The sequence below is a fragment of the Haliotis cracherodii genome, unplaced genomic scaffold (genome assembly GCF_022045235.1).
Source record: "Haliotis cracherodii isolate W230 unplaced genomic scaffold, xgHalCrac1.p SCAF_12, whole genome shotgun sequence".
Classification (NCBI taxonomy): domain Eukaryota; kingdom Metazoa; phylum Mollusca; class Gastropoda; order Lepetellida; family Haliotidae; genus Haliotis; species Haliotis cracherodii.
The window spans coordinates 7,260,421-7,404,599 of NW_027266267.1; the positions used below are offsets into that span (position 1 = coordinate 7,260,421).

The 144,179-nt window shown below is 41.9% G+C and overlaps 4 protein-coding genes across 7 annotated transcripts; 2 read left to right on the forward strand and 2 right to left on the reverse strand.

Annotated features, from left to right (window-relative positions):
* Positions 1 to 7,654: 7,654 nt before the first annotated feature.
* On the reverse strand, positions 7,655 to 46,679 carry LOC139458154 (glycogen synthase kinase-3 beta-like). Of its 4 annotated transcripts, none has more exons than XM_071239481.1 (9): positions 46,284 to 46,679; positions 34,221 to 34,411; positions 32,364 to 32,447; positions 24,453 to 24,563; positions 19,764 to 19,894; positions 18,249 to 18,355; positions 17,092 to 17,285; positions 15,059 to 15,245; positions 7,655 to 13,823 (listed from the first exon to the last, which is right to left on the reverse strand). In XM_071239481.1, the coding sequence occupies exons 1-9, from the start codon at positions 46,363 to 46,365 to the stop codon at positions 13,654 to 13,656; spliced, it is 1,257 nt and encodes a 418-aa protein (XP_071095582.1). In that variant the 5' UTR covers positions 46,366 to 46,679; the 3' UTR covers positions 7,655 to 13,653. The 4 variants fall into 4 exon arrangements, with proteins under 4 accessions (XP_071095582.1, XP_071095581.1, XP_071095580.1 ...); XM_071239480.1 differs by having other exon boundaries at positions 15,059 to 15,248; XM_071239479.1 differs by having other exon boundaries at positions 32,352 to 32,447.
* A 167-nt stretch (positions 46,680 to 46,846) lies between these two features.
* LOC139457485 (uncharacterized) lies at positions 46,847 to 66,673 on the forward strand. The gene is made up of 9 exons (XM_071238867.1): positions 46,847 to 47,060; positions 52,309 to 52,531; positions 53,191 to 53,251; positions 54,521 to 54,566; positions 57,291 to 57,316; positions 59,547 to 59,615; positions 61,443 to 61,575; positions 64,402 to 64,572; positions 66,275 to 66,673. The coding sequence occupies exons 2-9, from the start codon at positions 52,317 to 52,319 to the stop codon at positions 66,670 to 66,672; spliced, it is 1,119 nt and encodes a 372-aa protein (XP_071094968.1). The 5' UTR covers positions 46,847 to 47,060; positions 52,309 to 52,316; the 3' UTR covers position 66,673.
* Positions 66,674 to 68,791: 2,118 nt separating this feature from the next.
* LOC139458155 (leucine-rich repeat-containing protein 58-like) lies at positions 68,792 to 84,505 on the reverse strand. The gene is made up of 3 exons (XM_071239482.1): positions 83,927 to 84,505; positions 77,202 to 77,605; positions 68,792 to 76,147 (listed from the first exon to the last, which is right to left on the reverse strand). Exons 1-3 carry the CDS (start codon positions 84,391 to 84,393, stop codon positions 75,954 to 75,956), a joined length of 1,065 nt encoding a protein of 354 aa, XP_071095583.1. The 5' UTR covers positions 84,394 to 84,505; the 3' UTR covers positions 68,792 to 75,953.
* Positions 84,506 to 102,068: 17,563 nt separating this feature from the next.
* On the forward strand, positions 102,069 to 130,787 carry LOC139458156 (peroxisomal biogenesis factor 19-like). Its single transcript, XM_071239483.1, has 8 exons — positions 102,069 to 102,200; positions 104,232 to 104,356; positions 106,894 to 107,065; positions 115,902 to 115,987; positions 117,504 to 117,677; positions 118,863 to 119,039; positions 125,912 to 125,956; positions 126,332 to 130,787. Exons 1-8 carry the CDS (start codon positions 102,074 to 102,076, stop codon positions 126,404 to 126,406), a joined length of 981 nt encoding a protein of 326 aa, XP_071095584.1. The 5' UTR covers positions 102,069 to 102,073; the 3' UTR covers positions 126,407 to 130,787.
* The last annotated feature ends 13,392 nt before the right edge of the window (positions 130,788 to 144,179 follow it).

Here is a 144,179-nt window from a genome sequence, read left to right on the forward strand (position 1 = left end):
TAAAGCGATGTCGGTGTATTTATTTGTGTTCTCATGTTTTGTCGTTATAGAAATGGTCGACAACGTCTGTTATAATGGAGGGTCGGACAGTGACATCTCGGACACATCTTACTGGGAGGTAGGGGGAATTCTTCTATTGTCTTCCTGTCCGTTATAATTTACCCCGTGCAGAGTTGCGCCCCTTACGCGTGCTAGAAACCTATGCCTTTGGTTCGAATCCAACATTTGCCGGCTTATCATGTAACAAGGTTTGTCTGCACCATACCCCTGCTCGTGGTAAACGTCAAAACCCTGCATCACTTCGGGCCTTCCTCCCACATCAACCAGACAAGCCGTAATATGACTGAAACACTGTACATACAGTGGCACAAAATATGAGCGTACATTGAAGGAAATTAATAGACATAGCATGTTATATTTGCTATGATCCAATCGTTTGTGACTTATTATAGTTAATATACCATAAAAGTGATGTGTTTGATGTGTTGAAATGGAAATACATCATTGCAGAATCCTAATAAGAAACAGGTACATACGGTAGTGATTCAATCATAATAATAATTGGCTATATATATTGCGCATATTTCTACACCACTCAGGGGGATGCTCAAAGCGATATATTATCCCTGCCACTGGATCAATGAGCACTCAAAAATCATTTTTATCTCCCTGGGGAATATACAACTGCCTTTTAGACGTTAGAAGGTTAACAACAACATCCTACCTGGTACCCATTTACTGCTGGGTGAGCAGAGGCCCACATTCGAAAAAAGTCACTTGCCCATTGAGACACCACATTTGGTACATGTGCTTGTGTGGGGTAGGACCGAAGCTCTAGAAACTCTCAGGAATCAAGCTGACATCAAAGGAATCTCCGCGACCAACGTTGCTTCACTTCACCTGATTTGTGACCTGAGACCTGTGACCTGTGCACGGGACCACGTGCCGCCAATTAACGAACTGTCTTCTATATTTCACAGTACAATGGCCCCGTCGCCGACAATGGTGGCACTTAAAGCAACCCGTGCATTTACCAGTGCAGTGGTGTATAACGTAAGTATTTGTCATGAGAAGTTTCTATCCTGTTGTTTTCATATTTACTACTACTACTACTACTATTACTACTACTACTTCTTCTAATACTACTACAACTAGCCGTAAGTGGCCACTAACGAGACCGGGTGGTCAGGCTCGCTGACTTGGTTGATGCATGTCATCGTATCCCAATTGCGTAGATCGATGCTCATGATGTCAACCACTGGATTGTCTGAGTGCGGCGTTAAACATTAAAGAAAAAAACACTCAACACTACTACTACGACTACTACTACTACTACTACTACTCCTACTACTACTACTACTACTACTACCTCTTATGCTATTCCGTCTTGACTTATTTCATTTGCCGTTTTAACTATGTTGGCCGTTTGGACTTTTATATCCATTGCCGTTACGTGTTTTGGCCGTTATCCCAACTTAGCGTTATTGTACTTTTTTTTCCAGCTGGAAGAACTATTTCCAGAATTTTCATCTCAACTGCCAATGTCAAGCGGATTAAACAAGTAGCATTCAAATTCAAACGAAACACGATCGTTTTTGACACAATTGTGTCTGGAGTATTATGATATCATTCTTTCCTATACTTTCATGTACAGTAAACTACGGTTATCACGAACTCAATGGGATATGCATATATACAACAAATGGCCGGGACTAATAAATAAGTTCGTTAGATCGGTAAGTTCGTTATAAGCGTGTTCGTTATAAACGTAGTTTACTATATTTACCACGCACGCGCCATTTCATAATGATTTACTACGTTAGGTTAAACTCATGTGTGTTTATCAGTTCAACTTATCGTTAATGTATTTGTATATTTGTTTACAATGAACAAGCCTACCTAATGATAGAATAAAACGATAAAGTTAATAGAAATATTAACTGGAGTGGAACCCCGTTTATCTGGACACCTCCATTTTGTAGACAAACGTCCCAATAACTGAAAATACGGATATCTGAATCAGAACGGAGTTGCCTCCCCTTTCGCCTGTCCTCCCGTCAAAATTCTAAGACGTATACAACAATAAGTTATAACAGTGAAAACAGACCGACAGAGCCCACACATTACATACACGGATGCTCCGTCAGATGTACGGAAGCAGTTTTTGGCGATCGTGTTAGTTACAGCGTGCGGGGACCGCCTCCGTGGTCTAGTGGTAGAGCGTCCGCCCGGAGAGCGGAAGGTCCGGGGTTCGATCCCCGGCCGCGCCATACCAAAAGACGTTAAAAGTTGTACTTGTTGTTACCCTGTCTGGCGCTCGGCATAAAAGGGCTAAAACAAGGTACTGGTCGGCTCGGAGTCAGTATACTGTGTCTGAGTGGGGTATTCATGTTAAACTGCGGCATGGTATTTCAGTGAGCTAGCACTATAAATCGGCATCAGTCCGGACTAGTACAAGCAGCCACACACACACATACACGTGCATGCACATCGCTATATAAGTGCAATAATCTTGGACGCGACGTTAAACCCAATTTCACCTCATCTCACCTAAGCGTGCGGCCTTTACCCGTGAGTGAGTGAGTGAGTTTGGTTTTACGCCGCTTTTAACACTATTCATGCAATATCACGTCGGGGGTCACCAGAAATGGGCTTCACACATTGTACCCATGTCGGGATTCGAACCTGGGTCTTCGGCGTGACGAGCGAACGCTTTAACCACTAGGCTACCCGACCGCCCCCTTTACCTGTGAGGACCTGTCTTAAACTGATCTTATCAATGGCGTGGCGCCGGATTCATTTTACGCACAGATATAGCCCAAGCATCCATCTTTTGGCGGTGCAATTTCATGAAGCCTCTTTCAACATGTCATCAGGCTGTACTTATGTATTGTATCACCTTCTATTGTTTTATCATTTTTTAACTACATTCTTGCTTGACTTTCGGTCTGCCCTCAACGATTCGCAACGTATGATTATATCTTCGTCATTAATATGTATAAAGTATATGTGTCTTTGAAGCTATTTGTTGAACACAATTGTTTAACTTAATGCAGTGAGAGTCTGTGATTGTTATTGCCCTTGTCGGGGGCATGGGTGGCCCAGTCGTCTAAGATGCCGCGATTCGCTGTGCAGAGTTGCGTCCCTTGGGCACACCAGAAACCTATGATTGGGGTTCGAATCCCGGTTCGCCCCGATTATTTTTCTAGGTTTGTCAGCACCATATCCGTGGTCGTGGGTTTCACAAAAGTGGTAAACGTCTGAATCGTGATTCCAGTCCATGTTCAGATCGGCAGTCATGTGACTGCGAGCGGCTATATGTTGTAGCGCATGCATCGTGCATTCATTAATAGCATCTTCACGGGACAAGGGAGATAACTGACATTTACAGTCAGTTAACTCCCTTGCCTCGGGAAGCTTGTTGACAGCAGGAAGTGAATGAAAACAAATGCTCACGTAGTATTTAAACTGATATTGACACGCAATGATGATGTTTATCGCTAGCAAAATGAATATTTCTTGAAAAGCGCACTTTGCTTTTTTTTGTCATTCATTGCTATTTTTGTCATTCATTGCTATTTTTGTCATTCATTGCTATTTTTGTCATTCATTGCTATTTTTGTCATGTTCCTTATCTCCGGAATGGCCTCTTTCCACTTTATTTATCTTCGGCAAGGGAGGTAACTGCCAAATAAGTCCGGTTTCCACCCTTGCCGAACTAGGCTGGTATGATGTAGTAACATTTTGGCTGGACTAACGAGTCTATGCATAGTCCAATTAAAATCGTGCAGATTTTGGTCGATTGCAGTATTTGCAAAGCATGTGCACCGCCAACTCGTTGTCAACAGATATTTTCCAAATCTTTTCATGTTTTTAAGCAAGGTGCTAACGTGATTTGATGCATTTTGCGATGTATGACCCGTTGTATCACAACATAGACCTTGATTATCGATCAGATCGTCCTGACTGGGCGCCACTGTTTTGTTGGAAGCAAATGCAAGTGATACAAGAGGTGGAATCTGATTGGTCTAAAGGTGAAGGGACATAACTGGTATTAGCCACTGATGGCGCTACGATGGAGCCCAGGAATCCCAGCCTAGTTCGGCAAGGGTGGAAACTGGACTTTTAAAGTCTGTTAACTCTCTTGCCTCGGGAAGATGACTTTATTGCAGCTATCTTCGTGCATTTAGCATCGCGATGTTTCGGGATTCTATTTCAAGTGGCGAGGGAAATTAGTACAGAACCTTGACACCATTCTGTCCCCCCTTTCACATTATTCCACACCCCACACCCATCTTTAATAAGTTTTACCTTGAATAATATATAGAGAATTTCAACCGAGTGTCTTTTGATATCAGGTAAATGAACAAGAGTCGATAATTTTTTAAAACTCCGAGGCCTGCTTTTCAACGATTGTTGATATCTTTGATATCAAAAGACATGAAGGTCAGATTCTGTTTAACATCCAAGAACATTCTGCCAAATTTTCTTTTAGTTTCAGTGGAAGCCAGAAATTAGTGTTCTAGCAACATGTTATTTATTACAAACTTGTAGTTTACAATTTATTTATTTTTATGTATTCACGTAGTATTAGTTTTTTTGTGTGTTTTTTTTCAATTTTCAACACATTCTTGTAAGGCTTAATCCATTTACTTCGCGGAGTAATACGAACTCGTCTATGTGAGTGAGTACGTGAGTGTTTGTTTGTTTGTTGTTTAACGAGACGCTCGGCGATATGCCAGCTATATGACGGCAGTCTGTAAATAATCGACTCTGGACCAGACACTCCAGTGACTGACTTCAGGAGCAACGATCCCGCTAGTCGTCTCGTTCGAAAAGCATGGTCGCCTTCGCGGGAAGAGAGTGTGACTGTGTGTGTACGTATATGTGTGAGTAGGTGTGTGTGCGTGTGTGCGCGCGTATATCTATCTGTGTGGTGTAAAGTTTCATGTTTAAGGAACGCAAAGGCAGTATACTTTTGACTTCATTAACTTCAATACCATTGAAAGCATGTATAGTTTGTTGTTCGTAATCACTTATTTCCTATTGAGTTTGGGGTTAATTGCAACAGCCGTTACCAGGACATTCCCACAAATGTACCGAGGTGTTTGAAATAAATCAATTATATGCACAACACAATATCTAGTAACTGAGTTTTCAATGGACCAGGCCGGAAGAATCGATATACCGTTACAACGTGCAGATCAACAGAGCCGTAGCCAGCTGAATGTGCTGGCAAGTGAGTGAGTGAGTTGGGTTTAACGCCGCTTTTAACAGTATTCCAGTTATATCGCGGCGTGTCAACTTAATGTGGGAGGAAAGCCCGAAGTGATGCAGGTCTCAGATGTCTACCACTTCGATGAAACCAATGCTCATGGGTATGGTGCTGACAAACCTAGAAACATAATCGGGGCGAACCGGGATTCGAACCCACAATCATAGGTTTCCGGCGTGCCCAAGGGACGCAACTCTGCACAGCGAATCGCGGCGCAATTACGTTAAAGTCAGACAAAAACCTGCTTTGACAGATTATACAGTTAATGCAATCAAAGGTTGGTCCGACCAATAGAATCAGTCCACAGGGTTGTTTGAATTATCAAGGAATTTCGGCCTTGAACGACAAATAATCTGCCATCACTGTACCTACTTCAACATCGACTTATAACGATTGTCAACAAGTCATCAGAAAGATGACATATCCCCCCGGCAGCAGTAAATATGCAATTCTGTATGTAATGAGTCAAGAATGTTCTCTAAGAAGCATACATTGTTTACCAACAAAAGATCCACCATGGTCGCATTCATATGAAATGGAAAGTAAAACGTGTGTTTCTGTGGGTTTTTTTATGCAAACAAATGACAAATTACAAGAAACAAGCGTATAGTCAACGAAGTCATCTATATCCCCCACCCATTTTAACACGTTATGGCCCCAAACCGGGTAACTGACCCAACATTTCTCTTAGCCCATGTCAAAACAGCTGCAATGGAAATTCTAAAATAAACATTTCTAAAACTCCTTAATATCAAATGGCACCTGTTCAGTATGTACTTTATATATGGACATGCAATGTTTGGCAAGGAAATATTTAAGTTTATTTGTTATACTCCATAAGTGAACCCACCCTATATGAAAACTTAAATCCAACTTGTTGCTATGGAAACGTAAAAAAAAATAAATAAAAAAATTCCTAAATAGCAAAAGGCACCAGTTCAGTATGTGCCTGGTAGACATGCAAAGTTTTGTAAGAAAGTATTTAACAGTTTTTGAGTTACGCTCCGGAAACGAACACCACCCTTATAGAACCTAAGTCCAACTTGTTGCCATGTAAACGTAAAAAATAAAAATTTCTAAAATTCCTTACTAGCAAAAGGCACCAGTTCAGCATGAGTCTGATAGACATGCAAAGTTTTGTAAGAAAGTTTTGAATGGGTTTTGAGTTATGCTCCGGAAACGAACTCTACCCTATAGAACCTAAGTCCAACTGGTTGCCATGGAAACGTAAGAAATAAATAATTGTTTTTTCCTAAATAGCAAAAGGCACCAGTTCAGTATGTGCCTGGTAGACATGCAAAGTTTTGTAAGAAAGTAATTAACGTTTTTTTTAGTTACACTCCGGAAACGAACACCACCCATATAGAACCTAAGTCCAACTTGTTACCATGGAAACGTAAAAAAATATAAATTTCTAAAAATCCTAAATAGCAAAAGGCACAACTTCAGTATGTGACCGATAGATATGCCAAGTTTGGATCAAATACACTGAATTATTTTTGAGTTCTGCCCCGGAAAGGAAATGAATACGGACGGACAGACAGGCATTATATGCCGGGGGGGGGGGATAATAATGGATCAAGTGATGTGTGTTTCTGTTAATATTTGGCGTGGAATATAGATCATGTCGATGATGAGTTTGATGCAAGGTAGTGCAATGCTGTGCTGACCCTCCAGTTCAAAACCTGAATGAACAAGGCTCCGCACCAGGAGAAGAAGGAGAAGAAGAGCATTTATAATGCACCAGATTCCATTCACCAAGTCGATGCTCATAGCGCTACACTATTATTACCCCGGTCAATGGATCAGTGAACTCTTGATTTTCATTATCAGCTCCCTGGGGAGTATACAACCCAAGCTGCCTGTGAGGCGCTAGGTTAACAGCCACATTACCATCTCATCCTACCGGGTACCCATTCACTGCTGGGTGAACAGATCCCAATGTTGTTAATCAAGAATCTGATCAATGCACCAGTATTATCTCCAAGAGGGGTGGATACCCCAGATACCGATAGCAGTCATCAGTCATTACAATGTTGACAACAATTGTCTTTCACTGCATAACTTGACAGTGTGGGCTGGGTGTTAATATTTTTCTGTCATGTTGGAAAGTTTTTAGACTTTTTCGCATGAGGTCAATAAATCTGTGCCTATTGTTCTTGTCGAATTCATTATTTGTGTGATGGTACTCCCAGGCGGTCTGTCAGTTTACTACTCTATTGTCATGTTCCCAACAATGAATTACACCAGCCACCATTTAATGAATCACATGTCCGAAAAAGTGGGTGGTGCTTTATTAATGCCCATGAGTATGGTCACATAGGCTAAGAGAAGAGTGTCCACCTGGATCTGCCAGAAAAGAAAAACACAACAAATCAATCTCTGAATGAAATTTTATTTACAGCTTACAAGTTTTGACTGCGCTGACAACCAAAGACAAGAGAGACGAACAGTGTACAAATGAACTTTCTTACAAATATCCAATAGGACTGTTGACTAATTCCACTGTTACCTAACTGAAAGGCACCATGCATGAGATAACAGCCAGCCAGGATCCAGAACCAGTTCCTCCGATCTCCTCATGGCCTGGCTCTGTCAGTCGTCCCACACAATTACAGAATAGAGAAGTTGTTGAACAGGAATACCATTTCAAAGATATATAGCAAGTTTGTGATGGAATGAAGAAAAATTAGAACACAGTTTAACCAAAGAGCTGCCAGGACCACGGACGATCACTCTGGTTCATGTCCTGGTATGTACACGACGACTTCGAAACAGACATCACAGAAATAGTGTGTAACTATCAGCGGCAGTCATAAAAAGTGGAGGTCACATGACTCGTGTCACATGACCAGCATGACATCACATACTGTACATACATACATTCCACTTGGTGCCTGACTACCATGGCAGCAAAAGATACATCGTGTTGAAGTTATCTGCAGGGTTCGAAGTTAAGTAAATTAATATCATCATCTTGAATTTCCATTGATAAATGTCAAGAAAGTAATTAAGACAAAGTATGCAATAAACAGCAACAGTTGGATTAGATGATCTGCCTTAATTTCCAACCCTGTAGTATGTCCTCTTGGGCACCTGGACCAGGAGGGACTTCTGGCTATCACCAACCAGTGTTATGAAGCAAAGGGGCTCTTGGGTCTTCATGGTAATATAACTTGCCGTATTCGACGTAATAAGCGCCCAGGGCGCTCTCAAAATTACAAATAGGGGGCTCTTATTAGAATATTATTTTGGTGGTGGAAAAAACAGAGTTGAAAGATAAATTTCGTGGTTTATGCTGACGGCCTGACTGTTATACATGACAGATATATTTTTCCAGAATTGAATTGCCCATAATTAAGAGTGCATATCACACGAGTGTGTATTATACACGAATAAATAGGTCTTGTCTTCATTGATCAATCAGAAGGGGTGCTAATTGGGATTGTTCACTTGCCAATATATTAGCAAATATCGCCGTGGGCGCTTATTACGTCGAATACGGTAATAACTTTTAACATTAGGGTCATGACAAGGGCCACTGGATTTTCATGCTTAGTTTTGGCCACTGGTAACAAACGTAAAAACTTGGCAGGAGCAACAGTGAATCAATGTTATGACAGAGAAGTCATGCTCCTTCATAAGGTTGACTCATCCATGAGTCTTCATAACACATGCATTCTGCAAAGACCTGATACAATGTACACAATACATGTTTATTTCTCAACAGGACCGACTTGAAAAATAGCCATGGAGCAACAAAATAGCATTTCCTTAAGACCAAATGATTATGCAAAGTGCAGTGGTTTTGTTTCCTTCTCTGACATAGCAGCTGAAGTTCTCAAACCGAGATCCGCCAAAATGAGAATGAACATGAAAGAGTAGCATCAAGCAGCATTTCTCTGAAACATATCTATACACAAAACATGGCCAGCTTGTAATACAGTGCAAATGGTCTTTAGGATTGGAAAACAATGACTGTTGGATGCAGTTGATTTCCAGATGGTATCAACCAAACGGAAACTGTCAGAGCCGGAGATCAGCTCCGGCTCCGGATATGTTTCAACTGAAAGAGATGACTAAATCCTGCCCCACCCTACAACGATGACCCACCCGACACAAGCAGCTTCATGTTCTCACAACAGTCATGCATGCAAGGACACGGTTGACGTAAGTGAACTTTGACCCAGTGGTCATTTACACACAGCAAGCTATTTACAACTATATAATTACAAGTAGGTTTATATATATATATATTCCTATATACATTTAAAACTTCCAAACATACAATGGTTAAAAATGGCAGAGCATTTTCTACCTGACGTTCGGGAATATGTTAAGATGCAGTCTAGGCCAACTTGGGACACCAGGTGTTAAACTGGACAGACATGGGCAGGTAGCCACGGGAGAATGGACACAACCTTTCCTCTTGTTACAGACTAGACGTGATCATGTGGGGTTAAACAAGCAGAATGCGATTCAATCAACTCTGAGATCATGTAATTTGGGTGTACCAGGTTGTACTGTTGGGCCCAGATGGTGGATCTTATAAAAGTATTAAGTACAAAAGTGATCTATGCACTGGACTACATAATGGGAATGCAAGACCTTTTAGGCTTTGTACAGTACACAAGCTTACAATGTAATCAGTGCAGCTCGTTCTCGACAATGATGAGGATGTATACCGTAGATCAGAGTTGGTTGATAATACTACAGACTGCAGAGGAGCAAAACAAAACAACAGAGATTTAACAAAGGATAAAACTCAGCTAAAAAGACAAAAGTGTTTCCATTTGTGAATGCAATCAGTAACAAGTGAACCTAAAATCTGGATGCGTACAGTGGAAACCTAAAACTTTCTAATGCCATTTACTATAGGGCAGTGGTAATGATGTCTTCATTGATACCAGTGACAGGAATTGTGCTTATGGGACCCAGATGATTCACTATCAATCTTAGTTGTCCATGCATTCAGCTTTAAATTTGACATTAATCACTTCCCATCATATCATTATACTGCGCTTGAACATCTAACAGTGCTCCAGGAATATGTTTTTGCCATTAAAGAAGAGAAAGAGACATTTCATTAACAAAAGTTCACTACTGCTGAAAGTTTCTTGCCACTGACATGAGTATACAATGCTATGCAATTGAAGTTTGATATTATTCTGGCATCTAACAATGAAGTTGGGAAAATGGCTGACTGTTTGAATGAAGGAAGTGCTCGTCTACCTCTCGACTCTATACTATGATCGACTACTTGGTTGCAGTGTGAAATAGTCTCCAAATGGCTAAGTGGGCTGATTGTTACTTACAAGCCACACAAACTCAAAAATGCAACAGTTTATTTTTCATCCTCACAATGTGCAACATGAATAGCCACATAAATTAATTATTGATATCAATTTTATCTAATTTTATTTTTGATAGTTGTATTGCTCTACAGAAATGTGCGAATTTTTTTATATATTAATCAACAAAAGGTGTGCTTAAAAAACCCTGTTAAACTTTAAGTAGCCGGTCAGACTTGGGACATTTAATAACGCCTAAGCTGACCATAATCTTGCTGGCCATGGGTAGCAGGAAGGCAGATATTTCGTACACTGCTTGGTCAGACGAAGTGCTGGACTTCAATCAAACGGCATACACTGACAGTGATGTATCAACTGGGCTTCTAGAAATTCAGGTCTTATGGTGTAACGTTACTTAATGAATAGGCAAGTAGCCCTGAAATGTTACAAACCATAACAAGGGGTCCATACCAAGTATCATGACTTTATAATTCAGCTCTTAATTAAAAAGCTTTTCCAATATGTTAATTATTCTGCATAATCAAACAGTTAATTCAGGGGTCCATTTAACTGCTGGCCCGTTTGACCATGGCCAGTTAAAATTACAAAGGGCTTGCTGAAAAGTATCAAAGATGGCCCGTCTGGCTAGTCAAAATTTCACCCCTTCTCCATGTACTTTTAATTTTATTAATTGGACACTGCTTGTGAATCATGTAATTTCGATGAGAAAATACATAGGGGTGATGTGGTCGTGTGAACAGTCAACTTAAAGAAAGATATATGTCGATCATCGCGAATGACAACCGGCCGCCACTTTGTAATGATGTGTACAACATCATCTTTATTTGCTCATAAATGGCCACGGATTGGGGCAAATGGAAGCCAAGATTTATTCTCCGAGTGCAGGAAAAAAGTTGTTTCAGGGGTGAGTTCTCAAATTTTCAGAGCCCCGCTAGGACCATTTAGTTGTAGGCCAGTTAGTTTGGAGAAGGGCCAGTAGCATTTAAAGGGAGCATGTATGCTGGCTGCAGTCATATTTGTTCGTAATCTACCCCTGTAATTGTATGAACAAATCCAGGAACAAGCACGATGCCTTTCTCACTGACGATATACACAGCTTTAGACACTTGGTCACATTGTTGTGAAATTTGGAACATATTTCATCATGACAGGATATCATTTCTGTGACATGTCTCGTCAACAAAAAGTGCAGTTCATTTCAAAAGGCAAGCAATCTCTTTATATACCTTTTGATTCATGTATCAATTTGGTTGGTGCTCCCTCCCTATCTGAATAACCACTGTCAGCAGATAGGATGATTAGTGCATCAGATGTGGAGTAAGTATCTAGTCCAAATCAGGTCAATTTACAGACAATGTGTAGCTGTCAAAAGTTGATGTGTAAAATACAAGCGAAAACTGAATCACACTTCAATCACAAAAGCTGAATGTAGATTTACCCAACCTGTAAGTCTGTTATTTCATAGCATGTGTTCTTACTTAATACCAAGAGATATTTGAACACAAGTTCTACCCTGATAATTAACATGTCGTTTGGTATCCGCTAAATACTCACTCACTATTGAGGGAATCTACATGGAGAAACAGATGGGCCACAAACACAGGGGCCATATCCTACAACAGATGGCAATATACTCACAGCATCTGATTGGCTGATTATAGACCCACTAGTCTTAACCACAAAGAATATTTCTGGTTACAATACATAAATACTTGATTAACCTTGTACGTTTTTGCTACTTTTACACTTGAAAAAAAAAGTGTCTTGCATATGTAATGTGGAAGTTGATTAAATATAACTCCTTCATCGACTGAAACAATTTCATAACCATGACAACAGCAGAAAGAATTTGACAGGTGTATAAAGTGCATGGTAGGACACCAAATACCCTGAAATTACCCCCAAACATTCAAGAAATACCCCTCAACACATGTCAGTAAGGTTCATAGAGTCGTGACTGTGGTGTCAAAATGACCTGTGTTTTTCACTGACAATAACTAATGTCTTATCCAGCATTTGTATGGTGCATATGGCCACTGTGATTGATCCCAGGAGCTTCGTTATCCTAAGTAATAGAAAGCTGGCACTGTACATGTCAGTACCTGGTGAAATGGTGAAATGCAGTACCATACTCAATCCACACACCCCCATACACACCCACACGCACACACCCTGTCACACTACATGGAAACACTCTCTCCGGATTCACAAGTACAGACTTAAAAACAGTCAACATAATCAACAAGTTTAATATACTGGTAAAAATATGGCTTGATTGGATCTCATTGAATTCCAAGCAACCTACAATTCCAGCCTCCTCGATCGGTTGATGAAGTTGGCTGGCCCGGAGATGGGCAGGCTACACAAGAGTTGCACTAGACGTTGGTGTGTGTCCGTGCCGGGATGAAGATGATGGTTCACAGTGTTGACCAGTGACTCACCACATTGACCACAGTTTCTGACAACACAAGGTGGAGAAGCTGGACTGGACACGAGTACAGCTGTCCCAATGCCCAATACTGCACAGACAGAGATGAATAAGTCAGTCCAACATTTCTTCACAACTACACATAACAACCCTAATTCCCTTCAGCAACAATGGCTAGCAATTAACCATACAGATGCATGTCACAGCCTCCATTCCAAATCTGTTTCTACGAGGAACAACTCTGACAGTCACTGCAAAATATTCAGAGTTCTGTCCCCTTTCACTGCAACAAGTATCCATGAGCCTAAAATCATTGTACGTGTATGGCATCAGCACATGAACTCTGCTCCAACTCAACACTACCGAGCATGATCTAGTCGAGTCAGAAAGGGTGTCTCCCGTCCTCGTCCTCTTCGTATCATACACTCTCTTGTCCTCTGTCCCATCACATCCCACCAGGAGCTCACCGTCCTCCTGCTGCAGTAGCTATCTCAACAACAGTGCACAGCAAGCGGCCGGACATTCAACATCCAGCCCTTAATTCATGGTGGGTGTATTGCAACAAGTCAACAAGTCATGATTGTAACATGTGATTCATATAAATAATAGTTTGGGTGGTAACCTAGTTGGAGCCTGCCTCATGCAGAGGTTCCAGCGGCCGCTGCAGCCCCTTGTGACGATGTGGCATCTCCGCCGGGGTTTTGTGATTTGCTGTCGTCTCCGACTTGGTCTGTTGACGAGTTGCTTTCACCATTTCTCACGTGGGGAGGTATTAAGGTTGCGTTAAGAGTTGGGGCAATACTCAGTTCTGAAAGAGAATCACGATTACATGAGTGAGTGAATGAGAGATTACAACAGAATGCTGTATCAGCAATCTTGCACCTGTGCGGAGTGATTTTATCACAGAAAATATTATCAAAGAGGTACAGAATGTCTACATTCCCAAGTAAGTCTGCCTGAGGGTAGCTAACATCATAGCTGACATGATGTGTATGATCACAAATTCTAACAGTTTGAGCCAGATGACTCTTACACCCCTGATGAAATCTCACAGGCTTAACATCAGCACTCATTATTTAGTCTACTTCCTGAACCTCTCATTTAATATCACTTTACAAAAGATTTTAGTGTTAATGTATGGATGGACTCTTATTAGTAAAGGAAACAAGACTGAAAGAAATATTACAAGACACGGGCTTCAGACCCAGGGATAATTGAAAATTATTCTAGGGTGGGGCCTTGTGCTGTTAGACACTTAATTTGAAAAAAGGACCACATTTTCAAATACAATGGGGCATTTTAACACTGTGCTGTATGGACGTACAACTTGATTATTTGTAATTTTCACATAAAGAGCCCATGGCAGAAAATTGCTAGTGAACCCTGCGGACTCATAGCAAGTCACAGGCTGCAAAAATCCAGTGACTGATATTGTGAGCAACGATTCAAAACGCCAGGGTACAATGACACGCAATCAACCAAGTCACATAGCCTTACTCAAAAACCTTTATCACAGCTTGAGGGGGACCAATTCCAACCCAAACTCCCCTGTAGGCCTACAGTTTAACATCACTATATGTCTGGTAGGGCTGGGACGAGTCCAAAGTTACTACCTGTGTGCCCGACCCCCTATTACCCGACCCTACCCGGGTACCCACTGTAGGTCTCAAGAGTTGAGAACACAATGTCTAATTGGGAATAGTTTAACTGTAGCCTTGGCAAAAACTGTTTAGATACATGTATGAAACAAGAGAGTATATAATAGATATAGGGTCTCTTATGAAACAATCAAATCATGCGTACAAATCAGCTTTATCTTTACTCAAACATATACCAGTCAAGAGGAATGTGCGCATCATCATAAAGAAATGCCAGCATAAGCGACTTGGAGTGTAACCACTGAGCTCTAGCGAGTTTTTGTCATTAAACAATATGTCACGTGACCAACCACGGGTCCGGGTAGTACTGTGGGCACCTACTCAGGACCCACCTGACCCGAGTACCCCGTCCCAGCCCTAGCGTCTGGTACAAGCTCCTCCTCACCTTCTTGTGTGAAGTTGAAAAGTGGGGGTAAGGGTTTTTGGTTAGGCAGTCTTGTTGCTGGGTCCCTCAGTTCGTGGAAGAAGGCGTGTGCACAGGCTTCCAGGGGGGAGATACGACTTGACGGGGTGTACTCCAGTAGCCTGCTCACCAGGTTAATAGCCTCGGCTGGAGTTCGCTGTCTAAAAACCTTCAAGAAAATTGAAAAGGAAAACTCCCGAATTATCACAGAACAGCCAGACCATGCTCGAACACCCACCACCAAAACACCTGACTTACATCTGGTTGTCATGTTACCCTGACATAGATACCCTACTGCAGTGCGTGGCATTCAACATTAACATTATCTTATGCCAGCGATAGAAACTAACAGTTTTAGTCCACTAATCCTTATAATAACAAAGCAAAACCCTTAAATGGGCAAATTTCTCGTACTCTTTTCGATGCCTTAACTATCCAGCAGTTTGGCAAGAACTACAGGACAGGGATCCCGAAACTCGTCTGTATGCCAGACTTGACCAACTGTGACTGTTTTTAGCAATATTCCAGCAATATTACGGCGAGGGACACCACAAATAGGCTTCACACATGGTACCAGTGTGGGGAATTGAAGTGTGACAAGCGAACGCCTTAACCAACCAGGCTACCCCACCGCCCCAGTTTAACGACCCAAGTCATATATTCAATGATACTGTAAGGAAAAATCAACAAAATCTTCAGTCATCACATGAAAGAACATTCAACATGTTCAATGTTGAATGTAATCAGCAACATATTTTCTTTTTTAACAGATCTGCACAAGAAGTTCGGTGTTCTCTGTGTCTCAAATGACAAAAAACAACAACTTTGCTATACATTATTGGAAATTAGCGATTTTGCAGAGACGAATGGCAACATTTATCAGTGTTCGAGGACATTCTTCAGTAGTATTACAAAAATATGAAAGAGCTTATCAGGACATCTTAGAATACAATCAGTTAATGTCCTAGATTATTTTAATCCTGGATTAGTGTGTTATGAATGAAATGCCAAACAATGTGTGTTTATTAGATTGTTACAAAATAAAGCTGCAAACATATGTGACTAATCTGTGAATAACAACAGCTACAACAACATGCTAAAGGAGCATTTCAAGTTTTAAAAAAAACACATGCTTCAGATAGCAAACAAACTGACAGCCAAGCAAAGTGTGTATTAACATGCAACTTCACAGAAAGATCACTCTGAAAAAATCAGTAGCTTGGCATAATGAACAATTTTGATCAAAACATTTCAGAACTTATATTTTGGGGTTGGGTCATATTATATTTTGTAAAAAAAAAAAAAAAAAAGTGTGGTGTGAATAGATTGGCAGTTCAGCAGCATGAGACATAATCAAACATACATATACTAATTTGGTTCTTGTAATAATGATACGACAACATCAGCTGGTCTGTGCAATTCTTTCCTTCCAGCAGTATTTTCTTTTTAACCTTTAACCCTGCTTGTACCCACTGTGTTTAAAATGAACTGAACTAAGTAACTTAAGCAGGGTTAGAAACTAACAGTTTTTGTCCACTAGTCCTTATAATGGTAACATATAGCAAAACCCTTAAAATGGGCCAATTTCTACTAGTCCTTAGGATACCTTTACTATTGGGCAGTTTGGTAAGGACTACAGGACTAGTGCCAATTTCCTTGTTCTAACCCCTTAATGCCGAGCGCCAGACAGGGTAACAACAAATACCATCTTTTAACGTCTTTTGGTATGATGCGGTCGGCGATCGAACCCCGGACCTTCCGCCCTCCGGGCAGACGCTCTACCACTAGACCACGGAAGCGGTCATTGGCTCCAAGACCACGTAGGCTGCTGGGGACCTATTCTAACCCTGAGTCCCCATGAGATTCAACGACCAAAGAATGCCACATAGTTTCTAACACTGCAAGTTCCTACAGGACATCCATTAGTTGCTAGGCTAACTCAGAGGGTATCAACACAACAAACCAGAAGCAAGCAGAACCAAAATTCACACTGCACATCGGGAGTTGATGCTTACTTTTGTCCAGGGATGAGCTTTAATCTGTGGGAACTTGAACTCAGAATAGTTGGGATTCATCTCTCGAATCTGCTCCCGCGTTGGTGTACCAAGGACCTTGATGATTTCTACCAGCTGGTCAACGCCGCTGTCCCCTGGAAAGATGGGCTGACCCAGAAGTAGCTCTGCCAACACACATCCTGCTGACCAGACATCTGTAACACAACAAATTAAAAGAGTTTGATTTGGCCAAAATATGTCCGAATTGTTACCTTCGCTGTTTTATCGCTGTGTGTACATCTAACTGAACCTCGTAACGTTATGACAGGACAGACCGACTGTCCACAACATCTGACTGTGGCCATGACGTTTCATAGACTAGGGTAAGAGTAGCTTCCCTTTGATAATGGAAAGTTACTCTATCGGACAGACGGATGGATTGCCGCGAAAGGCAAGTAAACAATTTGTGTAGGCAATTGTTGTTTTGCATATGTTGTTACGCCACTGTATAAGAAACTGGTTTCTTTTGGAACTATATTGGCTACTGTCACTGTCTGACTGACACATCACTTACCCTCTGACGTATTATATATGAATGCACACAATCCAGGAAAAATTGCAATGTTTAGGTAATGTTTGTGAGAGATGAAAGCGATTTTCCAGCACAGAATTGAAGAGAGACATTATGTGATAACCTCTATTCACAAATGAATGTTTCCCTTTGAAATTGATTTACAAAATGGTGGCAACATGACAGTGATTTTTCTCACACCTTGTTATCTCCCCTGTATCCATGGTATCCATGACTACAAAATGGCGGTGCCTGACCATGCTGAGTTACATTTACTTTAGCCTGGAGAAAATAGGATCTGCATGTACAATCACTGTTAAACACAATAGTGAGTGAGTGAGAGTGGTTTTTCGTGGCTTTTTGCACTTTTCCAGCAATATCACGGCAGGGGACACCAGTAATGGGCTTCAAACATTGTACCCATGTCGGGAATCGAACCCGGGTCTTCGGCATGAGCAAACGCTTTAACCACTAGGCTACCCGACCCCACTGTTAAACGCAATAGCTCACAATATACTGTAATACCATTTTGTTACCAATACACAGCCCTAGAGGTCAGCCCGTCATCTGGTCGTGACCTGACCCACACACAACAATTACTACCCACCTATTTGTGCTGTGTAGTCTGTGGCCCCAAATATCAGCTCTGGGGCTCTGTAGTAACGTGAGCAGATGTACGACACATTTGGTTCTCCCTTAACCAGCACTTTAGCACTGAAACAAATCCACACATATGATTATTGAGAAATACAAACACAGGGTTTCAGATTTTCTAGGACAGATTATCATCCAAAATGTCCTATGACTTCGTCCTCTTCCAAATTTGGTAATAATACAGAAGAATATCCTATCAAATGCTGATAATATCATGAAAACGACCTACTGCCATATATATGAAAGTAAGTGAGTGAGCGAGTATGGTTTTACACCGTTTTTAGCAATATTCCAGCAATATCACGGCGGGGGACACCAGAAATGGGCTTCACACACTGTACCTATGTCGGGAATCGAACCCTGGTCTTCGGCGTGACAAGCGAACGCTTTAACCACTAGGCTACCTAGCCGCCCCCATATATATGAAACAAATACATAATCAACAAAAGATGTCAAACATGACACTGAAGATAACATTGAAGATAATGACCGCAATAGTACCTGTACTAGCACCAGTCAAGATGGGTCTCAACAGTAATGATAGATCTAAGTGGGGACAACAACCAGCGTTAGAAACTAACGGTTTTCGTCCACTAGTCCTTATAATGATAACATATAGCAAAACCTTAAAAATGGCAAATTTCTACTTGTCTTTATGAATCCTTTACCATTGGGCAGTTTGGCAAGGACTATAGGACTAGTGTCAATTTCTAACGCTGATAACTTATCTCCCCTACTACAGCAATACATGTATCATTTAGGTTTTACTACACTAAATGAGAACCAGTTTGTGACTGCTTTCAATGCAGATCAAGAGATATCTGCAGGCTGTGATTGAATGATATTGTGTTAGATTGTGTCTCTTAAATATCCATCCATCCAGTAATTAAAACTGACCATGTTTTTCTATATTTAGTACTGTCTTTTTCAACATGATGACTAATGCTGAATGAGACCACGGATATTTTCAAGTAGATGACATTTGGTGCGGAACTAGGGGTGGTGTGTTTAGCTTCCTGTACTCGGAAAAGGAGCTGGCTAAGCTAGTCAATGTTTATTTTTAATTGCTACTCTAAGGCCAAAATGCACACACACGTATAGGTAATAGCTGTTGAATGCTTAATCAGGGTTAATTCTAGGGTGAGGCCTTGTGCTTTTAGCCCCTGAATTTGAAATAAAGGCCTAAATTTTTAAATACAATGGGGCATTTTAACATTGTGCTGTATGGACATACCTCTAGAATATTTGAAAATTTCACACAAAGAGTGAACCCTACTTAATTATCTAAAAATAATTTTATAACGTTACTATAGAAGTCTATGGGAAAACAGTTGGTTGTGTGTAACCTCTAAGCTTTTAGCTTAAACAAAGCTGATTTGTTCAACGACTGTCAACACTTATTCAATACAACAATCACATCACAGATCAAATAAATCTGAGGAAAACTTCCAACAGCCTAGAAACTCACCTTCCAAAATCACACAGTTTCAGTATCCCAGTTTCTGGGTCTAACAAGAGGTTTTGAGGTTTGATATCCCGATGACAAACTCCTTGTGAATGGATGTATGCAAGACTTCGGAACAGCTGATACATATACAACTGGAATAAAATGCATCATAATTAATTGAACATGCGCATCAATACTTGTTGCAGACAATAACTGTTATCATGTCCTCTCATTCATTGTTAAATATCAGTATTTCAAATGTCACAACTGGAGGCTATGGTTCGTCCCATTGTGACATATTACTTGTATACAGTGACTGTGTAATATTCTCATTCTCATTCATTGTTAAATATCAGCATTTCAAATGTCACAACTGGAGGCTATGGATCGTCCCATTGTGACATAAACACCTGTTGTCTATAATAGCAGTAACAAATCAGTCATGCGTTCATTGTTTAACATTCGTTCTTCAATGACACAGAGCTAAAGCTGAGAATGGGTTGAGCACAGGCTACTTGAGCTGATAATGGGTTAACACAGGCTACTTGAGCTGAGAATGGGTTGAGCACAGGCTACTTGAGTTAAGAATGGGTTGAGCACAGGCTACTTGAGCTGATAATGGGTTAACACAGGCTACTTGAGCTGAGAATGGGTTAACACAGGCTACTTGAGCTGAGAATGGGTTGAGCACAGGCTACTTGAGCTGAGAATGGGTTGAACACAGGCTACTTGAGCTGAGAATGGGTTAACACAGGCTACTTGAGTTGATAATGGGTAAAGCACAGGCTACTTGAGTAGAGAATGGGTTGAACACAGGCTACTTGAGCTGAGAATGGGTTGAGCACAGGCTACTTGAGTTGATAATGGGTAAAGCACAGGCTACTTGAGTTGAGAATGGGTTGAGCACAGGCTACTTGAGTTGATAATGGGTAAAGCACAGGCTACTTGAGCTGAGAATGGGTAAAGCACAGGCTACTTGAGTAGAGAATGGGTTAACACAGGCTACTTGAGTAGAGAATGGGTTGAACACAGGCTACTTGAGTAGAGAATGGGTTAACACAGGCTACTTGAGTTGAGAATGGGTTAACACAGGCTACTTGAGTAGAGAATGGGTTGAACACAGGCTACTTGAGCTGAGAATGGGTTGAACACAGGCTACTTGAGCTGAGAATGGGTTAACACAGGCTACTTGAGTAGAGAATGGGTTAACACAGGCTACTTGAGCTGAGAATGGGTTAACACAGGCTACTTGAGCTGAGAATGGGTTAACACAGGCTACTTGAGCTGAGAATGGGTTGAGCACAGGCTACTTGAGTTGAGAATGGGTTAACACAGGCTACTTGAGTAGAGAATGGGTTGAACACAGGCTACTTGAGCTGAGAATGAGTTAACACAGGCTACTTGAGCTGAGAATGGGTTGAACACAGGCTACTTGAGCTGAGAATGGGTTGAGCACAGGCTACTTGAGTTGAGAATGGGTTAACACAGGCTACTTGACTAGAGAATGGGTAAAGCACAGGCTACTTGAGTTGAGAACGGGTTAACACAGGCTACTTGAGCTGAGAATGGGTTGAGCACAGGCTACTTGAGCTGAGAATGGGTTGAGCACAGGCTACTTGAGTTGAGAATGGGTTAACACAGGCTACTTGAGCTGAGAATAGGTTGAACACAGGCTACTTGAGTAGAGAATGGGTTAACACAGGCTACTTGAGCTGATAATGGGTTGAGCACAGGCTACTTGAGCTGAGAATGGGTTGAGCACAGGCTACTTGAGTTGAGAATGGGTTAACACAGGCTACTTGAGTTGATAATGGGTTGAACACAGGCTACTTGAGTTGATAATGGGTAAAGCACAGGCTACTTGAGTTGAGAATGGGTTGAACACAGGCTACTTGAGTTGAGAATGGGTTAACACAGGCTACTTGAGCTGAGAATGGGTTAACACAGGCTACTTGAGCTGAGAATGGGTTGAACACAGGCTACTTGAGTAGAGAATGGGTTAACACAGGCTACTTGAGCTGAGAATGGGTTAACACAGGCTACTTGAGTTGATAATGGGTAAAGCACAGGCTACTTGAGCTGAGAATGGGTTGAACACAGGCTACTTGAGCTGAGAATAGGTTGAACACAGGCTACTTGAGCTGAGAATGGGTTGAGCACAGGCTACTTGAGTAGAGAATGGGTTGAGCACAGGCTACTTGAGTAGAGAATGGGTTAACACAGGCTACTTGAGCTGAGAATGGGTTAACACAGGCTACTTGAGCTGAGAATGGGTTGAACACAGGCTACTTGAGTAGAGAATGGGTTGAACACAGGCTACTTGAGTAGAGAATGGATTAACACAGGCTACTTGAGCTGAGAATGGGTTAACACAGGCTACTTGAGCTGAGAATGGGTTGAACACAGGCTACTTGAGCTGAGAATAGGTTGAACACAGGCTACTTGAGCTGAGAATGGGTTAACACAGGCTACTTGAGCTGAGAATGGGTTGAACACAGGCTACTTGAGTAGAGAATGGGTTGAACACAGGCTACTTGAGTAGAGAATGGATTAACACAGGCTACTTGAGCTGAGAATGGGTTAACACAGGCTACTTGAGCTGAGAATGGGTTGAACACAGGCTACTTGAGCTGAGAATAGGTTGAACACAGGCTACTTGAGCTGAGAATGGGTTAACACAGGCTACTTGAGCTGAGAATGGGTTGAACACAGGCTACTTGAGCTGAGAATGGGTTGAGCACAGGCTACTTGAGCTGAGAATGGGTTGAGCACAGGCTACTTGAGTTGAGAATGGGTTAACACAGGCCACTTGACTAGAGAATGGGTAAAGCACAGGCTACTTGAGTTGAGAATGGGTTAACACAGGCTACTTGAGCTGAGAATGGGTTGAGCACAGGCTACTTGAGCTGAGAATGGGTTGAGCACAGGCTACTTGAGTTGAGAATGGGTTGAACACAGGCTACTTGAGTTGAGAATGGGTTAACACAGGCTACTTGAGTTGATAATGGGTTGAACACAGGCTACTTGAGTTGATAATGGGTAAAGCACAGGCTACTTGAGTTGAGAATGGGTTGAACACAGGCTACTTGAGTTGAGAATGGGTTAACACAGGCTACTTGAGTTGAGAATGGGTTGAACACAGGCTACTTGAGCTGAGAATGGGTTAACACAGGCTACTTGAGCTGAGAATGGGTTAACACAGGCTACTTGAGCTGAGAATGGGTTGAGCACAGGCTACTTGAGTTGAGAATGGGTTAACACAGGCTACTTGACTAGAGAATGGGTAAAGCACAGGCTACTTGAGTTGAGAATGGGTTAACACAGGCTACTTGAGCTGAGAATGGGTTGAGCACAGGCTACTTGAGCTGAGAATGGGTTGAGCACAGGCTACTTGACTAGAGAATGGGTTGAGCACAGGCTACTTGAGTTGAGAATGGGTTAACACAGGCTACTTGAGTTGATAATGGGTAAAGCACAGGCTACTTGAGTTGATAATGGGTAAAGCACAGGCTACTTGAGTAGAGAATGGGTTAACACAGGCTACTTGAGCTGAGAATGGGTTGAACACAGGCTACTTGAGCTGAGAATAGGTTGAACACAGGCTACTTGAGCTGAGAATGGGTTGAACACAGGCTACTTGAGCTGAGAATGGGTTAACACAGGCTACTTGAGCTGAGAATGGGTTGAACACAGGCTACTTGAGCTGAGAATGGGTTGAGCACAGGCTACTTGAGCTGAGAATGGGTTAACACAGGCTACTTGAGTTGATAATGGGTAAAGCACAGGCTACTTGAGTTGATAATGGGTAAAGCACAGGCTACTTGAGTAGAGAATGGGTTAACACAGGCTACTTGAGCTGAGAATGGGTTAACACAGGCTACTTGAGCTGAGAATGGGTTGAACACAGGCTACTTGAGCTGAGAATGGGTTGAACACAGGCTACTTGAGTTGAGAATGGGTTAACACAGGCTACTTGAGTTGATAATGGGTAAAGCACAGGCTACTTGAGTTGATAATGGGTAAAGCACAGGCTACTTGAGTAGAGAATGGGTTAACACAGGCTACTTGAGCTGAGAATGGGTTGAACACAGGCTACTTGAGCTGAGAATGGGTTGAGCACAGGCTACTTGAGCTGAGAATGGGTTAACACAGGCTACTTGAGCTGAGAATGGGTTGAACACAGGCTACTTGAGCTGAGAATGGGTTGAACACAGGCTACTTGAGCTGAGAATGGGTTAACACAGGCTACTTGAGCTGAGAATGGGTTGGACACAGGTTACTTGAGCTGAGAATGGGTTGAACACAGGCTACTTGAGTTGAGAATGGGTTAACACAGGCTACTTGAGCTGATAATGGGTTGAACACAGGCTACTTGAGTAGAGAATGGGTTGAGCACAGGCTACTTGAGCTGAGAATGGGTTAACACAGGCTACTTGAGCTGATAATGGGTTGAACACAGGCTACTTGAGCTGAGAATGGGTTAACACAGGCTACTTGAGCTGATAATGGGTTGAACACAGGCTACTTGAGTAGAGAATGGGTTGAGCACAGGCTACTTGAGTAGAGAATGGGTTAACACAGGCTACTTGAGCTGATAATGGGTTGAACACAGGCTACTTGAGTAGAGAATGCAATGAGAATGGCATGGGGGTGATTGTGTTTTTCAAAAATATGCTCTGGGGTGTGCAAGAGACAAGGAACGTTGTGTACCTTGATGAAGAGCAGTGGGACCGAGTTCTTGCTCTTGCTGTAGTGTCTTGCTACCCTGTAGACAGTCTCCGGGACATATTCCAATACCAGGTTGAGGTACACCTCATCTTTCTGCAACACATAAACATCACAATTCATGCACGTGACAACATGACAGTCTGCAGGTGCATTCTTGTCCACTTGTAATGGTCTCTGATTTGAAACATAAGACTGTAAATAACAAGATCTAAACATCTATGAACTTGAGATTTTAATACTGCATCGTTGCCTGGAGGTGATTTATAACACATCTTACACAGGGATTGACTTAGGCTGCGATATTCTTGCTAATTGTCGTAGATATCACATCAACATTCAATCAGGGTGATTGAAAATCGCGTAGTTCTTTCAATAGTGTTATATGCATAAAAACTCATTTTCACCTACAAAAATCGAAAATGTCGTAAAGCTTGAATAAATTCATCTGCAGTACCTAAAAAAGTAAAGAAACTTACATGCTAGTTTATTCAAACGTCAAAAGTTGTCAATCAAAACAGTGATTTGCATACTCACAACACTGCATGCCATCTCTTACTGTGCATAACCAATTCCTATATCACTGCATGGAGCTTTGCATCAGCTGACAATGGTGGAGTGCACAACATTTTTTTTTATCCCCGATTGGCAAAACGAGTGTTTGTTTTAACAAACTAAACACTTTGGTAGCACACGAAAATCTCATTCCATGATCCACAACTCCCAAGTCATTAAACATATTTTTTTAAGACTAAAATCCTAGTAGAAATCAAAGACGTTGATCTAAATGTATGTGCGTCCGTGCAGAAATCAAGAGTGAAAAAGGCAATCATGGAAAAACTTTCAAAACACGAGCAAATTTCGATTTTGGAATGACAGCAAAACAAAAACTAAATGAATATATATACAACCCTTTCTCCATAATAATCTACAAATTTCAGATCAGAAACGATTGTATTTTAGATGAGATTTGCCTAGCCAGTGACGGCACCGGTGGAAGTGTTTCCATGAACGTAGCCTCATGCAAGAATGGCCACCGTGCATGAATTACAAATTTTGAACTATTTCTAGTGGCCAAACAGTAAGTTGGATTTAGATTTTTTAGAATATGCTATGATACGTTTGCTTCCAAATTTGTCCATAAACATTGAAAACTGTGACTTAATCATTCAAACGTAACTCTTAAACATCGTGAATGTCAACTTTCGGTTACTCATAAACATTTTCTGGCTGCTGCACATGGCAAACACGCCGCCTTGTGTGTGAAATAAATGACTTAATTGTTGCTAATTAAACAAGAGCGTGAACCTGGAGAAACGAAATGAACAGCTGATGGTGGTAAACCTGCCTCCTAAACGATCTATAATTGTCCTCGCGAATATTCCACATCAAGTCGACAATGAACAGAAATACACAAATATTTGTGTAATTTCTCCTGAAGTAGTCAATGAATAGAAATACATGTCGCATGTAATTTTTTTTTAATGCTAATGCTTATTTTTTTAAATACAAGTATTCGCAGTAGAATAATTAATGTTCGAAAATAGAATATCCAAGGATGTATCTATATAATCTTGTAATATTACTTGCAACATTATTTGAGTCACAAGTACCAAAAATCAAATAGTTTCCCCCAATGTGAAGATGAAAATTAGCACAATCTCATCACAATAAAAGTATCTAACCTTCACTTTTGACTCCATTCTAATCATCAATAACATAAGCTATTGTAATAGCACTGTTGATATTTATCCATCATTCATATTTATGAAACATCAATGCATTTGTGCAGAAATCTACAGATCTGAATTCTGTAAGAATGCTGTGATGTTTCCTGAATATGAATGATTGATTTTTTACAAAAAAAGCTGAAGATCAGACCCACTGGGGATTCAGGGTCAGAATACAGGTCCCCAGCAACCTAGGCTTGTCGTAAGAGTGGAATAAATGGATTGACTGGTCAGGCTTGGGGAGTGGGTTGATCACATTTCATCACTGGACTGTCTGCTCCAAACTCAATTGTTTACAGGCCACATCATAGAAATGGAATATTAGTACTATGGTAGTGAGGCATTGTAAAAAAATAAATACATAACAAAAAGCCCCAAAAGACGTGAGAATGATAGTATCTAAAACTGTAAAACTACCATTTCTATTGAAAATGAAAATACTTTTACTTATCTACAGACCCGTGAAGATCCGGGGTAGAATAGGTCTTCAGCAACCCATGCTTGCCGTAAAAGGCGACTATGCTTGTCCTAAAAGGCGACTAACGGGATTGGGTGGTAAGGCTCGCTGAATTGGTTGATGCATGTCATCGATCCAAGTGCGTGGATTGATGCTCATGATATTAATCGCTAGATTGTCTGGTCCAGACTCAATTATTTACAGACTGTCGTCATATAGCTGGAATATTGCTGAGTGCGGCGTTAAACACAAAACAAACAAACCAACCAATCTACGTGGAGAGATGAATCTACTGAGCTCTGACCATGCTAACTGTAACATGTCCAAGAAAGAATTAAAATGCCCAGATTTTTAGGCATGTATATTTTCAGGCATGCTTGTGATGGAAACTAAAACTCACTACAGCCATAAATTTTCTATGCAGAATCTGTTGCTCGTGATATGATTGATAGCATTTAGCAACAGGGTTTTATATTAACACAAGTCTACTAGTCTGAGGACTAAGGACATTTCTTTGTAGACTACCTGTTTTACCAATAAGAAGATAACATCTCGGTTGCAAGTAATTTTAACAGACTTGTGAAAATAAAAGTTAATTTCTAACCCTGAGCAATGAATTCCAAACTTTTGAAACAGTTAATTATTACTGTTCGTATCTTTTATTATAAAAAAAAAAAGGCTGCCACTGGTGATATCGCTCAGGTGAGATCAAGCAATATCTATATCATAGATATCACAACAATAAAATTGCATCACTATGTTTTGTGATGCATTGTGCATGTTGTGACGTCATTGGTTAGCATGACGTCACAATCAAATGACGTCACTAATGGCTCAGCTACTGAAGCTGTCAGCAGTACTTTATTGTCTACAAACTGAAAAAGTTGGAAGAATGATGTTGGATGGTAAATATAATCTCATCCTTGTGTCATTTGATATCAATTATATCAACACTCGTTGATAAAAGTTAAAAGATAAAACTCCTCAGCAAGCCTTTATCGACTTGTGTAGATACATTTGAAATCAAAGGGGAGATTCTCCTGATATCCGTGTTTATGATTATGATGTTCTTCTCTAGTATTCAAATATAGCAACAGAAAAAAAAAAAAATAAGATTACAATGTCCTTTGCATGTAAATTCTCTCCACATTACTGCCTAAATTATTTAAATATATTTAAATATATTGATGATGTAAACTTTTACACTTTGACGATTCTCACATACATCCCAAAAAGTAAAGGACAGTCACAAAGCATGTGAAGTATGTGTGTTGAATTACAGCTAAGTTATAGTTCAAAGTTTAATTTTTGACGAAGTAGCCATATGGCTATAAATACTTTTTTCCATGTACCACTCATACAAGATATTGGAGTAAGATTTGAAATTTTCTTGTAAAACCATTAAAGATATCAAATTATAATGTGTGCAAATCATAGCATCAGTCTTGGAATCATATACCAGCCACACATACTTTGTCAGACATTACTTTTTCAATTTTCTCTTCACAGGAATGGATTTAGAAATGTTGCAGACATGGACAGTTTCTCTGTCTTGACTTGCTTCCGTTGGTGATGAATCGCCCTCCCCATCAACATGATCAATACTATTAGTTCCAACTAAGGGTATGAGGTAAATCCAGTATATATTAGTAAACTGAGGCTCATTCTTTCCAAAATATGTAATAGGGTTGGGACGAGTCCAAATTTACTACCCAGGCTCCTACCACCCTATTACCCAACCCTACCTGGGTACCCACTGTAGGTCTCAGGAGATGTCTCAAAATGTCCGATTGGGAACATTTTTAGCATAGCCCTGGCAAAATGTATTTAGATTCATGTATTAAACGATCTGGTCATTGAATTAAGTTATATCTTTATTCCACCATATAAAAAAGGGTCAGAAGGAAATGCAAACAATAGTGACTTTAGTGTAAGCATAGAGTTCTAGATAATTTTTGTCATTAAACAATATATCACGTGACTGACCTCAGGTAGTCCTGTGGGTACCCGGATCCTACTCAGTACCTACCTAACTCGGGGACCCACGTACCCGAGTTACCCGACCCAGCCCTAATAAAGTAATATGTATCACAAAATATTTATTGATGCTCGGTATATCATGGGATTTCAAATAGCTATTTTTATGTGTTTAAAAAGTAATGTTACACATTTGCCAAATCCCTTCAAAATGTTTCTGTAATTCCAAAATGCAATTTCATGAATATAGAGATTATTGCTCAGTAACCTCCCTTTTGTTTATGCTCATTGGTACAAGTCTGTCAACAACATACGGGGCCCCAAGATGGACATGTGGTCAGTTGTTTGAAATGTGAAAGGCAAAGCCAAAGTTTGGAAGCACTTCAATCTAAATCAAATGGATGGTAAGATTGATTAAATAATTATTGCAGTCTGTTGCGAGTGTGCTTCTCAATTCAAAATTTAGAGTTGTACAATATATCATGATGCGCATCAGAATACGGTCTTGTGCATTATAAAATATTGTGATACACATCCAATACCCATCCCCTGTTCCAACATAACTTTCTTCATCGTTATCACTAACGGTGGTACAATCGGTTTTTGCTTTGTGAAGATGGAAAAGTATTTTGCCATATGCATGTCATGGTAACCAAATCCTTGCACTGTTGTATGGAGCTATCAAAATGTTCACTGACACAGACAATAAGTGTGTTCCATAACAATGCGGAAATTGTCGATGGAGAAAACAGTGGCGCGAATGTCAATCTATTTTTGTGTGTGTCTTCTAATGTGAAGAAACAAAATTCAGTCAACACAAGATATGTTTTTCCAGGCAGTCATTTGACGACCTCAATTTTCTTTATAGTAGACAAGCTTAAATTTAGACTATTTTATTAGCAACTCTGAGGCCTGTCTATATATACCGTATTCACCATAATAAGCAGCCTTGGTTCTCACGAAAGTGTGACGGGGATGGCTATCAATCCATACACAAGTTACTATGGGGACAAATATTTACAACTTCAGCGTTAGAAGAAACTGACACTAGTCCTGTAGTCCTTACCAAACTGCCCAATAGTAAACGTATCCTAAGGACTAGTAGAAATTGGCCCATTTCAAGGGTTTTCCTATAGGTTATCATTATAAAGACTAGTGGACAAAAACTGTTCCATTCTAAATTTCTAACCCTGAATTTTAGACTTGGTCAGTAGGAATGCAACTTTATAAAGTTTTTCAGGTAAACAATGGAATCTCAGCTTAATTTACAACTTACGTGAAATATATGACCAGAGTAATGAATCAGGGACTTAAAGCAGCATGGCACAACTTGTTAGAATGTTAGAATAACATGTTTTTGTTTTGCAGATAATGATAAATAAATGTGTGAAGCAAGAGGACTTACGAGTTGTATTGCATTGATTTTATCATTACTTACTATTAGTTTTGGTGTAATGGAATACCAGTGGTATTGTCAGTGAGTATCGTGATTCGCATCGTGTCCCAAGATACCACGTTATACTCAGCAGATGTCTTCAAATCACAAAGTGAGTGAGTGAGTGAGTGAGTGAGTGAGTGAGTGAGTCGGGTTTAACGCCGTTTTAGCAGTATTCCAGTTATATCACGGCGTGTCAGCTTAATGTGGGAGGAAAGCCCGAAGTGATGCGGGTCTCAGACGTTTACCACTTCGGTGAAACCCACGAGAACGGGTATGGTGCTGACAAACCTAGAAACATAATCGGGGTGAACCAGGATTCGAACCAATACTCATGGGTTTCTGGCGTGCCAAAGGGACAGACCTCTGCACATCAAATCGCGGCGCCTTGCACCCCGGCCTTCACCAAGTCCTTTATGAGTGAGTTATGAGATAAACATTTGTCTTTAGATTCAGGGGTGGACCATAGAACACTGCAGGGACTCGGCAGGGGCGAGTCATCAGTAACCATGTTTTGTAGCACTTACTGGATCCGAGCGAATAGCAGCACTTTAAAGCTCTTCACCTTCCATCAAGCATTTGCTTAAAGTTTGCTATTTCATTAAGCAATATTACAGTATCGTGTTTTACATTGCACAGATATGTGTGCCCAGTGTATACAGCCAAAACATATTGATTAAAATTTAAAAAAAAAAATATTAATCAGGTTCATTTTACCAAATTCTTGACAAATAATATACAGATATAAAGGTTCTGATATCAAAGTTGTTGCAAAATCTTTGTGTACACTTCACCATTTCATTATGGCAGTGGACCCTGATATTTCTTGTAAGGACGGTTGAAAATATGTAGGTCAAGGTCAAACCTGGGTAAATAACACAATCTTGACCAGACAAACCTGTGATTGATATTATATCGATGTTATCATGAGCACCGATCCACACGCTCAGGCAAGTCATAGACATGACAACGGGATACATTAAGTCACCTCTAACAACAAGCACAGGTTGCTGGGGAATAATTCTCACATGTACCTCGACAGGTCCACAAGTAGTTGGCTCCTAGTCCTATCAATGGGTGCTGGGGACATTCTACCCTACATCCGACAACCATGGGTAACTAGAGGCCTACTTGTTTTCTCCCTCAGAATTTATATGAGTAATCATTATGAGGGTGAGTGAGTGAGTGAGTTTTTAACAGTATTCCAGTTATATCACGGCGTGTCAGCTTTATGTGGGAGGAAAGCCCGAAGTGATGCAGGTCTCAGCCGATCACGAGGGTGACCAAAAGGAAGAAAGAATTAGGTCTGCCACTAGTTTTGTACAAGAAATTTTAGACTTGACTCTGGAAATGTTAGGACAACATGTAAGCAACTGGAAACTACAAACAGTTAACACAATCAAATTTGTTAGGGCAACTTGCTAAGTCTAAAACAAAGTCAGACGTAGCAGGATGACAACAAGTATTATCTTTTAACGTCTTTAGGTAAGGATGCGGCTAGGGATCGACATTCTGCTCTCTGGACAGACGCTCTATATCTAGTTAGTAACTAACGGCAACTACTAACATACATCAATCAATCAATGACCACTACTTGGAAAGTCTAAACTTCTATAAACAAATGATGATGATTAACACAAAATGAAACAGAATGTTGCATTCAGAAGAAGGAAGTCGGAAATTATTATTCATTTCAATTCCTGCCCCCTGAAATCAGGCTTTGGCCTTACCAAGGTCGTTATCAATTTTATACAGGTCATTCTTCACAGATAAGCTACAATGTTAAGTTGGGTAGCGTTCAGACATTTTTCAAGTCTTGTACTATCATCTGCTTACTCCTCAATTAAGACTAGAAATTCAATAGTGTGATGAAAATGGAGATGTATTATTGCTAATAAAATATTTTGTTCACATTTCACATTTGTACACAAAGAATGTATGACGTTATCTGAATGCAACACTCATGTACTCAGAGATACAAATACTATTTATATCAAACATATTTATATTTCCAATTCAAAACATAAATCTGTCATTAATCATATCTAACTCTAAATAATTTTGAATTACCATGAGCATAAGATGAAAATCACGATCTTCGCACTTCAAAGGCGATTTTCAAAAATCAAATATCAAAAAGTTTAGTCTGCTTGATCAAATCAGTGTCAGTGATTATGTTTTCAATGCAGCCATGTAAGAAGTTATTTAACCCACGTGTTATAGTATTTGTATCCGTCAGTACAATGGGAAGAAGGCAACAAAAGAAACTAATGATAATGACACACCTTCCTTCTTACCTTATCGCCAGCAGAATAGAAGAAATACTTCAGCTTCACGATATTCTGGTGTTCCAGCTTGCGCATTATCTGCAATTCTCGATTCTGGAAGAGAAATAGAAATCCATGTAAATCTAAACAGGTCATCATGGTCTTTGTACCTCATTGTGTAACACGTAAGTTAACTATGTCAATAACGAAGACGTTATTACGAACCGATGGATGTAACAAACGTTATTTTTGTCCAGTCCCTTTGCTGTATAATGCTTATAACAAACTACAGTTATAACAAACCTAACTTAGTGGTCCCTTTGAGTTTGTTATAACTGTAGTTCACTGTAATGCCATCGTGCCGATGAGTGAGTTACCATCTAATGGCACAGCAACAGCAAAGCTATTTGGTTAACATGATGTAATTTCACACACAAACAGATTACATGAGCCTTCCCCTGCCTAGATATAGATTGTCTAGCCAGCTGACATTGTAAGAAATACATCAATACCCGACAGTCGAGAGCAGACGTAAGCATGGTAAGGATGAGCATCTCCAATTAGCTGCTACACATTTTGGAAGACATTTATTAATAATGCATTATTCATGCAACACATGGTTGTATTGAAGTAGGGGAGAATATGACAAACAATGAAATGTATGACAATATCAAGCATTCGAAAACCGCACAAGAAAATCTTCTAGTAAGTTGCGACAGCTTGACACCTAGCAATATTCCTGTTTATAGAAATTGGTTGTATTATTCAAGGGGACAGTTTCTTTTTCAGATGGGGGAGGAAGGTTCGTATGGTATAGCTCACTAGAAACAAAATTAAGCTAGCAAGGTGGCTACTAGAAACAAAATTAAGCTAGCCAGGTGGCTACTAGAAACAAAATTAAGCTAGCCAGGTGGCTACTAGAAACAAAATTAAGCTAGCCAGGTGGCTACTAGGGCTGCAACAAATACACTATGAGGCGAATACCATTCGTATCACAAATATAGGGTCGTGAATACGAATATTAAATCATGAATACAATAACATGTCTGCAGTTGATGTATTATTTGTTATATTCAGTTAAGCAACATAAATTAAATTATTTGACATGTTTTGTTAATAATTAATATATTATACATTTATATACTGCACTTATCCAGGTACTAGTATCTACTCAAATGCGACAATGACCAGTGACCACAATATTGTCAAATTAAATATTATAAGAGGGTTGTCTTTGAAGAAATCTATGCACATAATTTGTTCTTATGCCTACTATTAGGTACAGGGTGTGTAAATGGGCCTGATTGCATATTCTTAAATATTCAATTCTAGTGGCCACGAATAACGAATTCAATTCATGAATGGATACGGTTCGATTCCTCGAATATGCGAGTGAATCGTAACAGTCCTAGTGGCTACCAAGTTTAGACAAGAAACTTTTACTGTCTACTGTCAAACACTGATATCCACAATTAAATGCCCTTTACATCTCCTCTACATTTGGACATAACTTAAGTCTTATACAGTCTGTGCCTAAACACGTTTGAGTCTTCTCACCTCAACTTGTCCCTCAGTACTATTTCAAGTCAATTGTAGAATTATGATATCCACTAATATATGTGAGTGAGTGAGTATGGTTTTACGCCGCTTTTAGCAATATTCCAGCAATATCACGGCGGGGGACACCAGAAATGGGCTTCACACATTGTACCCATGTCAGGAATCAAACCCAGGTCTTTGGCATGATGAGTAAACGCTTTAACCACTAGGGTACCCAACCACCCCTTATATTTCTGAACTCACTAGACCAAAAAGAATTTTACAAGACTCTGGCTTCTGACTAGCAGCAAAAGTCACAGAATGCTTATGGCAACTTCACACACATACCTTGAACCTCTTGTCCTGAAGAACTTTCTTGATGGCAACTAGCTCGGATGATTCAACCAGCCTCGCCTGATAAACAACACCGAAGGAGCCATTGCCAATGACCTTGGCATCAGTGTAGCTGACCTCTATGGGTCGGTCACTGCCAATGCCTGGAGTGGCCACAACAGTGTTCACCTTTGACCCATCTTTTCCTGGAAAAACCAATATTGGGAATATTAGCTGGCATTACAACTGACTTGAGGAAACTTTTAGCACACAAAGAAACAAGGAACAACACACTTCTGCTGAACGCATTCAGCCTGGTGTTTAATATCTTTGAATTAAACCATTGTAATGATTAATGACGCCACGTAAGTCGTTATTGCAGATGATTCTAAACCAGGAATTCACTGGCCATTATGTGCATTTCAAACAAGGAAAACTGATGCTACACAGGTCATTACACAAATAACACATACAAAATTACAACAACAAAAACAAAAAAAACATAACTTGGTTCAAGGCAGAGAAATCACCAGAATCTTTTCATTCCATTAGTAGAGTCAACTCACACGTTAGGGCTCTTTGATTCTACTTCTGGAATCAACGCATTCTCAAATTTCTCACCAACAAAGTGGCTATTATCAGGAATAGTGGGATAATATTATTAAATAAGAATACTTATTAAAGGATGTGTCCTAAAGAATGGAATTACAAAAGAATAGCCCCCATTGATATTTTCAATTAATATTGACGAGATACTCTTGCTTGAAAAATGCTTTAATCCAGTCTTTGAAAGGCATTTAATCCAGTCGAACTGGTAAAATGTCTTTGTGGCTTGTAGCTCAGCTTATAAGAACACATTTGCTAAGAACATGACCTACTGAAAATGAAGTAAACAAATAGTACATGTTCTGAGCCTGTTGATTAAAAATACAGATGTCTAAGTCAGAAATCTATACCTCTGATAGGCCATAATTGAGTTTTTCGAGCTGATCATTCATTGATCATAAAATAATATACAATCAGTGAAACATATTTTTGGTATTTTAAAGATGTTAAGTTTCAGAAACACAATGTAAATGAAAATATATTAATATTACATAGGTTGTGTTTAACAATTTACACCACAATATGCAGAATTCGTAAGCTTTGCCAAATGACTTGGGTTAACAGAAGAGGCTTTAGAACTGACTGTTACATATATTTCTCAAGAGTTTGTAATGCAATGCTGGGAGTAGACAGAATAGTTCTTGAACATTTCTGAACTGTCGGTGAGGGGCACTTGCACGCATTTACACAGGGGTTTATCTTGGATTTCAAACGACTGTATTCGACGTAATAAGGGCCCAGGGCGCTCTCAAAATTAGACATAGGGGGCTCTTATTAGAATATTATTTTGGTGATAAAAGAACAGAGTTGAAAGATCGTAAATTTCGTGGTTTATGCTGACAGTCTGAAATGTTTACATACAACAGATATATTTTTCCAGTATTCAATTGCCCATATTTAAGGGTGCATATAAGACACAGGTGCGTATTATACACCAATAAATAAGTCTTGTGTACATTGATCAAACGAAGGGGTGCTAATATCGCCATGGGCGCTTATTACGTCGAATACGGTAAGTGCCCTTGCCAGCCAAATTGGATTTTTTTTGTTCAAACTTGGATTATTTTAGTGTTCAATTTTCATAAAATCTGAGAAAATTTATCTTATTCATTCAAAGGAATTTTTACTGTCATTTGCTGCATACTCAGGCTAAATATCGGCCTCTATGCTGGTCTGATAAACACCTGATACATAAATACCTGTGGCAAATAATGCTATGTAATAACAGCTGAAGGGAAAATCGCCATTAGGTCCATCATTAGAATGGCTTGTTTATTACCAATGATGTATGACATTACATAAATAGTATCTATTTATAGACATGATAGACTGGAGGTTTCATATACAGTCTAGCTGTACCTGCAGTCAGAAGACCAACAGCTTGGTTCTTCTGACAGGTCTTCATGTTTCTCCATCTCATGACTTTTTCTACATCTCCAGTGAATCACCCAAGATTTATGTATAGCATATTCATCTCATAAATTCAGATATAGATTGTCTGCAGGGTTAGAAATTGGCAATAGTTCTATAGTCCTTGCCAAACTGCCCAATGGTAAAGGTATCATAAGGACTGGTAGAAAATTGCCATTTTTAAGGGTTTTGCTTTATGTTATCATTATAAGGAGTAGTGGATGAAAACTGTTAGTTTCTAATGCTGGTCTGCCTTTCAAAGGCCCCATGAAATAATTTTTGTAAGCATCGTAAGATAGAAAATGCCTTGATATCATTCTCAAAACATTACAAAGAATAAACAAAGAATAGTCCATACTAATCATTTCTGAAAATGCAGAATTGAATTGATAGATTTGGAACATTCAAACAAAGAAAAATGAAGACAGGATTCTGCTTCTGATTTTTTGGATTACCTTCAAACCCACCCTGCTACTATTTTGTCACCCCTGTAAAACTACAAGGACTAGAAATTCTTCTGCTTTCATAGAGCGGTAAGCAACAGGCAGCAAATTTGTTGGATTTCAAACACAGTGTCTACACCAGCGATAACTCTAGAGTGGAGCTTTGTGCTTTTTTAGCCCCCAAATTTGACAAAAAGGCCCACATTTTCAAATACAGCATTAGAAACAATCAGTTTTCATCCACCAGTCCTTATAGTGATAACATATAGCAAAACCCTTAAAAGCACAAATTTCTACTAGTCCTTATGTTACCTTAACTATTGGGTAGTTTGGCAAGGACTATAGGACGAGTGCCAATTTCTACTGCTGAAATACAATGGGGCATTTTAACATTGTGCTCTATGGGCAAGTGTGGGTGTATCTCTGGAGTATTTGAAATTTTCACATAAACGACCCATGTCAGAAAATTTCTAGAGTGAACACTGCTACACGATAATGTGAATTCAGGCTTTAGCGGAATATTGAAACATGTCAAATATCAGGATAGAAACATGTCAAATATCAGGATAGAAACATGTCAAAAATCAGGATAGAAACATGTCAAATATCAGGATAGAAACATGTCAAATATCATTATCAGGATAGGACAGTGACACTATTACGACTGATGCTGCAGCAATTCATACGCGATGACCACTGGTTACTACATGGTGTAGAAAGTATTTCCCCAAATGAGTATTCCACTTCCTGCCTCCAGGTATAATTAGAGGCAGTGCCCGTGTCCTGTCTGCCCTTTCTGGACCCAACTATGGCATCCTGGGTAATTAACAGACTAGGCCCATGGCTTTTCACAAACGATCATCATTATGATTGACAATGTGATTGTCACTTCATACTTTTGCCTCCAATCCGATCTTGTTATACCAGTACTAGTTATAGGTCTTATCTCGCAAGTCCCCTGTCAACAATTTCATCCACCGGTCAAGGGAACAATATTCATCTTCAACTTGAAAAATCAAGACTTTAACTTTCACAGCTAAAAGTAAAATATATACATCAGTATTGTTTTAGCAAATATTGTTCTTTGAATTAGAAGCAGGGCATAGTTCTGTGAGTGAGAGATTGAGTGGTGGTTTAATGCTGCCTTCAACATTGTTTCAATTATATGACAGTGTCAGCTTGATGTGGGAGTGAAGCTTGAGTGGGCGAGTTGGGCTTAACTAACACCACTTTGAGGTGTGGTGAAATGGGGTTTAACGTCGTGTCCAAGATTATTGCACTTATATAGCGACGTGCATGTATGTGTCTGTGTTTGTGTGGCTGCTTGTACTAGTCCGGAATGATGCCGATTTATAGTGCTAGCTCACCGAAATACCATACCGCAGTTTAACATGAATACCCCACTCAGACACAGTATACTGACTCCGAGCCAACCAGTCCTTGTTTTAGCCCCTTAATGCCGAGCGCCAGACAGGATAACAACAAGTACCATCTTTTAACGTCTTTTGGTATGACGAGGTCGGGGATCGAACCCCAGACCTTCCGCTCTCCGGGCGGATGCTCTACCACTAGACCACTGAGGCGGTTCAACACCACTTTGAACAGTATTTCAGTTCTATCACGACCTGTCAGCTTGATGTGGGAGGGAGGAGTGAGTGAGTGAGTTGGGCTTAAAGCCACTTTGAACAATATTCCAGTTATATATCACGGCGTGTCAGCTTCATGTTGGGGGATAGCCTGACTGAGTCCAAGACAAGTTACAATATAGAAGGACAAGCTTTTCAGATTTCTCTCAAATTATCTTCTTATTTTTACATAAGACAGTAGTTCGAAATTAGCTGTGGATTATGAGGTTTATTCTGTGGTGTCACCCTGACCAATAGACTGCAGAACAGATTAATGTAGCTACAGAACCAGCGTTAGAAACTGGCACTAGTTCTGTAGTCCTTACCAAACTGCCCCATAGTAAAGGTATCCTAAGGACTAGTAGAAATTGGCCCATTTTAAGGGATTTGCTATATGTTATCATTATAAGGACTAGTGGACAAAAACTGTTAGTTTCTAACCCTGTATTTGTCTATGACACAGACCCACAAGAAGCACAAGTGCAATGATGTTACTTGTCTACAGATCTGTTTCATCCAGGTGATCATTTTCTACCACAATCAGTAACTATAAATCCCTGGGATCAGAAACCATTAACATTTTAGTTGTTGGTCATGCACTACAAGGCTAGTGAAAGTTTAAAAGTTCCAAAGTGTAAAACATCAGTGGACAAGTACAATAGCAGCCATCCGTCATTCAGCCGAGTAATAAATAACTAGGCTTCAACATTAAACTGGGGGGGGGGATGCACTTGTTGCCCCTAGTTTCCATTCCCTTGTGTGCAGATTTTTAAACTGAAACACTTCCCCATCAAGAGGAAGGAACCAGCTGTTGTTCATAAGCTGACCTCAAAGAGGGCAAGCCAAATTCATGTAGATTCCAGCCCTATAAATTGACCTTAATCTTAAGATCCAGTAAAAGTTGATGTGTGATGTTTCTTGAGGGATTAACATGATTCATTGTGGCATTATTATGTTACAGCCCTAGTATTTAGTAGACATCAAGGGATGTATCGGACGTAAAATCCTGCATCAAATACACATAAAACTTGAAAACGGATGAAATAGAAGCCCACAGTGCATCCACTGGGAAAAGAAATGTATATGCATGTTTCGGAATAAATGCTGTTTCATAATTTGATACCACTTAAAACAATCTCCTCTGAACATGTCACATATTGAATATTGTTAATATAAAAAAAGCAGTGTAACTGTTCACTTGGTTTTATCTAATATGTAAAATCAATAAGGAGACAGTGCTCTACCACAAGTGATACAAGACAGGGTTAGAAACAAACAGTTTTTGTACACTTATCCTTATAATGATAGCATATAGCAAAACCCTTAAAATGGGCCAATTTCTACTAGTCCTTATGATACCTTTGCTATTAGGCAGTTTGGCAAGGATCACTGGACTAGTACCAATTTCTAACGCTGCAAAATGATGTATGCTCAGAGAAAATTAGACCACTGGCACCATATTGCTATTACATGTTGAATAAAACAGACAGGCAACTAGTTGGGCTGCTTCATTTGAACATCTTTATATTCAATACAAGACATTTCTCTTGGACCCCATTTTTAACCTGGGTTGCCTGTAGTTCAGGGTTGTCACCCCCTTGGACCCCTACAATAAATAATCCAGGTAAATCCCTGCATTCATTGAATTTCATTCTGTTCGTTTCTGTTTCGAAGTGGAACAATACATTGCCAGTGGTAAAATTAAGCATTAATTTAGGGGTCCTTGTTATGGACCCAATGTTAAAGGCACAAACATTCAGGAATTCTTAAATACCAATAATAAGGAACATAACATCTAAAAAACCCTGAAGATTCAGGGTATAATAGGTTTTCTGCAACCCATGCTTGCCGTAAGAGGCGACTTACGGGATCGGGTGGTCAGGCTCTCCGACTTGGACGATGCATGTCATCGTATCCCAATTGCGTGGAGTGATGCTCATGATATCACCGGAATGTCTGGCCCAGACTCGATTATTTACAGACCACCGTCATATAGCTGGAATATTGCTGAGTGCAGCGTTTAACAACAAACCAAAGACCCCCCCCCCCCCATGTTATTGTCGAACAAAGGGTGCCAGTCTTACCAGTACACACTTGATCCACGATACATATTATTATACGATCTAGATCATGTGTAGATGGGTCGGTATTATGAGAAAATATGTAAATTAGAATTTATCAATAATAAAATATACAAAAATCTTCCTGGCACATCCAACCTCAGGTGAATAATATCTATTGTATGCAAGAAATACACCATAGTAACAAGCAATACGCGCCAGTATCACCTACCATTGTTTTCACCAACACAGCTAGGCGATTTTTTTTATTAATTGGGTTTACAGATCAGCCGACCCTATATTTTGCAAAATGGGAAAATAAATATATAAATAATGAGTAACATTTCTTCTTAGAAACAGTCACATATTGCAAAAATATGATATGCATTTTTGAATTTGCATCATATTATTATTTCGACCCCTACTCGGAAAATATCTGTAAGCCAAGTTGTCAAAAAAATGGTCTTACTAGGAAGAAACACTACCCTAAAGTGTTGTAACTGTTGCCACATCACTACAACTATGTCTGCCAGCTACATAACTACTCTGATATGTGTTAATGGCAACATATTGTAATATGTATCACAATACAGACCTAATTATCACAATATACTGCAATACAATATTCCAGACAATACACTAGCCTTATTTCTACCAGTTCATTATCAGGGTACTGCAATCTAAAGTGTCATTATGTGATACCATTCAGACACATGTATTGATAGTATTGGAATACTCACTGAAATTAACTGGCATATTATTATGCAGTACCCACAGAGCTTCAGGTGTAGTCTACATCACGTTTGCACAGACACCAGTAACCATCAGAACTCTATAATGTTATGTTAGCTTCTGTTGCTCTATTTATTCCCTTGTTAGGCCATTAGCTGCTGTTTGTTTTGTGGATCTACTGTTGGTAGTATACATCTCTATGGTAGACAGGTAACAGTAACAGATATATTGTCTCTGCATAATTCAAGAGCAGTGTTGTTTCTACTGACGCTGGCAATACAAACATGCATTAATAATCTTTGGGAATATTTATGGCCATGACAACATATGTATCAAGGATTCATGAAGATTTCTCAACTAAGCGCCTTTGGCAAGTAAAAACGTAAAAAAACCAAAAAAAACCCCATTATTTTGTTCAAAACTAGATTATTTAAAGTTCTTATTTTCTTAAATTCTGAGGTATTTTAACATTGCATTCCATACAATATTGCAATACAATTAGTACAAAGCATAAAGCCTCTCAGACTGTATAGGTCCAGCTCTCACCTCGACAAAGCCGTAATGTTAGTTAACTATCTCAAAATGATTGGAAATTTTAAGATGGAAACTTAGCTTATAGCTTACAAACACCCCATCGCAGCAAATGGGGTTTGCGACTAACAAACAGCAGAAGCTGCATTTTTTCAAATTTCTGAATCAGTTTTCCAATCATTTAAAATAAAACAGTTTTTGTCACAGAGTATAATAGCTCATTATAGAGCACTGTCAGGCAGCTATAAACGACCAGTATCAGAAATTGGAACTAGTCCCATAGTCCTTCCCAAAATGCCCAATAGTTAAGGTATCATCATGATCAGAAGGAGTAGTAGAAATTTGCCATTATTAAGGGTTTTGCTATAGGCTATCATTATAAGGACTAGTGGACAAAAACTGGTAGTTTCTATCGCTGACAACCATCCCCAGTTTTATGATCCAATATTCCAGCTCACTACAATACATAGGGTTATACGTCAGGACAGGTGCCCAGCACCAAAGCTTGTTGACTGAACGAAACTGACATAAAATATCTTTCTTTGTCACAATAATCTGATTTTGCTCAAACAGTTTGAAAACATCATGTTACCAAAGTTACACTTTGGCCTAATTTCTGAGGTCAATATGGATTTGCCGTCTTGTCCTATAAAACAATCTTCTGGTACCAAATACTCTACATGTATTGTATTGGGTTCATCAATACACATTCAAGGCTTCTGACCATGCTGACACACAAACCAATCACAGATAATCAATACTCCTTTCATGATGATACTTGCACTGTCAAGGTAGGAATCAATAAATTCTCAGAGATGAGGGAAACTCAATCCCTTGGAATAAACAAGTAAAACATCTTCAGCCTAGAACACCTAATCCCACGGATAGAGGTTTGTGTTAAGACTCTGGGACATTAGTTGATTGGGGGCGGCCAGGTAGCCTAGTGGTTAAAGCGTTTGCTCGTGACGCTGAAGACCTGGGTTCGATTCCCGACGTGGGTACAATGTGTGAAGCCCACTTCTGGTGTCCCCGGCCGTGATATTGCTAAAAGCGGTGTAAAACCATACTCACTAGTTGATTGCATGTCATATTCCAAGTGTATGGGCCAATGCTCATGATATCTGTCATGATACTGTCTTGTCCTACCGGCTGTGTTTCCCCTGGCTTTTGAAACTGCCAGTCCTTGTGGACTGTCAACTCTAAAAATCACCAGTCCCCTCTAATTTTTGCCAGTTCCAACTTTCAACAAATATAAAAACGTATGAAAATTATTTGGTTTTAATTCTTTCAACTTTATGTTTTGTGCAAAGATGTCATCTCTGAAGTAACTTAGATCTATACCTCATTCACGCAAACTTGAGTCACAATTTTCTCTTTGTTTTTTTTTAAATATTTCGATACAAAGTCGCTACAAGTACAAATGGATATTTAACCTAGAAATAGACAAAGGAAAACCCTGATGGTAACAGACAAGCTGACTTTGTAATTATAAGAATACCACAGATGTTTTGTTCAAAAACAAAGATTTATAAGGTGTTTTATTTGCCGGTCCACAGGGACTGGCAGTCACATGAATTACCGGGCCAAGCCTAATTTTACTGGTATAAAACTGGTAATTACCGGTAAACAGGAATGCCGGTAATTATGTACATACTGCTGTCAAAAAGTGATAGAAACTAACATTCTGAGTCCACATAACATAAACACAAAATCCAAGTAAAAATGGCAAATTTATACTAGTCCTTATGATAACATAACTGTTGTGGAAGTTTGACCATCTTGCCAGAGGTCAAAATGTGCTCATAAACATTATCCTTTCTATATTTTATGCAAATAAAAAAAGAAGTATCAGTTTGATCATATTAATTAATCTTTTTATGATAACCGACGATCTTGCAAGAATGAGATTGTTTTTGCGCCTCAGATAAGTCTGGTCCAGGTACCCCTGCATGGGTATGAATTGATGCAATGCGATCATACATGTCAGGCACATTTGCATACTGAGGCTAAGGATACACCTTCAGCAGTAGAAACTAACATTTTCAGTCCACTTGTCCTTATAATAATGATACTGATAACACATAGCAAACCCTTAAAAATGGCAAATTTCTACTAGGCTACGCCCATACAGCGCAATGTTAAAATGCCTCATTGTAATTAAATATGTGGGCCTTTTTTTCAAATTTAGGGGCTAAAAGCACAAGACCTCACCATAGAATTATCCCTGCTTGTGGGCCCACTGAAATGTACCAAGGGCAGTATATACCACACCTTTCTGAGGTAAGTGTATTAACTGACTGTAAAAGTCCACCCTTTCCGAACAAGGCTGGAATTTCTTGGCTCGATTGTTGCGAAACCAGTGGCTATTACCAGTTACCGGTATGTCCTTCTATTGGCCAATCAGATTCCACCTCTCATATTACTGACATTTATTTCTAACAAAATATCAGAGTCCAATCAAGTGATGATCTGATCGATATGGTAATGAAACAGGTCTTACTTCACGTAGTGCATCAAATCAAGTGAGCACCTTGAGAAAAAGGATGAAAACATTTGGAAAATATCCATTCACGCCAAGCTGGTTGTACATATGCTTTACAAATTCTGCAATTGACCAAAATCTGCAAAGCAGATGACATACCGGATGTTGATTTTGTTACGCCATTTTGACTGGACGATGCAGCAGAGACTCATAAGTATGACCAAATGATAACTCCTTCATTCCAGCCTAGTTTGACAATTGGACCCTTACAGCCAGTTAACTCCCTTGCCTCAGGACAATGAGGTATGCATACTGCCCTAGGTACATTTCAATGGCACAAGATAGAACCAATCAGTTACGTTTGGCTGGCAAAAGTTGTGCCAAGGTGGCTCTTCATCTGCTCTGCATACAAGATTGTATTTTTACCATAGTTAATCAAACGTTGCTTGTCAAATTCAGAATGCAAACATTTTACACTTTCATGACGTTTACAACCCAAATGTTCCGCTGTCAATAAAACATTCGTAAAATTTATTACAAAGATCTAGATGGTTTGTAGTCTCGTGATTGCAGGACCATGGAGTTACTAGAACTTCCAAGTTCATCAGTAAATAATAAATCTCATGTTGAGGCACTTGAAGGCGGCAGCTGGCACTGAAGCAAAGTGTGAAACCCTTGGCAGACTGTCCATGGTAAATTGCAGTATAAAAACATCAATCCAGATAGGGTTGGCTGAGTAACAGGCTTCGTGATGGCACTGACAGAATGTACATGGGTCATTGTAGATAATGAGAGATTCGTTGGATGATACTGCAGCCAGTGCTGTGCTTGACATCAGAAGAAATGTTGTTCCATCACTCATCTTGACCAGAGAATCCCACACACTACATACTGCCTCATTTTTCTTAATTTTCCATCAGTTTGTTTAGGCTACAAGAGCATACCGTATGCTTATATATACAACTGTTCAGGGTTAGAAACTAACAGTTTTTGTCCACTAGTCCTTATAATGATAACATATAGCAAAACCCTTAAAATGGGCCAATTTCTACTAGTCCTTAGGATACCTTTACAATTGGGCAGTTTGGTAAGGACTATAGGACTAGTGCCAATTTCTAACGCTGCTGTTAAAACAATACTCATCCTGAAATGCTTGTATAAGGGCATAAATTTCATGGCTTATATTTAAACCTTAAATTTTTAATTCTTAATGACATTCCACATATAAAGTGGGACCATCGCCACATTGGGACACTGGGTTAAAATGTATGAAAGTATATACAAATGCACCTCACGATCTTCATAAGAAAGAAATTAATTAAAAGCTGGAATTACTGGAATATTTCAGATGTATTTGTCAAACAATGACAGTCAAAATCACCTGACATACTGACCCTTAAAGTGTTTCCTTGAAAGAAAGAACCGTAATACCGACAATAGTGTGCTTAGAGTAATGTGATGAAACCGTGATACTTATCAATAGAAACATACTGCCCTTGTTACCCAGCTCACAATCACTACACATGTATTTACTTACACCCTTGCCAACACGGAATAATTTACACAGGGGATGCAAAATTTAACTGAATGCACTTACAATGGGTGAAAAGTACTATACGCAACATCCTGCATACATATCTGTCCAAAACAATGATATATCCGACAAGAAGATCGCTGAGGTTTATGCCAATTGATGGACTGTCGATTTCAATATTTGGTATTTTTAGTTTTAACTTATGGAAATTCTCCTACCCTAAACTAAATTATTTGTTACCAAGACATAACTTACATTTATACAGTGAGAAAAATATATAATCATTATTCTAACCTGAATTTCATCAATTTCTTCTAACATCTAAACTTCATCACGTTTTGATTGAAATGGTCATTTTCAATGTTTATCATCATAATATAAAATTGTAGGCCTGTTCACCCCTGACAGTCTGTACGGCTGTCAGTGTCAGTCTACCTTTGATGGACATTTCTGACCTGATGAAATGACACTATGAATCTACATATTTGTAATTTCAATAACTGAAAATAGAACATACTGGCATAAATACACAATCAACGTTACGAGTACCAGTGTTGTCTGTTTATAAAGACAGGATGCTGACTGCTAGATTGATCTGTCCGCCATCTTTATCAGGTTTTCATGCCTGACCCAGAATAACGACGGATAGGCTTACCGAAGGTTTTCATTCCTCCGAACGCAGGCTGTCCAGCCCGTCCTCCTTCGGCAAAAGAAGTTGTCCTTGGTCTTCCGCTCATTCTATAGCGTCGAAAGATGCGATTTTGAGACTAACTTCCGTACAGACGACGAGAGATCTGTTACATTTCCAGGAGCTGATCCGAAAAAATGGCCAAATGTTCTCTTACGACACCAGTAAAAAGGGAAAATTCTCCTTTCTTTCAAGGCATAGGCTTTCTTCTCGCTGGCCGAAACCAAGAAGATGTCCTTAAGTACACTCCTTATTGGGATACTTTATCGAAATCACTCGTTATGCGGTTAATCGGTTGATAAAAGACGATGATTGTTTGTCGTCTTCTTGATTTCGTTTCCAATGGCTGGTCAGTTCCGTACAATGACGAGTGAGGCAGCAGTGAGAAAGCACCTCGGTAACCATCGTTATCCAATCAAACACGTCGATGTCTCATAACGGGAGAAATCGGAAAGTAACGGAAATAGCCGAGGCATCTGACAGATCGCAAAATTGATGACGTATACACATAATGTGATCCCTAGATAGAAGTCGGTCGCTCGCACATCATCTCAGGGTGGGAACGACACGAGGCAGTGAGAGTACAGATAGGGAATATTTTGGGGTCATCAATGGGAGAAGCGTGTTGATATTCACGACACCATCTAAGAATTAATTTTATGTAAAAATCTGTGCATTTATTTGTCACAGCGCGTTTCAAACGAACATTTCTAGTCGCCAGGTGCTCTTGAATCGGCTTGATACGTGAGTTCAGTCTCATTCACTCCAATAACCAAAATGAACATCAGTGCTTTACAAACATTATTTTTCAAGTTAGAAATTTACAGGTCTAATCACCTACCGTTTACTAGTTTTTGTAATCTAATGAAGTGAGATTTAGAGTCATAAAAAAAGTAGATCGCCCAGATCTGCATAGTCAAACATGACAAAATGATCACAAGCTTAATTAGGCCTAGATCTACACTGACTTTATGTATTTAAAGTTCTCCAGTCCCAATGTAGTTACACAAACATTGTTTGAAATTATGCATGAATGTCATAAAAATAATCCCATAATGCAACTGACTCCCAGTTCACACATCGGATCATGAATTTGATAGAACTAGGCTATAAGTTCTAAGATCGTTTTTAAAAATAAATTTGGATGACAATAATTTGTCACATAATGCAAAAATGTTAAACGTTGACAATAAATATATAAAAAACACTCCTAGTATGCCCAAAGTATGTATTTATCTTTTGGTTACTAGTGAAGAACGTATTTCTAAGTTTGGCATTATGGCCCTTATGATCTCCCAATAGATTCTGGGCACAGAGCGGGAACCAGGGACTACGTAACTTCCGTTATTAATTGGCCGCTACGAATATGCAGATGATCTAGTTCAGGTCGATTTAGAAAGTTTACTTGGGGAACTGCGGGTTATATCGTTGGCCATTGATAGATGGAGGTAAGGCAATATTACAAAAGATGCTAGAAATTTGTATCAACGCATTAATAACTCCTTAGTTACAGCAGACGGAACATTCCAAGGAAATTGAAATTGTTTACTAAGTGTGCACTTCCTGGTTACTGATTTGCATTAATAGACACCTGCTAAGAGGTGTGTCCCGCGTGAACTACCGGAAATCACATGCCGCGATACGATGAATGCCGCGGTACCATGGGGTCCGAGTATATATGTGAATGTTCATTTCTGATACTTCTTTGGGGGGCACGGGTGGCCCAGTCGTCTAAGGCGCCGCGATTCGCTGTGCAGAAACCTATGATTGTGGGTTCGAATCCTGGTTCGCCCCATTTATGGTTCTAGGTTTGTCAGTACCATACCTGTGCTCGTGGGTTTCAACGAAGTGACAAACGTCTGAGACCTGCATCACTTCGGGCTTTCCTCCCACATTAAGCTGACATGCAGCGATATAACTGGAATACTGTTAAAAGCAGCGTTAAACCCAACTCACTCACTCACTCACTCTAATACTTCTTTGAAATAGTTTGTCCTCTTAAGGCTGTTTTCACTGTCAGCTTGAAGTGAAGTATTTCTGTTAGAACTACATTCTGCTTTGTTCAATTTTAACTTTGTATCAAACTTATTAAAATTGCATCTTTTACTCCAATTTGATAATCTCTTCATGCATGTCTTTGTACATCACCATATATATAGGCCTAATCAGCCAATCAAAATCGATGCTTCATTGTCGGAAGGAGTAAGCGAAGCATTTAGACCCAGATATCTGATTTCTGTTTCTCAGAAAACAAACTAAAGCAACAAGTTCCGATTGTAGATACATGTACATAACAACCCATCAAAAGGGTATTTGTGTTCTATTTGGGTTTCCATTTCAAATCAAAGTGGTAAGGACAGAGTATCTGCCCAGAGACAACATCTGTGGTCTGGTGGATAGAGTGTGTGCCCAGAGACCCCTTCTGTGGTTTAATGGATAGAGCGTCTGCCCTGAGACGACATCTGTGGTCTGGTGGATAGAGTGTGTGCCTGGAGACCGCCTCTGTGGTTTAATGGATAGACGTCTGCCCAGAGACGACATCTGTGGTCTGGTGGATAGAGTGTGTGCCCGGAGACCGCCTCTGTGGTTTAATGGATAGAGCATCTGCGCAGAGACCGCATTCCTGGTAGGTTGTATAGAATCTCTGCTCTGCCAGTATTCAACCCAAGGTCTGGAGCAAAAATTCCCAAATTGGAATTATTCATTTCGAAGAGTGTCTGCCTGGAGACTGCCTTCATGGTTTGCAGCGTCTTCCTGGTGACCGCCTTTGGATCTAGTCGGTAAAGCATCTGCCTGGAGTCCTCCTCCGTGGTGTAGTGGATAGACTGTCTGCCCTGAGATTGCTTCCCTGGTCATGTGGATAGAGCGTCTTCCCAGAGACCGCCTCCAAGGATTAGTGGATAGAGTGTCTGCCCAGAGATTGTCTCCATGGACTAAGGGATAAAGCATCTGTCAGGAGACCACCTGCGTGGTCTTGTGGATAAGGCATCTGCCCAGAGACTGTCTCAATAGTCTAGTGGATAGAGCGTCTGCCTGGAGACTGCCTCTGTGGTCTTGTGGATAGCGTGTCTGCCTAGAGACTGCCTCAATAGTCTAGTGGATAGAGCGTCTGCCTGGAGACTGCCTCCGTGGTCTTGTGGATGGAGCGTCTGCCTAGAGACTGCCTCCGTGGTCTTGTGGATAGAGTGTCTGCCTAGAGAATGCCTCCGTGGTCTTGTGGATTGAGCGTCGGCCTGGAGACTGCCTCCGTGGTCTTGTGGATAGTGTCTGTCCGGAGACTACCTCCGTGGTCTTGTGGATAGAGTGTCTGCCCGGAGACTACCTCCGTGGTCTTGTGGATAGAGCGTCTGTCCGGAGACCGCCTCCGTGGTCTTGTGGATAGAGTGTCTGCCTGGAGACTGCCTCCGTGGTCTTGTGGATAGAGTGTCTGCCTGGAGACTGCCTCCGTGGTCTTGTGGATAAAGTGTCTGTCCGGAGACTGCCTCCGTGGTCTTGTGGATAGAGTGTCTGCCTGGAGACTGCCTCCATGGTCTTGTGGATAGAGTGTCTGCCTGGAGACTGCCTCCGTGGTCTTGTGGATAGAGCATCTGTCCGGAGACTGCCTCCGTGGTCTTGTGGATAGAGTGTCTGCCTGGAGACTGCCTCCGTGGTCTTGTGGATAGAGTGTCTGCCTGGAGACTGCCTCCGTGGTCTTGTGGATAAAGTGTCTGTCCGGGGACTGCCTCAGTGGTCTTGTGGAAAGAGCTTCTGCCCGGGGACCACCTCAATGGTTTAGCGTCTGCCCAGAGATTTCTCCATAGTCGAGTAAATATAGCATCTGTCTGGAGAGGAGAAGGTCGGTGGTTTGATCGCTGACCAGTGGTTTGATTGCTGACCAGTGGTTTGGCAATGTAAAACCAAGATTAGTCCAGACGAGTACAAGCAGCCACACCTGTTCGCATTAAACGAATATTCGCCATGAAACACACCCCCACGTTTATATATCCTCTTCACTACATGGCTCAAGACTCGGTCAGAACACAGTGCTCTGGTTGTCGTCACAAACCACCCCGCCACTTCAAAACTCCTGAGTAAACAATGAAAGTTTTGCATTGTTTGAATGAATGTCCATATGAAATGTGTGTTATTTTGATGTGCAGGTGGGGAAATTTCCAGTTAAAATAATAAAATGAATTTAAAACTACGCTCCACTTTCCACTCAAGTCTGTGCATTTAAAACTTTCAGACATTTTAGTAGATTTTAATGTTTAAGGCCTAATAGTTGAGTTTAAAAGATAGGTTGAAATTGTACGCAGCTTTCAGGTTGGTGGTGGGCGGTCGGGTAGCCTAGTGGTTAAAGCGTTCGCTCGTCACGCCGAAGACCCGGGTTCGATTCCCGACATGGGTACAATGTATGAAGCCCATTTCTGGTGTCCCCCGCCGTGATATTGCTGGAATATTGCTAAAAGCGGCGTAAAACCATACTCACTCAGGTTGGTGGTTAAATCTACAGATTGCAAACTTTTTCTGGAGAATTTTTGTTGTGTTCATTTACATGTAAACAAAGATTGTGATAACTACTGGAGATACATACTCAATAGATACGGCACAATGAGAGCGGGCTTATCAGTAGATAAGTGTGTATGGAGACAGCTTATCACAGAAAGCAATTAGGTCTGGTCTCACTGTGTTCCATGGATGTTGCACCTTGATTTGTCCAGCTAACCTGCTTATTGGGTCGAGACATTCGGAGCTCCAGATAATGTTTTCAGCCATTGTGAATTTACTCATAAGTTATCACTCACATTGGGTATTTATAGTTCAACATATTTTTATTACTTGGATCCACTGTGTTGAGTATTCAATGTACTTTTACTCCCTTGGGTCCACTGTGTTAGGTATTCAATGTACTTTTACTCCCCTGGGTCCACTGTGTTGGGTATTCAATGTACTTTTACTCCCCTGGTTCCACTGTGTTAGGTATTCAATGTACTTTTACTCCCTTGGGTCCACTGTGTTGGGTATTCAATGCACTTTTACTCCCTTGGATCCTCTGTGTTGGGTATTCAATGCACTTATACTCCCCTGGGTCCACTGTGTTCGGTATTCAATGAACCACAGGACCACTGATATTCAAAACGTATATTCTATTTTTTGTACCATTGGCAGAATGGCCACAAAAATCAAATTAAGTTCTCACTCACCCACTCACTCGCCCACTCACTCACTCACTCACTCACTCACTCACTCACTCGACCACCCACTTACTCACTCACTCACTCACTAACTCGACCACCCACTCACTCACTCACTCACTCACTCACTCACTCGACCACCCACTCACTCACTCTCACTCACTCACTCACTCGACCACCCACTCACTCACTCACTCACTCACTCACTCGACCACCCACTCACTCACCCACTCACTCACTCACTCACCCACCCACTCACTCACTCACTCGACCACCCACCCACTCACTCACTCACTCACCCACCCACTCACTCACTCACTCGACCACCCACCCACTCACTCACTCACTCACCCACCCACTCACTCACTCACTCACCCACTCACCCACTCACTCACTCACTCGACCACCCACTTACTCACTCACTCACTCACTAACTCGACCACCCACTCACTCACTCACTCACTCACTCACTCACTCGACCACCCACTCACTCACTCTCACTCACTCACTCACTCGACCACCCACTCACTCACTCACTCACTCACTCACTCGACCACCCACTCACTCACCCACTCACTCACTCACTCACCCACCCACTCACTCACTCACTCGACCACCCACCCACTCACTCACTCACTCACCCACCCACTCACTCACTCACTCGACCACCCACCCACTCACTCACTCACTCACCCACCCACCCACTCACTCACTCACCCACCCACCCACTCACTCACTCACTCACTCACTCACTCACTCACTCACTCACTCGACCACCCACTCACCCACTCAGTCACTCACTCGTGTTCATGTTCCAGATGTTGAGATGTCTGACTCCTTTGCCGAGCCCACACTAACGTCTACACCGTTCCCAAAGAAGAGAGCCAGAAAGAGAAAGCATGATGTGACTGGGGCAAGTGAGAGCCTCTCCGTGTCCGATGTGGTGGGGCCAAGACTAGCGTCACCCCGGCCCATGTTCATGGTCAAGGCCAAGTGGTCTACATCCGAGAAGAAACAGCTGATCTCAGCACTGAGAGCATGGTAGGCATGGCAGGTTTCAGATGCAGGCTCTAAGATGCAAAGGGGCGGTCGGGTAGCCTAGTGGTTAAAGCGTTCGCTCATCACGCCGAAGACCCGGGTTCGATTCCTGACATGGGTACAATGTGTGAAGCCCATTTCTGGTGCCCCATAGAATATTGCTTAAAGCGGCGTAAAACCAAACTCACTCACTCACTCTAAGATGTAAAGCTGTAGGGGGCACAGGTGGCCCAGTAGTCTAAGGCGCCGCGATTCGCTGTGCAGAGTTGTGTCCCTTGGGCACGCCAGAAACCTATGATTGTGGGTTCGAATCACGGTTTGCCCCGATTATGTTTTTAGGTTTGTCAGCACCATACCTGTGCTCGTGGCTTTCACCGAAGTGGTAAACGTCTGAGACCTGCATCACTTCGGGCTTTCCTCCCACATTAAGCTAATGCGCCGCGATATAACTGGAATACTGTTAAAAGCGGCGTTAACCCCAACTCACTCACTCACACTTTGCGTTTTATCGTGTAGCTGTCAAATGTATTGTAGTCAATTCTAATATATAATCACATCAACAATAATTACTTCACAGATTTTTCACCAAAATTGTTTGGTTGGCCAATCAAATGCCACAGAAGCGCATGCAGTTCATTCACTCCTATTTTGTGAATTTTCAGCCACTCTGAAGAAGAGCTGGAGAAGGTCTACAACATGGTGCCGAGTCGAACTCGTAAGGAGGTGAGGCAGGGGTCGGGGTAGGGCAGGGGTCGGGGTGGGGCAGGGGTCGGGGTGGCTAGCCCAGTGGTTGAGGGTCTCACTCGCCAGACTGAAGGTCCAGTTTGATTCCCCACATGTGAAGCGGCGTAACACCATACTTACTCAGCAAACTGATTGCAGATATAACAGTGTTGTGATGTTTGTTTGTTTGTTTGTTTGTTGTTTAACGCCGCACTCAGCAAAATTCAAGCTATATGACGGCGGTCTGTAAATAATCAAGTCTGGACCAGACAATCCAGTGTTTGACAACATGAGTATTGATCCGCGCAATTGGGATACGATGACATGCATCAAGTCAGCGAGCCTGACCACCCGATCCCGTTAGTCACCTCTTACGACAAACATAGTCGCCTTTTACAGCAAGCATGGGTTGCTGAAGACCTGTACTAACCCGGATCTTCACGGGCCTGTTGTGATGTGTGTAAATAGATGATTGAACAAATTGTCATGCATTGCAAATGTTTAAGACTGTTAAAAGGAAATGCACGCTATGAGATGGGATAGGTAAGAAGCTGAAGGAAATGCATCTTGTTTGACCCAAATGGGGCTTTTATGACTTTTGAATGTGCATGAAGTACACACAATCAAATTCAGTCCCAGGATTATGTCTCCCTGTAGTTTTCTCCAATAGTGAGTGAGTGAGTGAGTATGGTTTTACGCCACTTTTAGCAATATTCCAGCAATATCACGGCGGGGGACACCAGAAATGGGCTTCACACATCGTACCCATGTCGGGAATCAAACCTGGGTCTTCGGCGTGACGAGCGAACGCTTTAACCACTAGGCTACCCGACCCCCCTTTCTCCAATAAGTATATGTATTTATTTTGTTAAACTTCAACAATGATTCTCAATAATGAGTTTTACTGCAGTCATATCTTATTATTAATCCCAATTTGTTTAAGGTATTCCTTTAAGATTCAAGTTAATTCATCCCAATGAACATCTTCCTAAGGCAAAGGAGTTAACTGACTGGTATTATGGTGTTACGTTTAGTCTGGACTAACGAGTCTATGCATAGTCCAATCAAAATCGTGCACCAAAATCAAAATCCGGTTCGTAAATTGTCGGGCAGATTTCGATCGATTGCAGATTAAAGTTAGTTTTCAGTGAAGTTGATATTGCTCACTGCAAGCAAACCTCAGGAAAGGCCTATTCAGGAAAGAGTCGGTTATTTGTAAGTTCGACCACGTCCATATTGTCTCCTTATTAGTTTTGATGTGTGTTCCAGGTAGCAGCCGAGGTGCTACGTCTGCGGCACTCAGTGGTCCAACAAGGTAGGCTCCCCAGCCATCTCACACAGTCAGCATGTGTAAAATGATAATATAATACCGTATTCAACGTAATAAGTGCCCACAGCGATATTTGCTAATCTAATGGCTAGTGAACAATCTCAATTAGTACCCCTTTCAACTGTACACAAGACTTATTTATTCGTGTATAATACGCACTTGTATGTTATATGCACCGTTAATTATGGGCAATTAAATCCTGGAAAAATATTTCTGTCGTATATAAACATTTCAGGCTGTCAGCATATACCACGAAATTTACGATCTTTCAACTCAAAATGATATTCTAATAAGAGCCCCCTATTTCTAATTTTGAGAGCACCCTGGGCGCTTATTACGTCGAATACGGTATGCACATTTATGATGTACCAAATTGCATTCACCAAGTGGACTCTCATTACGCTACACTATTACCACCTGGTTAATGGATCAGTGTGCTCTCGTTTTTTATTCTCTGCTCCCTGGGGAGTATACAACCCAAGCTCCATGTGAGGTGCATTACCATCTCATCCTACCGGGTACCCATTGACTGCTGGGTGAGGAGAAGCGCATTTCCAACAAAGTCACTTGCCGACAGAGACACCACATGTGCTACATGTGCTTCAGTGTGGGGCAGGAACGAAGCCCTAGTAATGCTCAGGAGTCAAGCTGCCCAACGTGGTCACCCATCCAACTACTCTCCGAGACTGACGTTGTTTAACTTCACCTGATTTGTGATCTGTGCACTGTGCGCCACCTCTGTGGTCTAGTGGGTAGAGCGCTTGCCGTGGAGTGCAGAATGTCAGTGGTTCTATCCCCTAGCCGTGTCATACAAAAAGCCATGGTACTTTTTGCTACCCTGGCACACAGTATTATGAAACAAACACTCAGAGCTCAGAGTCAGTATTATGTGTCTGAGTGGGCAAGCTATGGTACTTCTTGTTACCTTGGCACACAGTGTTATGAAACAAACACTCAGAGCTCAGAGTCAGTATTATGTGTCTGAGTGGGCAAGCCATGGTACTTCTTGTTGCCCTGGCACACAGAGTTATGAAACAAACACTCAGAGCTCAGAGTCAGTATTATATGTCTGTGTGGGCAAGCCGTGGTACTTCTTGTTACCCTGGCACACAGTGTTATGAAACAAACACTCAGAGCTCAGAGTCAGTATTATGTGTCTGAGTGGGGGTATCCATGTTAGACTGCTTAGCAATTTCAATGTCGGTGACCTGCATCACTTTGGCAGTGTTCCCTATTAGGAATAAAAGTGAAGCGATCCTTGTGGGAGAGTAAAGCACCTATCTCACATAAACGATTTAAGCAAAGTTGAAAAATCGTGTTGGTTCGTGCTCGATCTTGTGGTTTATGCATATTTCTTAACCAAACACTACCCTCATACGACCAAAAACGACCCTCATACAACCCTCATACGACCTTCATACAACCTTCATACAACCTTCATACGACTGAACACGACACTCATACAACCGTCAAAAGATATTCATACGATACAACACGATTTAACCTCATTTAACACGACCCCAATACGACTGTCATACGACGCCCATACGACTTAACACGAATCAACATGACCGCCTTACGATTAAACCCAAATCATTACGATGTCCATACGACTACAAAAATAAACACAATCTCCATATGACTGAGCAAGACCTTCATACGACATATTTTTGTTTATTTTGGTCACGTGGGTCATGTAGTATATAAGCTGCATTGCAATAGCATTTCTGTGTCAGTCTTCACCACGTTCAACAACAAACAAGACCCGCATGATTTAAGCCGAGCTGCGACATTCATCCGACCAAGTGCGACCGACCACGAATGAACACGAATGAGTGCACGACCTTCATACGTTCTAACACGATTTAAGGAAAAAACGTTAAATCGTGTTCATTGGTGTTCAGATTCGTGAATGTGAGATAGGGGCGTAAAGCACTGAAGCAGTAAACCAGGGCCCACTTGCACAAAGCGATCTTAGCGCTAACATGATCGTAACTCCCATACTTTAACATCTTAACACTAACATGATCGTAACTCCCATACTTTAACATCTTAGTGTTAACATGATCGTAAGTCCCATACTTTAACATCTTAACACTAACATGATCGTAACTCCCATACTTTAACATCTTAACACTAACATGATCGTAACTCCCATACTTTAACATCTTAACGCTAACATGATCGTAACTCCCATACTTTAACATCTTAGCTTTAACATGATCGTAACTCCCATACTTTAACATCTTAGCGTTAACATGATCGTAACTCCCATACTTTAACATCTTAGCGTTAACATGATCGTAACTCCCATACTTTAACATCTTTGCGATAAGATGGCTTTGTGCAAGTGGGCCCTGGACTCCTTTTGCTGTGTGGAAATACTGTTCAAAGCAAGGGCACCAGTGGTCCAGTCATTCAATGCAGAGTTGTGTCCCTTAGCCGTGCCAGGACCCTAAGACCATGGGTTCAAATTCCAGATTTGCCCTGATTGTTTCTAGATTTCTAGCGCTTATTTGCGGAAGAGAGTTGCGACCATTGTTTGTGAGAAATCTTTTGAGGGTTCGAATTCCGGATTAGCCCTCATTATGTTTTAGGTTTGTCATCACCAGACTCTTGCTTTTGGGTCTCGTCGAACACCTTGCATTGAAATTACCATGAAATACTGAACTACTTCACTGCATTGAAGTGCTGGTTTGTTTGTTCCAGGGCCTGGCTTGCAGACACCTATTGAAGTAAGTACCTTCCTCCATGCAGGATTCGGGGCACGGGTGGCCCAGTCGTCTAAGGCGCCGCGATTCGCTGTGCAGAGTGTCAGAGATTCTAAAATTCATATGTTGCTTTGATATAGCTGGAATATTGCTGACTGCACTCTATCAACATTTACCCTCACCTCCTGATTGTATCCCTGTTTGCGGGGGCAAGGGTGGCCAAGTCGTCTAAGGCACCGCAATTCGCTATGCACACTCTTGGTCGTGCCAGAAACCTATGATTGTGGGTTCGAATCCCGGTTCGCCCCGATTATGTTTCTAGGTTTGTCAGCACCATACCCGTGCTCGTGGGTTTCACCGAAGTGGTAGACATCTGAGACCTGCATCACTTCAGGCTTTCCTCCCACATTAAGCTGATGCACCGCGATATAACTGGAATATTGTTAAAAGTGGCGTTAAACCCAACTCACTCATACTCACTCCATGCAGGATTCAGGGCAAAGTGAGTTTTGTTACGAGGTGATTTCCGACTTGATTCACACAAGTTAAGGAACTAAATTGTCAATAATTCAATTTTTGATGTGTTCATTGATATACTTTAAAACAGGAAATTAACGCGAGCAGAATAATAATGCGAAAAATGCAAGTGAGAGAAGGTCGTATTAATTTTATGCGCATTAATTTTGTACCATCAAAATAAGGAAACAATCAACAAACGAAATAAATCACTTCAGTATTATTTACTAGTATTACATCAAAAACAATGATATCAGATCATTACAAGTTGAAAGCAGCCTCTGACAACTATCAGTCACAAAGGTAATAGATAAATAAATTACTAGACAAAATAACAAAGTCACCTACACAAAGTGAAGTTGAGTAGTGGTCCGTTCACATCCTGTCAAGCAGCCCAGATTGGTGCCAGCCACGAATTATCCCATCAGTGTCCTTTACAAGCTTGTCAAGAGCAGACACGAGCCAACGCGCATGAATGGGTTTCATGACACAAATCCGCAGTTATTTTATTTATCTCTGTCTACTCACAGTTGGTGCTCAAAACGTCATTTGAAATGAACGAAGCGTTTTCAGGTAAGGCTTTTATTTACCTAGGTTACATTAATTAAAATAACACAGAACATAAATCCAGCGTATAATTTTTTAGGAAAGGGTATGGGCACTCGCATTTTTAAAATGCTCATTTATGTCTAAAATCAAGAGCTCGCATTATTTTCATGTCGCATTAAACTCCTGTTTTATTGGTCACATGTTATTGCATTCCTTTCCTTGATTGTTTACAGACCGCCGTCATATAGCTGGGATATTGCTGAGTGCAGTGTTAAACAACAAACCAACATACTAGTTGGAACAAGCCAAAATATTTAAAGGGGCGGTCGGGTAGCCTAGTGGTTAAAGTGTTCGCTCGTCACGCTGAAGACCCGGGTTCGATTCCCGACATGGGTAAAATGTGTGAAGCCCATTTCTGGTGTCCCCCGCCATGATATTGCTGGAATATTGCTAAAAGCGGCGTTAAACCAAACTCACTCACACACTCAAAATATTTTTTTAAAACTCCTCCCGCACTATATTTTCAAAACCAATTCTTTTATTTTTTTTAAACCTTATACGGTCAGCCTTCAGACACAAGTGATGTGAGTTTGCACATGCTCCGAGTTAACTGAGTTTGTTGTGAAGCATTTGACCGTCTTGTAATTTTTTAATAAATACTTATGGACTGAACAATGAGTGAGCTTATGTCATAGCCTGTTTCGCATCGTGTCATCAACATCTTCCCAGAAAACACTGGATGAAAGGTTTATTTATCATCCAAAACTGGCTCCCACAGGAGATATCGCTTGGATGAGATCAAGCGATATCTACACTGTAGATATCGCTGCAATGAAATTACATCACAATGCTTTGCAGACCATTGTGACCTCACTGGTTACCATGACGTCACAATCAAATGACATCACTAATGGCTCTGCTACTGAAGCTGTTAGCAGTACTTTTTACACTGAAGACACTGCTAATTACTGTCTACAAATTGAAAAAGTTGGAAGAATGATGTTGGATGATAAATAAAATCTCACCCTCGTGTCTTTTGATATCAAATATATCAACACTCGTTGATAAAAGTGACAAAAATCCTCGGCAAGCCTCGGAATTTTTTCACTTTTATCAACTCGTGTTGATATATTTGATATCAAAAGACACTCGGGTGAGATTCTCTATATACCATTGTTTTGTGTTTCAGACATGGCTGGACTTTGCTATTGAGATGGTGCACTATGAGGAAGAGGACCTCTCCCGGAGCATGGCACGGGTCAGTACAAGATGTGGAGCATCTGTGTATCCACTTGGTTACAGGGTACTTGGGGGCACGGATGGCCCAGTCGTCTAAGGCGCCACGATTCGCTGTGTAGAGTTGCGTCCCTTGGGCACGCCAGAAACCTATGATTGTGGGTTCAAATCCCGGTTCGCCCCCAATTATGTTTCTCGGTTTGTCAGCATCATACCCGTGCTCGTGGGTTTCACGGAAGTGGTAAACGTCTTGAGACCTGCATCACTTCGGGCTTTCCTCCCACATTAAGCTGACACGCCGTGATATAACTGGAATACTGTTAAAAGCGGCGTTAAACCCAGCTCACTCACTCACTACTTAATTGGGACAATTGGTATGAGGGCATTTGAGAATATTCCTGTGATGTTTTGGATCCTTCGAATTCCACACCTCTACATCACTGCCATAATCCTGTATTTTGGTTTCTATCACACTATAAAATTCTTGTAGATTTTCAACAGATTTTCTTGTAGTCCTCTTCACTGTCAACTGACTTTAAATGCTTGTGTGGATACTGTGTTTCCTCCACCCCAGAGGCAGGTGGGAATCCCCATGTCTTAGCTGTGTTTCCGGGGAGCCCCGAAATCCTAGACTTTAACACATGGGTTATATCATTATTACATTACACATTAATATAACGCAGGTATCCAGGTACTAGCAGGGTTAGAAATTGGCACTAGTCCTATAGTCCTTGCCAAACTGCCCAATAGTTAAGGTATGATAAGGACTAATAGATATTTGCCATTTTTAAGGATTTTGCTATATATTATCATTATAAGGACTAGAGGACCAAAAACGGTAGTTTCTATCTGCTTAAATGCAGTTACATTTGTCTCCCCACCATTGGATCTGTTTGCATTCCAGTGATCATTCTCAACTCCCTAGGAAGTATACATACAACCTAAGCTGCATACGGGCACTAGAGGGTTTTTACATCCACCTCACATATCGGGTACCCAATCCCTGCTGGGTGAACAGAGGCACATTTGAACTAAGTCAGTTGCCCAGGGTGACGCCACACGTTTTGACACTTGTGTTTCGGGTGTATGTACGTGTTCGTGTTTCTACAATCTGGTTATCTACCATCCTTCTTCCCGAGGCAAGAGAGTTAACTGACTATAAAGTCCAGTTTCCACCCTTGTCGAACTAGGCTGGTATTATGGAGTTACATTTTGGCTGGACCAGCGAGTTTATGCATAGTCTAATCAAAATCGCGCACCAAAATCGAAATCCGGTTCGTAAGCCATCATGCAGATTTCGGTCAATTGCAGGATTTGCAAAGCATGTGCACCACCAACTCGTAAGCAGATATTTTCCAAATCTTTTCATGTTTTTAATCAATGTGCTCGCGTGATTTGATGCATTTCGCGATGTAAGACCCGTTTTATCACAATATAGATCTTGATTATCGATCAGATTGTCCTGACTGGGCGCCACCATTTTGTGTGAAGCAAACGCAAGTGATACGAGAGGTGGAATCTGATTGGTCTAAAGGAGAGGCTTAGAAGGGACACAGCTGGTGGGGCTACGATCGAGCCCAGTAATTCCAGCCTTGTTCGGCAAGGGTGGAAACTGGACTTTAAAGTCAGTTAACTCTCTTGCCTCAGGAAGATGGCTACCATCAGATGAGTCAGTGTACTGTACACTAGGGGAAGTAAAGACCTGTGAACAGTATTGGTCTCGGTGACTAATGGGATACGATCTCAGCGCCTGGCGCCTGGTTCTTTTGACAGCCTGTCCACCCCGCTCCTTATGACCAGGACCCCAGGTGACTTTCTTGTTTAATTGCGAACACTGAAATGTTTTCAGGCCATGTCTATAGTGTCCAATTACGAGAGCTTCCCACCACCCGAAGATGCAATGTCCCCCAACTATAAACAACTCTACAAGTACCTCACAGCAGTTCTCAATGGAGATGAGCCCCCCAAGTTGTCTCCCTTAGGTGAGTCCACGCTGCACTGGTTTAGCCTTGATGTTAGACTCTACAAGTACCTCACAGCAGTTCTCAATGGAGATGAGCCTCCCAAGTTGTCTCCCTTAGGTGAGTCCAAGCTGCACTGGTTTAGCCTTGGTATTAGACTCTACAAGTACCTCACAGCAGTGCTCAATGGAGATGAGCCTCCCAGGTTGTCTCCCTTAGGTGAGTCCACGCTGCACTGGTTTAGCTTTGGTGTTAGACTCTACAAGTACCTCACAGCAGTGCTCAATGGAGATGAGCCTCCCAAGTTGTCTCCCTTAGGTGAGTCCAAGCTGCACTGGTTTAGCCTTGGTATTAGACTCTACAAGTACCTCACAGCAGTGCTCAATGGAGATGAGCCTCCCAAGTTGTCTCCCTTAGGTGAGTCCACGCTCCACTGGCTTATTAACGCCTTGGTGTTAGACAGGGTCGGAAATTAATTTTTCACCGGCCTACAAAAATGGTCTTCTACGGAGTTGCCATGTATGTGATGGTAAAAGTGATAGTCCACAAGGAAACGTCCTTCCTGTATTTTAGATGTCTTGGACTAGTGGACTTGCGCAGTGTTTAAAATAACGCTTGCCCAACAGTCCGAGATGGTCTGTTTTAAATAATTGGCTGATTTGAAAAGTTGCACGCCCGATAGTCAGGCTATTTTTTTTTTCCTAAGTTACGTACGCATCTAGTTTTCATTAAGTATGAGAGGTACTTGAACTGTAAATGTTAAACACATTATTTATGAATAAAATTTTGGTGAGTTAAAGTTACTAAGTTGATAATTCCTCATTTTATTGTTATTTTCCGAGAACTAACGTTAAACAGTACAATTCTTGTGTTTATCCTTTGCTACTTTTGTTTGTTAGTCTGGAGCATTATGTACTGGCAACATTCTAGCTGGTCTGGTAACTTTGCAAAGTTGCCAGTCTGGCTTTATACACTGACTGATAGAGTGTATCAGAAAGACTTGTTTTTTTTGTTCCCCATTCAGGAGCATTCCCACTCAAGCAGAGTGATGATTCAGTCTCTATATCTCCAGGGCTACGCATCTCTCACTAGTGGCTGTGATATATTTCAGAATTGGACTTAATTTAATAATGGTATTCTATTTTTCATAAATTCTATCGAATTGAAAAATTATTATTTAAAATGGGAATTTTTACTGTCATTTGATGCAGACTTGGGGCTGAATATTGGCCCCTGTGCAAGTCTGGTTAAATCCCTGAGACTCTTGTAATGGCTGCTTTCACACTGGATGCATCCGTGTTCAACGGAGTAACTGAGGTGTCAAGCACTTGATAGGGGCTTGGGCTGATGATAGTCATAGCGAGGGGTTGTCTCCCTTTGGAAAGCTGATTGTGGTAGATGAGTGATTGTCTCCCTTTGTGAAGTTAGTAATGACAGAGCGGTTACCTCCCTAGGAGACGTTAATGATAGTGATGGCAGAGTGGTTACCTCCCTTGGCAAAGTTAATAATAGTGATGGCAGAGCGGTTACCTCCCTTGGCAAAGTTAATAGTGATGGCAGAGCGGTTACCTCCCTTGGCAAAGTTAATAGTGATGGCAGAGTGCTTACCTCCCTTCGCGAAGTTAATAGTGATGGCAGAGTGCTTACCTCCCTTGGCAAAGTTAATAGTGATGGCAAAGTGCTTACCTCCCTTGGCGAAGTTAATGATAGTGAAGGCAGAGCAGTTACCTCCCTTGTATGATTCTCAGTACACTGCATGGCCTATGTTTCTTATATCATTCATATCAAGGTGTGTAATTGTGTAAATATTTATTGGTTAGAAAAGCAACTAGTAGATGCATTCCAAGCCCACAGGTATTACACTAGTGGCCACAAACTGCAAAACACAATCTGATTATATCATGTAACCTTCAATTCTGGACAAGTATGTTTTAATCGTGCTTTCTTGTGTTGACAGAATAGATTTTTAATTTTTCAATTTCTACACCTCTGATTGTAGAAGTTCCACTGTAGCGTATTGCTGGGGACATTGATTTATAAGGTTGTACTGTAGTGTATAACTGAGTGTACCTGATTAATGAGGTTATACTGTAGTGTATAGCTGAGTGTCACTGATTAATGAGGTTCTCCTGTAGTGTATAGCCAAGTGTCACTGATTAATGAGGTTCTACTGTAGTGTATAGCTGAGTGTCACTGATTAATGAGGTTCTACTGTACTGTATAGCCATGTGTCACTCATAAATGAGGTTCTACTGTAGTGTATAGCCATGTGTCATTGATTAATGAGGTTCCACTGTAGTGTATAGCCGAGTGCCACTGATTAATGAGGTTCTGCTGTAGTGTATAGCGGAGTGCCACTGAGTAATGAGGTTCTACTGTAGTGTATAGCCGAGTGTCACTGATTAATGAGGTTCCACTGTAGTGTATAGCCGACCGTCACTCATTAATGAGGTTCTACTGTAGTGTAAAGCCGAGTGCCACTGATTAATGAGGTTCTACTGTAGTGTATAGCTGAGTGTCACTGATTAATGAGGTTCTGCTGTAGTGTATAGCCGAGTGTCACTCATTAATGAGGTTCTACTGTAGTGTATAGCCGAGTGTCACTCATTAATGAGGTTCTACTGTAGTGTATAGCTGAGTGTCACTGATTAATGAGGTTCTACTGTAGTGTATAGCCGAGTGTACCTGATTAATGAGGTTCCACTGTAGTGTATAGCCGAGTGTCACTCATTAATGAGGTTCTACTGTAGTGTATAGCCGAGTGTCACTGATTAATGAGGTTCTCCTGTAGTGTATAGCTGTGTGTACCTGCTTCATGAGGTCCCTGACGTTGAGTGTCTCGTGTAGATTCTGCTGTGATGCTGGACCTAATGCACAGCCTGACGGACGTGCTGAGTACGACGGACACGAGGCTGCAGAGACAGGTGATGAAGTGGAAGTTCTCAATGTTGAACTGCAAAGTGGACATAAATAACTTGCAGGACTCCGCAGCCAGAACCCGCAGGGCACTCTCTAATGGTAGGTACACAGCCCTCTCTAATGGTAGGTACACAGCTCTCACTAATGGTAGGTACACAGCCCTCTCTAATGGTAGGTACACAGCTCTCTCTAATGGTAGGTACACAGCCCTCTCTAATGGTAGGTACACAGCCCTCACTAATGGTAGGTACACAGCTCTCTCTAATGGTAGGTACACAGCCCTCACTAATGGTAGGTACACAGCCCTCTCTAATGGTAGGTACACAGCCCTCACTAATGGTAGGTACACAGACCTCACTAATGGTAGGTACACAGACCTCACTAATGGTAGGTACACAGCTCTCACTAATGGTGGGTACACAGCCCTCTCTAATGGTAGGTACACAGCTCTCTCTAATGGTAGGTACACAGCTCTCACTAATGGTAGGTACACAGCCCTCTCTAATGGTAGGTACACAGCTCTCACTAATGGTACGTACACAGCCCTCTCTAATGGTAGGTACACAGCCCTCACTAATGGTAGGTACACAGCTCTCACTAATGGTAGGTACACAACCCTCACTAATGGTAGGTACACAGCTCTCACTAATGGTAGGTACACAGCTCTCTCTAATGGTAGGTACACAGCCCTCACTAATGGTAGGTACACAGCCCTCACTAATGGTAGATACACAGCTCTCTCTAATGGTAGGTACACAACCCTCACTAATGGTAGGTACACAGCTCTCACTAATGGTAGATACACAGCCCTTTCTAATGGTAGGTACACAGCCCTCACTAATGGTAGATACACAGCTCTCTCTAATGGTAGGTACACAGCTCTCTCTAATGGTAGGTACACAGCCCTCTCTAATGGTAGGTACACAGCCCTCACTAATGGTAGGTACACAGCTCTCACTAATGGTAGGTACACAGCCCTCTCTAATGGTAGGTACACAACCCTCACTAATGGTAGGTACACAGCTCTCTCTAATGGTAGGTACACAACTCTCTCTCTAATGGTAGGTACACAACCCTCACTAATGGTAGGTACACAGCCCTCTCTAATGGTAGGTACACAGCCCTCTCTAATGGTAGGTACACACCCCTCTCTAATGGTAGGTACACAGCCCTCTCTAATGGTAGGTACACACCCCTCTCTAATGGTAGGTACACAGCTCTCACTAATGGTAGGTACACAGCCCTCTCTAATGGTAGGTACACAGCTCTCACTAATGGTAGGTACACAGCCCTCACTAATGGCAGGTACACAGCTCTCACTAATGGTAGGTACACAGCTCTCACTAATGGTAGGTACACAGCTCTCACTTATGGTAGGTACACAGCTCTCACTAATGGTAGGTACTCACTAATGGTAGGTACACAGCTCTCACTAATGGTAGGTACACAGCTCTCACTAATGGAAGGTAGACAGCTCTCACTAATGGTAGGCACACAGCTCTCACTAATGGTAGGCACACAGCCCTCACTGATGGTAGGCACACAGCCCTCACTGACGGTAGGTACAGAACCGAACTCACTCACTCACTCACTCACTCACTCACTCACTCACTCACTCACTTTCCCTGGTTGCAGGGCAATGGTGGTTTATAAGGTCAGGTCTGAAAGAAGAAGATCAGTTTGACCAAAATTGAATTTATGTCTTATTGAATATCAGGCTGGAAAAATAGAATTTTGTACTTGCTGCCTACAATAGATGGCTCTGAAAATATAAATTCACTTTCATTATTTTGTGTTTCAGTATTCCCCGATGACTTTAACATCTCTTCTCAGAAGAACGAGTCAGCTTCCACTGTACCAGGCGCTGTGAAACAGAATCTTGCAACAACCGCGATTGGACAAAGGGAGGTAACTCCTGGTCCTAGTGACACAATCAGTGAGCCAAAGAGACAAAGGGAGGTAACTCCTGGTCCTAGTGACACTATCAGTGAGCCTCCAAAGAGACAAAGGGAGGCAACTCCTGGTCCTAGTGAGGCTGTCAGCGAGCCTCCAAAGAAAGGCCGGGGGAGAGTAAGGAAGGGAGAGCCTCCGCTGGAGAAACCCCAACTATATTCTCTCAATCCGTTCTGTGTGCCCGTGGAGGTCCTCAAACTACGGTCAAAGAAAAGGTTACAGAAATCGTGTCATGTGCCTTTGTGAATGCGTTTTTTATGTGTAAATAAATAAGTTTTTCCAATTTTATGTTTCTTGATTTATTGGCTCATTCCAAAGATGTGTTTTGTTTGTTGTTGTTTAATTCCACATCTGCATGTCAGCGGCCCGTATATGCCAGGGACCAGACAATCCAGTGATTGATATTGTGAGCAGCATCCAACACCATCAGGATACGATGACACAGTCTATCAAATCGCCAAGCATGACCCACCTTTCCATTAATTCGAGGGGCGGTCGGGTAGCCTAGTGGTTAAAGCGTTCGCTCGTCACGCCGAAGACCCGGGTTCGATTCCCGACATGGGTTTCAATGTGTGAAGCCCATTTCTGGTGTCCCCCCCCGTGATATTGCTGGAATATTGCTAAGAGCGGCGTAAAACCATACTCACTCACTCACTCATTAATTTGAATGATACAAGCAAAGGTTGCTGGGCACATACAAACTGACCGCCTCAATGGACAAGTGGATAGAGCACAAGCACAAAGAGCGAAGGTCGGTGGTTAGATCCCCAGCCGTGAAGATCCGGGGTAGAACAGATCTTCAGCAATCCATGCTTGCCGTAAAAGGTGACTGTGCTTGTCGTAAGAGGCAACTAACGGGATCGGGTGGTCCGACTCGCTGACTTTGTTGATGCATGTCATCGTATCCCAATTGCGTGGATCGATGCTTATATCAATCACTGGATTGTCAGGTCCAGACTCTATTATTTGCAGACTGCCGTCACATAGCTGGAATTTTGCTGAATGCGGCGTTAAACAACAAACAAACATCCCCAGCCATGTCATGCCAAAAGACATATATGGTACTTGTTACCATGCCTGGTGCTCGACATTAAGGGATAATACAAGGACTGGTCAGCTTGCGGGTAAAGTATATGTCCGGTCTAGTACATGCACATCACAAGAAGCACAATTATCTTTAACGCAACAGTCAACCCCATTTCCCCTCTTACATTTAGCAGTCACACTTAGCAGACATACTGTGATATTACTGAGGTACGATTCAATCTGTGTTAAGCCAAACTCGCTCACTTGAAAAAGATGTAATAGTTATTGACCGCGACGGAGAGGTTCAAGTCAGGATTACGTGCAAATTTGTGTCTGAGTGAGGTATCCATGTCAAACTGCGGCATGGTACTTCAATGGGCTAGTATCATACAACCAGCATTAATCTGAACACACACAGACAGTGTGTAGATAAAGTTTCTTGTTCCTGAGATCCCTGATCAGAGGGACTGCCTCCACGGTCTAGTGGTAGAGCGTCCGCCTGGAGAGCGGAAGGTCTGGTGTTCAATCCCTGGCCCGTCATACCAAAAGACGTTAAAAGATGGTACTTGTTGTCACCCTGTCTGGCGCTCGGCATTAAGGGTCTAAAACAAGGACTGGTCAGTATACCGTGTCTGAGTCATGTTGAACTGCGGCATTGTCAGAGCTCCAGATAAGCTTTTGGTGTTGTGGGTATTTTACCCATGCATTTTAAAATCATTGGGTATCAGTAATTCAATCTGCGTATTCAAATTTCTGTTACCCACTAGTTTTTACAGATGTGGGTATTTAAGTTAGATATTTAAAAACACTATTCATCTAGTCCCTGCAAACTGGTGTCGTGTGGGTTCGAGAGCTTTATAGGACTCAAAAATACCACGAATACTTCCACAAGAAAGTGTGATGGCAAATGATCATGATGTAACTGTCATCATGGAGTTTGGCAAGGTTGACGGAATGCCCGTTTATAATTCAAAATAAGTTGCTGATTTGGTAATCGAATACGCAGGGTTACTTCACAATATTTTGATGATACGCACAAGTTTTATTTTTGAAGCGTATCTGTAATGTTCGTTGCGTAATTGATACGCTTGGATTATATTTTACTGCGTATTTCTGCATTTCTGATGCGTATTTCACGCAGATACGCAGCTTATCTGGAGCTCTGGGCATGGTATCTCAGTGGGTTTGTAGTTCAAGCTGCCACACCCACATGCACGTCTCTGTATAAGTGCAATAATCTTGGACGTGACATTAAACCCTATTTCACCTCACCTCACCTCACCTCACCTCACACGATCAGAGGACAGAAGAGCAAACACTAACCGAGAAAAGGTTACTTTTTATTATTGAAAATGTGATTGTACATGAACAATTCATATTGTAGAATATTTCATGCAAATGCTTCCTGAAATGTTGTATATACAGTACTCTGGCCTGTTGGATCACCATAACAACAGTCTTTGGTTTGAAGAAGACAGTTATGTTGCCCGGGAAAACTCCAATCAAATTCCCTTTGTTTAACAATACTGTTTGACAAGTAACAACTCAACTGGAATTCCAATGGAAAGTGAAATACATAAATAATCATAGCGGCTTGGATTTGACCATCTTCCCGAGGCAAGAGAGTTAACTGACTATAAAAGTCCAGGTTCCACCCTTGCCAAACTAGCCTGGTATTATGGAGTTACATTTTGGCTGGACTAACGAGTCTTATGCATAGTCCAATCAAAATCGCGCACCGAAATCGAAATCCGGTTTCATGCAGATTTCGGTCGATTGCAGGATTTGCAAAGCATGTGCACCGCTAACTTGTTTTCAACAGATATTTTCTAAATCTTTTCATGTTTTTAATCAAGGCGCTCACATGATTTGATGCACTTTGCGATGTAAGACTCGTTTTATCACAATATAGATCTTGATTATCGATCGGTCGTCTTGACTGGGTGCCACCTTTTTGTTTAAAGCAAATGCATGTGATACGAGAGGTTGAATCTGATTGGTCAATAGGAGAGGCATAGAAAGGACATAACTCGTAATAGCCACTGGTGGCGCTACGATCGAGCCCAGGAATTCCAGCCTAGTTCGGCAAGGGTGGAAACTGGACTTTTAAAGTCAGTTAACTCCCTTGCCTCGGGAAGATGGGATTTGACTGTATAAGTCATCAACAATGCAAGCTTTGTAAGTTCAATGGGTACAGTGAAATCATGGAGGCTAATATGACACAGGTATATACCAATCCATATAAGTGAAAAATCACCCGATTATTTCACATTACAAAAGTTAATCGTTATAACAAGACAGATAAACTGTGGTAATACGAAAAATATAATATGAATACTTCAAAAGAAATTAATCACTGCAATCATTTACATCTATACTCCTCACAAGAAGTGAAGGATCACCTGAGTCTTTCATGACCGTTAAACTATAGTAATATGAAAGAATCAGGTGATCCTTCACTTCTTGTGAGTAGTATAGATGATTGAGTATGGTTTTACACCGCTATTAGCAATATTCCATCCATATCACGGCGGGGGACACCAGAAATGGGCTTCACACATTGTACCCATGTCGGGAATTGAACTCGGGTCTTTGGCGTGTCGAGCAAACGCTTTAACCACTAGGCTAACCGACCGCCCCCATATAGATGATATAAATGATTACACAGCATTGGTCATTCCTGATATCAACCACTGGATTGTCTGAACCAAACTTGATTATTTACAGGCCACCATCATACAAATAGAATATTACTGAGTGAATCAATAATCAACAGACCATGGGTGACTAAATGATTTATGCATATATCGTAAAGGCTTGTATCACAATAGTGACACTGAGGTAATCCACAACATCCCGACAAAAGCAAACTAGCTCTTCAGCAAATGCACTTTCTCTTAACATGGATTTCACTTAGTCATCCTGAGTTGTATATTCACGGAAGTCAATAAATCTTGCGCTAAAACAACAAAACTCTTAGAGGTTCTCCAGGAACAATTATTTAAAAACAAAACCAACAAATGTATTAAGGAAGAGAATATATGGATGTCAACTTCTTTATTATGATTATTTTTTTATTTTTTATTTCATTTTTTTTCACCTGAAGGAGTAAGCACATACTCCAAAACGTTATGTTCCTCATAATAAAGAAGTTGACATCCAAATATTCTCTTCCTTCAGTGTATCACTTCTGAATGCCTTTGAAAGAACAAATATATTACCGTATTCGACATAATAAGCCCCCAAGGAGCTCTCAAAATTAGAAATAGGGGCTCTTATTAGAATAAAATTTTGGTGAAAAATACAGAGTTGAAAGATCGTAAATTTTGTGGTTTATGCTGGCAGCCTATAATGATATAAATGAAAAGTCTGTGTGTATTATACACGGCAGATATAGTTTTCCAGAATTTAATTGCCCATAATTAAGGGTGCATATTACACACAAGTGCGTATAATACACGAATAAATACGTCTTGAGTACATTGATCAATCGGAAGGAATTGGAATTGTTCACTAGCCAATATATTAGAAAATATCGCCGTGTGCGCTTATAACGTCGAACACGGTATTCAAATACAGCATTGATCTCGGTCTACTGTGGAGATGGCACCTTAAGAGGAAAACAAACTAAGTAGCAGTAACACTTCAGATCTTTGCTGAATAAACTAAACAAGCAGAACTATTTAGAATATTAATTCAACTTTGACTAGATGCATCATTCTCACACATGCAGCCATCATGAACACGATGCAAAGGGAGACAACTCTGACCATAATGCCCAACTGCAAACATGCTTTTGAGGAATCAAACTACTCGTTGTTTGCTACTTGTTACAATTATGTTACTTCCAGCCTCGACGTTTCTAGCGAATATGTAGCTGGTCACAAAGAACATCTCGTCAAACTTTAACACATAATAGATTCTAAATAAAACATGGAAACTTTGTTGTTTGGTAACTAAAAGCCCATACTGAGACTTATTATAGACTACTCAAAAACAGTTAAAGACTGATTCTTGAATGTTAGGGACGAGTAATTGGGGGGGGGGGGAAAGGACAAATAGGCTTGTTGCACAAATGTCCAAACCCTGTGTCTTGTAAAATTCTGTTTGGCCTTGTAAGCTCACCCCAGATAGCCCATATAATACCACTAAAATCTCAAATGTCATAGGGGGCACGGGTGGCCCAGTCGTCTAAGGCGCCACGATTCGCTGTGCAGAGTTGCGTCCCTTGGGTTCCCCAGAAACCTATGATTGTGGGTTCGCCCCGATTATGTTTCTAGATTTGTCAGCACCATACCCGTGCTCGTGGGTTTCACCGAAGTTGTAAACGTCAGAGACCTGCATCCCTTCGGGCTTTCTTCCCACATTTAGCTGACATGCCGTGATATAACTGGAATACTGTTAAAAGCGGCGTTAAACCCAACTCACTCACTCACTCAAATATCATAAATATGCCCATCCTGTGACTTGTACCACACAGACTTTCAGATCCGGGGTCGGACTCCTTATCCACTTCAATAAAGAGGTTAACCCCGTCAGCCAGCTAGTCTGCAGTTCATGTCAGACTAGTGGTTCATGTACAAAAGGTACATTTAGGTACAAAACTAAACCCTCATTAGTCTTCACACAACAGACAAAACTATAGGCAATGCCTGTCACTGTGAAGAAAAGGTAACTTACAAAGGGAGACAACTCAGCATGGCATGTGAAACCAACCTCGACATTGCTAAGCCTATTTGCCTTTCTTTTGAACAAGGAACTGCCACTATCACATAATAGATATCTTTCTTGGGCAGAAAATATACCAGCTTATCCTGTACTCTGACGAAAATGACATTTCCTACAAACCTTCAATATTACACAAGGTTACCATGACCTCAGGCACAACAAATGCAACTGTCCTGACTTCAACAGGATTAATTTAGTTATCCACAGTCATACTTTCCAGAATTCCCAAAAGGAAAATTATGTACCGATCAAGCATTCTGCGATTCAAATAGTGAATTTCATTACAAAGGACGAAATAAAAATTTCAGTTCAATAAATTGAACAAAAAGAATCAACATATTTTCTGTAATCCGACCAACCATGATTTTATCATCATGGCAAAGAATCCTTAAGATTCATAACGATAATAAAGAATGAAACTACTGACCCTTATCTGCTAAGGAAACACTACTTGCAACATACAAATATAGCTGTGAACCTAGAGGTCCGGGCAACGTTTGGAGCAATTCAGTTTTTACTCTATGGTTTTTAATTTACACTTTTCATTATGTAACCAATATTTTTGCACTCATCTATTCATCACTCTATCGTGTTTATCCAAATATGAGAGAACAATTTTAAGATTTCAAAAAAATGTAAACATGTTTTAGATTTTATAACTGTTCTAAATATATAGGCTTGACTCGGAAAGTAAATTATCTTGTAATTGTGTTTCGGAAATTAGCTCCTTTGTATACATGCTGAAAAAGCTTCATTGGGTATTTACGTGTGCTGTTTTTATACATTTGAGTTTTTCATTTAATGCAAGTGTTTCTCTAGCAACTTAATTGAAAGTAATTGGGTTTTGAATATTTGGGGGGGGGTATTTTATGCAAAAACTCTGCTTATCTGTACCTCTGGAACCACATCATAATTTTTCCATAGAATAGGTTTATCACTGCTACATTGTACTACAGCAATCGTCAGAATCCACGGATACATATATCTCACCTACCTAAATAGTCACAATAATATGGCACTCATAATCTTCACAACGATCAGAGTATAAAAATATCCACAACAACAGGCAGTGCTTTCTTCAAAATATATTCACATGCCCTTTGGTAAAAATACAGTAACAAAACTTCTGCAATCATGGCATCAGTTAAAAAACATTATTTGTGAAACATATTTTGTATAAAAATATTATTGTCAAGATTGTATATTTTTGTCAAGATCAGCCCATGTAAAAATACAATCTTGAATCTTCACATCTGATCTGAGTAACCATTGTGTAACTTTAAATTTAGATTGACCTGTCTGACGGAAAACAGTAAGTTTTTCTATACATAGTAAAACATATGCAGTCATCTCTTGCACAGAAGTCACCATGACCTTCAGAGGGTAAAACATGTCAGTTGACAAATGCTGCACAAAGGTCAAAAAGCTCTCATGAATTCAAAACAAAATGGCAACAGCTTTGGTTGGTATGTCTATTGCAGCTCAATGTAACGGTTTTACTTAACCTTCTCCAAACCTTCACATTACATAACAGATTACAAACACAATGAATTCTTAAACAGGATTACAATGGCTATTGGTAAAGATTCAGCATAAATTCTGAGAATGACCCAAGGATAAAGCTCACAAATTGTACTCTTTAAGTGTGGGAATGAGTATAGTTTTATGCCGCTTTTAGAAATATTCCAACAATATCGTGGCGGGGGGACACCAGAAATGGGCTTCACACATTGTACCCATGTCGGGAATCGAACCCGGGTCTTCGATGTGACGAGCAAACGCTTTAACCACTAGGCTACACTACTGCCTTTAAGAACATGTTATATTTAAAGGTCAACATCAACTATATGTCTGTCATGTCCATCGGAGATACCGTATTCAACGTAATAAGCGCCCACGGTGATATTTGCTAATATATTGGCTAGTGAACAATCCCAATTAGCACCCCTTCCGATTGATCAATGTACACAAGACTTTTTTATTCGCATATAATACGCACTCGTGTGTTACATGCACCCTTAATTACGGGCAATTAAATTCTGGAATATATATCTGTTGTATATAAACATTTCAGGCTGTCAGAATAAACCTCAAAATTTATCTTTCAACTTGGTTTTTTTTCACCAAAATAATATTCTAATAAGAGCCCCCTATTTCTAATTTGAGAGCACCCTGGTCGCTTATTACGTCGAATACGGTAATTGTAACATAATGCCTTGTATAATACTAAATCACAGATCTCTCGCTCACTGTACAAATACTGTGCTGTGTAGCCCTGAGTAAATAGATCAATGCCCAGACTATGTAATAGTACAAAACAATATACCTTTCTGTGATGCACGAGGATATCGATCTCAACGATTACATACCTGACACCCTCAGTGATGCACGAGGATATCAAACTAAACGATTACATACCTGACACCCTCAGTGACGCACGAAGATCTCAAACTCAACGATTACATACCTGACACCCTCAGTGTCCCAAATACAGAGGGGTCCTGGGGTGCGTGAAGTCATCTCTCGCGACCTTCTAACTCTTTCAATTAAAACATTATTTCATAAACTTGAATAAAAATTAGCTTTGGTTTAGTTTAGAAATATGAACGAGTTTTAATTCCAAATTAAAGCATCATGATATGAAATCAAGATATCGGAACCTTTGAGCATCACTTCAGACCAAGAAAACATGCTAACATAAATATACACGTACTTCTCAAAAGAAGTTACAGAACACCCGATTCTTTCATATTACTCGAGTTCTTGAACTTCTTTTGAATAGAATATCAATGAAACAGCACGCACACACACACACCAAGACAAGATACACAAACTCAACAATATTAGCACTTTGCATATTGTGGGTTATATTGTCAATCATAGGTCAAGGTCAAGGTCAAAGCATCATTTGTACCTTCAATATGTTCAGGCGATGCACATCAAACCAGAATATAAATTTAAATCTTGATCAAAGTTTTATCAAGTTACTCAGTGCCTTCAAAAGCAAGTAGTCAGATTATACCTATATATGATGGCACGCATACTGCTTGGCCAGGGAACTTCATTTGGGTCTTTTCAGACCTGGAAATAATTTAATGCACTGTTCTAGGACAGGAAAGTCCACCTGTGGAAAACTCCTACGAACACAGGTGACTCAACCAGGCTCTCTGATGAGCCGTAAGGCTGTAGTCAAGGAGTCTGAATATACCCATGGCTTCCTGTTGCTTGCTGCATTAGGGCAGGGGTTGTCATAGAAGATGAAATGGAAGACGGGATCATTGGCCTTCTTCTGGCCGACATCTTTCCGCAGGGCCTTGTGTGACCTTGAGGACTTGGTCGTATGTAAGCAAGTGTAACAGAAGAGGTTGCTCTGTGGCGCACACCTACTGGCCAGATATACACATGGAAGTCACCACCATTGAATGCAGTATAACCCAGGGGGTATTAAGCAGCAGATTAATGAGGTCAGAGTCCCAGTTCACGTCACCGCTTGGGGTCAACTTACAGTCAAGGTCACAGCACAATGATTGACTGAGGTCATCTAACAGTCCAATTCACAGCACAAGGATTGACTGAGGTCATCTGACAGTCCAATTCACAGCACAACGATTGACTGAGGTCAACTTAAAGTCAAGGTCACAGCACAAAGTTAGACCAAGGTCAAGGTTTCTAGTCACAAGCAGCAAATGTAACTAGCAGCAAGCAGTATGACTTGAAGGCAACTTCAGAAACAGTTTCACAACTTTTGAAGCCGGTCCCAGCAGAAAACGTGACTATCCTAGCAGGACTCTCCTCATCCTGTGCCTGGCGTCGTCGACGTCGGAGTCACTGTCGCTGCTGGTGCCGCACACGGTCGGCTTGAGTGTTGTGCAGGACGGTGAACATAGGTACTGGAGCAGGGGTAGGCGGTACTTGCCACAGAAGTCCACGAACTTGATGTGCTCCACTCGTGAAGTGAAGTACACACCTGCCGACAGAACACAACATGTCAACACACCAATAAGATCCCTACAAGCTGATCAAATATCCATCAAACAAACACCTTAATGTTGGAGGAAAGCACCAAAGTGGTAACACCTATCAACCATGTCATTAATTCGACCGCTCTATTCATTCAGTCGCCTCTTACGACAACCATAGTCAGGCCAGGGCCCTGTTCCTCAAAGCGATCTTAGCGCTACGATGATCGTAAGCCTATGTTAGAGTATGGGACTTACGATCACCTTAGCGCTAAGATCGCTTTGAGGAACGGGACCCAGGTCTTTTATATTTTTCGGATTACGGACCTGCCGACTCAAATTTATTAGAAAATGTTTAAAAAAAATCATATTTGCATTTTTTCCTTCTCCGCCAAAAGCCACATAGTCAGTTATTTAATTTGTTATCAACACCTTTTAATACAAAAACATATGAATTTACCGTTGTAAACTAGTGAAGAGATACATAATCGATCTTTGTTGATCTCGAAGCCAAACATGTATAGCCTCCCTTGACAATTGTCTGTGTTGTAAGTGGTAGAATTTATATTGTTAGAGGGGGCTTTATTGTCACAAATGGCGGCCTTTTGAGCACAGAAGATTTTCATTAAGTATGCCAGAGGCATTCTGCATAAAAAAAAAAAATGCATCTGGTTTCTTTCTTTTTTTCACCCCTCCAACCCTTGACTTAAGAGCTGAAAAATCCATAAAACTAAAAATAAAAAAAGCCTGGCCGTAACAGGGAAAATCTTTGTCAGGATTTAGTGTTACAATATTTTTTACAACTTTTTAATTCAAAGGTTCAGCAGACATGTAAATGAGTTATTAACAAATGAGACAGCTTTAGAAATTGGCACTAGTCCTATAGTCTTTGCCAAACTGATCAAAAGTTAAGGTATCTTAAGGACAAGTAGAAATTTGCCATTTGGAAGGGTTTTGCTATATGTTATTATTATAAAGGTAGTGGACTAAAAATGTCAGTTTCTACCGCTGAGAGATGTTCCTAACTGCACTGTGTGGAGCTAACACAGCTGTTGCACCTACCTTTGCACTTGGGGTTGACACAGCGTTGTGCTGAGTCCAGGTAGCGAATGAGGTTCTCTGGAAGATCAAGACGAGTGTAGTTCACTTTCTCAATTTTGACACAGCGTCCAGACAGTTCTAACAAGGTGGGTGGGTTGTACACCAGGTCCTGGACGAAGCGCTTCACGAGGGGATTGTTCCTGAGACTCAGCTCCACCAGGTTGAGAGAGACGATCTCCGTGGGCAGCGTCGACAGCTGGTTGTTGTGCAGCGTCAGGGACTGCAGACGCTGTAGATGGATCATCGTTGGAGGCAAACTCTGCAGCTGGTTGTCACAGAGAACAAGTGCAGTGAGGCTATGCATGTAGCCAATCTCGGCCGGGATGTCTGCCAACTGGTTGCCCCCCAGATAGAGCACTTGCAACCTACAACAAGAACAGTCAAGTCCCATTCAAGTTTTATTCCCTGAGTGATAAAAATATAATATTCTACTCTGCATGCAAATGTAACATCCCTTCCATAGAAGGTAAAATCTCTATTCAGCCAATCAGTGTCAAGGCTTCTAAATTCTTAGTACAAGCAAGCAAAGCATTTAGCGCAGAATATCTAATTTCTGTATCTCCAAAATGAACACAGTCTGGCAGTTCCGAATGGAAATAACAAAGGCTGCACTATTATATTCTTGTGGATATTTTATGTATCTGTGTTTATGAGTGCTGTGGCTTCTACTCCCAAAAAGGCGTACTATAAAAGGAATATCTGTGCTTTGTCGGATTTCTTTTCTTAAGATCAGTAATTCCAAATCAAAGTGGTTAAGAAATGAAGGTGAATCCTTTTAGAAAGCTGACGTGATTAGTTTAAGAAACAAGATATAGATTGGGCAGTGAAGGTTCATCTTGTTCGACCTCTCTTGGAGGGTTTGTCTTGGAGACTAAATGATCTGGCTTCAACAAAACTGCAAAATGATTGATAGATTGATTGAGTGAGGGAGGATAGTTTTACGCCGCATTTAGCAATATTCCAGCAACATCACGGGGGGGGGGGGAGACACCAGAAATGGGCTTCACACATTGTACCCATGTCGGGAATCGAACCCGGGTCTTCGGCGTGACAAGTGAACGCTTAAACCACTAGCCTCCTCGACCGCCCCGCAATAAGATTGCGTGACTATTGACTTAATGCTCCTTGAAAGTACTTCGACAGTGTTTCAGTTATGTGAGTGAGTGAGTGAGTGAGTATGGTTTTACGCCGCTTTTAGCAATATTCCAGCAATATCACGGCGGGGGACACCAGAAATGGGCTTCACACATTGTACCCATGTCGGGAATCGAACCCGGGTCTTCGGCGTGACGAGCGAACGCTTTAACCACAAGGCTACCCGACCGCCCCGTTTCAGTTATGTACTGGCTTAATGTGGGACAAATGCTGGAAACGCAGAGTTGCGTCCCTTGGGCACACCAGAAACCTATGATCGGGGATTCGAATCCCAGTTCACCCCGATTAAGTTTCTAGGTTTGTCAGCACCATACCTGTGGGTTTCACTAAGTGGTAAACATCTGAGACCTGCATCGCGTCTGGCTTTCCTCCCACAATAAACTGACACGTCATGATAAACTTGAATAATGGTAAAAGCGGCGTTAAACCAAACTCACTCACTCAATATGGGTGTCTGTTATTTCATCCATCAATCATGAACAATGTCCACATGATCATTGATCCATTCCTGGCTCTAAAGAAATTATCTAAACATACAGTACTCTACACCATTTCATTAAGGAACTTGATTGACAAATTACACGTAACACAGGGATTAGTGATGTACCGTAGTATGGTAAATAGGGCTACGAGGTATGGTGCATGATTCAGAGCTAAATCGAGCCATGCATTACCATACAGGACCATCATACTGCCTGCAGAGACCCTCATATAGCCTGCAGAGACCCTCATATAGCCTGCAAGGACCCTCATATTGCCTGCAAGGACCCTCATATAGCCTGCAGAGACCCTCATATAGCCTGCAAGGACCCTCATATAGCCTGCAGAGACCCTCATATAGCCTGCAGAGACCCTCATATAGCCTGCAAGGACCCTCATATTGCCTGCAAGGACCCTCATATAGCCTGCAGAGACCCTCATATAGCCTGCAGAGACCCTCATATAGCCTGCAGAGACCCTCATATAGCCTGCAGAGACCCTCATATAGCCTGCAAGGACCCTCATATTGCCTGCAAGGACCCTCATATCGCCTGCAAGGACCCTCATATAGCCTGCAAGGACCCTCATATTGCCTGCAGAGACCCTCATATAGCCTGTAAGGACCCTCATATTGCCTGCAAGGACCCTTTCATAGCCTGCAAGGACCCTTATGTTGCCTGCAAGGACCCTCGTATAGCCTGCAAGGTCCCTCTCATATTGCCTGCAAGGACCCTCATATTGCCTGCAGAGACCCTCATATAGCCTGTAAGGACCCTCATATTGCCTGCAAAGACCCTCTCATAGCCTGCAAGGACCTTCATATTTTGAGCAATTGAGTTTTTACTCGAAGGTTTCTATTTTAATTGGGTTATTACATTTTTCATTGGGTAACACAATATTTTTTCACTAATCTATTCATCACTCTATTGTTTTTTTCCCCAAATGAGTGAATATTTTAAAAAAAATTAAAAATGAAATAATGTTTTAGATGTATATAACTGCTCTAAATACATAGACTTGACTCAGAAAGTAAATTAGCTCGTAATTGTGTTTCAGAAATTAGTTCCTTTGTATGCATGCTGAAAAACATTCATTGGGTATTAACACGTGCTGATTTTATACATTTTAGTTTTTCATTTACCAAGTTCATTGAAAGTAATTGGGTTTTGAATATTTTTGGTTGGTATTTTACGTAAATATGCTGCTTATCTGTAGCTCTGTACTACTTGTCCATGAGGTCTAACATTATTTTCTATTATAGCTAAAATGGATAGAATTATCATAAAACCGCCCGCACGTTTTTAGAAATGAGTGGGCCACTGTAACTTGATAGTGCCCTCATATTGCTTGACGACGGGCCATTATCACGCCCGTTGTTAGGTGACGTCATAGGGTAGAGAAAGTGACGTCATCTGTGTTTTTTCTATGATGTTTCCATATTTGTAAAAGTGGGTCGGTGACATTCATGTTGATTGCAGTAAATGTTTCAAAACCGATATTGTTTCTTTTTCTTTGATAAAAAATTCCATCCATTTTTAGCTATAATAACGGTAACGCTCTTTTTCAGGTCATTATCATTTGCAGAAGCCCTCGGTCTTTTCAACTGCCCTCCTTCGTCGGGCAGTTGATGGAAGACCTCGGGCTTCTGCAAAAACAATTAGTGTTACCCTTATAGTAAACTAGCTCGAATTTTGAAGGGTGGAGTAATAGTAAAATATAATTTTAACACCAAATGCAACATGTTTTTAATATGTTGTTCTCTGGTTTGAACACGAGATATGAGGCTTATCGTGCATGTCAGAGGACAATCCCAAACCACAGACTAGCATGGCAGGACTGAAAATAGACCAGATAACGTACTATGTGAAAATCACAACAGGGCTAAATTCACACATTGTGGCAATCAGTTCATGTAGTGTAGTGATTGTACCATTTGGTAGGAAAACACCCCATGTGATCTGTATGTTTGTGTTACAAGTTACAAATACAATGTCTTACATGACATGATATATTACATATATACCCCAGCAGGCCAGTCCGGACCAGATATCAAGTGATTGACATAATGAGCATCGATCTGCACAATAGGGAGATGATGTCATGCATCAACCAAGTCAGCGAGGCTGACCACCCGATCCCGTTAGTCGCCTCTTACATAGTCACATGGGTTACTAAAGACCTACTGTAACCCTTATCTTCAGGGGTCTTGAGTGAGTGAGAGAGTGAGTGAGTGAGTGAGTGAGTGAGTGAGTATGGTTTTATACCGCTCTTAGCAATATTCCAGCAATATCACGGTTGAGGACACTGGAAATTAGCTTCACATATTCTACCCATGTAGGGAATTGAACACTACACAGCAATAGAGGTACAGTTTTAGTCCACTACTCCTTATAATGATAACAGACCCGTGAAGATTCCGGGGTAGAATAGGTCTTCAGCAACCCATGCTTGCCGTAAAAGGGGACTATGCTTGTCGTAAAAGGCGACTAATGGGATCGGGTGGTCAGGCTCGCTGACTTGGTTGATGCATGTCATCGATCCCAATTGCGTGGGTTGATGCTCATGATATTAATCACTGGATTGTCTGGTCCAGACGCGATTATTTACAGACCGCCGTCATATAGATGGAATATTGCGGAGTGCGGCGTTCAACAACAAACCAACCAACCAACCATAATGATAACATATAGCAAAACACTTAAAAAGGAGAAATTGGAAAATCTATGATCCAGCCCTCGGAAAACATTTAAACAAATGTATGTCTTCCCACTTCTCATAGCGAACACACAGCAAGTAGTTCATGAGCACTTTGTGTGAGTCAGCTATCTGGTATTCTGGTGTGCACATAAATAATAACATACCAGGGACATACCAGCCTTAGAAATTGGCACTAGTCCTGTAGTCCTGGCCCAAATGCACAATAGCTAAGGTAACATAAGGACTGGTAGAGATTTGCCCTTTTTATTTTGCTCAATGTTATGATTAAGGAGTTTTGGACTAAAACTGTTAAGTTTCTACCCCTGCTCATCTGAACCTGCTCCGACTAGAGGTCGATATTCGGCTCCAAATCTGCAGCTTAAGATGGTAATTTCGAATTTGATTTAAAACTTCCCTATTCCTCAGAATTTACAAAAATAAGTAATCCAATTTCGAACAATGTCACGAATTTGTCCCAATTTGCTTGCCAAAGGGGTCGGTCGGGTAGCCTATTGGTTAAAGCGTTCGCTCCATGCAACCAATGCTTGCCGTAAAAGGTGACTATGCTTGTCGTAAGAGGCCACTTACGGGATCGGGTGGTCAGGCTCACTGACTTGGTTGATGCATGTCGTCGTATCCCAATTGCGTGGATCGATGCTCATGATGTCAATCACTGGATTGCCTGGTCCAGACTCAATTATTTACAGGCCGCCGTCATATAGCTGGAATATTGCTGAGTGCGGCGTTAAACAACAAACCAAAATCTTGGTAAGAAGTGCAGGTGTATGAGTGTTATATGTTTGATATGAGTGGCTGTTGTAATTATATTGTTATACCCTATTTTACCATAATATCACTTGTGTATATATACATACAGTAGATCTATTACTCCATTATGCAGATTTGTCTGGGCAACACTTGCCACATGTATTATTCACTCGTATTACTTGTGCAGGTTTCACCTATCTGGTATGATAAATCATCACAGCTGTTCTATAGGTATTTAATCGGAGATCTAGATAACTTTTTGAGCAAATGACTTTTTACTCTAGGGTTTCTATTTCAATTTGGTTATTACATTTTTCATCGGGTTACCAATATTTTGCACTCATCTATTCATCACTCAATTGGGTTTTCCCCAAATGAGTGAATATTTTAAGTTTTAAAAAATATAAAATAATGTTTTAGATGTATATAACTGTTCTAAATATATAGGCTTGACTCGGAAAGTTAATTAGCTTGTAATTGATTGTGTTTCGGAAATTAGCTCCTTTGTGCACTTGCTGAAAAAGCTTCATTGGGTATTTACGCATGCTGTGTTTATACACATGCGTCTCTGTACATTGCTGTACGCAAGATAATTGAAAGTAGTTGGGTTTAGAATTTAGAACAACATAAAGGAATAGGATTGGTTGATACACAATGGGGTGTGCCCTGTGGTTAATGAATAGCTGGACAGAGGGGAATACTTAATCCTGTTTGAGATTATGGTATCACTTATAGACGAGCTTGTATGGGGTCTAATCCTTTATGAGTCTAAAATGAAGTAATTGCTGAATGTTATTCTAATATAGTGATGGCAGATTTACTTAAATACAATAGTTCAAGGCAATCTATAAAACTATGTAGACATATCTTTGTCTTACTGAACATTATGCCTGAGAGTTGGGATCTTGTTACCTTATGCTAGTATTTATAGTATCTGTATCTGCATTTTACCTTGCAATACCTTAATATGTATTACTTGCTATTCTATAATCATATGAAATTATGTATAAATGCTACATCATGATCACTTATAAAAGCGCTAGCTGTTGATCTAATCATTATGTAATAAGTATATATCACTAATCATAGTGACTAATATGAGCTTTCCAGAGAGTAGTTACAAATATGTTCTCGGTACATTTCTCTTGTAATTATACCAATCCAAAATCCATTAAAGAGTTAATCAATTAAGAATAAATTAATTTTGTGAAAAAAATTACTTCTGTAATAAATGCCACTGTCTTGTCATAAGCTTTAAAATGATATGTCACAAGCTGAATACATTTCAAAAAAGATATCTTCATATTTTTCAAAGAGTATATTAATTACTTATTTAATTAGAGACAAATTACAATATTTTCCCCTCGATGGATTCACTAAGACTTTCAGTATAGTGTTCACTGATGTTGACAGAGTACAAAACAGCTGGATTTATTTCTGTTGCAATTTGTTTAGGGTCAAACTATTTCTCCAGGCCTATAAGCCGAATTTGACATAACTGTATTCCTGGTGTGGATAGAGCAATGAGAAACTGAACGCTCGTCACCTGAAAAAATTTGGTGTCACCTGAAAAAATTTGGTCTCACCTTGTGAGATTCCGTATCGTGTGTGGTAGTTCTTGTATCCTGTTGCCTCCTAAATATAAACACTTTAACCTTCGCAATTCTGCCAATTGTGGAGGGAGAGTTTCAAAAAGATTCCCACTGAAGTTCACAACCTCTAGACTCTTCAGTAGTCCAAAATCCTTGGGTAGAGATTGTTCGTCAAGTCTGTTATTTCTGGCGGTGAACGTTCTCAACTGTTTCAGTTTCACGATCTCATCACTTATATGTGAGACGTTGTTGTTGCTAATATCCAGGACGATCAACCGGTTAAATATGGACACAGTTGGGGGCAGAACGCTGATGTTGTTGTGGTCAAGCTGTAATGCACGGAGCTCGTGCGCACGTGAAAGAAGGCACTCCGGTAAAGTGTCCAATTCCGCGTATGACAGATCTTCCGCATTTTCTCCATGAAACTCACTATCCGACGAAGAAGATTCATAAGCTGCCATGTTTGACCCTTTGGGTATCCTAGCTGTATGTCCTCTCAACCTTCCTCCCCACTTCTAACCTGTCAAGTTCTCTCTCCGTCCCATATGTATCCGCAAGTCATGCGTCGGTTACGTGTTGAGGTGAAGGTCGGTGGCATCTTGTCAACTTCTACAGCAGTTGTCTCCCTTTAGATACTATATGGCTATACACTGGAACGTTTTCTTTGGAAAGTGTGTCAAGCGTGTGCTGCCTAGGTTGGTCTATATTGACGGTTATGGAAATTAATTCGTGTCACCACAGCGAATGGGAGGCCACACGTACATCGGTGACCTGGTCAATGTCACTGGAAGAGCGCTGAATGTTTAACCAGCCGCTGCCATACATATACGATAGACTCTGTGTACATATGTTCCATTCATCGTATTAGAAAAATGTTTGCATTTTGATAGTTAGACAGGAAAAAGCCACACGCATTCAGAATACTTTTTTGCTTTTATGTGACTTTCTAGCTGTTGGGTTGATTTCCGACATTTCTTGAGACCTTGACTTGTCATATAAACTGCTTTATACATATTTTTTAAATTTGGTGACAGCGAAGAGGTGTTTTGTTTAAAGCCGCAAGCCGCAATATTGGCCAGCTATACATCATGACACCGGCCTACATAATCGAGTCTGGACCAGACAACCCAGTGATTGATGTCATGAGCCGAAATCAACGTCACCAGGTTACGATTACTCGTGTTATTCCGACAAGCTTCTTGCAGGTTATAGAAGCTCTAACGACCAGCATATGTTTAGGTTTCTGCATGGGGATCTATTTTAAGTTGCCCGGCAACCATACTGGGGTTATAGTGAAGCAGAAGAATGTCCTAACAAAGCTTGATAAAATAATGAAAAATACATTGTCTCTTGCAAAATCGCTGGTCTCTAGTGATACTGTTATCTTTCCTGACCTTGATGTGGAGAAACCAAGCTGATTGTTTTCTTTAATAAAACGTTATTTGAATTTTAGTTCTGTTCTGTAAACATTTACACACAGAGAGAGAGAGAGAGAGAGAGAGAGAGAGAGAGAGAGAGAGAGAGGTGACTTTATATTTAATGTGTATTTCATTGTTGTGATGAAGATCATCGTATCCCAATGTGCGTAGATCGATGTTGATGATGTCAATCACAGGATTGTCTGGTCCAGACTCACTTATGTCGGAAGTCGACACGCAGCAATAGGTGAAATTGGTTTAACGTCGCGTTCAAGATTATTGCACTAATATAGCGACGTGCATGCATGTGTTGTGTGTGTGTGTGTGTGTGTGTTGTGTGTGTGTGTGTGTTTGTGTGTGTCCGGGCAGAGTACGAGTAGTTTGTATCTAAACATATGTCACAATTGTGTTATATTAATAAATTATCAGTGTTGACCAGAAAAGCAAAGGCGGAAGTAGTACATCCGTTTTTTTTTTCGCTTTGCCTGTTTGCGCGAAGACGGTACCAAGTTGATAAAATGGCTTCAAGAGAGGCACGGCTTTCCCGAGAATGAAGCGAATAGTCACGAATGAGCTCGCCGTTATGACACTGTTGTCATATTATATATGTTGAAAGGGAATTTTAGTTTGACGTCCAAGGGTCACGTGTTACTTTTGGTCTTCCAGCCCCGGGATGTGGTTCAATGGACTCTTTAGGTGACTTTGTTATATACATATTATACAAGAGAACTTCTTGTCAGGTATATGACGGTTGCATTTCGATATTAAATGTGTGTGAATCAAAACCGCATTTTGTAAGCAAATTATTTTTAAAATTTATTATAGTCTATCCATATAATCAATCCACTTTACCCTTACATTAATGTTTTAGCTGTGTAAAGTTCGCTTTCGTCAACACGATCAAAACAATAATAGTATCCAGATCTACAAATACAATGAAATAACGGTCGACAAAATTATCACAGAAGCCTGTTGTTTAACGCCACACTCAGATATATTCAGCTATACAGCGTCAGTCTGTATATAACCGAGTCTGGACCAGACAATCTGGTGATTGACATCATGAGCGTCGACCTATGTAATTGGGATACGATGACATGCATCAACCAAGTCAGCGAGACTGACCACCCGATCCCGTTAGTCGCCTCTTACTGCAAGCATAGTCGCCTTTTACGACAAACATGGGCCGCTGAAGACCTATTCTACCCCGGATCTTCACGAGAGACAAGCATGGGTTGTTGAAGACCGATTCTACCCCGGATCATCACGAGAGACAAGCATGGGTGGCTGATGACCAATTCTAACCCGGATCTTCACGGGAGAAAAGCACGGGTTGCTGAAGACCAATTCTACCCCGGATCTTCACGGGAGACAAGCATGGGTTGCTGAAGACCAATTCTAACCCGGGTCTTCACGGGAGACAAGCATGGGTTGCTGATGACCAATTCTAACCCGGATCATCACGGGAGACAAGCATGGGTTGCTGAAGACCAATTCTAACCCGGATCATGACGGGAGACAAACATGGGTTGCTGAAGACCTATTCTACCCCGGATCATCACGAGAGACAAGCATTGGTTGCTGAAGACCAATTCTAACCCGAATCTTCACGGGAGACAAGCATGGGTTGCTGATGACCAATTCTAACCCGGATCTTCACGGGAGACAAGCATGGGTTGCTGAAGACCAATTCTAACCCGGATCATGACGGGAGTCAAGCATTGGTTGCTGAAGACCTATTCTACCCCGGATCATCACGAGAGACAAGCATTGGTTGCTGAAGACCAATTCTAACCCGAATCTTCACGGGAGACAAGCATGGGTTGCTGAAGACCAATTCTAACCCGGATCTTCACGGGAGACAAGCATGGGTTGCTGAAGACCAATTCTACCCCGGATCATCATGGGAGACAAGCATGGGTTGCTGAAGACCAATTCTAACCCGGGTCTTCACGGGAGACAAGCATGGGTTGCTGATGACCAATTCTAACCCGGATCTTCACGGGAGACAAGCATGGGTTGCTGAAGACCAATTCTACCCCGGATCTTCACGGGGGAAAAGCACGGGTTGCTGAAGACCAATTCTACCCCGGATCATCACGAGAGACAAGCATGGGTTGCTGAAGACCAGTTCTACCCCGGATCTTCACGGGTTCACATGGGGATTCCAACATTCCATCTGGCTTTGCGATTATGTACGTGTGCATAATGTCTTTGTGAAGTAGGATGTTATTGGCAGCTAAAAGTTAACATTGGTTTTTTTCAGGGTCTGTCACGGAAGTAAACTTGGCGAGTCCTCAGCAATACTATTACACCTATCTGTGTCAATTAGATGGGACTCGCTGATACACGGATCTGTTTACAGCTGATAATGATAAACTCGGGATCACTCGGTGCAGGATGTAACAACTCGTGTATCGCTGGTGCCACACGTAGAGGGTTAACAGAAGTCCCTACCCAGGGTCAAGAAGTCATCAAAACAACTTATTGACTACCCTAGTTGGAATGTCTCTATCTGGCCAAACCTTATCTCTCTGGCCACCTCAGTGTACAGCCTGGCCGTTGGTCAAAGGAACAGGTGACCGGTCAATCAGCAAATAAAACCAAAATTGTGTATCACATTGTGCGTTTTAGGTTCCTGTTGTGAATAAATAGTGAGGTGAGGTGAAATGGACGCGTGCATGCACGTGTGTGTGTTTGTGTGGCTGCTTGTACTAGTCCGGACTGATGCCGATTTATAGTGCTAGCTCACTGAGATACCATGGTGCAGTTTAACATAAACACCCCACTCAGACACAGTATACTGACTCCGAGCCGACCAGTCCTTGTTTTAACCCCTTAATGCCGAGCGCCAGACAGAGTAACAACAAGTACCATCATTTAACGTCTTTTGGTATGACGCGGCTGGGGATCGAACTCCGGACCTTCCGCTCTCCGGGCGGACGCTCTACCATTAGACCACGGAGGCGGTCTCCGGGCGGACGCTCTTCCATTAGACCACGGAGGCGGTCGAATAAATAGTGACTTCCAGACTTCTACCGGTCTACCTTTTCTCCCGGCAATTGACTTGTGGTTGCCTCTAACTTTGTTGCAAGGATCTTTGGATGTTTATGTACAGAGGACCGCCTCCGTGGTCTAGTGGTCGAGTGTCCGCCCGGAGAGCGGAAGGTTCACCCCTTTTTTAGTAATATTTGTACGGATAGGCTTTCCAGGGGTAGATCAGCTTCTGTTACAAGTGATTTCTGCTGTCACAAGTGTTTTATTCCTGGACAAAGCTGCCATTGTATCTGTTGTATTTCATGCTTGAAAAACAAGAAAGTTACAAATAACCCGTATAGCATAAAACAGATATGCAAAATCGTCATTTTATTGATCCTAATTAAAAGTAAAAAACATGGGAACTGATGAAATTATAGTAGAGGTGTACTGACGATATATGTCTGTTAAATTAATTTAGGGCGTGTAGATCAATATCTGGCGTGTCCACCATGTTGGGTGATACATGCTCGCCACCTTGATGGCATACTGTTGATTAACTTGTGTTTGGGTTGCCTTGGTATTGCCCGCCATTCCGCCTAAATAACTACCACAAGTTCGGCCAGGTTGGCGGGTGCTGGGTCACTGGCGAACAATTCTGTTCGAGAAACTCCCACAGGTGCTCTATTCGTGACATGTGAGGGGACGTAGCGGTGAAGTACGATGTCCGTATGCCTTCTCGTCGTATATAATCGTTGACGACCTGGGAACGATGTGGACTGACATTGTCATCATCCTCTTCAAAATTTCTGCCGATAAATCTTGCGAATGGAACAACGACAGGGCGCTAAATTTCGTCAACATATCGCTGGCAAGTCAAACGTCCATTCACAAGAATCATATCAGTCCCCCTGCCATGTGTGATATCGCCCCACAACATGACATTACTGCCTCCATACCGATCAGGATCAAGAATTGTTTCCCTGGCATACCGCTCGCCGCTACGTCGCCAACAACGTCTTCTGCCATCTGTGAACCTTGATTTGTCTGTAAGCATGGTATAACGCAATAGGCGCTCAACCCGTCCCTGGTGTTGCCTAACCCACCCCAATCACCCTTCACAGGAGGCCTTGCTTTCATACGGGCTGCATAGAGTAGGTTTTTAACGATAGTGCCATCGGTTCCTAGTTGCACAGATCGCTGCTCATGCTGTTGATCACTGGATTGTCTGGTCCAAGCTCGTTTATTGACAGACCACCGTCCTAGAGCTGGAATAATGCCGAGTATGGCGTAAAACTAAATTCACTCACTCACTGATACCAATACATCTAAAAAGTAATGTCATCATTTAAACGGTGAGTTTAAACGCATATTTTACCCTTACAAGGACGAGTGCATTCCACACACCCTTCCTGTTATCAATGTGTCACTGTTTACAGTTCGGGCGAACATCACCCTATTGACATGTGTGCGGGCGAGTTCATTCATCAGAAATCTGTCATTTACGATGTGTTTATAAATATGAATTGCTAACCACGCTCATAGTCATGTTGCGTGTCGTGGTTAGAACCGTAATTGATCTATTGAAAGGTGTCATACATTCGTGTTCGGATATAGGTACAACATCTACACGCACATACTTTCCTACATCATTCAAATGTATTAAATACCGGATACGTTTAATAGACACCAACGAAAGAAAGGTTTAATGAGGGGAATACTATGTTTGTCGTAAGAGGCGACTAACGGGATCGGGTGGTCAGGCTCGCTGACTTGGTTGATGCATGTCATCGTATCCTATTTGCATGGATCGATGCTCATGATGACAATCACCTGATTTTCTGGCCCAGTCTCGATTATTTACAGACCGCCGTCATATAGCTGGACTATTGCTGAGCGGGGCGTTAACAACAAACAGATCTAACATTGGCCAACCAAGGTCAACTGGGGTTACACCTAGGTCAAAGCAGGCAGGCTCACCGCTCTCCTGGGTTTTGAAATCAGACGCGAGCGCCAACAAGATTGGCTCAATCTTTGGCTTGAACAGTTTATCTTTCTGCACAGTTTTGTACATTCACAATTGCAGCCTCGGGTGAGCGAGCCCCCAATATATTTAATTTGATCATACTATTCTATACAGGTGTGATCGATGTGGATTTGAAAGTTTGGCTTTGTACGCTGCTTCGACCGACCGAAGTTTGCCTTGGGGTGTTAACAGGCCACCGGGGGGCATGGTCGTCAAAGGCACCGCAATTTGCTGGGCAGAGTTGCGTCCCTTGGGCACTCGAGAAACCTATCGTCGTGGGTTTGAATCCCGGTTCGCCCTAATTATGTTTTTAGGTTTGTCAGCACCATACCCGTGCTCGTGGATTTCACCAAAGTGGTAAACGTCTGAGACCTGCATCACTTCGGGCTTTCCTCCCACATTAAGCTGACACGCCGTGATATAACTGGAATACTGTTAAAAGCGGCGTTAAACCCAACTCACTCACTCACTTAGTAGACAACATGCCCGGTACAAAGTCTGTTGTTTACTTAGCTGATAGTACTCTGACAATTTCGACAAATTTTAGTTACGGTGAAGTATAGTTCATATTTTGACCCATTTCTTTAAAAGAAATATTGTTTTTTATTTTTTTATTTACGAGCATGGACATTTCTGATTGCCATTGTGTGATAAACTTAAACGTTTTAATTTTAGCATTTTCAAAACCACTTAATTTTGATTTATAACGCCAAGAATAAGTCTAAGTCCTTGACGGTGCTAGACAGTTTCCTGCTTGTGCTTATCCAAAAGACGCGGTCGTCAATTCTAGAAATAATGTCACTTTTATGAGAAGGGTGTTTTACAACAGTTAGTAGAAAAACAAAAACCAGTTTGAAACACAATACATAAATTACAAAAAGAAACTGATCCTGCCACAGGATAGTCAATGACGTCAGAGTGAACCGACCCAGTTAGTGGCCTCTGTAACAGATAACAACAATGACTTGACAAAACTGGACTGATAGGCGTTATCAGCGCACTGCCAGCTACAGGCGTGTTGAAACGCCGAGGTCACGGGCGCAGTTCTCAGTTATGGGGACGAATTAAGCGAGTGTGACTGAGGACGTTATAGGGTTGGTTGGTTGTTTAACGCCGCACTCAGCAATATTCCAGCTATATGACGGCGGTCTGTAAATAATCGAGTCTGGACCAGACAATACAGTGATTGATATCATGAGCATCGATCCAAACATTTGGGATCGATGACATGTGTCAACCAAGTCAGCGAGCCTGACCACCCGATCCCTTTAGTCGCCTTTTACGACAAGCATAGTCACCTTTTACGGCAAGTATGGGTTGCTGAAGACCTATTCTACCCCGGAATCTTCACGGGTCAGGGCCCCGTTCCTCAAAGCGATCTTAACGTTACAATGATCGTAAGCCTATGTTAAAGTATGGGACTTACGATCACCTTAGCGCTAAGATCGCATTTCAACAAAGTTCCACTCCTCAAAGCGACCGTAGCGCTGACGATCGTAACTCCCATACTTTGCCATCGACTTACGACAACTTAGCACTAAGACCTCTTTGAGTAACGGGGACCTGTTTAAAGTTCTACATTTGCCATCGTACGGTGAATTTGACAGCTATCTTGGCTGTAGTGGCGTGAACTAACGCCGCCTTTGATCATGTCAATTAGTGAGTGAGTGAATGAGTGAGTATGGTTTTACGCCGCTTTTAGCAATATTCCAGCAATATCACGGCGGGGAACACCAGAAATGGGCTTCACACATTGTACCCATGTGGGGAATCGAACCCGGGTCTTCGGCGTGACGAGCGAACGCTTTAACCACTAGGCTACCCGACCGCCCCTCATGTCAATTAAGGCGTGACAGACTGATTAATTAGTGAGTGAGTAGTGTTTTGCGCCGCTTTTAGTTATATTCCAGCAACATCACGGCGGGGGACACCAGAAATGGACAGACTGATTAAGAGATATATCGAGAATACCACACTTATTTTCGTTAGATACCATAGAAAGTTCACGAGTGTCTTAAAAAATGTATCTAACGAGAATGAGAGTGGTATTTTATTTATTACCCACGTTAAATACGTATTTAAGTGTCAATGCATAATTATAATTAAATAAAATAATTATCGTTAAACAGACCAAACCGAAACGGGTTGCAAATCTGATATAGATATATATGTCCAAATATGGGTATTGTTGACATTCAAATGCAAAGGCCTACGCATTACCAGAATGTTCCTCCGAAACATGACAGCAGCAACGCTAAAGAACTTTCATTAAGAATTTCGTCAAATAATGGTAATTCAACCGCATGCATAGAGTCCTTGAAACTTGAAATAGAATCACGAAATATCGCGGTGATTGATTAACGAAGATACTTGTCGCTATGAAAATGGACATTACTTTAAAAGAGCAATTTTGTCATTACTGTAAGTTACATTCCTTATCGGCGGAATGGATTGTTTTCCCTGTATAAGTATTAGCAGCTGTCTTCGTTATATACTTAATCATCTCAATAGACTAACATTTAATCGATGTAAACATGTCTTTAAAATAATTATTTTTTTCTTTTCTTCGAAAGAGGCGTTCCTATTCTGCTGTGGAAACAAGCAAACTAGATTTGGTTAGTTTGATCTAGACTTGCCTTGGCTTTTAGTAAAAACAGAACACCTAAAAATATAACTTCCAGAGTCGGGACTACCAGGGCAACCGCACTCCTTAATACCGTAACATAACATTTATTATATAATATCTTTACGATATTCTACTTATCCTCCCTTATACATGCAATGTTTGTATTTTTAGGTGACGACGTAAATATATACTGATTAATAGACTGTCATCAAGCCTAGAATCGACTTTCACGCCGAACTGGACGACACGAAAATTCAGCCAGACACTAAAGGCGCCGAAAATTCAGCCAGACACTAAAGTCGCCGAAATTTCAGCCAGACACTAAAGGCGCCGAAAATTCAGCCAGACACTAAAGGGGCCGAAAATTCAGCCAGACACTAAAGGGGCCGAAAATTCAGCCAGACACTAAAGTCGCCGAAAATTCAGCCAGCCACTAAAGGCGCCGAAAATTCAGCCAGCCACTAAACAGTTCGTGTCTGCACCAGACAAGCCAAGAGATGATAGCATAGGTCTGGTACGCTTTAAATATCTCCTGGTGTATGTACTCTAAAGTATGTACAATATTAAATATACTTTATTTACTTAAAGGTTTGTGGACCAGCCCTCCCTTCTTGATATTTAAACATAAACATCTGTGCTTACATTCATAATAGTTCATGTTTATCTTCTATTCAAATTTCCGTTTTATTTATTTCCTATTGTTTTTAAATATATGTGCATTCAGAGAGGGGGCTTTTTAAAAAAGCAAATTAGCATGTATTGGATACGAAATACATGTTGAACACGAACGGATACTTCATTGGTCAATAACTTTTAAGTGAGTGAGAGAGTGAGTTGGGTTTAACGCCGCTTTTAACAGAATTCCAGTTATATCACGGCGTGTCGGCTTTATGTGGGAGGAAAGCCCGAAGTGATGCAGGTCTCAGACGTTTACCACTTCGGTGAAACCCACGAGCACGGGTATGGTGCTGACAAACCTAGAAACATAATTAGGGCGAACCGGGATTCGAACCCACAATCCTAGGTTCCTGGCGTGTCCGAGGGACGCAACTCTGCACAGCAAATCGCGGCGCCTAAGACCACTGGGCCACCCGTGCCCCCCAATAACTTTTAAGAACCCGCTACACAGTAGCCTTGAAACGCAATCGGCAGGGATAGCTACGGCCACTAGTCCATTAATCCAGGACGCGTGAAAATGCAGAGGATCTTGCTTTTGTTTTTTACCAGAATCTTCTTGTTTTGCAGAAACCCCCAGTCGGAGCTGCGGAGAAGGGTTGTGGTGTTTAATATAACACTCGGAGTTTAATTCACTTGGGACGCCGGTCATAAATAATGATGATTCAAATAGAAATATGACCTGGTAAAGCTGACGTGTTCACGTGATACCTATAAAACAATTTACAACGTGAAACCGAATATCCCCATTCATTGTGACTTGCAAATTTTCTTCAAAGAGGGGATAGAACTTTGACGTCATCATTTCAAAAGGATATATAACTCCTATTTTTTACTTAATGTTTTGTAATTCCCCCGTGGTCGAGTGGGTTGTTTGTAGAAACGACGAGATTAAAAACTTTTTGGGGTGGAATAAAACATTCTGTGGGCGATGACCCAGAGATAGAGGTCACACTGACCTTGGAGAAACAAACAAGCCTTTATTCCGTCTGTATGATTGAATGACGTCAATGGAATCCATGCTTATAAGCAGATGAGAATTGTCGAAACACGTAAAAACACATCAAATGTGGACTTATTAAGTATGATGATCCAGGAAACCCAAATCACAAAAGAATTAAAAACAGATACAACAAACCGATGATTGATATCATGAACAACATCGCACGCCGTCGGGGTGTTCGACGACATGCTATCAACCAAGTCACTGAGTCTGACCATCCGATCCGTTTAGTTGCCTATCATGGTTCAGGGCCCACTTGCACAAAGCGATCTTAGCACTAAGACTATTTATTGTAAGCCTATGCTAATGTATGAGAGTTACGATCATCTTAGCGCTAAGATCGCTTTGTGCAAATGGGCCCTGTTGTTCAAAGCGATCTTAGCGCTACGATTATCGTGAATCTATGTTGAATTATGGGAGTTACGATCGTCGTAGCGCTAAGGTCACGTGGTGCAAGAGGACCTCATGCCCGTGAACATCCGGGGTAGAATAGGTCTTCAGCAATTCATGCTTGCCGTAAAAGGCGACTATGCTTGTCATAAGAGGCGACGGGATCGGGTGGTCAAGCTCGCTGACGTGGTTGATGCATGTCATCGTATCCCAACTGCGTGAATCGATGCTCATGATGACTAGATTGTCTGGTCCAGACAGCTGTCATATAGCTGGAATATTGTGCGGCGTTAAACAACGAACAAACAAAAGCAAGTGGATCCAGCTTAGGCCTCTGGGGATCTGTTCTGGGCTCACTTGCACAAAGCGATCTTAGCGCTAAGATGATCATAACTCCCATACTTAAACGTAGGCTTACAATAGTTGTGGTTCTAAGATCGCTTTGTGCAAGTGGGCCCTGGACTTGCCACAGGAGAGCGCATTATGACATGTTTGTATGACGTCACAAAAGACCCTGAATTCCTTGAGCAAGCAAAAAACTTATCCACACTCTGTGATTAATTTAATCATGTGAATATATGTAGCAGCTTATAAAAAATGTTCCATGATCCAGTAATCACAGGAAGTGGACAGACTGTTTCTATACGTGTACGTGCGTTCTGTCATGTACAGTCCAGTTCATTTCCCAGTTGACCCGTGAAGATTCCGGGGTAGAATAGGTCTTCAGCAAACCATGCTTGCCGTAAAAGGCGACTATGTTTGTCGTAAAAGGAGACTAAGGGATCGGGTGGTCAGGCTCGCTGACTTGGTTGATGCATGTCATCGGTCCCAATTGCGTGGATCGATGCTCATGATATCAATCACTGTATTGTCTGGTCCAGACTCGATTATTAACAGACCGCCGCCATATAGCTGGAATATTGCTGAGTGCGGCGTTAAACAACAAACAAAACAAACCAAATCATTTCCCGGTACGTTCCCAACTCTTTCATGCAAGATGCCAACTAAACGGTGACCTGTATGACTCGTCGATCGCCCATTGATCAACATTAACCTGGTGGCAGATGAAGGTCTTCCAGTTCCTGGATGATCTCATCTCCCCGAGGCAAAGGAGTTAACTGACTATATACGTCCAGATTCGTCCCTTGTCGGACTAGACTGGAGTTATGGAGTTACATTTTGGCTGGACTAACGAGTCTATGCACAGGCCAATCAAAATCGCGTAATGAAAATGGACATCCGGTTCGTAAACTACCAAGCAGTTTCGGTCAATTGCAGTATTTACAAAACATGTGAACCGCAAACATGCTGTCAACACACATTTTCCACATCCTTCCATGTTTTTAATCGAGGTGCTCACGTGATTTGATACATTTCGCAAAGAAAGACCCGTTTTATTTCAACATAGATCTTGATTATCGATCAGATCGTATTGACCTGATGCCGCCATTTTGTTTAAAGCAAATGCAAGTGATATGAAAGGTGGAATCTGATTGGTCAATAGGAAGGACATGGAAGGGACATAACTCGTAATAGCCACTGGTGGCGCTACGACCAAGGCCAGAAATTCCAGCCTAGTTCGGCAAGGGTGGAAACTAGACTTATACGGTCAGTTAATTCCCTTGACTCGTGAAGATGAGATAATCTTCGGGGCTCTCGCTTCTCCTTTTGAGGAAAAGGAAGGCGCGTGGATGGGTAAGGTTGTAGGAGTACTTGGTGACAGCACACTAGCCAATTTTCATCAACAGAATACCTCGTCACTTTGATGCCTGCAGAGATATGCTGCCTTTTGCGTATTAGGTTCCACAGTCAGTACACCTGGTAGGTATGTACTTACTACATCGCATATTGGACCAAAGATAATTCACGCTCAATTCAATCTGATCAAAATCAGATCTTAGTTCTTCCTACCTTTGTTTGGCGGTAGCGAGAACTAAGATCTATTTTTATGAGATTTCGCTCAGTGATGATGTCAAAGACACTGAGCAGTGTTGAGTTTCCTGGCCAAAACAAATAGTTTCGCTTTTGTAACTTTTAAAATGTATTTTAGAGACTGGTGGGGTACTCTAGTGGTTAAAGCTTTTGCTCGCAACACTGAAGTCCCGTTTCAAATAGCCATGCACACAGTTATAAAATGCGTAAAGGCAACCCCACTGTGAAATCGATGGAAAAAAAACCCAAGCGTTAAACCCTAGCGTCAAAACTTCACGGCTTTGTATAAACATGCAGAAAATGGTTTCACTTTCACAAATATTTTATCACTTTACATGCCACATATTAAGAATTGGAATTTGTGAAATAAGGAAATATATTAGACCTAACGGACCATGTTTCATTATCTTTAACCTGTCAAGAGTGAAAACCAATAACGCGGATCGGACAGGACCAGAATCTCTCATTGTGAGGTGAGGTGAGGTGAGGTGAGGTGAGGTGAGGTGAGGTGAGGTGAGGTGAGGTGAGATGGAGTTTAACGTCGCGTCCAAGATTATTGCACTTATATAGCGACGTGCATGTACGTGTGTGTGTTTGTGTGGCTGCTTGTACTAGTCCGGACTGATGCCGATTTTTGGTGCTAGCCCACTGAGATACCATGCCGCAGTTAAACATGAATACCCCACTCAGACACAGTATACTGACTCCGAACTGACCAGTCCTTGTTTTAGCCCCTCAATGCCGAGCGCCAGACAGGGTAACAACAGGTACCATCTTTTAACGTCTTTTGGTATGACGCGGCCGGGGATCGAACCCCGGACCTTCCGCTCTCCGGGCGGACGCTCTACCACTAGACCCCGGAGGCGGTCTCTCTCATTAATCTGGTCAGACAGAGTTCGGCAAACAAATGTAAGACGTTGATACCTTTACCTGTATGTTCAGTCGTTTATTATCCACCCTTATCAAATCCCCGTACCACGTATACATTCGTGGCATACTAGCATCTGGTAGGCTATTATTCTCGCTAAACTTCACTCATAAACACCTTTATCATCAATGCTTCGATCAATCTACATTATATAAACCTGTCGAGATAGCGCCACTAAAGTTCGCAATAACAACTTTTTCGTCAGTTTAAGCAGTAAATGAGATTATCCGTCGTAGTTAGAATAGGTATAAATACGGACCACAGACAGTCACAAATCATTATGTGGCTGTCTAATAAACTGTTTGTTTATTCACCCAGGGCTTGTGTTGTTGTGTGGGTTGGTTGTGTAAAGTACCTATGCAAAGTGAGCTGATTCCCAAACTCTCGCTTTTTAATATATACAACTCCATTACGGGAATAACGGAGTGTGTACAGACCCGGGAGACCCGAAAAGATCCGGGTAGAGAACAGGTCTTCAGCAACCCATGCTTGCCGTAAAAGGCGACTCTGCTTGTCGTAAGAACGACTAACGGGATCGGGTGGTCAGGCTCACTGATGCATGTCATCGTATCCCAATTAAGTGGATCGATGTTCATGATGCCAATCACTGGATTGTCTGGTCCAGACTCGATTATTTACAGATCGCCGTCATATAGCTGGAATATTTCTGAGTGTGGCGTTAAACAATAAACAAACAAGCAAACTAACAAACAAAACAGATGCGGGAAGTATTGACATTGAGTAAAACCAAGCTCTCTCGCGTACCGTAAATAGATTATACGAGCGTGTGTGTCTTGTTGATGTTACCATCGTGTTTCACAATTCTTATATTTCCCGAACGAGAGCGAGGGTAATTTATGAATTCTTACACGTGTTTCGTAAAATCAGTATGACATTCATGCGAGTGTGATCATGTCTTTATTACCGTCATTTTGAGTCCCCCCTTTGACAGAAAAATAATGCACTGATTAAGACGACGTCTTAAAAACCACAATTGTCGAATGACGTCAACATTCTCAGCTATGAAGTCGCGTCTAGTGTGACGTCATCACGGCCATGCGTCACAATAAGATGGAATGTATGCCGTCCGGATGACGCCAACAATGCCGTCCGGATGACGTAAAATATACACTGGTGCGCGTGAAGTGACATTTGTACGGAAGCCTTTTAGGGCCATTTGTTTTTTTAATTTTTTCGATTCTATCTTGAAATTTCAAGATACTAAGTTGAAATTTCAAGATACTAAGTTGAAATTTCAAGATAGAGAAGTTGAAATTTCAAGATACTATCTTGAAATTTCCAGATACTAAGTTGAAATTTCAAGATACTAAGTTGATATTTCAAGATTATTCACTTCAAACGTGTTTTTACATCTTAGGATGTTAAAAACTTATTATCTTGAAATTTCAACTTAATATCTTGAAATTTCAAGATAGTATCGAAAAAATGGCCCTAAAAGGCTTCCGTACATTGTCACTGGTTCACATACGATTTTTATTAATTCTGCTGTTTCTAACCCTGTGGGGAATAAAAATGTATATGACCCTAAGTGAATAATTCGTGACGCGAGTAGCTTGAAAGGCTGTTCAATTGATTACCAGGTTGAAATGCGAAGGTTAACACAGGAATCGGTACATACAGAACCACATTGTGAAATCAATAACCACACACTATCAAGAACTTATACTGAAACACACACGTTTAGTTTTATAATCACAGAAGGCAATACAATGGGTCAAATTATTTAGCAGCAGCAATACGTAGCAAGTCATTAACGAGGGTTCAGAATTATGGAGCTCTAGGTGGCACAGCGGAATTTGTACACAGTTGTCTCCCTTGCTGTTGATGAGCATGTTGTTTTTTTAACCAAGACGTTTCTTGTTTTGTTTTTGCACAGCAATATTCCAACTACATGATGGCGGTCTGTAAATAATCGAATCTGGACCAGAAAGTCCAGTGGTCGATATCATGAGCATCGATCTATGTAAATGAGATGCGACCACATGCATCATCAAAGTCAGCGAGCCCGACCATCCGATTTCGTTGGTCGCCTCTTACAACAAGCATGGGTTGCTGAAGACTTATTCTATCCCCGATCTTAACCCACCAAGACGTGTCGATCCTATCAAGACTTTTGACCGAAGAGCATGCTCTATCTACCGGTGTCTCTGGCCATTGTGGGCCAGCCATGTAGTTTTTATAATACAACATGTTCCACTGCATATAAAATGTAAGCGGCAGAGAATATTATTAGTCTCGATTATCTTGTCGAGTCTTGACTGAAACACGTGCACTATATATCGGTGCTTGTGGCTTTCGCCGCTGTCTCGTTGGGTGGTCCACCCACTTAACGCTGCCAGTAGGTAACATCACTGAAGTATCGGAGGAAGGAGGACGAATGCGTAATAAAGACAATACGTTGAATGTACACGTGTTTTGTTCATCAGATGAGTTTTTGTAACTGGCACTGTATCAGTCATATGTAACCTGCATGCTCGTCAGACAATCATTCTAGGCTAGAAATGATCACGTCGCACAATCATTCAAGGCTAGAACTGGTGACGTCACAAAATCATTCTAGGCTAGAAATAATCATGTCACACAATCATTCCAGGCTAGAATTGATCACGTCGCACACTCATTCTAGGCTAGAATTGATCACTTCACAAAATCATTCTAGGCTAGAATTGATCACTTCACAAAATCATTCTAGGCTAGAATTGATCACTTCACAAAATCATTCTAGGCTAGAATTGATCACGTCACACAATCATTCTAGGCTAGAATTGATCATGTAACAACCTCATTCTAGGCTAGAATGGGTGACGTCACACAATCATTCTAGGCTAGAACTGGTCACATCACACAGTCATTCTAGGCTAGAACTGATCACGTCACACAAACATTCTAGGCTTGAATTCATCACGTCCCAAAATCTTTCTAGGCTAGAACTGGTGACGTCACACATTCATTCTAAGCTAGAACTGGTGACGTCACAATCATTCTAAGCTAGAATTGATCATGTCACACAAACATTCTAGGCTAGAATTGATCACGTCACACAAACATTCTAGGCTAGAACTGGTTACATCACACAAACATTCTAGACTAGAACTGGTGACGTCACACAAACATTCTAGGCTAGAATTCATCACGTCACACAATCATTCTAGGCTAGAACTGGTGACGTCACACAAACACTCTAGGCTAGAACTGGTGACGTCACACAAACATTCTAGGCTAGAACTGATCACGTCACACAATCATTCTAGGCTAGAACTGGTCACTTCACACAATCATTCTAGGCTAGAATTCATCACGTCACACAAACATTCTAGGCTAGAACTGGTGACGTCACACATTCATTCTAAGCTAGAACTGGTGACGTCACACATTCATTCTAAGCTAGAACTGGTGACGTCACACAAACATTCTAAGCTAGAATTGATCACGTCACACAATCATTCTAGGCTAGAATTGATCACGTCACACAAAGATTCTAGGCTAGAACTGGTGACGTCACACAAACATTCTAGCCTAGAACTGGTGACGTCACACAAACATTCTAGGCTAGAATTCATCACGTCACACAATCATTCTAGGCTAGAACTGGTGACGTGACACAAATATTCTAGGCTAGAACTGGTGACGTCACACAAACATTCTAGGCTAGAACTGATCACGTCACACAATCATTCTAGGCTAGAACTGGTGACGTCACACAATCATTCTAGGCTAGAACTGGTGACGACACACAGTTTTTGGTGAAAAAAACCCAGAGTTGAAAGATGGTAAATTTCGTGGTTTATGCTGACAGCCTGAAATATTTATATACGCCAGACATATTCTTCCAGAACTTGACTGCCCATAATTAAGGGTGCATATAACACATGAGTGCGTTTTATACACGAATAAAAAAGTCTTGTGTACATTGATCAATCGGAAGGGGTGCTAATTTAATTAGGATTGTTCACTAGCCAATATATTAGCAAATATCGCCGTGGGCGCTTATTACGTCGAATACGGTATGCTGCTAAATGACAAGATACTTCGGACAGTTTATATTCGTGGTGGTAGATCTAGATATGCTTTTGCAAGTGTGGCGCTTATTCGCGTAAAGGCGTTTCGCTTGTTGGAAGCGGCCCGCTAGGTGGCACTGAAACTGTCATGGCGGACAAGGGCGAAAACGTGACTCCTTCAGGGGATGAAAACATTGCTAAAGAGACCGAAAGTAAACAATCGTCATCTGAAACAAAACCCGACGAAGACAGTGAACTAAATGATCTCCTAGACAGTGAGTGTCACGTGAGAGTAAACCGTATTTATCTGATTATACACAAAACTGTGCCTGTAATTACGCGATGCGAAGAATTTCGAGAATTGCCATGATTTGCAGAATTAACATTAGGTGTTTAGTGTGTGTTATTATGATAAATATAAAATTGATGTTTCATACGACTTTTCAGATTTTTTGCATCTTATTTTCTGCTGTTTTTTCAATGGGGGACAAAGGGTTGTTGTCAAGACGCCAACATGTCTGAACGGCCTCAAAAATAAATCCATGAAATCTGTGGAATTCGAAACAGATATCATAATAGATCTAATAACTAAGACCTACTTGATATATTTTTATACCTATATAGGCTGGATCTACAGGCCTATTGAAAAAATTGTAATTAAACTGATGATAGTTGCTATGAAACTGACTTACAATCAATAATATTTGTTGCAAATAGTGGACAGTTATAACATTCATTCCTTTCTCCTATATTTTATTGAGATTGTTGTCAGAAGGTTATAGGTTTTCAGATGGCCATGTTAATCGCGATTATACCCGCTATAACAGGGGTGTATATCATCAAACAGACATTGTAAATACTCAGATGATAGCTTGTTTATTAGAGAAAGTTGTCTTTTGTAATTGAATGAGATGTTTTTAAGTTATTCATCGCTGACTTGGTTGATGCATGTCATCGATCCCAATTGCATGGATCGATGTTCATGACATTAATCACTGGATTGTCTGGTCCAGACTCGATTATTTACAGACCGCCGTCATATAACTGGAATATTGCTGAGTGCGGCGTTAAACAACAAACCAACCAACCAACCCTTGGGCTCGCCAGAAACCTATGATCGTGGGTTCGAATCCCGGTTCACCCCGATTATGTTTCTAGGTTTGTCAGCACCATACCCGTGCTCGTGGGTTTCACCGAAGTGATAAACGTCCGAGACCTGCATCACTTCGGGCTTTCCTCCCACATTAAGCTGACACGCCGTCATATAACTGGAATAGTGTTAAAAGCCGCGTTAAACCCAACTCACTCACTAATCAAGCTGGCAAGTATTATGTTACTCATCCGTGCAGGCATTTTTGTAGACCTGTTTAGAGGCTGATGTTCGTCCACAAGTCTTCAGCTAATGTCAGTACAAATTCCCACTTTGGAATTAAGAAATTCCTAGTTCATGTTAATATAGTAATAGTTTGTTTGTTGTTTAACGATGCACTCAGCAATATTCCAGCTATGTGACAGCAGTCTGTTAATAATCGAGTCTGGACCAGAAATTCCAGTGGTTGACATCAAGATCGATCTACACATTTGGGATACGATGACATGCATTAACCAAGTCAGCAAGCCTGACCACCCGATCCCGTTACTCGCCTCTTACGACAAGCATAGTTGCCTTTTACGGCAAGCATGGGTTGCTGAAGACCTATTCTAACCAGTATCTCTATGGGTCTAATATAGTTATGACTAACTGTAAGGCTTAGTAGGGGAACATGTATGTATATCACTGATAACAGGACCTACAAACAGGAAGAGGCTTTTATGCTTAGTTTTACATTATTGCACTGAATGCAATGTTAAAATATCTCAGAAATTAGCATGTTTGGAAAAATAAGAACTATAAAATAATCTCAATTTTTAACAAAATAATGCTTTATTCCCAATTTGCCTACCATGGGAACTTAGTTAGGAATCCTAGGTAAGCACCTTTGGATGAAAATCATTGAAGTCATTCATGTAATATATTTATAAAAAATATAAGTTATTCATTAGCTTTATACATATTTCACCAAACATACTCAACACCAAGGGAAAGTATTAGAAATTTAATAAAAAACAAATTAAGATTTTTTAGATTTCAAATCATGATAATGTAATTCATGTAATTCTAGAAAATCAAAAACTCTTTAAGTGACTGTTAGTTTATTATTAGTATTAAGAACAATTGCTTATTTTTTTTTTTTTAGAATTATTTTTGATATGGTTCGTTGCAGCTGTAGATTGAATCATGACTGAATCGTGTTTCTCACCTGCAGGTGCCTTGGAAGACTTTGACAAGCCCAAGACAGACAAGCCAGGTGTCGGGCAGGTGTTGGACGGCAGTGATGTGGACACCTCAGGACCAGCACCTGTAGCAGGGGCAGCAGCCATGCCCAGCCCAGTGAGTATCGGTTGCTCCTCAGGGAGACCGTCTCTGTGGTCTTGTGGATAGCGCATCTGACCAGAGACTTTCTCTGTGGCATTGTTGATAGAGCATCTGCCCAGAGACTGTCTCTGTGGTGTAGTGGATAGCGCATCTGCCCAGAGACTGTCTCCGTGGTGTTGTGGATAGCGCATCTGCCCAGAGACTCTCTGTGGTGTAGTGGATAGCGCATCTGCCTGGAGGCTGTCTCTGTGGTGTAGTGGATAGCGCATCTGCCCAGAGACTGTCTCTGTGGTGTAGTGGATAGAGCATCTGCCTGGAGACTGTCTCTGTGGTGTAGTGGATAGCGCATCCGCCTGGAGGCTGTCTCTGTGGTGTAGTGGATAGCGCATCTGCCCAGAGACTGTCTCTGTGGTGTAGTGGATAGAGCATCTGCCTGGAGACTGTCTCTGTGGTGTAGTGGATAGCGCATCCGCCTGGAGACTGTCTCTGTGGTGTAGTGGATAGCGCATCTGCCCAGAGACTGTCTCTGTGGTGTAGTGGATAGAGCATCTGCCTGGAGGCTGTCTCTGTGGTGTAGTGGATAGCGCATCCGCCTGGAGACTGTCTCTGTGGTGTAGTGGATAGAGCATCTGCCTGGAGACTGTCTCTGTGGTGTAGTGGATAGCGCATCTGCCCAGAGGCTGTCTCTGTGGTGTAGTGGATAGCGCATCTGCCCAGAGACTGTCTCTGTGGTGTAGTGGATAGCGCATCTGCCTGGAGACTGTCTCTGTGGTGTAGTGGATAGAGCATCTGCCTGGAGACTGTCTCTGTGGTGTAGTGGATAGCGCATCCGCCTGGAGACTGTCTCTGTGGTGTAGTGGATAGCGCATCTGCCCAGAGACTGTCTCTGTGGTGTAGTGGATAGAGCATCTGCCAGGAGGCTGTCTCTGTGGTGTAGTGGATAGCGCATCCGCCTGGAGACTGTCTCTGTGGTGTAGTGGATAGAGCATCTGCCTGGAGACTGTCTCTGTGGTGTAGTGGATAGCGCATCTGCCCAGAGGCTGTCTCTGTGGTGTAGTGGATAGCGCATCTGCCCAGAGACTGTCTCTGTGGTGTAGTGGATAGCGCATCTGCCCAGAGACTGTCTCTGTGGTGTAGTGGATAGCGCATCTGCCCAGAGACTGTCTCTGTGGTGTAGTGGATAGCGCATCTGCCCAGAGACTGTCTCCGTGGTGTAGTGGATAGCGCATCTGTCTGGAGGCTGTCTCTGTGGTGTAGTTGATAGCGCATCTGCCCAGAGACTGTCTCTGTGGTGTAGTGGATAGCACATCTGCCCAGAGGCTGTCTCTGTGGTGTAGTGGATAGCGCATCTGCCCAGAGACTGTCTCTGTTGTGTAGTGGATAGTGCATCTGCCCAGAGACTGTCTCTGTGGTGTAGTGGATAGCGCATTTGCCCAGAGACTGTCTCTGTGGTGTAGTGGATAGCACATCTGCCCAGAGACTGTCTCTGTGGTGTAGTGGATAGCGCATCTGCCAGGAGGCTGTCTCTGTGGTGTAGTGGATTGCGCATCTGCCCAGAGACTGTCTCTGTGGTGTAGTGGATAGCGCATCTGCCCAGAGACTGTCTCTGTGGTGTAGTGGATAGCGCATCTGCCCAGAGACTGTCTTCGTGGTGTTGTGGATAGCGCATCTGCCCAGAGACTGTCTCTGTGGTGTAGTGGATAGCGCATCTGCCCAGAGGCTGTCTCTGTGGTGTAGTGGATAGCGCATCTGCCCAGAGGCTGTCTCTGTGGTGTAGTGGATAGAGCATCTGCCTGGAGGCTGTCTCTGTGGTGTAGTGGATAACGCATCTGCCTGGAGGCTGTCTCCGTGGCATTGTTGATAGCGCATCTGCCCAGAGACTGTCTCTGTGGTGTAGTGGATAGAGCATCTGCCCGGAGGCTGTCTCTGTGGTGTAGTGGATAGAGCATCTGCCCAGAGACTGTCTCTGTGGTGTAGTGGATAGCGCATCTGCCTGGAGGCTGTCTCCGTGGCATTGTTGATAGCGCATCTGCCCAGAGGCTGTCTCTGTGGTGTAGTGGATAGCGCATCTGTCTGGAGGCTGTCTCTGTGGTGTAGTGGATAGCGCATCTGCCCAGAGACTGTCTCTGTGGTGTAGTGGATAGCGCATCTGCCTGGAGGCTGTCTCCGTGGCATTGTTGATAGCGCATCTGCCCCGGAGACCACATCCATTGTGTAGTGGATAGTGAAGGGCATCTGTCGGATAGTGGAACGTCTGTGGTTCGATCCCCTGACTTTGTCATACCAAAAGACGTTTAAAATAGAAGACGGTACTTGTTACTCTGATTGGTGTTTGGAATTAAGGGGATAAAACGAGGACTGGTTACTTCAGAGTCAGTATGGCAAACTGGACATGCTTAGAAGCGTTGATCGTATTAAAGATAGGAATTTGAATTTTAAATTGAATAAATTCAGCCCTTGACACCATGAAGTTTTGAGTATTTCCTTGCAGAGTAGACATGTATGTTACATGTAACTTGCAATGTATAATTTATTTGCTTGGTTTTGTGAAGGCTGACATAGCCAGCATGTTTGGTGGAGTACAAGGCTCGGATGACCCGATCTCGGAGGAGGTCGCAGACGAGATGGCCAACCAGTTTGAGGAGGCGATGAAGGCGTTCATGTCCCAGGACCCCAATATGATGCAGCAGATTGAGAAGCTGGCAGATGCCGCAGGCAGTGCAGGTCAGTTCACAACCAAGCTCCTCTAAGGAAGAGAATTTATGGATGTCAACTTCTTTATCATGAGGAACACAACTGGTTTAAAGACATGCCAAAGAGGGAACAGATAGCGGAAACGCATCTTCCTTCGCGGAAATAAGTATTGCATTGCACAGGCTGCCCGAGCACGTGCGGAGCAAGAAGATTGGAATTGCTTGAGTTATCGTCACTTTGGTTTTGAGATGTCGTCGCGATAGGACGTACATTCGTCACTTTGGTTTGATAGTTCGGCTCGATGGGAGGCATATTCGTCAGTTTTGGTTTTATATGTCGTCGCGATAGGACGTACATTGAACAGTTTCGTTCTATAGCTCGTCAAGGTAGGACGTAGTAGAACGTGTTAGTGGGCACAGGATGTCGCAATCGGGCGCAACAATGCTAGCCAAAATAGGGCTGGACTGATATAGGTTGATAGCAATAGATTTGAGAATCATATTAAGTTAATTTTGTCACATTTACATTTCTTCAGCTTTTTTAAGAAGAGAATCACGTTTAGTTCCCCGAATTTATTATCTGAATTATTTCATATCAAGATAGTCACGTTTAGTTCCCCGCATACAACAGTGAGGAAATTCTCATTTTTGTTAATACTTAAAATTCCACTGCGCAACAATGGTAGCAGAGCGTGGTTTTCTGTTACATTTTCATTTGAACTAAAAGCTTTATTAGAATTGTATTTAGATATCAGATAGACAGCTTAGACCAACTATGTCTGAAACTGGAATAGATAGCCAGTGTAGAGCAGATATGTCGGAAACTGGATCCCTCTCGGAGACAGCGGAACGAGTTCGTGTGTTGAAACAACTAAAGGCAGCAGCCAAATCTAGTTGTACCAAAGCTAGGAATAAGCTTACTACTTTGATAGAAAGTCAGGATCAACCATCACGGAAAGAGGTAAGGGATGGTGTCGATCAAATGAATGATCATTTTGTGAAAGCAATGGATGTTATGATAGAGCTTTCAAGGGTTTATGTTAAACTGGAAGAACATGGTAATGTTAAAAAGTTGGATCAAGAAATAGATAGTTTGGAGGAAGAAAATAACTTTGCTCTTGAATCTGTAAAGGAATATCTGCAAAGCAGATCAGGGTCTAACAGATCAGGAAATAGCTCTGTGTCCAGTAGAAGGTTAGGCAGGCTATATAGCATACCAAAGAGATCCCAGATTAAACAACAAAGTGCTGTATCTCCGCAGCAATCTGAAGTAGCTGACCGTGAACATTTGGTCTCTGAAGGACACAATCATCGTCAGAAGGATGAGCTAGCATTGCATGTTGGTAGGACAAAATGCCCAGGTAAGTCAGATAATAAGTCCATAGGGAACGACATGTGAAAACAGTTGAAACGTGTGTCGATACCTGTTTTCTCAGGTGATATAAAAACATATCAAAGTTGGAAGGCGGCTTTTATGACTTGCATTGATCAGTCCCCAGCCACACCTGAGTACAAGTTGTTGCAATGACGCCAATACCGGTATCTCTCGGGCGAAGCGTTGAAATCAATTCAGTCTTTAGGCCACAGCTCAGTAGCTTATGATGTTGCACTAGAACGTCTTGAAAGAAAGTTTGGTGGGAAGAGGCGGCAGATTGCAATCCAAAATGAGGAAATTAGTAATTTCAAACCAATTCGTGAAGGCCATGTTCAGGATCTAGAGAAATTTGCGGATATTTTGGATGTTGCAGTCGCAAACATCAGAGAATCTGACAGGGTAGAGGAGTTGGGTAATGGCCTGCTTTATGCCACTTTGTTGAAAAAGATGACTGAACTTATGGTCGCTCAATATCAAAGGTAGGTGTATGAAAGGGACAGACAGGAGTCAGTAGAGACTCTCAGAGAATGGATAATGTTAGAATCAGAATTTCAGATTGTTGCAAAGGAATCAGTACATGGATTGACTACACCAGGTAAGAGATCACAGGCAAAACAGAAAATGTCTAGCACATTTGTTAGTGATGTTAGTATCTGTGGTGTATGTGCTGAAGAGCATGACATTTGGAACTGCAAACTTTTCAAAGGTATGATTGTTTCTGATAGATGGAACGAAGCCAAATGATTGAAGCTTTGTTTTCGTTGTCTTAGGGGCAATCATCTGGGTAACAGCTGTCGTCAAAATAGGCTGTGTGGTATATCAGGTTGTTCAAAGAACCACAACAGACTATTGCATAATGAAAACTCTGGAAAGAATGAGTTCATTGATAAGACTTCGCGTACCTACCAAAACAGAGATATAGCTAAACCACAAGTTGAGTCAGTGGTAAATTTGGGTCACGATGCAGAAAAATCAAAATCTCAAAAACGTGATCAAACTGAAACGTCTCATGCAACAATGCCACTGACGTCAAACACTTTGATGGCTCTTCGCACTGTTCCAGTGGTATTGAAAAATGGGACTAGGACCATTACAGTAAACGCTTTGTTGGATGATGCGAGCACAAAGTCTTACATTAATGCCGACATTGCAGCTGAGTTGGGTTTACAGGGTGAGCCAGAGAAGATCTTTGTAAATGTTTTAAATGGTCACACAGAATCGTTTGAGACAAAACCAGTAGAATTTAAGCTTGAAAGTTTCAGTGGTGATCTTAGTATTCAGATGTCTGCAATGACAACTAATGCTGTGACTGGCAATTTGCAAGCGATTGACTGGCAAAAGCACAGAAACAAATGGACACATTTACAAAGTATACCATTCCCAAAAGTATCAAAGCCTTGCAGGGTTGAATTGCTTATCGGTGTCGATCATTTGGATTTGCACCAGTCGTTTAGAGAGGTGACTGGGCATCCTGGTGATCCAGTTGCAAGACTTACTCCACTTGGATGGACATGCATAGGTAGCTTATCTGATCAAGGTAAGTTTGAACAAAGTAACTTTGTTAGTTCATTCTTCACTGACAGCAACGATGTTGAGCTGACTGAGTTACTGCACAAGTTTTGGGAAATAGATCAAGGAAACCCAACATCACAAATGAAGCCTGATGATGAAAAGGTTTTAAAGTATGCCCATGAAACACTCACTCATAAGGATGGTCGATATGAAATAGGTATTCCTTGGAATGAAAATGCTCATTCCCTGACTGACAACTATCTCATGGCTGTTAAACGTCTTAACAGTACGGAAAGGAAGTTGACAAAACATCCAGAAATAGCCAAGGCTTATGATGATGTTATCTCTGAGTACTTGTCGAAAGGATACATTCGCAAAATTCAACAAGATGAATCATTTAGTGAAACAAGATGGTATCTTCCTCACTTTCCCATTTTGCGTCCGGATAGGAGTACCACAAAGGTTCGTATTGTGTTCGATGCATCAGCTAAACATGATGACCTATCTTTAAATGATGCAATACATGCAGGACCAAAGTTGCAAAGTGAGTTGTTTGATGTCTTACTCCGCTTCAGAAGACATCCAGTGGCACTTATCTGTGACATAGCTGAAATGTTTCTTCAGATCAGTATATCACCAAGTGATCGACCTTATCATAGATTCTTGTGGAGGTCAATGGATATGACTAGAAGTCCTGACGTGTATGAATTCGGTAGGGTTGTATTTGGAGTTACATCCTCTCCATTCTTGGCCCAGTTCGTGGCACAGGAAAATGCACGAGTTCATATCAAAGAGTTTCCACTGGCTGCAGAAACTGTCATCAAATCAACATATATGGATGATAGTATGAATTCTGTTGAAGATGAAAAAAAGGGTCTAGAACTCTATGAACAGTTGAAAAACCTATGGTCTAAGGCAGGTATGCATGCCAGAAAGTGGATGTCTAATCACCTTGAGGTATTAGATGGCATACCTGAGGGAGATAGAGTAAATGAGGTTGATCTCAACAGAGGGCATTTGCCATCAGTGAAAACTCTTGGTTTGTTATGGATAGCCGCAAATGATTGGTTTACGTTTAGGGTAAACTTCCCTATAACACATGACAAAATCTCCAAAAGAGGTTTCCTTAGATATGTTGCCAAGGTTTTTGATCCGTTGGGTTTCATTGCACCATTCATTGTCACTGCTAAAGTAATCCTACAAGAGATGTGGATGGCGGGATTCGACTGGGATGATGAAGTAGATGAGGCGTTGAGAAACAGAATAGAACAATGGCTAGGAGATCTAAATGGTCTAGAGACAGTACAGGTTCCCCGGTGTCTTTGCAGTGATAAAGACATCAGTTCTCTGACTTTGCATACCTATGTTGATGCCTCGCAGATTGCATATGGAGCGGTTGTGTATGCAGTAACTGCTTATCCAAATGGTAACAAATTGAGCAGAATAGTAGCTTCAAAAAGCAGAGTTGCGCCACTGAAAGCTGTCAGTATACCCAGATTAGAATTAATGGCAGCGATTCTAGGGCTACGATTGGCACTGAATATCACGGAAGCACTTGATGTTGACTTGAAACAGGTGATATTCTGGTCAGACAACATGAACGTGTTATGCTGGATTAGAAATAACAGCAGAATTTTCAAACCTTTCGTGGCCAACAGGGTAGGTGAAATCCAGGATGTCACAAGTCCTTCACAGTGGAGACATACTCCAACAGAAGCAAATCCTGCTGACTTGATTAGTCGAGGAGCAACAGTTCAACAGTTGGTAGCTAGTTCATTGTGGTGGTCAGGTCCCTCTTATTTAATAAGAGATGAAACTGAATGGCCAGAAACTAAGCTGAAATCTATCAAGGTAGATGAACAAAGGGAGGTGAACAGAAACAGAATTCTATCTGCAAGTTTTGTTTCGGTGCCCTGTGAGTCATGGCGACTAGAACCCTCCAGATTCTCCTCGTGGAGAAGACTCACACGAGTGAATGCATGGGTTTACAGGTTCCTTCACAATTGTATAGCATCAAAAGATGATAAAGTTGAAGGAGAATTATCACCAGATGAGATAAGTGACGCTGAAAACAGATTCATCATGGATGTGCAGAGGGAATCTTATCCAAAAGAATATTCATCATTAGTGTCCAGAAAACCATTACCTTCAGGGTCGAAAATCCTGAACCTTCACCCTCAGCTGGATGACAATGGGATCATGAGGTTGAAGGGACGTTTGGAGTATGCTGAATTCTTACCTTTAGATACAAAATTCCCAATCATTCTGCCCCAAAACAGCTGTGTGACAACGCTTATTGTCAAGCATTATCATGACGAAGGTAAGCATGTTGCTGGAACGAACCAAACATTAGCTTCACTTTCAACAAGGTACTGGATTATCTCTGCTAGAGAAGTGATTCGGTCATGGGAAAGGAAATGTTCACGGTGCCTATTGAATAAGGCAAGGCCAGTTCAACCAGTTATGGCTCCTTTGCCGAAAATGAGAATGGGAATTTCACTTCGAGCCTTTACACAAACTGGGGTAGATTATGCTGGGCCATTCATGACCGTTCAGGGTCGAGGTAAACATCGACAGAAGCGTTACCTCTGTCTGTTTACATGCTTGTCGACCAGAGCCGTTCATTTGGAAATGGCCTATAGATTGGATACGGACTCTTTTCTAAATGCTTTTTATCGGATGATTAACAGAAGAGGTCTTCCTGAGTTGGTAGTATCTGATAATGGTAACAACTTCGTTGGTTCGGTCAAGGAATTGAAGGAGCTGCTCCTACTCCTTGATGAGAATGCAGTGAGACGTTCACTTGCAAACAAAGGCATCAAATGGCGTATCAATCCTCCTCATGCATCACATTTTGGAGGGGTGTTTGAATCCATGATAAAAGCTGCTAAGCGTGCCATTTTTTCAATCCTTAGTGCCGGTGATGTCACAGATGAAGAGTTGATGACAGCTTTCACTGGAGCAGAGGCTCTTATCAACTCTCGTCCATTGACGTACCAATCTGCTCATCCACAAGACAGTACACCTCTCACGCCAAATCACTTCTTACATGGCCAGATTGGTGGCGTGTTCGCACCTGACACAGTTGACACAACAGACTTCAATCCACGCAAACGGTGGAGAAGAATTCAAGAATTGGTTCGTCACTTTTGGCACCGGTGGATGAGAGAATGGCTACCAAGCCTCAACACCAGAAGAAAATGGCACACTCCTCAGAGGGATTTACAAGTTGGAGATGTTGTCTTAGTAATATCTCCCGACACGCCTCGTGGAAACTGGCAACTTGGCAGAATATTGAAGGTCTATCCAGGAAAAGATGGCCATGTTCGTGTCGTTGATATTAAGACAAGACAGTCAGTAGTGAAAAGACCAGCAAACAAAGTATGTCCACTAGAATGGGTTTCTTCGAGTGAAACAAATGGTCTTGATTAGCTTTCAGGATAATAGTTTTCAGTCTATGATTGACAGGTGTCAATCATGGAAGGGGGTATGGTTTAAAGACATGCCAAAGAGGGAACAGATAGCGGAAACGCATCTTCCTTCGCGGAAATAAGTATTGCATTGCACGGGCTGCCCGAGCACGTGCGGAGCGAGAAGATTGGAATTGCTTGAGTTATCGTCACTTTGGTTTTGAGATGTCGTCGCGATAGGACGTACATTCGTCACTTTGGTTTGATAGTTCGGCTCGATGGGAGGCATATTCGTCAGTTTTGGTTTTATATGTCGTCGCGATAGGACGTACATTGAACAGTTTCGTTCTATAGCTCGTCAAGGTAGGACGTAGTAGAACGTGTTAGTGGGCACAGGATGTCGCAATCGGGCGCAACAATGCTAGCCAAAATAGGGCTGGACTGATATAAGTTGATAGCAATAGATTTGAGAATCATATTAAGTTAATTTTGTCACATTTACATTTCTTCAGCTTTTTTAAGAAGAGAATCACGTTTAGTTCCCCGAATTTATTATCTGAATTATTTCATATCAAGATAGTCACGTTTAGTTCCCCGCATACAACAGTGAGGAAATTCTCATTTTTGTTAATACTTAAAATGGCCAGGCCATTTAATGTGTTTCCGAAAGGGGCGAGGGTGGTCTGTGCAACCCAAGAGGGGGCTTTAGGGGTTTCTTATATAGAATTTGGGAATTTTGAGATTTGGAATAGATGCCGATGGGGTTGGGGAGGAGAACTAAGGGAGCTGGGTATGGTGGATGATTGTTTGTTTATGTGATTTTGATTTGGTAGGTTATTATGGTTTTAGATGCGTTTTATTAGTTCCGTTTTTATTAAGAATACGCCTAAGGCCTTGAAGTTTTCTAGTTTATTTTGTGGGTTTAGTATTGCTTCTAGAGTGAGAGCCTTGTTTAGATTGAGGGTGGTTTGTAATGCGGTTCGATGTGTTAGGTAGTGTGTGCAGTGGATGAGTGCGTGTTCTGGGGTTTCTGGTTGTTTGCAGTGTGGGCAGTTACCTGTAGTGTGTTTTTTAAATTTTTTTAGATGGTTATTTAGGTTGACGTGTCCTGTTTGGAGTTTAGTGATTACTCTGTCGATTTTTTTTTGATGGATGGAGAATTTTTGGTTTGGTTAGTGGTTTGCTGAGCACTCTTTTGATTTGGCTATTTGAGTTTAGATATAGGTTATGCCATTTTTTTGTGATTTTTTGTTTGTTTACACTTTTAATTTCTGATTTTGAGATGGGTAAGTTTAAGCTTATTTCTGGGATTTTGAGGGATAGTTTAGCTGCTTTATCGGCGTTTTCATTACCGTATATTCCTACGTGGGCGGGTATCCACAAGAAGGTTATTTGTTTGCCTGCTTTTGTTAGGTCGTTGGAGCTTTTAAGTATTTGATTTATTAATTTAGGTCGGTTTTTGGTATTTTTGTTTTGGAGGGCTTGTAGTCCACTTAGGGAGTCAGTAAGTATTAGGATTTTTTGGTGGTTTTTGGATTCTTGATTGTGGAGGGCTGAGGCCATGCCCATTAGTTCGGCCGTAAATATTGATTGGTTATTTGGGAGTCGGAAGGATTGTGTGGTTTTAGTTGGTTGTGTGGTATGGACTCCGAAACCCGTGTGTTTGGAGGTCGGATCTGAGGATCCGTCCGTGTAAATGTGACACCAATTTGGCCAATTTTTGTGTATGTATGCTAGTGTGGTAGTTTTAGCTATGTTTGGGTCGGTTTGTTTATTTATTTGGCTAGCTAGTGTTGTGTCTATTTTGGGTATTTTAAGTTTAGGGGTGAAGATATTTGATTGTTTGCAGTTTTGTTTAAGATTTTTAATTTGGTGTTCATTTAGGTAGTTTGTTATTCTTTGGGATATTGGGGTAAGTAAGGGGTGAATGAATGCCATGAGGCAGAGAGCATATATATATGTACATGTAAGGACAACAAAATTAATAAGATAACAAAAGGTGGAAACTAACAAAGGGTACAAGCTAACAAAGGAAGCCAACAGATGATTGGCGCTGATAGGTGCTTAGCAATAGACAATGGAAGCCAAGACTTTACAGTAATTAGCGTTGATAGTATGGAAGCCAGTACTTAAGTATCATAGATAAGTAATGGGTAATGGACACCGTGCAAACGGGAGGCCGGGGTAATTGGCACTGATAGGTAAAAGAATGGACATAGCAAGGGGCACATTGAAGCCAGCTAGGTGATTAACACTGACAAAGTTCAAAGCAGTAAGTCCCAAGCACCACGCAGATAGGTGCCCTGGTCACGGTTCATGGCTGGCTGGTGTCTCCTGATGTCAATGGCTTCTTGTAGTTGTTTTGGTCGCCAGATGATGAAAAATGGTTTTGGTTCTTCATGATGTGTTCGGAAATAGCGGATTTCAGATCAAGTTTGTTAACAATAACGCTATTTTCCAAGTTTTTTCCTTGCTACCTACCACATGCAATGCTCCATGTGCTAGTAGAGGTGTTGTCCACTGTGATAAACCAAGGCTGGATGATGCAAGCAATGGTGGAACTGTTTCAGGGGATTCTGTGGAGGCACAGCAGGAGTTTGCCAAGACCCTCGGACAGACGCTGACGGGGATGGCTGAGAACGCAGAGACTCTGCAGGTGTGTAGGGATGTGGGGAAGGTTGGTTTGCCAAGACCCATAGACAGACAAAACACATCTTTATTACCATTTACAGCAACATGGCACATCACAGGGAGATATGTCTGGTTATAACATGTGTTTATAACCATGTTAAAGTAACATGGCACATCTCAGGGAGATATGTCTGGTTATAACATGTGTTTATAACCATGTTAAAAGTAACATGGCACATCACAGGGAGATATGTCTGGTTAAAACACGTGTTTATATCCATTGTAAAGCAACATGGCACATCTCAGGGAGATATGTCTGGTTATAACACGTGTTTATAACCATTTGACAGAAACATGGCACATTTTAGGAGATGAGTCTTGTTATAACACATTTTTATAACCATGGTAAAGCAACATGGCACATTTTAGGAGATATGTCTGGTTATAACACATGTTTATAACCATGTTAAAGCATTAAGGCACATTTCAGGGAGATATGTCTGGTTATAACACATTTTTATAACCATGGCAAAGCAACATGGCACATCTCAGGGAGATATGTCTGGTATTAACACATGTTTATGACCGTGTTAAAGTAACATGGCACATCTCCGGGAGATATGTCTGGTTATAACATATGTTTATAACCATTTTACAGCAACATGGCACATCTCAGGGAGATATGTCTGGTTATAACACATGTTTATAACCATGGTAAAGAACCTTGGCACATCTCAGGGAGATATGTCTGGTTATAATACATGTTTATAACCATTTACAGCAACATGGCACATCTCAGGGGGATGTGTTTCGTTATAACATGTTTATTACCATGTTACAGCAACATGGCACATCTCAGGGGGATATATCTGGTTATAACACATGTTTATTACCATGTTACAGGAACATGGCACATCTCATGGAGATATGTTTGGTTATAACACATGTTTATAACCATGTTACAGCAATATGGCACATCTCAGGGGGATATGTCTGGTTATAACACGTGTTACAGCAACATGGCACATCTCAGGGAGATATGTCTGGTTTAATATAACACATGTTTATACCCATGTTACAGCAACATGGCACATCTCAGGGGGATATGTCTGGTTATAACACGTGTTACAGCAACATGGCACATCTCAGGGAGATATGTCTGGTTTAATATAACACATGTTTATACCCATGTTACAGCAACATGGCACATCTCAGGGGGATATGTCTGGTTATAGCACGTGTTACAGCAACATGGCACATCTCAGGGAGATATGTCTGGTTTAATATAACACATGTTTATACCCATGTTACAGCAACATGGCACATCTCAGGGGGATATGTCTGGTTATAACACGTGTTACAGCAACATGGCACATCTCAGGGAGATATGTCTGGTTTAATATAACACATGTTTATACCCATGTTACAGCAACATGGCACATCTCAGGGGGATATGTCTGGTTATAGCACGTGTTACAGCAACATGGCACATCTCAGGGAGATATGTCTGGTAATAACACATGTTTATACCCATGTTACAGCAACAAATGTCAGAGGAGGAGCTGTCCCAGGCCTTCACAAACATGGGCGTGGGAGGCGGCGGCGGCGGAGGGGCGGGGCCAGGCGGGGACATGTTTCCCATGATGCACGGCATGATGAAGATGCTGCTGTCCAAGGATGTCCTGTACCCATCACTCAAAGAGATATCAGAGAAGGTGAGCTAAATATTCTCAACCGGAGAGCATGAGTGGCCAAGCGGTCTAAGGCACTGCAGATTGCTGTGCAGAGTTGCATCCTTTAGAAACAGGTTCATGGGTTATTTTTTTGGGTTTGTCAACACTATACCCAGGATCATGGGTTTCCCCAAAGAGGTGTGTGACTTCAGTCTTTCCTCACACATCAAGCTGACACGCCCGAATATAACTGACAAACAGTTCATACTACACATACAACCACCCTGTAACATTTAGCAAGTAAAACTTTGTCACTGCAGAAATTGGAGTGAGTGAGTGAGTTGGGTTTAACACCTCTTTTAACAGTAATCCAGTTATGTCAGGGCGTGTCAGCTTGATGTGGGAGGAGTGAGTGAGTGAGTTGGGTTTAACGCTGCTTTAAACAGTATTTCTGTTATATCACGGCATGTCAGCTTGGTGTGGGAGGAAAGCCTGAAGTGATGCAAGTGTCAGACCAATTTTATGAAATGGTGCTGACAAGCCTAGAAACATTATCATGTCAAACCGGGATTCGAACCCATGATCATAGGTTTCTGGCACGCACAAGGGACGTAACTCTGCATAGCGAACTGTGGTGCCTCAGAAGACTTGGCCACCCCTCTCCCCTAAAATATGAGGTCTTTAAGAAAGAAAAGTCATGGTAACGGTAGCTGGTTTATTGTTTAGCGTCTTGGTAACACATTGTAACTCTCTAGACTATTATGCTCCTTCATGGACTGGCACAATGGGATGACGTATATGATGATGATGATGATGATGATGATGATGATGTTTCCTGGAAGGTACCTATGGCTGTGGACTCCCCAGGGAGCTGTGATAGCACAATATTTTGTTGAATAGGGTAATTGTAGTCTCATGAAGATCTGGTAGAATTTCTATATCAACGGATCTCCCCTTAAGATCTGTGTTAAACTTGGCCTTCAGCAACCCATGCTTGTTGTAAGGGACAACTAACAATATCGGGTGGTCAGACTCGCTGACTTGCTTGATGCATGTCATCGTATCCCAGTTGTTTGGCTCGATGCTCATGATGTCCAGACTCGGTTATTTACAGATCACTGTCATACAGCTGGATAGTGAGTGCGGGGTAAACAACAAACAAACAAACACATGACACACTTGACACACTTGACATGGCTTCTGCACACCCTTGTTCCGATTGTGTAGTACCCCAAGTGGCTGGAGGAGCACAAGGACACAGAGTCAGCCTCGTCGCTGGACACGTACCGCCGCCAGCACCAGCTCATCTCCAGCATCTGTGTGGAGTTTGAGGCGGAGACCCCGACCGATACGGAGGAGACAAAGTCCCAGCGCTTCGACAAACTCATGGAACTCATGCAGCAGGTGGGTGGCAGGCTCCTCAGAGTTCTCTCCCTTGTTCCCAGGCAACCACTAGCTCCTCACAGTTCTCTCCCTTGTGCCAAGCTCCTCACAGTTCTCTCCCTTGTTCCCAGCCAACCACTAGCTCCTCACAGTTCTCTCCCTTGTTCCCAGCCAACTGCTAGCTCCTCACAGTTCTCTCCCTTGTTCCCAGCCAACCACTAGCTCCTCACAGTTCTCTCCCTTGTTCCCAGCCAACCACTAGCTCCTCACAGTTCTCTCCCTTCTTCCCAGCCAACCACCAGCTCCTCACAGTTCTCTCCCTTGTTCCCAGCCAACCACTAGCTCCTCACAGTTCTCTCCCTTGTTCCCAGCCAACCACTAGCTCCTCACAGTTCTCTCCCTTGTTCCCAGCCAACCACTAGCTCCTCACAGTTCTCTCCCTTGTTCCCAGCCAACCACTAGCTCCTCACAGTTCTCTCTCTTGTTCCCAGCCAACCACTGGCTCCTCACAGTTCTCTCCCTTGTTCCCAGCCAACCACTAGCCCCTCACAGTTCTCTCCCTTGTTCCCAGCCAACCACTAGCTCCTCACAGTTCTCTCCCTTGTTCCCAGCCAACCACTACCTCCTCACAGTTCTCTCCCTTGTTCCCAGGCAACCACTAGCTCCTCACAGTTCTCTCCCTTGTTCCCAGCCAACCACAAGCTCCTCACAGTTCTCTCCCTTGTTCCCAGCCAACCACTAGCTCCTCACAGTTCTCTCCCTTGTTCCCAACCAACCACTACCTCCTCACAGTTCTCTCCCTTGTTCCCAGCCAACCACTAGCTCCTCGCAGTTCTCTCCCTTGTTCCCAGCCAACCACTAGCTCCTCACAGTTCTGTCCCTTGTGCCAAGCTCCTGACAGTTCCCTCTCTTGTTCCCAGCCAACCACTACCTCCTCACAGTTCTCTCCCTTGTTCCAAGCTCCGCACAGTTCTCTCCCTTGTTCCCAGCCAACCACAAGCTCCTCACAGTTCTCTCCCTTGTTCCCAGCCAACCACTAGCTCCTCACAGTTCTCTCCCTTGTTCCCAGCCAACCACTGGCTCCTCACAGTTCTCTCCCTTGTTCCCAGCCAACCACTACCTCCTCACAGTTCTCTCCCTTGTTCCAAGCTCCGCACAGTTCTCTCCCTTGTTCCCAGCCAACCACAAGCTCCTCACAGTTCTCTCCCTTGTTCCCAGCCAACCACTAGCTCCTCACAGTTCTCTCCCTTGTTCCCAGCCAACCACTGGCTCCTCACAGTTCTCTCCCTTGTTCCCAGCCAACCACTACCTCCTCACAGTTCTCTCCCTTGTTCCAAGCTCCGCACAGTTCTCTCCCTTGTTCCCAGCCAACCACAAGCTCCTCACAGTTCTCTCCCTTGTTCCCAGCCAACCACTGGCTCCTCACAGTTCTCTCCCTTGTTCCCAGCCAACCACTGGCTCCTCACAGTTCTCTCCCTTGTTCCCAGCCAACCACTACCTCCTCACAGTTCTCTCCCTTGTTCCAAGCTCCTCACAGTTCCATCCCTTGTTCCCAGCCAGCCACTAGCTCCTCACAGTTCTCTCCCTTGTTCCAAGCTCCTCACAGTTCTCTCCCGTGTTCCCAGCCAACCCAAGCTCCTTCCCAGTGCGTGACACCTTCGTTACACTCTCGGTAACATCGCTGCCACCAGTGTGGGCGCGGCCATTACAAGAATCTTGAAATTTGGCCTCTAACCCCAAATGTAGTAACGTTCATACCATTGTTTATGTCTTTGGGAATGTCATTATAGTGAATTTTGAAAAGGTTTGCGACTGACCATGTTTTCCAGATGAATTTACTTTGTTGTTTGTATAATCAGATTGTTTCGAGATAGCGGGCTAACGGAAAATCAACCAACTTCTCCCTTACATTCTTACTATATCAATAACATGATAGTTTTAATGAAATAGAAATTCAAATTGACAAACAAAGAAAGTAATTTAGCAGGGGTAAGTGTATTCGGCGTCAGAACAGTCGTCATTTGTTTGTAAACATAACGGTCATTCGGTTGCGAGTTCAACTCCAAGCATGGTTGTGGCCAGCTATTCACAGTTCTCTCCCTTGTTCCCAACCAACCACTACCTCCTCACAGCTCTCTCCCTTGTTCCCAGCCAACCACTAGCTCCTGACAGTTCTCTCCCTTGTTCCCAACCAACCACTAGCTCCTCACAGTTCTCTCCCTTGTTCCCAGCCAACCACTAGCTCCTCACAGTTCTCTCCCTTGTTCCCAGCCAACCACTAGCTCCTGACAGTTCTCTCCCTTGTTCCCAGCCAACCACTAGCTCCTCACAGTTCTCTCCCTTGTTCCCAGGCAACCACTAGCTCCTGACAGTTCTCTCCCTTGTTCCCAGCCAACCACTAGCTCCTCACAGTTCTCTCCCTTGTTCCCAGCCAACCACTAGCTCCTCACAGTTCTCTCCCTTGTTCCCAGCCAACCACTGGCTCCTCACAGTTCTCTCCCTTGTTCCCAGCCAACCACTAGCTCCTCACAGTTCTCTCCCTTGTTCCCAACCAACCACAAGCTCCTCACAGTTCTCTCACTTGTTCCCAGCCAACCACTAGCTCCTCACAGTTCTCTCACTTGTTCCCAGCCAACCACTAGCTCCTCACAGTTCTCTCCCTTGTTCCCAGCCAACCACTGGCTCCTCACAGTTCTCTCCCTTGTTCCCAGCCAACCACTAGCTCCTGACAGTTCTCTCACTTGTTCCCAGCCAACCACAAGCTCCTCACATTTCTCTCCCTTGTTCCCAGCCAACCACTAGCTCCTCACAGTTCTCTCCCTTGTTCCCAGCCAACCACTAGATCCTCACAGTTCTCTCCCTTGTTCCCAGCCAACCACTGGCTCCTCACAGTTCTCTCCCTTGTTCCCAGCCAACCACTAGCTCCTCACAGTTCTCTCCCTTGTTCCCAGCCAACCACTGGCTCCTCACAGTTCTCTCCCTTGTTCCCAGCCAACCACCAGCTCCTCACAGTTCTCTCCCTTGTTCCCAGCCAACCACTAGCTCCTCACAGTTCTCTCCCTTGTTCGCAGCCAACCACTGGCTCCTCAAAGTTCTCTCCCTTGTTCCCAGCCAACCACTACCTCCTCACAGTTCTCTCCCTTGTTCCAAGTTCCTCACAGTTCCCTCCCTTGTTCCCAGCCAGCCACTAGCTCCTCACAGTTCTCTCCCTTGTTCCAAGCTCCTCACAGTTCTCTCCCTTGTTCCCAGCCAACCCAAGCTCCTTCCCAGTGCGTGACACCTTCGTTACACTCTCGGTAACATCGCTGCCACCAGTGTGGGCGCGGCCATTACAAGAATCTTGAAATTTGGCCTGTAACCCCAAATGTAGTAACGTTCATACTATTGTTTATGTCTTTGGGAATGTCATTATAGTGAATTTTGAAAAGGTTTGCGACTGACCATGTTTTCCAGATGAATTTACTTTGTTGTTTGTATAATCAGATTGTTTCGAGATAGCGGGCTAACGGAAAATCAACCAACTTCTCCCTTACATTCTTACTATATCAATAACATGATAGTTTTAATGAAATAGAAATTCAAATTGACAAACAAAGAAAGTAATTTAGCAGGGGTAAGTGTATTCGGCGTCAGAACAGTCGTCATTTGTTTGTAAACATAACGGTCATTCGGTTGCGAGTTCAACTCCAAGCATGGTTGTGGCCAGCTATTCACAGTTCTCTCCCTTGTTCCCAGCCAACCACTAGCTCCTCACAGTTCTCTCCCTTGTTCCCAGCCAACCACTAGCTCCTCACAGTACTCTTCCTTGTTCCCAGCCAACCACTAGCTCCTCACAGTACTCTTCCTTGTTCCCAGCCAACCACTAGCTTCTCACAGTTCTCTCCCTTGTTCCCAGCCAACCACTAGCTCCTCACAGTTCTCTCCCTTGTTCCCAGCCAACCACTAGCTCCTCACAGTTCTCTCCCTTGTTCCCAGCCAACCACTAGCTCCTCACAGTTCTCTCCCTTGTTCCCAGGCAACCACTAGCTCCTCACAGTTCTCTCCCTTGTTCCCAGCCAACCACTAGCTTCTCACAGTTCTCTCCCTTGTTCCCAGCCAACCACTAGCTCCTCACAGTTCTCTCCCTTGTTCCCAGCCAACCACTAGCTCCTCACAGTTCTCTCCCTTGTTCCCAGCCAACCACTAGCTCCTCACAGTTCTCTCCCTTGTTCCCAGGCAACCACTAGCTCCTCACAGTACTCTCCCTTGTTCCCAGCCAACCACTAGCTCCTCACAGTTCTCTCCCTTGTTCCCAGCCAACCGCTAGCTCCTCACAGTTCTCTTCCTTGTTCCGGGCGGTCGGGTAGCCTAGTGGTTAAAGCTTTCGCTCGTCACGCCGAAGACCCGGGTTCGATTCCCGACATGGGTACAATGTGTGAAGCCCATTTCTGGTGTCCCCCACCGTGATATTGCTGGAATATTGCTAAAAGCAGAGTAAAACCATACTCGCTCACTCACTTCCTTGTTCCCAACCAACCACTAGCTCTTCACAGTTCTCTCCCTTGTTCCCAGCCAACCACAAGCGCCTCACATTTCTTCATTTGTTCCCAACCAACCACTAGCTCCTCACAGTTCTCTCCCTTGTTCCCCCGCCTCAAGCTCTACATAGTTCTCTCCCTTGCAAAATCCTACTGGTTACTTTCTCATTCTGTGGGACGAGTGGACGAGCAGCAATGGCGGGTTCCAAGCCACACTGTGCACCAATGACCATGTTCGAATCCTCAAAGGGTTTCCTTGTACCAAAACCGTCAAATGTTAGGCACCACTTGCAGGGTATCGCCGCTTCGAAATTGTCGTGTGCAGGGGTGGTGTCTGAGTCTGTTCTAAACCCATTTCCGACCTTGAACATGTTCGAATCCTCAAAGGGTTTGCTTGTACCAACTCCATCCAAAAATAGTCACCTGACATCGCTGCTACGAATTGGCGTGTTCCAGGGGTGTCCCAAATATTAATCAAATATTACCACCAAGCGGTGTTATTTTTAGCATGCAACCAAGAACAAAAGATGAGGTACATATGTCCGACTAACTTCATGTAAACTTTCAATAGTTTCTGTGGAGAACCTTACAAGATATGATCTTTAAAGTAAAATTCTTCACAAAAAGTCATCAAAATCAAAATCCAACAGGGCCCTCACTAAGAAAGATATCCAAAAACGGCTGACAGAGTTGGATGTACTATGTATGGATACAATTCTCAGAAAGTTTGAAATCAGTTCATGCAGTGGGTTCAGAGGAGATAGGAATTGGAGTCATGTACCCCCAAAACCCTGTGAAATCCTTGAATCCAATATGGCTGCCAAACCACTTGACTAATGAACATAAAATGTCAAGCACCTAAAGCAGAAGACACACGCAAAGTTTCAAAGTAATCGGACTTGCGGTTGCAGGGCAATAGGGCAAAATGTGGCTTCAAAAATTATTTGTTTTTTGGTTATCTGCCCTTTGTCGTTGGGCTTGGAGCCCTAATTATAAATAAATACAATTGATAATCAAACAGGAAATTACATATGATGAACATTTGAAATTTGTGTATAATATCTTATAGATAGCAAAAGTAAATTTGACATTTTTGAAAACATTCATCAATGTGATATTGTTAAATAATTAATAGACAGAGATTATAGAATATATATATTAAATGGCTGCTTTTTCAAAATATTATATATTATTCTTATGTCCCTTTCATGCATTCTTCACAATCTATGTCTTTCAGTGTGGGTTAATTTAGGATTTTATGAAAAGTCCTCCAAATAGATGCATATTAAACAACGGCCTTATGACAACCATTGGCCTGTCGTACATTTACGTGTTGTGTTATGGGTAAATATTATTATTGTTTATTTAAATTGTCATAATATTTATGCCTCTAAATCTAGAGCCAAATTTGTGGATATGTTTAATCGTATTTCAATATTTACATAATACATGCACAGGTATTTCTCCAGTTGCAATATCAAACTCACAGTATCAATAGATAACAAAAATATATGCTATCATCCTAGTGCTATCATTTCCTTCTAATAACTGGGGACCTGTGAAGATTCCGGGGTAGAAAAGGTCTTCAGCAACCCATGCTTGCCGTAAAAGGTGACTATGCTTGTCGTGAAAGGCGACTAACGGGATCGGGTGGTCAGACTCGCTGACTTGGTTGATGCAGGTCATCGATCCCAATTGCATGGATCGATGGTCATGATATTAATCACTGGATTGTCTGGTCCAGACTCGATCATTTACAGACCGCCGTCTTATAGCTGGAATATTGCTGAGTGCGGCATTAAACAACAAACCAACCAGCCAACCAAATCTAATGACTGGGACCCTTTTTTTGAAACTGTGCAAGGTGCGATGGAGGGAGGTACGTGTTGTGTGTCACAGCTGGTTCCACTTACTGTATGTTCAGTAAGCTGTGTGGGTTTGCGGACAACTGTAGACAGTCATGTTCATGATATTTGTACCTCCACAATTAAAGATTATGATCTTAGCGAATTTCTGGGTCTTAAATCCAAGCTGTATTACAATGGCGCTAAGATTTGTTTTGCATGTGGAAGAGAACAACTGTAAGATGATTGTAGGCGCCTAAGATTGTTGTAACTCATATCGTTCTGGTGCAAGTGGGTCCAGCATTAGCATCGACTCCCACAAGCAGCCACAACCACATCCACACATGACCTTAAACCACATTTCACCGCACGCTAAACAGTGTGATGAAGAAAAGAGTGCTTTTTGTATACTTTTATTTCACTTTTATGTTATATAGGGTAAGAGAAATCTGTAAAAGACAACTATTTTATATCTTGCCTTTGATGCAGCATCTCAACAATAAGTTTTGGTTCAATCTTACTTCTGTTGTAGATGCAAGAGCTAGGGCAGCCCCCGAAGGAAATAGTCGGAGAGATGGTAAGTTCTCACTCACTCACTCACTCACTCACTCGGTGACTCACCCTCCCATCCTCACTCACTCACTCACTCACCCATCCTCACTCACTCACTCACTCACTCACTCACTCACTCACCCATCCTCACTCACTCACTCACTCACTCACTCACTCACTCACTCACCCATCCTCACTCACTCACTGATATTGTTGTTTTATGAATATTTTCTATTCCCTTAAAAACCGGAATTATGCATCTGGTCTGTATAAAGAGGTTTGGTTTGGACTGGTTTAACTGTAGTTTTCTCAGTGTTGATATAATGGAAATGAAGTACTTTGTACTTTCAGGACTTATCACCATATTTCAGAAAATAATGAATGAACTGTTTCATTTCAGGCCCCAGGTTTAGAATTTGACGATAATGGCATCCCCAAGTTGCCGGGGATGACAGAACAATGTGTCGTCATGTGAACAAGAGAGAGCATTCACCCATCCGTCTTTCCCCTGTCAAAGGGAGATAAGTTGAGATGCAGTCCTAGAGTTCTGTCCCTTGGATCCAGCCCGTCTGAGGACAGATGTGTTGTGACTGCTGATGACTGCCTGACTGTGTGTATATATTTCATGGCTGCATGAGTGTTTCTTAGACATGTGGTATGTGTCAAAGTGTGTTGCTTCTGCAGAAGAATGGACTGCTGGATTAAATGGAAGAAACCGCGCAATGATTGGAGCTTGGTGGTTGATTGGTCCAAAAATATTTTGTTTCTTTAAGCTTCATTTTGTAACATGGCCAAATCATGAAAAGAATCCGGGAAATCAGTAGAAATGTAATCAGAAATGAAAAACAATAATTATTTACACCATGTGTACGAATATAAAAAAAATAATTTCCAACAATGAAACACCGAGGGCTGCCATTGAGTGAAGCTAACCGTGTTATTATAATCAGAGGCTTCTCAAAGAGGGTCCTGTAGTCTGGTATAATGTGTCTGAGTGGGGTATTCATGTCAAACTGCGTCATGGTATCTCAGTGGGCTAGCACTATAAACCAGCATATGTCCGGACTAGTACAAGCAGCCCCCCCCCCCTCCCCCCCCCCCTACACACACACACACACGCGCAATTGCTCACGTTCACCCCCCCACACACACGCAATTGCTCACGCTCACCCACACACACACACACGCAATTGCTCACGCTCACCCACACCCACACACGCACACGCACACCCACGTGCATGCACATCGCTATATACTGTATTCGACATAATAAGCGCCCCACTCTAATAACGCCCACAGCGACATTTGCTAAGATATTGGCTAGTGAACAATCCCAGTTAGCACCCCTTCCGATTTATCAATGTACACAAGACTTATTTATTCGCGTATAATACGCACTCGTGTGTTATATGCACCCTTAATTATGGGCAATTACATTTTAGAAAAATATGTCTGTCATACATAAACATTTTTGAGGCTGTCAGCATAAACCACGAAATGTATCTTTCAACTCTGTTTTTTTCACCAAAATAATATTCTAATAAGAGCCCCCTATTTCTAATTTTGAGAGCGCCCTGGGCGCTTATTACGTCGAATACGGTAAGTGCAATAATCTTGGACGCAGTGTTAAACCCAATTTCACCTCAGCTTGCCCACCTGCTTGCCTTGCAAGTTTCATTCACTTGTTCTGTGGCCATGTAACAGTCATCTTCCCGAGGCAAGAGAGTTAACTGACTTAAAAGGCCAGTTTCCACCCTTGCCGAACTAGGAATTCCTGGGCTCAATCGTAGCGCCACCAGTGGCTATTACAAGTTATGTCCCTTCTAAGCCTCTCCTATGGACCAATCCGATTCCACCTCTCCTATCATTTGCATTTGCTTCAAACAAAATGGCGGCCCCCAGTCAAGCGATCTGATCGATAATCAAGATCTATATTGTGATAAAACGAGTCTTAGATCGTGAAGTGCATCAAATCACGTGAGCACCTTGATTAAAAACATCCAAAGACATGCTTTGCAGATCCTGTAATTGACTGAAATCTGCGTGACATATACGAACCGGATTTCGACTCGTTAGTCCAGCCAAAATGTAACTCCATAATACCAGCCTAGTTCAACAAGGATGAAAACTGGATTTTTATGGTAATGGGAAGATGATGACATTAGTCAGGGTAAAGAACACAAACTCAACCATGTTCCAGTATTTAAACTGTTGGATCTAATTGACACCTGGACAAATTACAGGTAGGTCCAGTGTTTTGCCCCAGCCCTATTCCTTAAATCGATCACCACCCGTCGGTAACTTGGTTGATTGTGTGTCATTGGAGATGTTGGGGTACCCCATGTGGGGACAAGTCAGGTAAATATTAGCTTTATTCAAAGTACTTCGATACTATCTTTGCCAAGTACTGATAGTACTGTGGGATACTTATGCTTAAATTAACCTTGAAACTAAAGTGGGTGTCAAATTGGCTGTTTAACCATGTGTAATCAGAGACATGTTATTGTGATTTGAAACCACTGATTGACCAGGTGCAATAAAGCACACTCCAAGGTCATGGTTAATTGTGATGAGCTTGAAATGATAAAGTCTGCTATATAAGTTATATATTTTCTGTTTCCATGATACAAGAAAATGATTCTCAAAATATGTCAAGTGTATATTTAAAAAGAATGACATGCTATTATCTTAATGAAAAGTGGAGTAGTATAAAGATATTTAACACATGTTGTATAATAATAATCATGTATACTCACCGCCAAAAGAAACACGAACCACAAAAGAAGGGATGTTTCCAACGTGTACCAATTAATGACAAAACTAACAATCAGTCAAGTGTTACCACAGATTGACTTTATTCTTATCACGATATCCAGACTTTACACACTAATTCTGCACGAGACAAATCTCGAGTCATGGATCTATGACGTCCCATGTGATGCGTTCATGAGCATCGGTGCACACAACATACCAGTATGTTCGTTGGTCCAACGAACCAGTCTAATTTCCCTTGAGTATGAGTAAATGTGCAGATATGAACCAACATGTGTGGTATCTGCCTCTCTTTTAGTGGTGAGTATGTAATACTGTATTCGACATAATAAGCGCCCCGCTCTAATAAGCGACATTTGCTAATATATTGGCTAATGAACAATCCCAATTAGCACCTCTTCCGATTTATCAATGTACACAAGACTTATTTATTCGTGTATTCGTGTATTAATACGCACTCGTGTGTTATATGCACTCTTAATTATGAGCAATTAAATTCTGGAAAAATATATCTGTAGTGTATAATACGCAGTTCTTTCAACTCTGTTTTTTTTCACCAAAATTTTATTCTCATAAGAGCCCCCTATTTCTAATTTTGAGAGCGCCGGGGTGCCTTTTACGTCGAATACGGTAGTTGTACATGATAGGCGTGTGATTACTGTGTGTGTGTTCCCGAAGTCGGTATTCAGTGTAGTATATAGTGAAGACCATTAAAGTCCCATCCCATACATATGCTATGGAGTATTGTGTATGTTGTACTTACTGCATCATCGTGAATGTATCCATTATATTGATAGGACTGTAAATAGTTTCAGAAGAATGCATCAATTATTGAAAGGGACTGTCACCATGGTAACAGAAGGTAGAATGCATCTTTTTTGTGCAAGGGACTGTCACCATGGTAACAGAAGATAGAATGCATCTATTTTGTGCAAGGGACTGTCACCATGGTAACAGAAGGAAGAATGCATCTATTTTGTTCAAGGGACTGTCACCACCATGGTAACAGGTGGTAGAACACATCTATTTTGTGGAAGGTACTGTCACCATGGTAACAGAAGAAGGAATGTATCTATTTTTTGCAAAGGACTGTCACCATGCTAACAGAAGGTAGAATGCATCTTTTTTGTGTAAGGAACTGTTACCATGGTAACAGGTGGTAGAACGCATCTGTTTTGTGCGAGGGACTGTCACCATGGTAACAGAAGGTAGAATGTATCTTTGTTAAGCAAGGGACTGTCACCATGGTAGTGGAACGTAGAATGCGTCAATTTTGTGGAAGGGACTGTCACCATGGTAACAGAAGGTAGAATTCATCTATTTTGTCACCATGGTAAGATATGATAGAATGCATCCATTATGTTAATGGGACTATAAACATGGTAACAGAAGATGGATTGCGTCCATTATTTGAAAGAGACTGTAACCATTGTAACGGAAGATAAAATGCATCACAATGTATTAGTTTTCTTTTTGTCCAGAGTGAGTGAGTGAGTGAGTGAGTGAGTAAGGGGAGTGAGTGAGTGAGTGAGTGAGTGAGTAAAATTGGAGCAGTTAAATGAACCAGGTGGTCAGACTCGTTGACATGCTTATTTGTGGGTCATCATACGTCAGTGCTTATCATATTGGTCACTAGTTTGTTTTGTCAGAGGTCAATTATTAATAAGCCGCGTCATATCATATAGGTTTAATATTGCTTCCTATAACGTAAATAAACACACACAAAAATATGCCAGTGTTGTACTCTCTCCTCCCCCCTCCCTCCCTGCAAGACACACACAGACTGTCCCAGGGGGTAGTATTTAAGCTCTTCAGTGTTAGAAATCGGCACTAGTCCTATAGTCTTTGCAAAACTGCCCAATAGTTAAGATATCATAAGGACTAGTAGAAATTTGTCATTTTTACAGGTTTTGCTACATGTTGTCATTATAAGGACTAGTGGAGTAAAACTGATAGTTTCTACCCCTGCTCTGACGAATGGTACATATTCAAATCTGGACCAGACAATCCAGTGATTGATAGAACCATCAGTGATCCCCAGGTGAACACACTGGATGTATAATGTATTTCTAGTCTGTTTCTGTCAACTCTTATCAGTTTCCTAGAGGTTGTTTCATGTGTATATAGTTTAGTGTTAAACCTCAAGCCTATATCACCCGGATTGTTATTATTACAAGACAGTGTCACGTGGTGTGTGATTGTTATTATTACAAGACAATGTCACGTGGTGTGTGATTGTTATTATTACAAGACAATGTCACGTGGTGTGTGATTGTTATTATTATAAGACAGTGTCACGTGGTGTGTGATTGTTATTATTACAAGACAGTGTCACGTGGTGTGTGATTGTTATTATTATAAGACAGTGTCACGTGGTGTGTGATTGTTATTATTACAAGACAATGTCACGTGGTGTGTGATTGTGATGATGGTCATTGTTCCATGTATTGGTGCCCTGTGTTTGTGTGACTGCCAGAGATGTTGCCAAGTGGTTCAGCTCACACTGGCTGGCTGTCCATGTGTAAATGTTGATTAATGTCTTAATGCAGTTTGTCACGTTGTCATGACAACTGATGCTGAAACTTTCCTACACATGTCATCAAAAAAAAAGAAGCAAATCTTACAGTAAAATTGTGGAATGAAATTTTCATAACAATAGCATTTCTCTTCAACGTAATGATCTAGGTCGCTGGCGATATTGAAAACGCAGGGAAAATAGTTTCTTGCTTTTGGTGGATTGTTTAGCCAAGATGTAGGGGACAAGTAATGGACAAATTGTCTGGGATAATGCTATTGTGGGTGGATGTCAACTGCCAACTTGGACAAACCCTCCACCTATTGTGCAGCATTAACACTGGCAAACTGTCTTACATTTTGCGGGGCGGTCGGGTAGCCAAGTGGTTAAAGCGTTCCCTCTTCACGCCGAAGACACGGGTTCGATTCCCGACATGGGTACAGTGTGAAGCCCATTTCTGGTGTCCCCTGCCGTGATATTGCTGGAATATTGCTAAAAACGACCTAAAACCATACTCACTCACTCTTACATTTTGCCGTTTGGGGCCGCCTCTGTGGTCTAGTGGATAAAGCATCTGCCCGGGAAGCGGAAAGTCAGTAGTTCGATCCCATTCCGTTTCCCACCATAAAGGGTATAGTACGTGAGATCCGGGTAGAATAGGTCTTCAGCAACCCATGCGTGCCGTAACAGGCGACTATGCTTGTCATAAGACGCTACTAACGGGATCGGTGGTCAGGCTCACTGACTTGGTTGATGCATGTCATCGTATCCCAATTGTGTGGATCGTTGCTCATGATGTCAATCACTGGATTGTCTGGTCCAGACTCGATTATTTTCAGACCGCCGTCATATACCTGGAATATTGCTGAGAGCGGCGTTAAACAACACACCAACCAAAACTTGTTGTTACTCTGCCTGGGGCTCGGCGTTAAAGGCATAACACGACTGGTCGGCTCGTAGTCAGTATACTGTGTCTGGGTGGGGTATTCATGTTGAACTGCGGCATGGTTGGGCCTTGGGTTTGTGACACTGTTGTGTTAAGTTGATGCATCCGGTTGTTCCGTCAGACAAGACGTGTAATTAGACTCTCAACTCACGTGACAGCGGGATCAGATTTAAACTGGACATTACTTCCTGATTGAAGGTTCTGAACACGAGTTACATGGGGTTTGTTTATTTGTTGTTTACTCCCGACCACAGCACTGACCCAGCGAGATGACGGCGGTCTGTAAATAATCGTGTCGGAACCAGACAATCCAGTGATTGATATTGTGAGCAACAATATACGCCGTCGGGTGCGGCAACATGCTTTCATCGAAGTCACTGAGTGTAATCACCCGATCTGTTTGGTCACCTGTCGTGGCCAGAATGATTGCTAGGGACCCGTCCACAAGCTCTGGGCTCATTGCTTAATGTTTCTAGATCAGTTAATGTCACGAGTGTCAGAAATGCCTTTACACAAAGCCAGACGGGCGGGCGGTCGGAGAGCCTAGTGGCTAAAGCATTCGCTCTTCACGCCGCATTCGTCACCACTCGTCTATTTCCGTTACTTGCAAGAAGACTCGACCCCTATCGATGAATGTTATGTGCGGAAATACAACAAAACAGCAGAATGCTCGTATGACTTCAAATACTTCGGTCAAAGAATCCCCCAGGAATAATTTCTGATTTTACAAAAAAAAGAAAGAGAATCTCACCCGAGTGTCTTTTGATAATCAAATATATCAACACGAGTTGATAAAAGTGGAAACATTCTGATGCTTACCATCTGGGTTCAGTGGGTGAAACGCATTGCCTCATGATATGATATGGCTGAAACATTGCTTAGACGGCGTAAGACCTCCCTCACTCACTCACATTAAAGGGGCGGTCGGGTAGCCTAGTGGTAAAAGCGTTCGCTCGTCACGCAGAAGACCCGGGTTCGATTCCCGACATGGTTCAATGTGTGAAGCCCATTTCTGGTGTCCCCTGCCGTGATATTGCTGAAATATTGCTAAAAGCGGCGTGAAACCATACCCACTCACTCACTCTGGTGTCCCCCGCCGTGATATTGCTGGAATATTGCTAAAAGCGGCGTAAAACCATACTCACTCCCTCACTCACTTGCATTATGATAAAGCTGAGAACGTCTGTGTGTTTATAAAGGGATATCGCTCGGGGCCCATTATTTGTTCATCTTGGAACGAGGGGACACTGGTGACCCAGTTGTCTAAAACGCCGCAATTCGCGGTGTAGAGTTGTGTCACTTAGGTAGTCCAGAGGTCTATGATCGTTGCCTCGAATCCTGATTCTCCCTGATTATTTTACCAGGTTTGACAGCACCACACCCGTGCTCGTGGGTTCGCATCACTTCGGTCTATCCTCCCACATCAAGCTGACACGCCATATAACTGGAATGCTGTTCAAAGTGGCGCCAAACCAAACTCACTTACTCCTCCCACATAAAACTGACACGCCGTGTTATGACTGGAATGCTGTTCAAAATGGCGCTAAACCCAACTCACTAATTCACTAATTTTGACCGATTAGTGAGTGAGTGAGTTTGATTTAATGTCGCTTTTAGTAATATTCCCGCAATATCACAGCGGGGGACACCAGAAATGGGTTTCACACTTTGTACCCATGTCGGGAATCGAACCCGTGTCTTAGACGTGATGAGCGAACGCTTTAACCACTAGGCTACCAGGACCGTCCCTCGATTACAAGATGAATGGTTTACTCCTAATAGCTTGGTAGGGAGACTGACGATTGCACGAATTTGTATGCCCAGTTAGTGTCTTCTGAAGTTTTAATACACAGATTTTAGATTTAAGGGTGCATAACTTGTTTCTTGTATATTCGCATTGTGTTAATTTGAGAACAGTGGTAATTATGTTCATGTTAAAGAGAGGATCTATCCTGAGCGTCTCTTCACATCACATATATCAACACAGGTTGATGAAAGTGTGTTTAACTGTGATCCCTGAGTGTTGATAATCTAATGTTAAGAGACACGAGGGTGAGATTCTATTTAATGATCCAGTCATTCTTCCATTGGCCTCACCCAAGCGATATCTCCCTGGATATAATACCCCTTGGCCTCACCCAAGCGATATCTACCAGGATATAATACACATTGGCCTAAACCAAGCGATATTTACCAGGATATAATACCCCTTGGCCTCACCCAAGCGATATCTACCAGGATATAATACACCTTGGCCTCACTCAAGCGATATCTTCCAGGATATAATACACCTTGGACTAAACCAAGCGATATCTCCCAGGATATAATACCCCTTGGCCTCACTCAGGCGATATCTTCCAGGATATAATACCCCTAGGCCTCATCCAAGCGATATCTCCCAGGATATAATACCCCTAGGCCTCACCCAAGCGATATCTCCCAGGATATAATACACCTTGGCCTAAACCAAGCGATATCTACCAGGATATAATACCCCTTGGCCTCACCCAAGCGATATCTCTCAGGATATAATACCTCTAGGCCTCATCCAAGCGATATCTCCCAGGATATAATACCCCTAGGCCTCACCCAAGCGATATCTCCCAGGATATAATACACCTTGGCTTAAACCAAGCGATATCTACCAGGATATAATACCCCTTGGCCTCACTCAAGCGATATCTTCCAGGATATAATACACCTTGGCCTAAACCAAGCGATATCTTCCAGGATATAATACCCCTTGGCCTCACCCAAGCGATATCTACCAGGATATAATACACCTTGGCCTCACTCAAGCGATATCTTCCAGGATATAATACACCTTGGACTAAACCAAGCGATATCTCCCAGGATATAATACCCCTTGGCCTCACTCAGGCGATATCTTCCAGGATATAATACCCCTAGGCCTCATCCAAGCGATATCTCCCAGGATATAATACCCCTAGGCCTCACCCAAGCGATATCTCCCAGGATATAATACACCTTGGCCTAAACCAAGCGATATCTACCAGGATATAATACACCTTGGCCTAAACCAAGCGATATCTACCAGGATATAATACCCCTAGGCCTCATCCAAGCGATATCTCCCAGGATATAATACCCCTTGGCCTCACCCAAGCAATATCTCCCAGGATATAATACCCCTAGGCCTCATCCAAGCGATATCTCACAGGATATAATACCCCTAGGCCTCATCCAAGCGATGTCTCCCAGGATATAATACCCCTTGGCGTCACCCAAGCGATATCTCCCAGGATATAATACCCCATTGCGTCACCCAAGCGATATCGCCCGAGGAATCTAGTTTTGGATTATAAATCAGCTTTGCTACATATGTTTTATGTTTCTGTGGATTTACAAGCTGTCATGAACTCAAACTGAAATGTTTAAGGATGACAGATAGGGTTATTTTATTGAATGCTTTTATGAGGAAGTCTGAATAGATATAAATCACAGATAACGGAACATGTTGTGTTTTTGGAGTATCGGTGTCAGATGAGTGGGCTGGTTGTTACTCTGATTTTGGACTGAGTCTTTGAAAGTTCCTAGTCATCTTCACGAGGCAAGAGAGTTAACTGACTTTAAAAGTCCAGTTTCCACCCTTGCCGAACTAGCCTGGTATTCTTGGGCTCGATCGTAGGGCCACCTGTGGCTATTACGAGATATGTCCCTCCTATGCATGCCTCTCTTATGGACCAATCCGATTCCACCCCTCGTATCACTTGCATTTGCTTCTAAACAAAATGACAGCGCCCAGTCAAGACGATCGATAATCAAGATCTATATTGGGATAAAACGAGTCTTACATAGCGAAGTGCATCAAATCACGTGAACACCTTCATTATAAACATGAAAAGATTTAGAAAATATATGTTGACAACCAGTTGCCAGTGCACATGCTTTGCAAATCTTGCAATCGACCGCATGGACAATTATAGTCGGTTACACAGACCATCACTTGTGATGAATCACAATACATGCTCATGCCAACCTGCAGACACTCCCACAAAGATTATGGAAACACGCCCTTGATTGGGGTTTTATGCTGACAAGCCCTTAATGAGGATTTCTGCAGGCACGCCCTTAATAGACCGATCCAGTCCCGACCAATAAGCCCCGCCCACAAGCTGCCGACCTCGTTTTAGGCGTGATTGGGGACAACCACTGGCTATTCGCTTAGGCGCCACAGCCGGCGAAACTTTAATGCGGGGGCGATGAATTTGTGCTCAGGATGCTTTGTTACCAGTCGTGTGTCAAAAATATCTAAGAGAGTTATACATGATCTGTTTTGGGTTCAATTTTAGTTGTCAAATTGCATATCGGGAGTAAGAATGAGTCATATGTCCGATGTAATGGTGTATTGGTCAATGAGGAAGTCACTCAATGAGGAAGTCACCATGGCTGAAAGTTAGAAGTGTGCACTACTTCGAAGCACTCATATCAGGCAGAGCATACTATATAGTCAATTCACAGCATGTCAATAATATAAACTGACGGCCAAAAGAAACGTTACCAACGATAATTCTAGGATAAAATATGACCAACACAATTTGAAGCAGCAATAACAATTGTATTGTAGACATTCATCATTCAGAACAGTAAAATGCGAATTTACTAATTCAGCAACAAAGTTGACCTCCAACAGGGGCATTTCTTGACAAGGGGTCATTCGTCCAGTATTCGATCAACAACATAGGTTACAACTTTAAGGTGACGACGGCCCAGACCGTTCAATACGGGATATGACCTCCATGAGCGGCAATGCATCTTCGAATGCGGCGTCGAACTGAGTAGACAAGTGTCCTCACATCGACTGCAGATATCCGATTCTATTCCTCACGGAGGGCAACGCCTGTCTCATGAAGGGAGGATGTTGACGTTTCCGAAGACGACTCCCCAGTTGGTCCCAGAGATGTTCTATGGGTGACAGATCTGGTGATCGAGCTGGCCACGGCAGGACAGTCACGTTGTTGGTGTTGAGGAAGTCTCTAGTAATACGGGCTTTATGGGGTGTGGCGTTATCTTGTTGGAACACCGTCCGTTGTTGACGCAGGATGAAAGGAAGAACCATTGGCCGTAAGATATTGTCAATGTAGCCTTGTGCTGTCAGATTGCCTTCCATGATGACAAGTTCCGTCTTCCCGTCCCCAGACCATCACACTTCCGCCCCCGTAAGGTTCAACCTCCTGGACACAACAAGGAGCCGTACGTTCACCACGTCGTCGATAAACTCGCGTCCGCCCATCTCGTCACTTAGCATTCGCCACCATTCCCTTTGTTGCCATCGCTGAGTTTGCCTGCACCACGACAATCTGGCACGTCGATGTTGACGGGTCAAGGTCATGCCCTTGAAAGGGCGATAAGCCCGGAGACCAAAATGTCGTAGTCGTCTGGTCACTGTTTGTTTACTGACCGGATGTCCTAAGTTTTCGGCAGCTGATGACGTCACAGTAAAAAATCTGTTCCTCAGATAAAGTACTTGTAAAAAGCGGTCATCCTGCGGGGTCGTGACCTTTGGTCTGCCACTCCGTGGTCTGTCTGCGGTTCTGCCAGTCTGTCGGAGTCGTGCGACCAGTCTGGTAATAGTCATCTGGGAGCAGTTCATATTAATGGCAACCGCTCTCTGTGTCGCTCCCATCTGCAGCTACCCTATGGCTCTCTCCCTCTGAACAGCGGTCAGCCTCGGCACGTTCGTTGGTGTTCATCATCGCAACCCATGATTGGGAACAGATGCATGCCTAATTTATACCCGGAAATTGCACGATAATTTGGGAAAGAATGTTTTTAAAAATTGCTGAAAAACACCAATATCTCCCAAAATCCGCAAAGCACGTGCAAAGAACGACAGAGAACATGAAGGCTGTATTCGTGAGATGTGTTCTTTACTTTTTTTGAACAGGTTGGCATCTTTGTTTCAAAGTGGCAAATCAGTTAATGTTGGTAACGTTTCTTTTGGCCCTCAGTTTATTATTCATCCAAGGGTGAATTAACTAAATTTTGGTTTTACTTTCCATCGTAATTTAAGTGTATGGAAAGCACTGGAAACCGTAAACACAAGCACAAGTTACAAATCATGTGGATATCTATAAATAGATTGTCAACAGTTACATTGCCCACGTTATCTGTCTGGTACTCTAAGTAAAACCAATATAACCTGAAAGGCATAGAGTTAGTGGGTCCTTTTAATGAATAATCATAAAAGAATAGTTGATAGAATTAAAGCAGTACATTATTTTCCCCCATTGATTCATTGGTTTTATCATGAAATAAATGAATCATAACATATATTTTATTTGGTCATCTGGAACATGGGATCGGGCATGTCACCAGGGGGATACATCTAGACCTGCTCAGAGGCTGCTTTTTCAGCCCCAAATCTGCAGCAGATGTCAGTAAACTGCCCCTCTTCAAAAGTTTTAACATATCTATGTCATCCTAAAATAATGCAGAATGTAAGGAAATTATACCTATTAGTTTTTACCCCAATCTGTTTGCATAGGGCACTTGGTTTGGAATTCTAAATTTTGATAATAATGCCTGGTCAAACTTCCAGAATATTGGACTTAATAAACAGCCAGTAATTAGGTACATGGATGTGAGAACAGTGGAAAACATTAAGAGGATCCAAGATAAAATGAGCACCTGTAACTGCGATGGTTATGGCAAATCAATCGGGTTCTATGTTCCCTGCGATAGCAAAAGTATCTGAAGACACGCTCTGCAGTACTTCGCATGAATTAACTTTCATTGATAAAATATACAACACATTAAAATTCACATATGATCTTTTATTCTAAAGAATTGTCATGAATCCAAGAATTATTACTGTTAACAACTAAACATGTAAATTAAGTACAACAAATATCTCATAAGGAAGAGAATGTATGGAAGTCAACTGTAATAATGAGAAACACCACCATCCTTAAATTCTCTTCCTTATGTGTATCACTTCTAAATGCCACCCAAAGACTGAAATATGTCATAAGTTCAAAGCTTTAATCCACAAAATTACCTGTTGATATCATGATTGTTACTTAGTAAGAAGAAATAATTAGGACATAACAGTAAATAATATATATTTTATTTAACAAATCCCATGTGATTTGAGAAGTATTACTTATGCATGAAGCAACATACATTTAAATGCAAATTTCAGGTAGGTGGACACCTGGAGTTCATTAGATATTTAAACATATATCCCAAGGATGCCTCACAAATATTGGTGAGAACATGACTTTTCATTAAATAATAAAAAATACACACAAACAGGGATTCAGACCAGTTCCTTGTCTAGGATACTGACTGATTGTCATCCATAATGTCCTAAAGTTGTCCTAAAATTTTGTAAATTCATATCAAAAGATAAAAACCCAACTTGAAAATATCCTGAAGCCAGCAAAATCACTGTGAAGTAAACATTAAGCTCATTCTCAACATAATCATAACCAAAACTTGAACAATATGTAAATAACCATCATCCTTAATAAACACTAGTTCTTGCTCAATTTTCAAATATTGACAATCTCCTCAAATCATGGTAAAGAATTACATTTTGGGTTAAATACATTTCAATATTCATCACAGTTATATATGAAATGTATTAAGAATCATATAATTTATTCTGTATCAGAATTGATCAGGCAATCTGGATAATGCCTGATCAGGGTGTGGCAAAAAGATGGTGTCTTTGTTTTTACAACTATAATACTGGTAACCACTTTCAACACTATCTGTTTTAAAAATATGTTATTTAAAAAGAAATTATTATGTCCTATACAAAGAGCCAATAAGCTAAGTTTTATATCATGTGGATGTTGTGTTTGTTAGTTAGTGCAATTACATCATATTAATCTGACTTTTAAATAACTGGTTGGAATAATTACTAATTACTTGATTATATTATTATTTATATACTTACTTGACCATGTTACTCTGAGTTCATAAACAATCTCGCTATTATTTCCAGTAAATTAATTAAAATGACTTGACTCTTATAATTGTTTTTAACAGTTATATTGTTTCACTAAAATGTATATCAGTAAGCTTCCACTACCAGTGAATAACGTATGTTGCAAACAAAACCAATAATTTTCTTATATTAACTAAGATGGGTTTTTTTTATTTCAAAATATTTATGTCAAAATATTTCAGTTATTCACTTCCTTCTCATGAAATTTTCCTCTCCTTTCTAACCTTGAAGGGATGATTCCATTTTACATTACTGCATGGGTCCTGTCTCTTCATAGAAATGCTGAAATAGTAAAAGTATGATTTAATGGGAACTTATATGAAATAAATTGAAAGATTTTATGGATCGAAAACCATTGACAATGATTATTTTTCTTTGTTTAAAGAATTATTACTGCTGGGGTAATTTTCAATATTATGCTCGAGTAATTTTCAATATTAACAGATAGGCTTATTGTTTTTTTTGTGATTTTTAAACTAAATCATATCTTAAAATCTGTAACAAAATAAATCATATCTAAACGAGAGGAATACAAGTTCCACCAGATCGTACTTCAATGTAAATAATAGTAGAAATCGTTCTGCACTAACCGAAATCAGATCACTTTCATATTTGTTTACAGTGTGTCACGGCTGTCTCGCGTGTCACATTTCAGCAATATGACCTGCTAACTCAATGCCCGATATTGCCAAAATTCATAATTGAGGATTTCTGCAGACAGTGGGTCTATGGAGACATGTCCCCAATTGAGGTTCCTGCAGACAGTGGGACTATGGAGACATGTCCCCAACTGCGGTTCCTGCAGACAGTGGGACTATGGAGACATGTCCCCATTTGAGGTTCCTGCAGACAGTGGAACTATGGAGACATGTCCCCAATTGAGGAAACTGCAGACAGTGGGTCTATGGAGACATGTCCCCAATTGAGGTTCCTGCAGACATTGGGACTATGGAGACATGTCCCCAACTGCGGTTCCTGCAGACAGTGGGACTATGGAGACATGTCCACAATTGAGGTTCCTGCAGACAGTTGGACTATGGAGACATGTCCCCAATTGAGGATTTCTGCAGACACTTGGGCTATGGAGGCATGTGCCCAATTGAGGATTTCTGTAGACAGTGGGACTATGGAGATATGTCCCCAATTGAGGATTTGTGCAGACAGAGGAACTATGGAGACATGTCCCCAATTGAGGTTCCTGCTGACAGTGGGAATATGGAGACATGTCCCCAACTGAGGTTCCTGCAGACAGTGGGACTATGGAGACATGTCCACAATTGAGGTTCCTGCTGACAGTGGGACTATGGAGACATGTCCCCAACTGAGGTTCCTGCAGACAGTGGGTCTATGGAGACATGTCCCCATTTGAGGTTCCTGCAGACAGTGGGAATAAGGAGACATGTCCCCAACTGAGGTTCCTGCAGACAGTGGGTCTATGGAGACATGTCCCCAATTGAGGTTCCTGCCGACAGTGGGACTAAGGAGACATGTCCCCAACTGAGGTTCCTGCCGACAGTGTGTCTATGGAGACATGTCCCCAATTGAGGATTTGTGCAGACAGAGGAACTATGGAGACATGTCCCCAATAGAGGTTCCTGCCGACAGTGGGAATATGGAGACATGTCCCCATTTGTGGTTCCTGCAGACAGTGGGTCTAAGGAGACATGTCCCCAACTGAGGTTCCTGCAGACAGTGGGACTATGGAGACATGTCCCCAATTGAGTTTCCTGCAGACAGTGGGACTATGGAGACATGTCCCCATTTGAGGTTCCTGCAGACAGTGGGACTAAGGAGACAAGTCCCCAATTAAGGTTCCTGCAGACAGTGGGTCTATGGAGACATGTCCCCAATTGAGGTTCCTGCAGACAGTGGGACTATGGAGACATGTCCTCAACTGCGGTTCCTGCAGACAGTGGGACTATGGAGACATGTCCCCATTTGAGGTTCCTGCAGACAGTGGGACTATTGAAACATGTCCCCAATTGAGGATTTCTGCAGACATTGGAACTATGGAGACATGTCCCCAATTGAGGTTCTGCAGACAGTGGGACTATGCAGACATGTCCCCAATGGAGGATTTCTGCAGACAGTGGAACTATGGAGACATGTCCCTAATTGAGGATTTCTGCAGACAGAGGAACTATGGAGACATGTCCCCAATTGAGGATTTTTGTAGACAGTGGGACTATGGAGACATGTCCCCAATTGAGGATTTGTGCAGACAGAGGAACTATGAAGACATGTCCCCAATTGAGGTTCCTGCAGACAGTGGGACTATGGAGACATGTCCCAAATTGAGGTTCCTGCAGACACTACAAAGTGGGTATAGACTCGCGCATTACATAAGTCTTAAGGTCAGTTTTCCATATCGAAATATACTTAAGTACAGCTAATAAAATCCGCCTGATGAACAGATGGCGCTTGGGTGTTATTTCAACTGACCCTGGGATGTCACTTGACATAAACAAGGAAGCTGGGCCGATGCTGAATATGTACTTCCCGTGCGTCGACAGCTAAATAAAGTATAAAGTACTGTGAATATCGAATGTCACACATCTATCTGCTGTTGAGCAAATATCCGGAAGGATCCCTACTGTGTGTGTTTGTTTGTTTGATGTTTAACGCCGCACTCGGCAATATCCCGGCAATATCCCAGCTATATGGCGGCGGTCTGTAAATAATCGAATCTAGACCAGGCAATCCAGTGATTGATATCATGAGCATCGATCCGCAATTGTGATACAATTACATGTATACATTCAGAGAGTGTGCATTTATTGCGTAGCGTGTGATCACTTCAAATTCAGATAATATTTGACTCTGTCATAACAGAGCACATTACAAAACAGTTACATATACTGTCATACGTTAAAAAAGCAACATGTTTATTGTTACGTTTCGATTCCCAAACGATATGTTAACCGAGAAATCTGTACATAACAGAACTTAGTGGGAAATCAAGAAACAACAAACTTGTGGTATATAATCCAAACATGTATTACACAATTAACGAAGTTTAAAAATGATTACAAATTACTGCGCAGCAATTACAATGGTTGCACACAATAGAGTGGTAGTACAATATTCAACGGAAATATATAATATAATGGCAGTGGTCAGTATCAGATGACATGTCCCCAATTGAGGTTCCTGCTGACAGTGGGACTATGGAGACATGTCCCCAATTGAGGTTCCTGCAGACAGTGGGACTATGGAGACATGTCCCCAATTGAGGTTCCTGCAGACAGTGGGAATTTGGAGACATGTCCCCATTTGAGGTTCCTGCTGACAGTGGGACTATGGAGACATGTCCCAAATTGAGTTTCTGCAGACAGTGGGACTATGGAGACATGTCCCCAATTGAGGATTTCTGCAGACAGTGGGACTATGGAGACATGTCCCCAATTGAGGTTCCTGCAGACAGTGGGACTATGGAGACATGTCCCCAATTGAGGATTTCTGCTGACAGTGGGACTATGGAGACATGTCCCCAATTGAGGTTCTGCAGACAGTGGGACTATGGAGACATGTCCCCAATTGAGGTTCTGCAGACAGTGGGACTATGGAGACATGTCCCCAATTGAGGATTTCTGCAGACAGTGGGACTATGGAGACATGTCCCCAATTGAGGTTCCTGCAGACAGTGGGACTATGGAGACATGTCCCCAATTGAGGATTTCTGCAGACAGTGGGACTATGGAGACATGTCCCAAATTGAGGTTCCTGCAGACACTACAAAGTGGGTATAGACTCGCGCATTACATAAGTCTTAAGGTCAGTTTTCCATATCGAAATATACTTAAGTACAGCTAATAAAATCCGCCTGATGAACAGATGGCGCTTGGGTGTTATTTCAACTGACCCTGGGATGTCACTTGACATAAACAAGGAAGCTGGGCCGATGCTGAATATGTACTTCCCGTGCGTCGACAGCTAAATAAAGTATAAAGTACTGTGAATATCGAATGTCACACATCTATCTGCTGTTGAGCAAATATCCGGAAGGATCCCTACTGTGTGTGTTTGTTTGTTTGATG

Coding starts and splice junctions, on each gene's coding strand:
- LOC139458154 (XM_071239478.1), bottom strand. CDS start 46,365: ATGAGCGGAAGACCAAGGACAACTTCTTTTGCCGAAGGAGGACGGGCT. Junction 32,448..34,220: donor TTCAGGACAAGAGGTTCAAG/GTATGTGTGTGA, acceptor TTTCTCTTCCAG/AATCGAGAATTGCAGATAAT. Junction 19,895..24,452: donor TCCCACTGCTCTTCATCAAG/GTACACAACGTT, acceptor ATTTTATTCCAG/TTGTATATGTATCAGCTGTT.
- LOC139457485 (XM_071238867.1), top strand. CDS start 52,317: ATGTCTGACTCCTTTGCCGAGCCCACACTAACGTCTACACCGTTCCCA. Junction 57,317..59,546: donor GCTTGCAGACACCTATTGAA/GTAAGTACCTTC, acceptor TTTGTGTTTCAG/ACATGGCTGGACTTTGCTAT. Junction 59,616..61,442: donor TCTCCCGGAGCATGGCACGG/GTCAGTACAAGA, acceptor AAATGTTTTCAG/GCCATGTCTATAGTGTCCAA.
- LOC139458155 (XM_071239482.1), bottom strand. CDS start 84,393: ATGGCAGCTTATGAATCTTCTTCGTCGGATAGTGAGTTTCATGGAGAA. Junction 77,606..83,926: donor ACGATACGGAATCTCACAAG/GTGAGACCAAAT, acceptor TTCTTGTTGTAG/GTTGCAAGTGCTCTATCTGG. Junction 76,148..77,201: donor TGTCAACCCCAAGTGCAAAG/GTAGGTGCAACA, acceptor TTCTGTCGGCAG/GTGTGTACTTCACTTCACGA.
- LOC139458156 (XM_071239483.1), top strand. CDS start 102,074: ATGGCGGACAAGGGCGAAAACGTGACTCCTTCAGGGGATGAAAACATT. Junction 104,357..106,893: donor CAGCAGCCATGCCCAGCCCA/GTGAGTATCGGT, acceptor GGTTTTGTGAAG/GCTGACATAGCCAGCATGTT. Junction 119,040..125,911: donor TCATGGAACTCATGCAGCAG/GTGGGTGGCAGG, acceptor CTTCTGTTGTAG/ATGCAAGAGCTAGGGCAGCC.